Source organism: Neopsephotus bourkii, unplaced genomic scaffold (assembly GCF_033783945.1).
Source record: "Neopsephotus bourkii isolate Nb327-2 ecotype Australia unplaced genomic scaffold, CSIRO-AGI_Nbou_v1 NB_301, whole genome shotgun sequence".
Lineage (NCBI taxonomy): Eukaryota > Metazoa > Chordata > Aves > Psittaciformes > Psittacidae > Neopsephotus > Neopsephotus bourkii.
In genome coordinates, this window is record NW_026900810.1 from 811,432 (window position 1) to 955,610 (window position 144,179).

General features: G+C 40.4%; 1 protein-coding gene across 2 annotated transcripts; it reads left to right on the forward strand.

Annotated features, from left to right (window-relative positions):
• The first annotated feature begins 11,141 nt into the window (after positions 1–11,141).
• Positions 11,142–92,726, forward strand: SIPA1L1 (signal induced proliferation associated 1 like 1). 2 transcript variants are annotated; one of them, XM_061347140.1, is made up of 20 exons: positions 11,142–12,956; positions 23,645–23,775; positions 24,410–24,598; positions 31,924–32,098; positions 39,259–39,362; positions 40,538–40,695; positions 44,086–44,662; positions 45,743–46,017; positions 50,521–50,793; positions 60,078–60,227; positions 65,263–65,387; positions 68,319–68,437; positions 70,840–71,279; positions 76,846–77,085; positions 78,145–78,310; positions 83,354–83,597; positions 86,567–86,713; positions 89,189–89,303; positions 89,794–89,875; positions 90,645–92,726. In XM_061347140.1, exons 1-20 carry the CDS (start codon positions 11,459–11,461, stop codon positions 90,786–90,788), a joined length of 5,352 nt encoding a protein of 1,783 aa, XP_061203124.1. In that variant the 5' UTR covers positions 11,142–11,458; the 3' UTR covers positions 90,789–92,726. The 2 variants fall into 2 exon arrangements, with proteins under 2 accessions (XP_061203124.1, XP_061203125.1); XM_061347141.1 differs by having other exon boundaries at positions 83,375–83,597.
• The last annotated feature ends 51,453 nt before the right edge of the window (positions 92,727–144,179 follow it).

Consider the following 144,179-nt stretch of genomic DNA (forward strand, 5'->3'; position numbering starts at 1 on the left):
GGCTGTTGATGCAGTGAAACAGGAATACACCCACACATGTACTTTCTGTAGGTAATTTGCTTTTGAAGGTTTGGTATTGGAATCTAAATGATTTCAAATCTGTTTTCAGTTTATAAAGTGTTTTGCATTGCATGTAAACCAGGAACAGATGTAGATATTTCCTTTTACTGACCATGGCCGGAAAAAAAGAAATCAGACAAGGCAAAAATGCTTTTGCATCACACTTCCTTAGTTTTTAAAAACCTCAAGTAGACATGCTGGACTATGTTTGGGACTCAGAAATTCTGAGGTAGGTTTATTTTTCTTGTTTTTGCTACATACTGTAACTCAGCTTACAGAAAAGACAGTAAAACTTCTAAAGAGTAAATTTCACTGGTCTTGGGCTGGAAGGACAGTTAAGATGCATACAAGGTTACTTCTGCTTTGAGATAAGTGGCAACGTCCAACCATCCACCTAAATTTGCCTCTTATGTTTAAAGATGTCTAGATGAAGTGCCAGTTCTGCTGGCATGTGTGTGCTTGTAATAGACTGATTCTTATTTAAATTGCAAAGTGTGTTTTTTAGGTGTCAGTGCCACCTTGCTTGTTCTTTTCAGTTTGTATCCTGCTCTGCCAGCTTGACTGTCTGGATTCGTGACCAGAATTGCTTATGCTGCTTGTCCCTGTATTGCAGCTCTCTGTAGGTTGCTTTATGTAATGCATTGTGAACAAATTTCCACAGTCGCTCCTTAAGAATTGATGCATATGGTCAGCTAGGTATTATTTTCCCTTTGCAGTTACTGGAGATAACTCTGTGCGTTCAGTAGGTAACTTGTATAGCTATCTTTAAATAATGCCTATTTGGATGTTTTCTATTGCTTTTATTATATAGTGTATGTTAGAACTATAGAACATAATGTACCTACATCATCAACCCAAAGGGTGTCATCTACTTGTTGGCCAGTGCTGAGGTGTCTACACAAGGGAGAATTTCTAAGTAATGAAAATCCTCCCTCAGTTTTCCATATATATAGAGAGTTCTTCCTCTATTTCAGTTTGCTGAAATCCAACCTGAACACCCACTCATAGCGCAGTGCTCCCAAGAAATGAATCAACCAAAATATTTATATCTAGCTTTATTATTTTCTAAGCCATAAACGTTGCAGTGGTGTGCAGTATGCACATTTCTGCTGAGTAACTGCATTTTTTTTTCTTTCCACATTGTTTATTCACCCTTATTAGTACTTGAAACATTTTAGATGTAGAATAATAATTTATGTACAACCGGACTGGCTTTCATCTTGTGTTCTTCTGCTTTCCCATGTGCAAAATGAGAGTGCCATTGGAAAGTTTGTTCATTTAGCAGGGTACAAGGCTTGTGTAGTTGTATTCTGTCCTCTGCTAGGTTCTTAGATCTCTTTACTGGTTTATCCATCAGTCTTTTGCATTTCATATTGAAAGCTTCAGACATCCCTTTCAGTTTTTAAAGCAATATCATTAACGGTTGTAACACGTATTTATCACCAGATGCTATGCTCAGAAATTAATTTCAGCTGTTTTCAGATCCCATCTGTATTTTTCTAATAGATTTTCATACCCTCCAAAATGGTGAATGCTTGCTTAAAACAGTGTTTCTCTTAGTCTTAATTTTAAAGGATTTTGGAAGTATTTACAGGAAAAATTAGCAAGAAAAGCTACATGGAGTCCTGGCTGGAGGCTGAGCTGTTTATTCCTTTATAGCCATAAAGATGGTATTTCGGAAAATAACTGTGTAATACGTGTGGTTGTCAAAAGGACAAAAAACTCTTTATATGTGTTTTTTCAAAAATAGCACTGTGACTTCTCTGGGGATCTCTGATATGCCTGCTTATGTTACATAAGAGTTAGAAGCCTAAAGCTTTGGGGTTGTTTTTTTTTTTTTTTTGTGTGTGGCAGATTTATAGTGTCTCATAGTTTAGATATACACTTCATGTATGTCATAGTAAACTAAGATGGTTTTCATTTTTGGTCAGTGGGATGATCCCCATGCTTAGATCTGAATGAAACCAAATAATGTATTCCTTGGACAAAGATTATAACTTTTTTAGTTTAAAAATGTCCATTACATTGGAGGACTGAGAGCTGTTGCCATAAGCACCATCCAAAGAATATGTCTTGACTTACTGAATCGGTTTCCACACCTTCTGCGTTAACAGTTTAATTGTATGAAGAAAAATGGTATTTCGCATGGTTATAGTTTTTATTTGGATGGAGGCATAAAGTAGGCTTCAGAAAGTACAAAACATGGTTCCAGGAAGAAGAATGCACCCAATGTTCAGTTTCTCCCTTTGGGCTGGAGTATGTTGGAGAAATTAAGCATACAGTAATCTACCAACAGCAGTAAAATATTGGTCTAGATGTTTACTAGTGGTAGGGCTTTAGAATCCTTTGCAAATTATTACATAACTATTTCTGAAACCTTTTTCAGTGTTCCACTGAAAAGAAATCAGAGTCTGGCTCGGAAATGGGATCGCACATTTGAGAGTTAAATGACCGCAGGCGAAGTATGGAACTCATGGGCTAACTGAAATGAAAATAATGGAAAACATGAGAAAGTGACATGTTGCTGGAAGTTATTCCTGCTTTTGTATAAAATCTGTTGCTTGCTAATTACTGGCTTGGTATTTGAGGATCAATATCTAAAAACATAGTTAACATTTTTCTTTAACCCCCTTTTTAACCTACTTTTATTATTATGGGGGACTTGCTTGATTGTTTGTTTTTTAGTTAATTCTGATCTTTTAAACCAAGTTCCTCACACTGATATATCAGTATTGTTTGAGGTGTTAAAAGTACAGTAATACAAAACTTGTCATTTAAAAAAAAAAAACAAAAAACAGTAAATTGGCACATTGTTGAAAAGAATATTACTGAGTTTTTAGGTTTTTTTTCCCTTACGGATTTATAGTAGAAGGCTGTGGAGAGTCCAGCTAAGTGCATTTCAGTTTGAATGTTCCAGTTTTTGCTTACAGATCTGTATCTTCCTTTAAGGCTTTTAGTTGACTTCCATTCTTGGTGTTGCACACTTGGCTTTGTGTGTCAGTCGCTTGGAACAAAAGCCACTGTACTATGTGCAAGGATTATTTGGGGATTACAATCTTCCTTATCTGTTCAAACACATGAACTGTTACAAGGAAATCTCTCTTACTCTCTGTAGCCCTTGTATGACTTTATAATCTGGTATGTGATTTTCAGCATCATTATTTCGTGCTGTCCTTACTTGACCAAAGCTTGATTAATCTGAATACCTAATGCTCTTCTGCCATGGAGCCTGTTCCAGGCTATTAGGTTCTGTAATTCAAAATTTCCTCTAGAAATGTGCAATGAAATTTTGATGGTGTTAGGTTTAAATTTGTTTGCTTTTCTTTGTAGAACAGTAGTGAATGCTGATTTATCAACCATGTAAACCATTAGTAGTTGTTTCTTTTTGAACTATTGAAGAAATGAGGAGGATTAATTGCAAAGGATTAATTACAAAGTTTGTTTATGCTATATTTATGTAGTTCTGTCAAGAGTATTCTCAAACTTCATTTTGATAGCTTTAACATCTTGTATGTAAATATATGTACATACATGTATACAAAAATACACATGGTATGTATACCTAGACACAAAAGCAGAATGCCTTTTTTTAGGGGAAAATACTTTAATTCTGTGCTATCATTAAAGAATAGCATTTAGAGAGACCAGTGGACATTTTTTAATAGCTTATATGGGAGGGGATAATTTTTTATCTGTGTACTTTCGCAGTACAGTATTTCAGCAAGTCTGAACTTTTCTTTCACTTTCAAAAGTGCTTAGAGGGAAAAGATAGTATGTGACAGGCTGCTGAGGAGGCCTGGGTACAGGTGAAGGAGTAATGCTGATGCAGGAATGGGAAACATAATGCGGGCATCTAATAATCTCCGTGTTTCTAATTCTTCTGTACTGCTGGAGGACCTTTAAAGCAGGACTGTTAGTTGCAGTAGCATGTTCAGAAATGTGTGTGAATAGGAAACACCCTCTAGATGGTTAATATGGGGGTTGTTGGAAAAAAGGCCTGTTATTTTTAGGTAAGATTTAGCTTTCAGTTCTGAAAAGCTGGTTTTGTTTCTCCCTTAAACACATGACTCTGTGATCAGTCAACCTATGGAGAGATGGTGCTCTGTGGAGGTTTGGGAACTGATGACTTTCATGAAGACAGCAGAGCAGCTTCTTGCGATTCTTTTGGCAAACCATGAGTTTAGGGAGAAGCGACTGCAGCATGATGGAGCAAAGGAATAAAATGGGTTTGGGGAAAAATACCTTAAACCACTAACAAAATGATGTGGGATGTCACAAGACACGTGGTGTTGACTGCTGGCAAGAACGCAGCCAGTGGTGCAGCACAGACACCACAGGCTCAGCTCTGTCTTTGTTTCCGGAATAATTTTGGTGCCAAGACAAACCTGTGGCTGGGTTGGAGGAGGAGGGGGGTGGCATATGAGACTTTGTGCTATGGAAGTATGAAGGAGGATGCAAACCTCAGGCAAGTGCATCTGTGATACTTACTGTAATTTATGTCAGTTACGCTGAACTGTACCCATAGCATGTATCAGTCCATTTCATTTGGGGTTTGTTTTTAAGCCTGTTTTTTTTTGTTTGGTTGGTTGGTTTTGGTTTGTGACTATTCATAAATCAATCTTGCAGTATTGGGAGTTAGTCACTGGTTAACTTGGGGACTTTGCAAAGAAGCAACTTTTACAAGAGTCTGCATGCCAGGATAACAGTCTGTTTGTTCCTGGAACCATTATGCAGGGATGCAATACATCAACACCTAGAAACTGAGAAAGAAACACTGAAGAGGAATATCTCCTTAAAAAAAAGGGGGGAGTGGGGGTGGGGAGATGTAAGAGGAACTCTTGTAGTTGCTAAAAATCAGCTTTCTTGAGAGATGGTATCTGGGAGCTAGAGTATTTTGCTCTTGTGTTTTGGCACTGGTTTAGATTGCTTTCTAGAGAGCAAGTGCTGCTTTCAAAAATAAACTATTGCTGTTAACAGTCTCATTCCAGGAATAGAATACAGTATAGCATACAGTAAGGATTGTCTTTCCCAGATCCTGTAAGTTAGCTTCCAGGAAAGGGATTCTGCATTTAATTAACTGAGTGACACTGGTACCGAAATGGAACCTGAGTGTTGAAGTTGGAATGACCACATGCAGTGCCTTTTCTCTCTCCTTCTGTTCCAGTTAAAAGGAGTTTTAAAGGTTTTGCCTCAGCAGCAGTTGCTTGAGTACTGTGATATGATTGTCTTGATTAACAGTTACAAAATTGATGTGAAAACAGAGGACACAATTCTGGCTTGAGATGCTGTAGTGTTAAGATGGAGAATAATGAGTGGGAATTCCCAGTAGAGCAAAATGTATTAGAATGCACAGGTAGGGTATTACTGTCCCCTGTGTTCTTTTACCTCTCTGAGTTTAACAGCTTTCATTATGCTTCATTTACCATCCTGTTATGTGACAAACATTTTACCACTGAATGCAAGTGAATATGATTATTGGGTATAACTTCATGGTTTTCTGCACCAGGAGGCCAGCTGGTTTCTTGTGCTGTGAGCCACCCAATGGTTTACAACCATGGTTAGCCAAGCTCAAAGCCTGAGGGAGCACATTCTCCTGTGCCACAGCACAAACTCAACCTTGCACCATTCTCTAGTGACTGCATGCCCTCCAGTTCCTTCATCATGTGGCAGAGCAAGCCAAACTGTTTGCCGGCAGGAGTGCAGAAACTGATGGTAATAATTCACATTAATTACTACTACATCTTAAAATCAATGTATCCTTGCTTAAGTTCATACATTTTAGCATGAGCTACTTAAACAGATAATGAACTTAAGAATAAAGCACCTTTACATCAGCAGATCAGTGCAAATGGTCATTGTGCATATGGCAGCTGATGGCACTCACTTTCCTTAGAGCAAATATTTTCTTCCAAAGGCTAAGGAGCAGAGAAACTTTCAGAGAAAAGGGCAGAAATGCTGACTTGCTGAGATGTACATCAGTGGCAAATTTCATAGATAACAGTTGGGGTGGGGAGTGAAAGAAAAGCTAGGGGACTTTGTCTTTCGTACTACACAGAGTTGACAATTGTCACAAATTCAGTTAACGCAAAACCAGCAGTTCCACTAAGGGTAATAAAAATAAAACCTGTAAGCTAGTAAAATATTGAACTCTATTCTTCAAATAGCCTCTCAGTTGAAAAGAACTTCCTCTGAAAGGTGACCCTTTTAACTTGCCTTCAATTACAAGGATGAAAGTAATCCTGGAAAAAAAAAAGGATAAACTTAATAACAGGTAGCCACATAAAGACAGGTATTTCTAAAGATTAAATTGAATTTTTCTCCTCTGAGGAATTAGTTTTATGAAATGAGACATTATTTTGTACGTGGAATAATGTAACTGGCTGGTAAATGAGTATTCCCCCCCTGCCCCTGGGATTTGATCTGTATTATAATTCAGGTAAGAATTTGTGACATAAATAGATAAGATTTCATATTTAATATATTTATCATTGTTCTCATTTATTTTTCTAGCTTCATGAGAGCTGAGGGTTTTCATGTTTCATGGCAATGCCAGTTGTTTTCCCTGTAAAAGCTAATGAGGGCTACTACTTGGAGTGTTTGTGTATTCCGCTGTATTTCCTAAGTTGGCTAAATTTCAGTAAACAGTGCGGAATAGAGATGATTTAATTTATGCTTTTAAAAAATTACAGGCTATAAAATGATATTCTGAGCTTTTTATTCTACAGTTCTCAGTATTTTAAAATACCCCTGGTAATAGGTTGCTTTTGCCATCCTGTATTATATATTTATAATAACCCTCTTCGGAGTGGTGCAGGAGAGTGATAGGGAGGTTTGGCGAAAGTGAGGTGTTTCTAGGATGTAAAAACTGATTCCCTCATTCCCAAATTTCTATTTGTAAAATGCTACTTTTTAATGAGAGCCAATGGTGAAATACGAAGTCTTCCCTCTGGAACATTATGAATCATGAATAATTTGGTGCCCCCAAATCTATCTCTGTCAACATCAGAGTATTCAGATCATTAGCATCCCTGATCCTACAATCTGAAGTCTCACTATGTTCCCAGCAGATAACAGTAACTACTAAATCTCTTCAAGTAAGACTCTGTTGCGGGTAATTGCTTTGCTTTGTAAGAGAAGAGAGCATGATCCCACATAGACTACATCTAGGAAGAACTGTAACAGAAGGTCTACAAATTCATGTATCAGGCTTGATGTCCTTTTTTTTTTCCATTTATCTGAACCAGTTTTGGCTACCTGAATCCAATATAGAAACTGATTAGTGTGCTCTAGTTGAGGGGATTTTTACTATACTGAGCTGATTTGAGTAAAACACTTCCTATTCAACTGCCTCTGTTTGCTTCTTTGTAATCCAAATTCATGTGGATGAAATCTTGACTGGTAGGTCTTCATTTTCCTGGTGGCAAGCTTCAGTTATAAGGAATAAGAAATCAAGACCTCTTGACTTACCAATCTTTTTGGAAATGATGTAGGACTGCAAAACTACCTTGGAATTCATCCACTACAAGGACCTTTGAAGTTTGATCAGAATGGTTTTGTCCTACAGCTGGAACTTCAGTTTTGGAGGAGGGAGTAGGGTGATGAAAGAGGTGTAAATAGAAAAAAATTAAAGAAGGCTTGCAGTACATTTTGAGTTGAGAATAGATGCAAAGTTCTCTGGTGGTCATAAAAAGTGATGAGGAAACATCTCAAGGATTTGAGACCCATTTTGAACACATCCTTGGACTGCTTTGCTAGTTACTGTATGCAGTCTGATAAGCAGATCGTTGGCTTTCCAAGCTTGTTCTCTTCACTGTTTTTTAATTAATACAATTAGTACAAATGTTCATGTACCTCTTTTTGTAGTTTTTACATATGGTTTTCATTTACAGCTTTTAAGATGTAGCTGTTCATCTGAGTATTTTGCTGGCCTCTTCACTGAGTTCACAAAAATTTGGAGAATCATACAGGTTTTTGGTTATTCTGGTTTGTCTTCACCGTATTCTGTTCACAGCTATTAATAGCTTGACCTTGAATAATACTTTTTTAATAATGAAATAGTAACAAAATAGGAATTGATACTCTTTATAATTAATGGTCTTGCCTTTAGAAGTAGGTGCCATACCTATCTTGCAGTTACAACTAATTTGTATAGATTGCATATTCTATGTTAGTGATTCTGCTACTTAATATTTAACTTTCTGCAGGTTTTCCAGTTCATAATATCATCTGGTTATTGGTAACAGATGATGCTCATTTAAATCAAGTGTGATTTACTCTGTCTTTGCATCATATTTTGCAGGCAATGAATATGAGAAAATATCAAAGTACAGATTGCCATTACTGTTCCTTTTTCATTAAATTTGATGACCAGTGTACCCAGGACATATGCCTTAGGAGTTTTTAATGTTGTCAAACGTAATGCTTTTATTTTATTTTAATTAGAGCTATTTGAACCTTTTCGATCAGACCATTAGGTCTCACCAGGACAGAGGGTCTAGGAAAAAGACCATAGATGGGTAGTTACCGTCTCAAAAAAATTTTGACTTAAGTGATTTAATTCATATGAAGATGGACATGGACCAGGGTGGAGTTCAGTTCTTCAGGGTATGATATTAACTGTTACCTTAATCATTTATTGCCTATATGCCAGCTGCTACAGCAGTTGCAGAAACCTGCAGAGCATGAAACAGCTGGTCCCCAGCGTGAGGCATCCCTAATGATGTGTCAGGAACACAGTGTTTCCCTTGGAAAAAATACTGTGTGGTCATGTAATTTACTGTACCATACATACAAAAGGTCAAGAATAAGCTTCACAGACCACTTAGTTTTGGTTTTTTTTCATATCATTTTATGTATAAGGATATATACATATATCCTTAATTATTTATGAATTGTCATCCTGAAATTTTCAAAGGAAAATCATCTGGGGGTGGGGAGAACTGATTGTATTAAACACTTGCACGGTCAACATCAAGCTTGGCAACTTGTAGAAGTGCTCTGTGAACTTCTGCCCTTAAGTTAATGAGAAACTTGTACTAGTATGTTATCTGTTTCTTTAAGTCCCAGCACTTGGGGATGGGGAGGAGATGTATGCTTTGCTTTCTGAGATATTTATGATGGAAAGGTAATGGTGAGGGACAGTAATCTTGGGTTTCATTGAAGGATATGAAAAGGAGCATGTGATAGTGGACTCTTGTACTTCAGCCTGTTTTGTTTTCCACCCTCAACTTCATTTTTCCTTCACTATCCCTTTTAGCTTGTTTTCCCTCTGCCCTAAATCCTTAACAGTTTTAATTCTATTTTACTTCCATTCTGCCTATTAAAGCAATCTCGTGTAGCCCTTTAGAAAGGGCTGTGCACTGTTCCTGTTTCATAGGGCATTAACTATATTCACTGTGGCACAGTTGAAAAGCGTGGGCAGAACATCAGGTTATGTGGTGGCGCACACCAGTTGCATTTTTAGCTTCCTTGATCTGATTGTGCATGAAGTTGTTTCACCACCTTGATCAGTTCTCACTGGAGAGAGTCTGAAATTTGTGTGTAGTTAACAGCTGAAAATTCAGTGGTTTTGCAAGAGCTGCAAAGATAGACTGCCTTTTTGAAGTGATTCTAATTGTATACATAGAAAAAAGCCTACTGTTTCAGCAGCGACATGGTAGCAGAATTGCAGGGAAAGTAACTGTGCTTACGTAAATAGCTGCACAAACACATTAATACCTTAGATCGTTTGCACTGTTATGTGATGCAGTCAGCTTGCATTTAAGTATTCTTATGTGTTTAGCTTTGTATACATAGAAACTATTTCAAAGAAGTGCTGTCTATGGCGAATAATTGAAATGTGCTGCTTTTGGATGCAGAAAGTGACCTGCCTGGCTTGATATTTAGTTAGTGTGGAGCAAAATACTCCATAGTTTTGAGAAACGGCTGCAGAAAGTACTGGTTCTGCCAGAAGCATTAGAAAGCTTTGATTAGTAGACAATACTGTATTGTCCATGTGGTGCTAGGTGAGCAGCATCTCTCTGCACACATTTAGCAAATATTTAAAGGCCTCATTTTGTGTAATTGGTTCAGCCTTTGAAAATTATTAACTTCTTTGTGTTAAAGGCTGTACACAGCAATGAAAGATTTTATCTTGACAGTCTCATGCTTTTGTCTCCTACCCACAAGGATGTATTTGTGGATTGTTCATTTTATCTCCTCAAAGGGTAGTGCGCTAAATGCTTTGTAATCACTTCAGTACTGATGAGGTATGGGAAAGCATTTAATTTCCACGGCTTTGTTAAGATGGCTTATAGAGGAGCTGTGGCAGACAATATTTTGTTAGCTAGGGAAATAAATGAAACTTTTCAGATCAAGTTACTTGAAAGTATGTGTTTCTATTTAACTTGAGTCTTTTTATATGTGGTGAATTCTGGCAGAGGTAATACATGCTTTCTGGACTATCCAGCTAATCTGCAAATAGGGCTGAACAAAACACAGAATGAATGTTATTGACAGCCATTCTCTATTATCACTTTGTAATTTTTTTTGTTAATTAGCTTCCGTCCTTTAATTTGTTAGCATATCATAGTTGTTTACATTAATGGCAAAGTTGAATAGGCATTGTTAATACCTAATTGCAGCCAAGGATATATGACTTGTAAATGGTAAGTTCTTTAAAGCATTTATAAACAAAATTGGAGTCCTGATCTGACTCTTCTACAGTTTCTGCAGTAAATGGATGCTCTGTGTGTTCTTCAGCTGAGGAAATTAGCTCCCTACTTTTGCTTTGTATATCTGTGCAATAACCCAACTAAAAAGTATCAATAACCAGTTTATAATGAAAAAACAATAAATGTATTTTGCTGTGGTATCCAAATGGAGAAGTATTTTTTCAGAAAGCAGACCAACAATATGGGAAAACTTTTCACCGCCACTTAACACACCTCTGTGTTTTTGAGGTGACTATCAATGAGACGTAAAAGCATGCTTGTTAGAAATACTAATTCTGTGTAATAATTACATTGATAGCTTTAGTAACAAAAAAGTTCTGTATGAAATAATTAATGTTTTTATCTTCATTTTTTCTTTGTTCTAGGCTTAAAAGAATCAAGCGATTGGATTACAACTCTGACGGTTTGGAGTGCAAGTGATATTAAAACAGTTTGAATGTATTGGATCATGGCTACTTCTTAAAATGCAGAAATTAATGGGAAATGCTGCTTATCAAATCCTACTGAATATCTGAATTTTCTAGACACCCTGCATTTAACTGTGTCCTTAAATATCCATGATTAAGATCTCATGCAACCATTGTATATTTTGGAGTCTATTCTCCAGCAGAGAACTGTGCATTTAAAAAGCAGAAATGACTGTGTTTTCTTTTGGAACTTACTAAAGTTGAACATATTGAAAGATCATGACCAGCTTGAAGCGGTCCCAGACCGAAAGGGCTGTTGCCACTGGGGTATCTGTTGGGACAGATGGCACCTCAAAAGTCCACTCGGATGACTTTTATATGAGGCGCTTTAGGTCACAGAATGGCAGCTTAGGTTCTGCAGTTATGGCGCCAGTTGGACCTCCTCGCAGTGAAACTCCCCATCATGTTACCTCTACCCCTGGAGTCCCCAAAATGGGGGTCAGGGCAAGGATTGCTGATTGGCCCCCAAGGAAGGAGAATATCAAGGAAACAACCAGATCTAGTCAAGATATTGATGCATCAAGTTGCCTTGACAGCATGTCTTCTAAAAGCAGTCCTGGGAGTCAGGGAAGCTCTGTTAACCTGAATGCTAGTGATTCTGTCATGTTAAAGAGCATCCAGAGCACACTTAAAACCAAGACCAGACAATCTGAGAATCTAGACTCCAGGTTTCTTACACCTGATGGCTATCCCAGTTCCCCAAGGAAAGCTCTTCGCAGAATAAGACAGCGCAGCAACAGTGACATTACCATAAGTGAGCTTGATGTGGATAGTTTTGATGAATGTATTTCACCCACTTTTAAATCTGGACCATCTCTGCACAGGGAGTATGGCAGCACATCTTCCATAGATAAGCAGGGAACTTCAGGAGAAAGTTTCTTTGACTTACTGAAGGGCTATAAAGACGAAAAGTCAGATCAGAGAAGCCCAGCCACAAGTAAGCTTAGTGAACTCCTGATTGCCAGTGGAAGCAAGGGCTCAGGGTTCTCTCTAGATGTGATAGATGGACCTATTACTCAAAGGGAAAACCTGCGCCTCTTTAAGGAAAGGGAAAAACCGCTCAAAAGACGCTCAAAATCGGAGACAGGAGATTCGTCCATTTTTCGTAAGCTGCGCAACGCCAAAGGTGAAGGGGAGCTTGGGAAGTCTTCAGATCTTGAAGATAACAGGTCAGAAGATAGCGTCAAGCCTTGGACTTGTCCAAAGTGTTTTGCTCATTATGATGTACAGAGTATTTTATTTGATTTAAATGAAGCTGCAATCAACAGGCATAATGTCATAAAAAGAAGGAACACAACCACAGGTGCATCTGCTGCTGCGGTAGCATCACTTGTCTCTGGACCCTTGTCCCACTCTGCAAGTTTCAATTCTCCAATGGGCAGCACCGAAGACCTGAATTCAAAAGGAAGTCTCAATATGGACCAGGGGGATGACAAAAGCAATGAGCTGGTGATGAGTTGTCCTTACTTTCGTAATGAGATTGGTGGGGAAGGGGAGAGGAAGATCAGCCTTTCCAAATCTAATTCGGGTTCCTTCAGTGGATGTGAAAGTGCCTCATTTGAGTCAACTCTGAGTTCTCATTGCACGAATGCTGGAGTAGCAGTTCTGGAAGTTCCCAAGGAGAATCTGATCTTACATTTGGACAGAGTGAAAAGATACATTGTTGAACACGTTGACCTTGGTGCATACTATTACCGAAAATTCTTTTATCAGAAAGGTAGGTAAATTTTATTTATCCTTGTGTTTTATTCACAAAGATTAAAAAAGAAAATAAAATCCTAAAATATGAGAACTTTCTTCCTTCCACATGAAGACTTGATGTACTGAGACTTCAGTGGCCACTTGCAAAGTTAGCATTTACAGTAGTCTTTTGACATTTTCATATTTTAATCATCCATTTTAAAATATGTGTATATTTATTGTAAATCGGTAATATATAAAGATAAAAATCTGTTTTCCTCACTATTTTCATTATAGCCATTGTTATAGACAGAAAACTCTTATTTGTCATACTCTGTAGAAAGAAATTCTCTCTGTATACACGTTTTGCAATGGCAGTAATGTATCTGAAAAAAAGTACAGTTATCTTAAAACATGGTTCCACTGAAATTAAGGATTATAATTTCCATTGGAGGTGTGCAGGAAAAAAATCAGATCAAAGCTTCTTGACCTGCAGAAACAAGGAAAGCCCAAATATTACCCAGATCTCCCCCCTCACCAAAATGATGCCAGCACCATGAGATGCAGGTTTTACTGCCTGTTCTTCCTGATTCTGAAAATGATCAAAAAGGAGTGCAGAATAAAGCCTTTTAATATTTGAGAGTTCTGTCTGCAGGACTATGTGCTTTCCTATGGTGTCTCCTGATGGATAAAATTAGTCCAATGACTAACCTGAAGAGTGCCTGTTCCTTAGCTACCAATTACCAGGTTTGGGTTTCATCTCTTTAGTGAAAGCAGCTCAGAAGAGCTTGTTTCCTGCAGATTAAAGCAACAGGGGTGTCTGGTTATAATAAGTGGATGGTCAGTTTAAAAAAAATCTTCGGTTTGCTAATTCTTACAGCTAGTGGTCTTGTCCCTCATTTTGCCCTTTCTTCAAAGTATGTCCATCTTTTGCCTCTTCTTCCCTTCATGGTACCTTGCTTTGGTGGCTCTTTTCACACTTCCCAGTCTCCTCTTTCTACAGTCTTTCTATGGCTGAGAGGTAGCCTTTGCTGTGTGGTTTCTGAGTGCTAGTCTGCATTCTTTGGAGACAGGAGTGAGGACAATGCTGGTTTCCTGAGAACAGCTAATCCATACGTGGAATGTAGGATGAGGTGTTTAGGGAGAGCCTGAGATTAGAGAGCTTTGCCTGTGATTACCTTCCTCCCTTCAGAACAGCTTGATTCCTTACAACTTGGAGTTTTGCAATCAGCAGCTAAAGGTGCAGTTTCATGTTATAGCTGGTCTGATTTAACAGCATTTCAGCACAAAAGAAGACTATTCCACCCCCCTTCCATGTGCAAATTCCCTTGTTTTCTGAAAACATGGTAAACCCATTCAGTTACTAACAAAGTAGAAATCTTTCCATCGCAGTAAATTTGTTGTCTGTTCCTGGGTTATTTCTCTTTAGTTTTAGTGAGTCATAGAATCATAGAATAGTTAGGGTTGGAAAGGACCTTAAGATTATCAAGTTCCAATCCCCCCCCACCCCCCCACCATGGGCAGGGACACCTTGCACTAAAACATGTCACCCAAGGCCTTGTCCAACCTGGCCTTGAACACTGCCAGGGATGGAGCATTCACAACCTCCCTGGGCAGCCTATTCCAGTGCCTCACCACCCTAACAGGAAAGACCTTCTTCCTTATATCTAACCTAAACTTCCTCTGTTTAAGTTTTAAACTGTTACCCCTTGTCCTATCACTACAGTCCCTAATGAGGAGTCCATCCCCAGCATCCCTATAGGCTCCCTTCAGATACTGGAAGGCTGCTATGAGGTCTCCACACAGCCTTCTCCAGGCTGAACAGCCCCAACTTTCTCAGCGTATCTTCATACGGGAGGTGCTCCAGTCCCCTGATCATCCTTGTGGCCCTCCTCTGGACTTGTTCCAACAGATCCATCTCCTTTTTATGTTGAGGACACCAGAACTGTACATAATACTCCAAGTGAGGTCTCACGAGACCAAAGGGGCAGGATCACCTCTTTTGACCTGCTGGTCACACTCCTTTTCATGCAGCCCAGGATACGGTTGGCTTTCTGGGCTGCAAGCGCACGCTGAAGCTGGCTCATGTTCATTTTCTCATTGACCAGCACCCCCAAGTCCTTCTCCGCAGGGTTGTTCTAAATCTCTTCTCTGCTCAGCCTGTAGCTGTACCTGGGATTGCTCTGACCCAGGTGTAGGACCTTGCACTTGGCATGGTTAAACTTCATGAGGTTGGCATCAGCCCACCTCACAAGCTTGTCAAGGTCCCTCTGGATGGCATTCCTTCCCTCCAGCGTATCAGCCGAACCACACAGCTTGGTGTCATCGTCAAACTTGCTGAGGGCGCACTCAATCCCACTGTCCTTGTCAGTGACGGAGTTGTTATTGAAGAAGACCTGTCCCAACACTGATCCCTGAGGTACACCACTTGTTACTGGTCTCCAGCCAAACATTGAGCCATTGACAGCAACTGTTTATGTGCGGCCATCCAGCGAGTTCTTCATCCACTGAGTGGTCCATCCATCAAATTGATATCTCTCCAATTTAGAGACAAGGATGTCGTGTGGGACAGTGTCAAACGCCTTGCACAAGTCCAGGTAGATGACATCAACTGCTCTACCCCTGTCCATCAGTTCTGTAGCCCCATCATAGAGGGCCACCAAATTGGTCAGGCAGGATTTCCCCTTGGTGAAGCCATGCTGGCTGTCACCAAGCACCTTCTTGTTTTTCATGTGCCTTAGCATGCCTTCCAGGAGAATCTGCTCCAAGATTTTGGCAAGCACAGAGGTGAGACTGACTGCTCTGTAATTCCCTGGGTCATCCATTTTCCCCTTCTTGAAAATGGGGGTTATATTTCCCTTTTTCCAGTCGTCGGGAACTTCACCTGACTGCCATGATTTTTCAAATATGATGGCCAGCGGCTTAGCAACTTCATTCACCAGCTCCTTCAGGACCCGCAGATGGATTTCATCAGGACCCATGGACCTGTGCATGTTCAGATTTTTAAGATGGTCTTGAACCAGATCCTCTCCTACAGTGGGTCTGAGGTCTTCATTCTCACAGTCCCTGCGTCTGCCTTCCAAGACTTGGGTGGTGTGGTCAGAGCATTTGTCAGTGAAGACAGACAAAGAAGTCATTCAGAATCTCGACCTTCTCCAAATCCTGTGTAGCTAGCTCTCCTGAGAGCTTCCTGAGGGGGCATATGTTCTCCCTAGTCTGTTTTCTATTTGCTGTGTACATGTAGAATCCCTTCCTGTTATCCTTAGTATTCCTAGCCACGTTTAATTCTAAACTTGTCAAAATCTACTTTTCTTGCAGTCAGAGAAGTGCGCTTACCTAGTCCCTGGTAAGAAGTGAGAGTGAGCAGTCGAAGAAAGGGGTGGGATTTTAGCCCTTTAAGCAACTGCAGTGTATTAGTTTGGTTTATCCTTAAGGGAAATCACACCCTCATGCTACTACAATGCCAGTCACCATTTTATCTCCATTTTTTTCTAACTGCAATTAGGATGAATTAGATAAAACTGGTATAACCTGGTCCTAAGGGTATTGGTGAGGGGCAGTCGGGTATAAAAATGTCAGTATATGTATGGAGTAGATTGGGTTGAGAGAGAAAGCTGTGATTTTTCTTTCCCTTCGTAATCCAGCCCTAAAACTGTATTTCAGATTTACTGTGCTCATGTTCAGTCCAGCAGACCCAAGCCAGCTGCATAGTTTCTACCAGAGATTTTTCTGTCTGAAAAGCAGTGTACTTCAGAAGCCTCATCAGATATGCCCAAAACTCACAGTTCTGCAAAAACCAAACACATTTTATTGACCACCCAGTGTACCGTCTTTCCCCAAGCAAACTTCAGACTAATCTGAAGCAGACGGTGTAGTGATAAAACTTGAGACAGCATAATAGGAAAGAAAAAAAAAAATAAGGAAATCCGTTGTAATGCAGAGTTTTTATAGCATGAAGCAAGTAATGATGCAGAAACCTGCTAGTTTGAAGAGGAGGCTGGATCTTGATATGAATGGAATATTTAGTGGCAAAAGACAAGTTTCAGTGGTAGTAGTCAAGTCAAGTTGGGTAGTTTTGGAGTCTTAATATGAAGCAAAGGATTCTGATTCAGCAATGACAACTTTTAAACTTCTCAAGCCAGAAAAATGTCACAGAATTGGAGAACTACTGAAGTGCTCCTAGAGCTTGAAAAGAATAAAAAGTGATGACCGAGAGAATTGTAATCAGTTAGATTTTCATTCCACCTTGAAATAACCAAGGTGGTAATTTGGGACTATATCAACAAAGAACTGTCAGAACTTATTAATGATGTCAGTAAGCATGATTCAATGGAAAGTAGGTCTTGTCACAAAAAAATCTCTGCCCTGTTAATCTTTTGTGTCTTAAAATAATCCATTGCATTGATACAATCCATTTTAATTTCTCCAAGGGAATTCGGTGAGGTGCTGATGGTGACTTGATTGAAATCTTTAATTATATGGATGTAGTAACTTCTTCTTCACCAGTATTGTTATGTGGATAATGACTACATCTCAAACTTTAGCAGTGTATGGGGGAGCTGGAGTACTACTGACATGGTCCAACTTAATTAGAATTTCTTTAGTGTAAAATATTTGCATGTGACATTTATGGATGACTCTCATAGGTTCATCGATGCATGCAAGTGGATGAGCGTGTTTATATAAAGGAAATACCAAGGTGAAATCAACATGATCTTGGGTTCCTTTCCAACCCTAACTATTCTATGATTCTATGATTCTGTATTAGTTGACCCTTTGCAGAGCAGTGGTAAAACTATTGCTAAATAATATTCTGGCCTGGTGTCCAGGCTTCTAAATGTGAAAATACTGGTAGAGACAGTTTAGCGGAGGTTAGAAAAATGGTACAGATATTGGCAAAAGAACATCATAACGTTAATTCCCAAGGCTGGTTTCCCAAGTTAATGGTGCAGGCTGCCTGTGTACTCAGGGAGAAATAAACCTTGCAGGCTGATACACCTTACTTTCCTCAGTTCACTATAGGGGGTTCATACACAACTAACTCAAATGGAGACGTTAATACTTACAGGAGACAAAAGCTACTTTCATATTGCAAAAGGTGTATTGCAAGGTGACTATTTAAAGGTGTGTTTCGAAAGGTGTTTGATAGGGGACTTGAAATTGGAATGTTTAAGACTTTTATAAGCACATAAACTTATGATATGTGGTATACTAGTGCAAGCAAAAAAAAAAAAAAAGGGAAAGCCAGCACAAGAACAAATCTGTGCAAGCTGCAGAAGTATGACCTTGGAATAAGATTAAGCTTTGACCAAAAGGGACAACTAGGCAGGGGAGGAACTTCCTAAAGGAAGACATTGTTTGAATTTTACATGACAGTAAAGGGAGGGAACAGAAGATTCAAGAAGCTACCTGTCAGTTGGTTTGGGCCTTTCTGGACTATTTTACCTTTTAGAGCATTCTGAAATTTTTTTTGTTCTATGACTAAGGTGAGTATAAAACCTTGCAACTAGTCTTCTAAGAAAATGCACCTTAAGAGAGCTGATGAACTGCAGTTTGAGACAAAGTGTTTTTTGGTAGAAAGGAGGAACCTTTCATACCTTCTTATGGAAATATAAAAAAGAAGTCCCTTTTATGTGAGAAAGTGAGATTCTTACTTAAATACATAACTTTCCACATGTCACAGTTCATTTCATACTGTTTACTGCAATGCTTCAGTTTATTTAAAACAAAAAAAGAGAAGCAAAATCCTTGAACTTGCTATTTCTGAGCATAAAATTATGGTTCCCAGAGAAGAAAAGAGTTGTCTTAAGTCAACCCAAAACTTCTGGTCCTATCTTCTGGTACAAAAGAAGATACTGGAGGAAGGAGTAGGAATAGGTAAAGACATAGCAATATTTTCCAGGCAAACTTAACCAGCCATCTGGAGATGTGTAGATAATGGACTACTTAACATGGTGATAGTGTAATTCGTCTTTGGACTTTTCCTATTGGCATTTATCCAGTAATCTGTTATCCCGAATAAACTTTCAGCATTCAGAGTACTCCTGCAGCAGCAAGGAGTTCTGCAGCTTGACTACATAAAGAGCCAATTTTTTCTGTCTTTGTCTCCTAGCTTCCAGAATGAAAACTAGGGTCATCAAATCAATTGTCTCACTGCTAGGTGTGAAAGTTCAGTTTTCTCCCCTTTCCTTGCTGTGTGTTATTTTTAAAGCCTCGACCATATTATTCCACCCAGCTATGTTTTGTTGTCCTTCTCTGAACCTTTTCCAGTTGCGAACAGAGCATAGTATTCAAGACACAAGCAAACCACAGACCGACATAGTACTCTAATGTTTTGTTTTCTACTTAAAAATTCTGAATGTCTGGCCATAACTTATTACAAAGATTTCAATTCCTTTCGAATACATGGGTAAAAGATTTGTGTGTGTATTCTGGATGAAGCCATCTAAATGTACATTTAGGTAACAGGTTAATCATTGGCAATAACTATTCTATGATTCTATAATAAAGTATTTTTCAAGGAGAGCCATGCTTATTATCCTGTCTATAGCTTGATCATAGAATCACAGAATAGTTAGGGTTGGAAAGGACCTTAAAATCATCTAGTTCCAACCCACCTGCCATGGGCAGGGGCACCTCACACAAGACCGTGCCACCCAAGGCTCTGCCCAACGTGATGTTGAACATTGCCAGAGGTGGAGCATTTACCACTTGTTTGAACAGCCTGTGCCAGTGCCTTGTCACCCTCACAGTAAAAAACTTCTTCCTTGTATCATGCTTGTATCAGCTTAAGTGCTGCTTAGAAGAGAGAGCACATCACTCCAAAGGAGCTGTTCTCTCTATCCCCCAGTAGTGTTTGGGAGTTACAGTTGTCATGGGAGAACCAAGAGCATCCATTTAGCTGCAGTAATCATCAGGCAGCAGTCGCTGGCATTGTTACTATTTAGGATAAGTTTGAGTTACTGGCTTAGAATGAAAGACTTGACTGAGAAGTAAATGGTTTCCTGAAGTGGTTTTAGAATGAATGAGCTGTTTTTCAGCTTTCCTTTAACTGCTGGCAGCCAGTAAAAAAACCCCTTCTCTCTAGTGGTTTAAATTGCTGCATATTCTATCCCCAAATCTGTAGCTTTCAGGTGTGTGGCTAGACTTACAGAAATTTACAGTTAACAGTCTGGCCAGGAGCAACAGTCTGAAGACATTGTAGGACTGATGTCCAGTAATGCTGCCCTCTTGTTTCCAGAGAACAGCTGGGAAGAATGTCCCAGTACTGTAAATGGTATGTTAGGGTAAGAGCAAAATGATTGATGCTAAGTTTCATTCTGAAGCAGAACAATTCAAACTTTCACTTCCAGTCTCATTACACAAAATACATCAATTGGGCATGATATCCAAAGGTAAATATGATAAAAGCACAGAAGCAGCTCCTCACTCAAATGCTTTTATTTGGATTCCCTTTGCAAAGGAAACTTGTAAATATTTGCCAGGAAAATGAGTATTTACACTTAGTTTTTTCCACTGCAAGTGTCTTTTGAATTATATGATAATATTTAACTATTTTATAAAATATGTATAGTCTCTTATAATGACCAGGTATAAGCAATTAATTATTTCTTTTTGGCATGGATTTCTACTTTATGGCTGTTGCTAGTTGTCTCCTGAATGTCTTTTAATTAAATAATTTTCAATGGTATTTTAAATAATGTCAAGCTTGAGAAGGGCTGATTTAAATGGAGTTCTGTGTAGGGTGGAAGAAAAAGCTGTCTTCATGTTTGGCATAAAATTTTAGAAGTATAGTTGTACAGTATCCCTGGCTTTTACAATGAAACTCTTAATTAACCACCTTTGGATTGAATAGTAAGCTTTGTGCCCTTAAATTCTGCTACTGCTTTTCCTGCTACAAGAAAGAGAAAAATGTTTGGATGCAAGGGAATCCAGGATGTAGTGGTAAAAAAGGTGGAGATAGAAGAACTTCTGTACCTCAGGGAAATGTAGTCAGACATGGGGCAGTATACATTGTAGCGTGAATACCAAGGTGGGATAGATGAGGACAAAGAGAATATAGATGAAGCTAAAGAATGAAAGTGTAAGTAGTAAATATGAATAGAGGAGAGGGCAGTGTGGATAGAAGACGGGGGGGGGGGTGGGGTGGGCATAGGAGGGCAAGGACAAATGCCTGGTCTGGAAAGAAAGGAAAGATGATAAAATACTTTTCTGATTAGCAGAGAAATGTCAAATTCTACACCTGTTTGTGCATTTTTCCAAATGAATTAGACAAAATGCTTTATCAAACGATAGAGAAGTGTGTGTGTATTTTCATGCAGCTTCAAATGTTCCTATTACCAGCTTTCCTAAATGTGTTTTCAAGATGTAGAATAATTTCTCCTAAGAAAACTGAATTTCAGGCTTAATTGGTTACAAGATACACAAATTTTATCATCTGTGCAGCTGTCAGTACAGAAAACCACTGTGTTTTTTGGACCTTCCTAGTATGTTTTGCCAACATACCTTTTTTCCTTAAAATTCTATTATATAAGCAAAGGTATGCATGTTTTTAAGTTACTTAGCTGTTTAGTGTGGGGATGGCCAAGCTATCTCAGGTTTTGGAAGCTGCAACATGCTGATAGAAAATTGATGTCACATTCTCAGTGACTCTGCTTCTGCACTGACCATAAGTTGCCATAAATGAACCTGTTACTTGATAGAGGCAGAATTAAAACTAGGCTGCTAATAAGGTGGTTTGGGATTTTAAACAACAGAAGATCTCTGTGACATTTACAGGGCTCGTATCAGTGGAGTAGTATGAAGACTTAATTAGGCTTATATGGATGGTCTAATTTATTCATAATTTCCCCACTCATGACTAATTCAGTCACCCAAAACTTATGCCAATATTTACAGAATAATTCCACAAGATATTAAAAGAATTTTGAATCTTAATTACCTCTGCTCAGGGTCTTGGCTTTTGATGACTTGCAGTGGAATTTGATAGAAAGCAAGATTCATAATGCTGTGAGCATGTTTCTTTTATGCCTTACGTGCTCTGAAATCTGAAATTGAAAACATTGAGGAAAGGGTAATGAAATACCAGATACTGGGGAATAGAATAGGGCCTCCAAGTGCTTAAAAGGGTTGGACAGCTATGTTAAGAGATGTAATTCTGGGGCACAAGTAAATTCATAGGGAGAGGGCGTCTACTTGAAAGGCATTTAACGTGTTGGAGGAAATTATAGTAAGAGCTATAGTGGTAAGTATAACTTAAAAAAGATAAATAGACTAAAAAATGAGGCACTCAAATGTTTACCACCACAAGTGATTCATTCATTGGAGACGTGACTGCCTTTCATTTTGGATAGAGTGTATTTCAAGATCTGGTTTTGGTATCTTTAAAGATTCATTTCCTATTGGTGATACCAAAATATTTTGCATTTTACCTCTATAGTACAGTAGTTTATATTAGACTGCTCTTAACACTTGTGGTATTAAGAATTACAGGTAATCTGATACAGTAGTTCAGGAAGGATGGGTATGTTTCCTTTCAGGACAGTGTTGGGGTTTTTTTTTCCACTGAATTTCACATTTCTTTGAAATGTTGAATTTTCAGATAGCTCTAACTTTCTATTTTTGTGCATGAATAAATTCATTCATACGTGCAGATATGCAGCATATGGGACATGACGACCTAGGACTTGTCTTTCTTGTACAATGCTTGACTTCTATTTTTTGTCAGTTTCTCTTAAATTTTCTGTTCAGGTATTGTATGTTAAATTCAGTTGTCATATGAGATACGAACAGCTTTATATATTGACACCTTCATGATGATGTATCTCTATAATGAGTCGGGATAATTCATTATGCTCAGCAGGATCAGTAGAAGAGCCTTCAACACCAGTCTCTTAAAGTCTTGAGCTTTAATTTTTGTAAATGCATTTTTCTGATATTTTTAATGTAAAGCTGAGCTTTAACATGTATCTCAGTGTATCTCACATAATCTGCTGTTCACCTACTGAACAACGTCTCCAGCTCTATATTCTCTCTGCCACCATCCCAACTAGGCTATTGTTAGACTCTACTCTTAATACTTTAACACTTGGAGTTCTTTAGGCATTTCACTTTTAAGTATTTCTGCGAGTCACTTTGTTTCTCGCACTTTATTCTGTTGTCCTGTGGTGCTGTGCTTTAATTATTTTTTTTTTTACTATAAACAAGTCTTTAACTGCTTTTTTCAGCTTCATCACCTTTCCCCCTTTTATAATTAACTTGTTTGGATGTTTTTTGCTTTTTCCATACGAAAATAAGTAAGTTGCATCCTTTACAAGTACAATTGTTTGCTGCTCCTATTTTAGCATAAAGTGGTGAGCTTCCCACTTTGATGCATTTGGATGCCTTTTTTATTTTTGAGGGGGAGGTGGGATTGTTTGCCCTTTAGTTCAATGTGAATCAAACTGTTTTCCGTATAGGAGCCAATGTAAGAGGAGTGTTCTGGTTTAGGTCTGTTTAAGCAGAGATGCAATGTTGAATTTCAGCTTTTTTTGTATTAATAGAATTTATTAGGGAACTGAAGCATGAGAATAAAGTCTTTGTACCACTGAAGGCAGACTCTAATTGACTATTAGAGCTGGCAATTTATTTGCAATGTAATAACTAAGCATGAAAATATAGTTGAAATGTAAGAAAAAACCATGGAGTTTTATATGTATTTTTGTTTTCCTTTTTTCTTAATGCAAGAACACTGGAACTATTTTGGGGCAGATGAGAACCTGGGTCCAGTAGCTGTGAGTATAAGAAGAGAGAAGCCAGATGAAATCAAAGAAAATGGACCTCAGTACAATTACCGGATCATATTCAGAACCAGTGAGGTAAGCAGTTCAGGAATGATAAGAACGTAGAAGTGAGTAGGCAAAACCAGAGGGTATGAGTGGGGCTTGTGTGCTTTTCAGCATGAATAACAGAATTTTCTCCTCTACATACATGTAATGCAGAAATCTGACGAAGTTATTCTAGGTGTTTATATTACACAGACTACAAGTCAGTGTATCAGTGAGTTACTCTGTAACATCTAGTACAGTGGTAACCATGAAGGTTGGTTTGAGTAAAGTTTCAGAAATTTACATGAGCTGTATTAGCTAGAAGCAAGCAAAGATGGGAGAAATTACTTCCTCTACTTTTGTATGTCACATTGGGTAGACCTGAGAAGTGTACTTTTATGCTTTGAATTGCTCTGCTAGGAATACAACTAATAATCTTTTCCAAGCATTAGTTTCTTGTAAAAATTAAAACTGTTGAATCATTTGAAATACCCTGACTAATGTTAGCTATCAGAGTTGGTGACATTTTGTGTGTCCGTGTCTGTTTCACGCAACATAAGTTACTTAATGTCCTCAGTCTGCTGAGAATTGGAGGAAGGGTATGTTTTGCTCCACTGCTATTGCTAATCAGCCTTTTCTCAGTGCATAATTAAATATATAAGCTCTTTTTGGTTCGTATGTTTAGCTTATGACATTAAGAGGCTCTGTGCTGGAAGATGCTATCCCTTCAACTGCAAAGCATTGCACAGCCAGGGGACTTCCCCTAAAAGAAGTACTGGAGTATGTGGTTCCTGAGCTGAATATCCATTGCCTAAGGCTGGCCTTCAACACTCCGAAAGTCACAGAACAGCTTATGAAGCTGGATGAACAAGGGGTAAGTGCAGAGTTACCGAATGAGACAAATTGTCTTCAATTGTCAGATTACAGCTATGAACTGCAGAATTACCTTTTAGCTTTAAGTGATTAGACTCAGCCAATTAAAATGCCTCATTTAAACTAAAGCCTGTCATCTCTAGGGAGAATTATGTTGCATGTCTTCCCCCAAGTTTAGCGGACTATTTGGTATGTGTGAAACCAAGCTCATTGCTCTAAGTAGTCTGAAGTTTTAGATTAATGTTATGGCAATTGTCCATTTTTATTTACTTTAGAAGAGGCTGATTGATTAGTTTTCAAAGACTGAGGAGGGAAATTTTGTTCTGGTTTTCTTATACCTACCATCATGAGAATCAGTTTCCAATGTTACTAAATGTCTTGTACTGTTGTATTGGCATAGCCATTACCAGGGTACCTGTCTCCTTTTTCCTTTTTTTTTCCTCTCCCTTTTTTTTTTTTTTTTTTGGTTTAGTTTTGGTTTGGTTGGTTGGGGTTTTTATTCCCTTCCCCTGAAACAAACTACATGGCAAAATATTCGAAGCCCCTTCTTCATACAAGGGGTTTTTGATTAGGTTATAGTCCTCTGGTCTCATGAAGATGGAACCAAGGCTCATTAACTGTATAGCTTAGACTTAGCAAAATGAAACTCCATGAGTAAAGTGAATCTTATTATTAAAAACTTTGAGAGTGGCATTTAACAGCTCTGAGTATGAAGATTCTCTTTTTCCTTGTCCTTTTTGCTTCTCATGATTAGCTTGCTCTGCACAGAATTATCCTCCGTTACTTCTCTTTGCTGTCAGTCTGACACTGCCACCAGAAATTTGAAAAATGTCTATTTATGTGCCCCACAAGGGAGAGAATACAGCTATTCTAAACAGGTTTGTAAGTGACTATCGTGAAGACTTTGGTAGCCTCCTTGTGGTTTGCTTATCAGTATGGACAAGATAAAGAATCCCCAGCTGGATACCTACCTAAAGCAAAACTTGGGCAAAACACTTTCTCCTCTAGTTAGTTTCAGAACCTCATTTATTTCCCGAAGATCATGATGCAAGAGGATGAAGAAATGAGTAGCTGGTGGTTACTGCAGGATATCCAGACTAACACAGGATTGGTTGTATGTGGTCAGCCCATGGTAGGTGCAGCCCAGTGTTGTGACTGACTGTGACCAACTGGGGGTCCTTGGCTAAGGAAGCAAGAACAGGATGAGCATGAGTGATACTTTCATAGCTCCTGATATAGCTTGTAGGCTTTTATGGGGCTCTACACCTCTGCTTTACCAGTTTGATGACTCCTAGTTTTGTTAGTCATTCTCGCATAGAAGTTGTTCTGTACTTCTGATCATGTTTTTGCCTCTCTGGAATTCTTCCAGTTTTCCTCCTCCTCCTTTCCCACAGCTGTTTCAAAACAGTAGTTTTGAAAATGGGGAAAATTTTAGTTTAGTATGCTTTATCTCCTCTAATAATCACTGATAATTTATTTGCTTTGCAGCTACTACTGAACATTGAAAGCATATATCATGAACACCTACGGTCTTGTTCCTTAGGGGTGCAAGTCAGAGCTCATTGCTGCAAATGCAAATTTGAGTATCTTTGTGTCACACGAGTCACTTGAAGCTTTACTTGCACCGAAGCTCATCTGCTATTCTTTTGCCCAGTTATGGACTGTCGTCCGTAAGTTCCTTTGGTATTTCTCATAGGCAGACTTCAACTCCAATACTGTAGAGGAATACCAACTCAGTAATGTTAGCAAACTTAATGCCGTTATTATTCATCACATCTATCAGATTGCTGAACTGTGTGTTGAATGCTGTATGTCCAAGTTCAGATCTCTGCCTTACTGCACTGAATGTTTTCTTCAGCTCCTTTTTGTCTTTTAGCCAGTTACATACTAGGGGACTTCTTATTTCTGTACCCTAGCTATTTAGGGTTTTTAAGACTTTATAAAGCTTTGTTAGATGTCTCTTAAAAATTAAAGAACACTCTGTATAAGCTGTATCTTTTGCATGTGTTTTATCAGCTCCTGTGGAGAACAGCACTGCAGTAAGCCAGTGAATAGGTAAGGTTGAGGGGAGATGGGTTTACCATGTAGCCTGGTAAAAGGACAGCATCTTTACATGCTTATGCTGTTCAGTGTAACTGTTCTTACGGCCTTTTAAGGTCCTTTCCAATCCCACCTATTCTGTGATGCTTATAAGTTGGAGGCCCGTATGTTTTCCTTGGATGATTGGAGCAGTGGTTCCAAATATGCACATACTTAGTTTAATGATTTGTTACCTAAACCTAATCTAGTCTTCATCCAGAAACAAGTTTGTCAGGCAGTTGAATACTCAAGGATATCTTTTTCAGTCTTTTTTCCAAAGTTTTCTGTTTCAGCAAGGAAGATAATGTCATTTAATTCAACATGGTTCCATAAGTGAGCATTTGGTTTTGAAGATCAGTACCTTCCAGATACGGTCATCAAGAGCCTGCAGTCTCAGTAGTATTGATGGGAAAATCTTTGCAAAGGAAAAAAAAAACCTTAGCAGGAAGTTTTTTACAAGAATTGCAAATTATTTCTAATAAACACCTAATTTCAAAAGTAATTTAGCAAGTGAGTTACTTCTGTAAAAGTGTGAGGTTAATTTATCCTTGTTTCGTATATCCTGTATGTCACTACTCTTCCACAATATGGTTTGTAGTATGGTTTTCTGTTGCTACTCAAACTTTTGAAAATCATAAAGGACAAGTGATAGTTAAAACTGTAGTATCTGCATCAAAGTATTGTGGTAATGAAACAGTTTGACACTTCTAACAGAAGAAGATAAGCACACTGTACTAATTAGAAACTGCATTTTTTATCAATTCCAAGCCAACAGAGAAATGTGGGTAACAGCTGCTCTACTAATTAGGTACACAGAATGTTTATCACTTCTTGCTGAGTGTCTCACTGTTTCATTACAGCATAAACAGGTGCCTGTTTGATAGAGCAAATAAGATGTTTTGGAAATTTAAGAGTTAAGTGTATAAAGTGGCATTAGGTGACTTAGCCATTAAATTTCACCCAGTAACCCCTTCATTAAGTCAAATTCACATACACCAATTATGATTAAGATAGGCTATCTTTATATTTGAGACACGTTTTGAAGCAGTTGGTTGTATTCATACTTAAGAATTTGCATTTCTTTATTTCAATTTGTCTGCTTTCAGCTTCCAGACTTCTGATATCTTTCTCTGCTACATCTTAAAAGTCATTTTGGTGTTACTTTTTTTTTCCAGCAGAGGTTTTTGTACACAGTGATTAAATCATCTGTTGGTCTTGGTTGCGATAAACTAAACAGATTGCACTTTTCAAGTCTCACTGTAATGTATTTTCTCTGAATTTCATATCACTTTTATGGCTGAGCTGTGTCTCTTCTACTCTTTCATTATCTGCATATGGCATCCAGTGTCAGAATGGGAATATTTTTCTTGTCCCAGTTTTGCACTGGTGATGTACATGCTCCTTACTTCCCCTTAGATTGCTGGAGTCATGGTAACATCTGCTGTTCTGTGTGTGTGGCCCGCTTTGCTTGTCACCTAGCTGTTCTTTTATTTGCTTTATTAAAATGCAGTCATTTAAATGGTTCTGTTAAAAAGCAATCCGATCATTCCATAGGGCTGTGCTAGCTTCCTGGCTAATTACCATCTACTAATCTTTGCATTGAATGCAGTGTTCATGGTAACTTTAGGTTTGCTTCCAAATATGATTTAAAATTTTTAATATCACAGCAATTACTGTTTTATACTAGTAGAAGTTTATCCTTCTTGCAGTTCCTCATTCACAGAGATACTACGAGGTGTCACTTGGCTTTTAATATAAATCCACATTTATAATAGAAACTTGCTGACTGGCTAAATCCAAGATATGCTTTCCGCTGTCTTTCTCTGGGTGCTTGACAAATACTTGAAGTGTACTTTTCCCACATAAATATGTAAATACCTTTAGATTATTAAAATGAAGCTGCTACTTTAGGAGTTTTACCACAGCACATTTTGTCCTTCAGCTCCTTTTTTAGCTTTTCCTTGGAGTTAATGTACTTCTGAGGATCCTAGATTTATTAGAAGAAGGGGTAGTACTGGGGACTTCATGCCTTTCTTCCCTTGGATCTGCTTTTCTTGATTCAGTAAATGAGCATGTGTTGTCCTTATGAAAAGCCTTTCTTCCTGTATTTCAGGAAATAAAACACAGCTAGAAGGCATATCCTGTTCCTTGCATAGTCCTTATTTAGTTTCTTAGGCTGTGACATTTTCAAACCAATAAAGGACAGTTGTTTGGTTGCTCTTAGATGCTGTGGATCACATTTATGTTTATGCCCTTAAAGCAACTCCCTTCATCTGAAATTGAAGCTTAAATAGTATAGGTGTGATTGGTAAGAATAGTTTTATTGGCCCTAACTTGTTTGAATAAAATTACTAGAAACTGTTGTAATTAGCAGTGCAGCTAAGGCATTGTGGTCCCATGAAACACTTCCATCCATCGTAGTTCCATGGACGTGGACAGGGAGCATATCTGAGCAACAAACATTTCCAGAACTGTCCAGTACAGGACCTGCTACTGCTGATACAAAACTGATGACGTTGTTCTGACAGAAGCAGCAGCAGGGCCACCTCTCATCACCTTTCCTCTCTCCTCCCCATGTGTCAGCAGTAGCTGGTCCAGGCTCTCTGTGAGCACACAGCCCTGTCAGCAGTGGCGCTAAGTTTGGCTGCTGTGAGTCAATAAGCTCTCAATGAGTGGGATAGCCTTGTTTTCTAGCTAAACAGAGATGATAGATGTGCCTGCAAACCTCATCTAGCTTCTGTGATTCCTGAGAAAGCAGTCATCATGCAGAATGTTTCACTAAAAACCCTGCATTCATTTGTATCTGGATTTAGCATTGTGCATGCTGATGGTTGTTTTGAATTTTCATAGTGGTGTTTTTGTTTTTTTTTTAGTGACTGGAGAGTTGAAGTAAATAATCATAATAATAAATTGTAGCATTAATTTGCATGTGCTCAGTACTTGTTTTTGCAATAAATATTTTTGCTTCGAGCCCTAATACTTCAGTGTCCAAAATACATAGTTTCATTCTTAAAGGTCAGTGGTTTTGGTGATGAATGCTGAAAGAGCATTTTTCCTTTATATTTACACATAAAGCATTTCAAACAATTAACAATGGGAGAAAAGGAAATCGAAACATTACTTCAAGGCACAAAATTGATTCCTCCCACCCTCTTTTCCCCTTCTGGTTGTGATTTTGGAAGTTGTCCTATGAATGTTTCCTTTGTAAGAAATGGATTGATTTAAGCATGTGCTGGGAGTTGGGGTGGTTCAGCCTCGAGAAGAGAAGCTCCAGGGAGACCTTGGAGCATCTTCCAGTACCTAAAAGAGGCCTACAGGAAAGATACAGAAGGATTCTTTATCGGGAGTTTAGTCATAGAATGAAGGGCAATGACTTTAAAGTGAAAGAGGGTAGATTTACGTTAGGTTTTAGGAATAAATTCTTTCCTGTGAGGGTGATGAGGCCCTGGCACTGAGTGCCCAGAGAAGCTGTGGCTGCCCCATCGCTGGCAGTGTTAAAGGCCAGGCTGGACAGGGCTTGGAGCAACCTGGTCTAGTGGAAGTTGTCCCTGCCGTGGCACGGGGTGGAACTAGATGAGCTTTCAGGTCATTTCCAAACTAAACCATTCTGTAATTCTATGCTGTACTCACATTTTATTGTGAGATGTTTGGACATATTTAGAACATGTAAGTCAGGTAATCATTCTGTCAAATGATAAAATAAGGGAACATTCTGAAGGGGGAGGGGGCAGGGGGGAGAGAAGCAGTCTAGAACTGTGACTTGTTACATGTGCTTGGCTTTAACAGGAGTAATCATGCCAAGTTGATATTTACCCTTCTTTTTGCCCCTCTTTGTTTTCCTGCTAATACTTAACCCCTGACATCATTCATCCTTTGTAGTAAAAGAAGAATGCAGCTAAGTTGTAATCTTGAGTCTAATTTTAAAATTAACTGTAATTAGAGGCAGGGTAGGACCACTTCTGATGGCTTTTAAATTATGCCACTGTAAATATAAGTTAAAAGTAATTAATTCCAGTTTGTGTCCACATCTTCCTGCAAGTTTCAGAATCTTCTGCCTCATGACATGTGACAAAAGCTTTGAGAGCAAATCATAGTGTATTCATATGACTTTGCTTCCAGTGCCCTTGCAAATCACTGTTTTCAGTTCCCACTAACCTGTAGCCCAGACTTGTAAATTCCATGCAAGTTTTCATAGTCTTTCATTTGGTTTTGCTCTGGCAGATATGCTTGGTATTTATTTAAAATGGAGTGTCTGCAGAAATTCCTGTGTGGGAGGAGAGATTATTTACCTTGCAATAAGTACGCATTTTTACTTGATGAATTACTCCATGGCTCTCCTTTGTGCTCTGCTAGTCAGAGTTCCTGCCTGTGACACTGGTTTTGGAGATGGCAGTAAGTGGCTGTGGGTGCTGCTTGCTTCCCTTCTGTAACTTCTGTTTATGTAGTCCACACATAAAAGGCACAGATGTGGTGGTTCTTATGTGTGCATCAATTTGGAATGGGTGGGAACAGTTTACTTTGAAGGATCACCGTTATGGTTGGGTGAAAAATTACTTTATTCAGATCCCCAGTTTCTGCTGTATTGGGAACATGAGGCACCAAATTAGAGGAAAAATAGACATAAAAAGCACAAATATGTATGATTGTCTATGCCAGTAAGTAGTATCTTTAAAGAATTAGCAGCATTTCTCAATTTAGCTATTTTTTGTTACTGAATTTAAGTCAGAGAAGGCCAACTGAATGCCATGGATTTGTTCAAAATTCCTAGTAGGTGAATGCACTAATAGGAAAAAAAATATTTAACTTCTCCTTGAAGTGAGGAAATGTTCATTTTGTCACTTATTATAGAAATGAGCACATGCTGTGCCATACCCTTCTGCGTGGAAGGATTAGCATGGGATAGTAACCATGGTACCAGTCAAGTTCCTGGCATTTCTCAGCCAACACTTTCCATGTGACTCAATGTAAGACATTCACCATTTGCAAGCTGCAGTGTTTTTCTCCTGTAAAAGAAATGTTAATGTTTATTTCACTTGAGAAAGCATTTTGACATGTTCAGATGAAATGCACCATCATCAAGGAAATTATAGTGCAAAACAATGAGGAGCTAGACTAACAGTTGAAATTAGAGTGATTATTAGGTATTTTTTTCTTTGTGTATTATGGGTTTATTAAAATATGTTGAGTTCAATAAGTCGCTGCATCACTTGGTATACATGTAAGATTTTAATCTTTTTCCCATTGCAGTTAAGTTACCAACTTAAAGTGGGTATCATGTACTGCAAAGCCGGGCAGAGCACTGAAGAGGAAATGTATAATAATGAATCAGCAGGTCCAGCCTTTGAAGAGTTTCTTCAGCTTTTGGGAGAACGAGTTCGACTCAAGGGATTTGAAAAGTATCGTGCTCAGCTGGATACAAAGAGTAAGGCTTTTTCATTTAATTTTTTTTCACCCTTAAGTGAACAAAATATGTCATATGATCACTAAGTGATGTTTAATAGAGTTCTTAAAGATAACCTCTTTGCCAAAGGAAGATAGTTGCTCAATATTAGAAGTGAAAGCAGAGCAAGTATGTAATTTTATCCATACCCATACGGTCTTTCAACTCTGATCATTATTGGATTTTTGTGCTAATTTGGTATGAAGCTATCACTAAAGCTGCAACAATAAACCAGTAAATATGGAACCATTATTGGCATTGCAAATCCGTCATCAGTGTGCTGCCTAACAAGTAATCGATACAGTTGGTAGGTCATAGTTTTTTTTAATGATATGCTAATTGTCTGTCACTAAAAAAAGTTTTGAGAACCCATCTGTGTAATGCCCTTGACAAGCTGATCCATTGCTTTTCTGCTGTGTCTGTTGCATGTAGTTTTCCTTCTGAGCAGTTTTGTCTTACTCGTGCTATCCATTATTTTCCTCCCTTTATGATTTTTCTTTTGAGTTATGGAAATTAATCTGGAATTGGCAGTTAGCAGATTTAACTGCAAACCATATTGCAGTGGAAAGATAACTTTTGACAGTATCCATAAAAGAAACTCCCTGCTTTTGGAATCAAGCTTGTGAAATACCTGTTTATCAGCTAGCATGTGCTATATTCAATTTGTAAATCAGAAAATACACAGTGAAATTTTGACCTGTCCTCTTTTTCTCTGAGTGTTAAAAGTAACCAGTTCCTATGGAAATCTTTTGCTATTTTGCTCACTTGCAGCAAAGGAAATTCAATAAGGAGCTGATTCATAAAAGCTGAAAAGCTTTCATCAGCTCTGTGCAGCAAAAACTGTGCTCTTGTCATGGGTCTCCTATCATGAATAGAGTAATTTGCTCTGCTTTACTGCTCCGCTGTTCTACTTTGTGGCCTTCATTCTTACGGGGTTCACATTACCATCTCCTTGGGCTGTTCTTGATCTCCCTAATCATCAGAGGGTTATAAAACTTCCTGTGGTTTTAAACCTAACTTACTAGCCATTTCTCCCACATTTACCACTGAGCCTGGTTTCCTTTAGTTGCAATACTTATATTCCCTCTGTTATATTTACTCCCTTGAGAGCATTTACATGTTGCAGTTGTGTCTCCTCTATACTTTTGTGCTGTTATCCTTAATAAGCCAACTCTCTCTTACTGGTGTGAGGCATGGATTTCTCTGCTGTCCACACACACATATGCTATATTACTTGGTAACTTTCCTCTGCACTCATCCAAGTTTGAATTCAGTCTCTTCCATTTTAGTGGCTAGGATTATATACACAGTTCCAGATGAGATCCAGGCAGTTTGTTGTAGCGTTTTCTTGCCTTTACTGGAAATATATTGTACGGGTTTTTCTTTCCTGCAGCCCCCAAGTGTTATTTTATCAGGTATGAAAATAAGCTAGGTTGACAATCAAAAGTTTATGGAAAAGAGAAAATATTTATCATTTCATAGCTTTTGGCTTTATATTGTGACCTTCTTTATTACTTTTAGTAGATAGAGTAAAATCTTCTCTCCCCTCATTTCTGATTAAGGCATCTGAGAAAAAAAACAACAAGCCTTTTTTGCTGTCAGTCTGCATAGTTTTCTAGTACATGTAAATACTGTATGATTAAGAGTTTATTCATCTGTTCAGATATACCCATGAAAGCTGTAACTGTGTCTTAAGTGCTTGGTGGAAATTTTCTTCTAAACAGCAGAATTTTCCACTTCTGTTTGGAAAAAAAATTTGTCAGGTTTTGATCTTATGTACTACAATATAGTGCTTATTGAATGGATAGGTATGTAAACTTCTATTTGATTGAATCTCTCATGGTTTTAAGAGTGGTGTTCTTGCAACAAATGTTTTCTACACGGTATTGAGAGCTGACATGTCATGTTGCCCAATAGACCTACCAGCTCTATATCTAAAAATACAGATAGCCTTTACATGAACACTTCACTGTGATTGGAGAGAAAAGGGGATGCTCTGAGTGCGACTGCTGCTTTCATGGAAGGTTTTCTACATTTTCTTTCAGTCAGGGTTTACACACTCACATACATGGGACCTCATCAGCTAGAACTGCTTAGGAACTTCCAAGTTCAGGTTATGTTGTCTGCAGGCTTACCAAGGAAACATGCATACATGAGTTTTTTAGCAAGGAGGTTTAGACAGCAGCAAATGTGAACAATGGCAACAAAATTCTGCAGTTAATCTTGGTGGTGTTGTTTTCCTTTCTGCCAGTGTGCAAAGGGGGCCAGCACTAAGCTCTTTGGATAGGTACATTCAGAAACCCTTATTGCATATTCTGCATAGGAAAAGTAGAGGGAGTCACCTTGTAGTAGGCACATGGTTAAAGACCAGAGATGGCAGCAATAGCTGCATCTCATATGGGGAGTATTTGAACAGCAGAGTAGGTGGCAGGGAGGTTGGCACTATGTGATCTTAAAGGTCCTTTCCAGTTCTAACTGTTCTGTGATTCTATGGGCAATACATCTTCAAGAGCTACACTAAAGAATCAGTCCTTTCTCCCTTGGCAGAAACACAGAAAGGACTGCAGAGGATATGGCTGTGGTCCTTACCATGACTTAGGTTTACAGGGTTTTGTTGAAACAGCTAGGTCTGCAGCTAGGAAGTGAGCTTTTCCCTTTTCCAGCTATGTGCTCTTCTGTTGCTAGAGATCTCTGTAATAAAATAGTTATTGCTCAGGAAATTTTCCTGCATAAAAATTCTGTTCAATGTCAGCACAGTTAATGGCAAAGATGCTCTTAGAAAACAAATGTCTGTTCATTAACTTGTGAGAAAGGTCAGAGCTATGTAGGCTACTTTGCTAGTTGCTATGCCTTTGAAAATACTTTGCAACCTTTGAAAAGCAGATGGTTGGTGTAAGGCACAATGAAAAACTTTCTCAGTGCGGGGGGAAGCTGATTTGTGTATGTACTTTGCAAATTTTCACAAGATGTTTTTAATTTATGCAAATTCAGAAAAGTAAAATTGTTCCAGCAAAAGTCACTTTCAGAACAGTTGTTATTCTTGGTAATTTTTAGAATTAGGGGCCTAATTGGTAAGTATCTGTAACAGAGACAATTCTTAAAAGGAGGGATCTCATGCATCCCGTTAACTGAAAGCCTATTTAAGTGTATTGGATTCTTCAAGGGCTTTAGCTTTGGATCTCTGCCAGTGCCACTGTGAAAGAGCTGCTACTTTTAAAGTTTTGTTTGTATATTTCTGGAATTACCAGAGGGGAAACAGTATCTCCTGGCAGCCTGCAGACTTTGGATTGGAAATAGAGCTTGAAAATGTCATGTATCCCGCAGTTGCTAGGAAGTTTATGGGCATCACTTTAAAGTAATAAACATCATAGCAATCTTTCAAATTATAACTTCAGTTACTTTACTTTATTTCCTAGTTGTAATACATGCTTTATTTCCCTCCCCCTCACTTAGTCTTATTTCTCAATATTTTAAAGTGGTAAATTGGACCAGCTAGATAATGCTAGGCCTTGTAGTTTGGTGTGTGTGTCCAGCAGAGTGGTGCAGGAAATGAAGATTTAATTAATTTGAGTTGTAGGAGTTTGAATTATCTATTTGATGAGATTATAAAGGTGGCTAATAATGGTAGGCTTCTTTATTAGATGCTTATACTGTGTGACTTTCTGGTCAAAACATGAGAAGAATATAAATGCAGCACAGAAGATACTAAAGATTAAAAGCTAGGGAATTGGTAGACTCCAAATTGACATTTCTATTAGGGGTTTTCAGTAAGTCCCAATGTTTCTAATGAAGTAATACAGATTAATAAGAGTAATTTCTTAACTTGTACTACTTGACATCTTTCCAACTGCGTGGAAGAATTTACTGCTGGGTCTGAGAAGTTCACTGGGAGGAAGACGTATATCCAAAGGAGGTCAGAGAGCCCTTGACTGCTTAAGAAGCTTAAATGGGCGTGTGTGAAAGTCCCTCTGCATTTCTCTGTTTATGTTGTAAACATACTTTTGTATGATACAAAATAAAGGGTAGTGTCTGAAAATTACGTGGAAATTACAGAAGTTGAATGTGAGTGCTTGATGTAATCCTCCTGAAAGGAGAACTGCTTTGACAGGCCAATAACTAGGAAAAACTAGAAATAAAGCATGACTTTTTAACAGCAGAGGTAAATGGGGGACATTAAGCTCTGAAACTTCTTGGGTCTGAGCCTTTAATTGTGAGCACTGCTCCAGTTTGTAGCAATGGCTGTTCCTTCTCCTGCCTAATCAGTATCTTTTGTTGTTTTCCTGCAGTTCCTTGCAAGGTCTTCAAAACACTGGTTTAGATTTCCTACTTGTACTCTTTTTTACAGTTTTCTAGTGTGAAGGTTTTAAGACCTGCTGTAGGAGCAGGCTGATAATGCCCTGTGGCTTCAGTGAGGTATCAACAGTATGCTGTTGGTGTCAGTCACAGTCCTGAGCACTGCTGGTTTTGGAAAAAACACTTAAACAGGAAGCTGTTAAGACAGTCCTTGTGAAGATAACTGAGAAACATTGGAAAGACAGGAGAATAAGGTGGATTTTTAAAACTGAATAATGGTGGAAGGAAAAGATCAGCGAAGTAACCAAATCCAGCAACGGGACGAGACTGTGAAGGCAGCATCAATAGGTATGCCATAAACTGAGAGCAGGAGGGGATGCCTTCAGTGTAAAAAGGTGCTAATGAATTTCTAGATCCTTTGGACCTCTGTTAAGTGCAAGGAGATCAAAGTATATTGCAGTGCTGGCTTCCACTTCTGACCTTGAAATAATGGATACTATGCCAGCGTGCAGTCTTGGATATTACTGCAATGGCAGTGATTTGATATAATGCTGAACCTTAATTACTGTGGTATACATCAGAAGTATTCTGGATTTGTAAGGAAGAAGAAATCTGAATGATAAGAAAGATGTGCAGTCTCTAGTGGGCATAGACTTCTGTAGCTGGATTTGAATGACAGGGATTTAAGCTGTGAAGTACTTGGAAATAATTGGAATCATTAAATCATTTTCACTGTAGCATTGCTTAGTTTGCAGAACCAGTGCTGTTCTGTGATCCCTCTTCTACCTGAAACTGAAATCTATCCAGGAACATTGAAAGCTTGGCTTAAATGCATAGGTGTTGTTGTAGCATCTGTATTGTCAGATTTGCTTTATTATTTTCTTCTTCACCTCAAACCCTTTTGGGCCCCTGCCCCACCTCTCTTACCCACTTCCCTTTCTTTTCGCACCAGCTGCCTCTATCCAGTTCTTTGTTATATTTTTTGAGTGCTCTAGTTATGAAAGATGATGCACAAGTCAGCATATTTGCAGTTGGGCAAAAGCCAGTAAGGACTTATGCTGATGTTTAGGTGACTTTCAGGTGCATCTGTTTCCTTCAGTGTGCACTGTAGTGATTGGGCAGAGGATAGAGGCTGCTGTGAACTGAGTGCAAGATGAAATTATTACCTTTCAGCTCTCTTGCTGCTGTAATTAGCATTAAAAAGAAAATATTTAGCAGTTAGCTAGTTTTTCATAATGGCAACTTTGAGTTGCGGCAGAGGGATCCCAATCTTACTGAAACATGAACTAAGATATGTAGGGGTTTTGGTTGGTTGTGTTTTTTTTTTTTTTGTTGTTTGTTTTTTGTTTTTTTTTAAACAAGTTTCCAGGATTATTTTTTTTCTCCTACTCCCCTCCCTTTTTTTTCTCTATAGATAATTTGGAATTCAAAATTTCTGTGCAGGTAGAATCTGGAAGATCCTCCATTTTATGGAGGGTGTTGTGGCTTTTCACTTACAGCAAAACTACTCCTGTTTTATTTGACAGAAAAGTGAAACTTCTTGCTAAAGCTTATACCCAAAATCTGGGTAAATAAACTGTATATTTATTTTACTGTAAATGCCTCAGCATTCTAAGAGCTGTTATCACCATAGTAACATGATCTCTCTGCTAATAAAAAATGGCAAGGTGTAGTTTTTAACAGCTTTTAAAAATACTTTGCTATAAATAGCTGAGATTATATAATATAGTAGCATGTTTCTATAATTTCAAATAACTAGGGTGCTTTTTTCCATATATAAATCTAGTTATTTTAAAAAATTGTTTGAAAATGGGCTTTTTGCACAGTGGACAGAAGTTAAATGTAATGGAACACGTTCACTGTTTCAGCTTTAAATGTGTTACTATTTAAATTCATGGAACATTTTTCAAGGTCTTATTTTTGGGAGGGAGAAGAAGTAAAAACAGAAGTTCCCAATTTGTCTGTAATAAAGTGTTGCCTAAACCCAACACTTTGTAAACTTTAATAATATCGTCTCTTCTTTTTTTCTTTCTAAACTTCATAATCCCAGTTTTTATCACCTTTTCTCCACATGGAAGTTTCTTTATCCATATATAATTGGGTTTTGTGGCCTTTTTCTGGATCCCTTCTCTTTCTTCTGTATCTGTTAAAACAGGGTGGCCAGAACCAAAACAGGTGAGAGTACCTTTGATTAATACACCAGCATCATAATGTCATTGTTATGAGCTTTTTCCATCATCAGCTGTATTGTCAGCATGCTAGCATCCTGTTTGGGTTTTTGACTGTTTCTATCCAGAAAGCACCTGTTTTAGTGAAGGTTTTCTCCGACTTCGTTACAGTTCATTTAGAGTCCTGATACTTCAGTTTAAAAGAATCCATTCTTTCTTATGTTGTGGGTTATATGTCCATTGATATTTAATTATGCATGAGATCGTGGTATTTATTCGCAGTATCTTACTTTTCCTTCTGAAGCCCTTTTCACGTTCCTTAAGTTCAGTTTTGTTCTGATTAGGCTGAGATAGTGGGTGGTGTCTGAAAATTATTTCAGACTTTGTTACCGCTTTTCATTCTTAAATAGGCTGTTTTAAAGTGTTTTCTGGTAAATTCCTATTCCTAACAAGTTCTTAATTGGGAAAAGTACACAAAATGATACTTGCCATCTATATGTGTCGTTTTCCTTGGGAAGTGAATAAACTGTGGCTAATTTTTTACTTGCTGACATTTCAGCTGGGTTCAAGGATAAGTAATAATTCTTGCCTTGCCTGATGATTTTCTTTGAAAATAAGGAAACTTTGTTCTTAAACTTTTTAAAATAATGTTTTTATTCTCTCTTTTTTCTTTAACTGCAGCTGATTCAACAGGTACTCATTCTCTATACACAACGTACAAGGACTATGAAATCATGTTCCACGTTTCGACTATGTTGCCATATACTCCAAACAACAAGCAACAGGTAAAATAGACTATGCCTAGTTAAAATTTTTTCTCCCATCTCAGAAGTAGCTGAGCTATTGAACACTATTGACAACTTTCTTTTATTGCTAGCAATGAAAACCCTCGAAGAATCAAAAGTATCAAATTAAAATTGGCCATCTCTGTGTTGGGAAGATGAGCAAAGCAGATCATTGTAGTACATCATAGGTAGATTTTTCTCCAAGACTGTTTTCTGTTTAATTATGCATTATTTACTGAAACTTGTACGTAAATATACAATAATGTCAGTAGCACATCTCTGTTAGATAAAGAAGAATTCATGCCTTATGTCAAAAGGAACATAGTGTGCTTGACGTGATTTTTAACCTTCCTTAGCAAAGCACATTCAACTTTAAGGATTGCATTTAGGAGCTTTAATATGCACAGAATCAGTTTGTCCAGCACATTACGCAGGAAGACATGAGACAAAATACCTTTTTTGTTTGTTTAATTTTTTTCTATTAGAGTGAAGAGACACCTAGGCAATCCTGCTTTGGTACTCTGAACTACCTGATCTTGTTAAGTACTAGTCCATCTTGTTGTGTAGGAGATGCATGCATTTTATGCTAGAATCAATTTTATTTTGTGTTTCTGCAACTAAAATAGAAATATCCTTTGACAATAAAAGGTAGCACAGCATCCTTTCTAGCTTTCTTTTGTACAGTGAATGTTATACTACTTTCTCTTTCCCCTTAGTCTTGGATTTACTGAAATAATACTGTCAGCAAATTACTATAACGTGTCTTTAAGAATAGTGACAACTATTTTCAACTTGAAATAGAACCTGCTTCTGGCTTGTAGAAATACATAAAGTGGGGAATATCTTCCACCTTCCATGTATCACTGATTACGCTGATTCTAGCAGGTTTTATTGTTGTTTTTCCTTTTTGTTTACCTGTAAAACTTCCCGAACAATCTTACTGAATATTACATGTAGAAATTAAATTGTTATGAAAATGCCCATGTCATTATTTTTTTTTTACTGAAATTTACTAGGTTAATAACTAAAATTCTGGTACTTGTCATATCCTCAACTGTTTCATGTTTCAGCTTTCATTTGGAATAAAAAACCCCAATATTTATAATAATGAGACATAAATAACTGAAAATTGTGAAATGGCTGCGTTTTAACATATGCATCTTTTTTTGTTAAAGCTTCTGAGGAAACGACATATTGGAAATGATATTGTGACAATAGTTTTCCAGGAGCCTGGAGCACAACCATTCAGCCCAAAGAACATTCGATCCCACTTCCAGCATGTCTTTGTCATTGTAAGAGTGCACGGTCCCTGTACTGACAGCGTTTGTTACAGGTAGCTATCACTAGTTTCAATGAAAACATGGAATTTGAGTGCAAAGGGAGGTGTCAATCCTCTTAAATTCTCAGCAGAGAAACTTAATGAAAGGTAGGGGTCAAGGGATTGAACTGTTGTTCATGTGAATTTAGAACACTTTCTAAAAGGAAATGGATGCATGAGTTTCTAAAGGAAACACACCTAATGATAAAATCAATGCTTTTATCGTATAGGTATGCACACACACTATATATATATATATATGTATGTATGTATGCATATATAAAAAATTTAGGAATTATTTTCAAATTTGTTCTCGCTTTCTTTTTATCTTCTTCATTAAGAATGTGCTAGAAGAGTATTTCTATGCTGATTCTTACGAATTCACTTTTTGTTCAGATAATTTATGCAGGAGCTTACGTTCTGTTTTTTGAAATTAAGACAGTGAAAAAGTATGACTAACCTTTCAGAACAAAGCTAAGCTCTCTGAAATGTTTCATCTGAGCTTCTTCATTTCTTACTTCAGTCTGACAAAGAAATTCCAGAGCATTATACAGCAAAAAAAAAAAGGCACTTAGTGTGACCTTAACCTTAGTATTACTAAAATAGAAAATGCTAATTGCTAGTAATGTATAATAAAGGATTGCACTAAGTAGCCTTAGAATTAGCTAGTCTTTACTGAAATACAAATGTTCACCTAAGCGTATCATTCAGTCAGCTGATTATTTAGAGGAAGAGGTAAGACTGCAGTATCTGAGATGGTCTACTCATTCTTTTCAAATAAGTATAATAAGATTTAAAGTCTTTTCACTCTCCACAAGTTTTTGGTAAAGGTCACACGGAACTTGTGGAACTGATGCTGACGTTTGTACATACATTAAACTCTGTTGGAGTAGGCACATTCATGTTGATACTCATTTTGAGGCAGCTTATTGACAAATTTAACAGCTACATAATTTATGTGGGCATACCTTGTTCTTAAACTTTTAGACATATGTTTCAGCTCTTATTCTGTACGGAAACTGATTCTGAAATAGAGGGAAAGTAGGAAATACGTCTAAAAGGCTTACCAGATGCATTTTCCATTTGAACTGGGTAATACAAACTCAGAGAAAGGCGTGCTTTTGGTTATTATTTTAAATAATATGACTGCATATTTTCAGCTTCTTTTAAGAGGTATGGGAAAGATTTATACTTCTTATACTGTAATAAATTTGGATATCTCGGGTTCTGTTTCTGACCTTCAGACTTGTAAATTGCTTTCATTTTTCAAGTGTTCACAACTACAAGGGCTGGAACCTTTTGGTTACTATTAGTGAATAAAATCGGAGAATTTCAGTGTTAGGGAAGCTACAGGCTTAAAACTTACTGAGAGGGAGAGCAAGTAGGAAAAAAACACTTGACATGCTTCATTTTGAAGTAGGAAACAACCAGAGCATTGTATGTTTTGTGTATGTACTGTCTTTAGCATTAAAGTATTTCTTTTTTTTTTCTTCTTTTCCTCTTAGTGCAGAGACTTGATTTAAATTTGTAGAACTCCATTATGAAAAGTTTTTCTAGGAAACTTTTCAAACTAAGTTTGACCTCTTTTTTTTAACTGAATTATTTGGAACAGTTTCATAGATTCATAATTCTAGACAAAACAGGAAGCCTTGTTGCATAAAAATGTACTGGATTTTATATTAAAAACTACATAAAAAGAATAAAATCAAGCACTGTCTTGGCCAGTGATTCTTCCTCCCAACTAAGATAAACAGTGTTTCAAAGGTCTGGCTTCTCTGTCAGCATCGTTCATGTTTCAGAACTTCACTAGCAATTGTTACAAATTAAATTCTTATCACCATGATCATGATAATGAAAACCTAATTAAATAAAATGTCACTGGTAGTTTTTCATTACATTCAGTAATTTTGCTTTAATGCGTAGGCTTCTGTCTCTTAATAGCACTTCCTTTATAACTACTGAAGATGATCAAGAGTCAGATCACAGCTATGCATCATGAGCACCCCCTGTTGTGTACTTTTAGATACATTAGCATACATTTGAAAGAAATATGACACCTTTGAATATCAGTTGCTAGAAAACATAATTAAAAATAAAAAACAAACAAACCCAAAGCAAGTAAAACCCTCTGCCACCCAAACTGAGGCAATATGGTTAAGAATTGGGTGACTTAATTTTTATTTTTGGTGTTCCTGTGTGTTTCCTCCAATCTTCACTAGTATTTCTGCAGATACCGGTTTGGGAAGGTATAGAAGGGGGGAGAATTATGATTAAGGATTCAGATAAGTTAGAACAAAGTTAAAAATAATACCAGTCTTCCAAATAAAACACCACATACATTGCTAGTGTTCAAGTCCTCTTCCGTTTTTCTTTATAAAACTCCATTGTCGTGATATTTTGGCCATATTTTGGTTATGTTTTTTTAGCTGCAGTTACACATATGTGGTAAATCATATCTGAACTGTTGGAGCATTTCTTGTCACAAAATTGGGGAACTGCAGTGTCTTCTTGGGACAGACTGACAGACTGATTGATACTGGACTCTGATGGCAGATCTTGAGTGATGCGGAATCTTCAGCGTTACCAAACAATTCTCATCCATTCTGTATCAAGACAATTGATCAGGGAGAGTAGCTAAGCTTGTCAGCATTGACTAAGGCAGTCTGATTGTCAGTCCATCACTTCATATGGAAATTAAAAGGAAGAGTTGAAAAAGAAAGCCTCTATTTCTAATATACGTCTCCAAACTTGTAAGAAATTTCTTAGTTGTAGTATTTTTGATTCTGCTTCTATCACTTGCATGCAGTATTAGCTAGTGCAGTTTTCAGTTCAGAAATTTAAAACATTTAGTAGTGTGGTGTATATATGCTTTCAGTTGGCAAGACAGTTCTCACAGTGAAACTGGCCTTGTGAGCTGACATTGTCTTTATCTTTTTAATGTGTCTATTTTATCTATATTTCTGCTATTGATCACAGACTTTACATTGCTTCCAGATGAGCCTTTCAGCTTTACGTAGCTAAATTTTATAAGCTAGTCATTGTAATAGTGCTGAATTTTTCTGTTTATAGTCAAAACAAACAAAATTCTGAACTTCCATACTTGAATGATTATCAAAAACGCACAGTTTTGGACTTAAAGCTTTCTTTTAGCTGCAGTACTGAGAATGACTCAAAAAAAACTAGATGCAAAAATAAGTGGCCTTCTGTTTATACAGTAAACAGTAAGGGAGGACATCATCTCCACACTGGCAACATTAAAATGTAAATATCGCATATTGCTGGGAAAAGAAAAGAAAAATTCAAGAGTTTCAGGAAAAAAGGAAATGTATTTTCTGTATTCAGAACCTGATGAATTTGCATACAGTGAAAGTGTCTGCTTCTTCCTTGTTCTTTTGTTTCTTTTAGTGTTGCTGTGACAAGATCCAGAGATGTACCATCCTTTGGTCCACCTATTCCGAAAGGTGTCACTTTTCCTAAATCAAATGTGTTCAGGGACTTCTTACTAGCCAAAGTCATTAATGCCGAAAATGCTGCTCATAAGTCAGAGAAGTTTCGTGCGATGGCCACCAGGACCCGTCAAGAGTACTTGAAAGACTTGGCAGAGAAGAATGTCACCAACACACCTATTGACCCTTCTGGCAAGTTCCCCTTCATCTCGCTTGCTTCAAAAAAGAAAGAAAAGTCCAAGCCTTACCCAGGAGCAGAGATCTATAGTTCTGGTGCTATTGTATGGAGTGTCCATGCAAAAGACTACAGCAAGGGTATGGAAATAGACTGTCTGCTAGGCATCTCTAATGAATTTGTAGTCCTCATTGAACAGGACACGAAAAGTGTGGTGTTCAACTGCTCCTGTCGAGATGTGATAGGGTGGACTTCAACGGACACAAACATCAAAATATTCTATGAGAGGGGTGAATGTGTTTCTTTGGAGAGCTTCATCAGCAATATTGATGATATCAAAGAGATCGTCAAAAGACTGGAGGTTAGAATGTGTTCTCTTGTTTGGTTCCAGTTCTTTGCTTTCTTCTCTCGCCTCACTGCCGGGAAAAGCTTCAACTTAAGTAATGTTTGGGTTCCCTGAAATTGTTCTGTTTATCATGAAATCTGTAAGGGCTTTCCTGATTTTATTTCTCAAAATGCAATTATTGCTTCTTCTTCTATCAGATATCAGCCAACCTCAGCTGGTTGTTATGTGTCTTTCAAAAATGACTCCGTATAAAAAAAACCCAACCAAACTGAGGGCCTTCAATTGCGTAAATTGCTCCCGCATAATAAACACAGAAGCATCACTTTATTTCTTTTCCTTGTCTTCCTCCCCTTTCTCTTTTATAGGCTTGTTGTATCTTGTTTCAAATGAAGCTGTTATATCTTTGAGACTGACTTATATTTGCAGCAGGGTGCAGTTCCAATCCCTGTTGCAGCATTCAGATATTCTCTGGATGCATGTGATAAATTAAAAATGCAATGAATCATGGTATCTCTTTATAAAATATCCGTCTACACTCATTTTTATCCAGTTCATTTATAAAAGAATGTGTTACGTTTCACTGTCTTTCCTAAAACTTCACAACTGTATTTGTATAATGACCAACAAAAAGAGAAAGCCAGGACTAATTAAATTCCTCTTGGCAGTGTTCATGATCATGAGTGCGTAGAAGAGTTGGCATAGACCTCAGTGTGCTTAGTAGCTGCCAGCACATTCTAGTTGAAGGTAATCTTGCAGTTTACTGAAACAGCTAGAAATGTAAAACAGTTGTTTGGTTACTAAATCATAAAAGAGTTTTTTCCATTGTGTGCTGCCATGTATCTTCTAAACTTCTTGTGGTTTCAGTAGAAGTTTCCAGGCAGAACTTGGGTAATCAGACGCTAATGAAAATACTAGTTTGAGTGACAAGTCCTATTTCAGCTGTTACGTACCCAAGACTGTGCTATATATTTCTTGATCATGTCCTCCACGTTGTCTTGGGGAGCTGGTTGATTGAACAGAAATGGAGCCTTTAAACCTTTACTAGAGCTGAAGGTCTCTCAATGCATTAATTTCTGTCTTCATTTCAATTCATAGCTTGTGACTAAGGGCTGTGAAACAGTGGAGATGACTCTGCGTAGGAATGGCCTGGGTCAGCTTGGTTTCCATGTAAACTATGAAGGCATTGTGGCAGATGTTGAGCCCTATGGCTACGCGTGGCAGGCAGGACTGCGGCAAGGCAGTCGGCTGGTGGAAATCTGCAAGGTGGCTGTAGCCACTCTGAGCCATGAGCAAATGATCGATCTTCTCAGAACATCAGTCACAGTGAAGGTCGTCATCGTCCCCCCATATGAGGACTGCACACCACGCAGGTATCGTGTAGTAGCTGCATGTGGTCTGAAGTTACATCTCGATTTGTGGGGTCAGGTAAAGGAGTGGTAGAGACAAACACCATAGAACCCAAAGCAGGCTCTAAAACTCATGGTTTAATTTTAATATAGCATGCAGTTTTGTAAGGTGAAGGAGAAGGACAGGAAAAACTGCCCATATTCAGACTCCATGGCCCATAGAATATGAATACTGAATATTACAGCTTAGTAAAATGTGCAAGGAACCTTGTGTATCCTTTAAATTCCATGAAATTTAACACATGGAAATCAACCTTTTGTTGACAATTGTGTGTTTATATTGCATCAAAATTAATTGTACATTTCCCTCCTTCCTTTCCCTTTTGTTGGTAGTTTGCAGTGTCTGCAGGTGTAATTCTTGAAAGCTATGAATAGATTTATATTCTACTTTCCCAAATAAGTAAGGCTGTAGATTATAAGAGTTTATCAAAAGTATGGATCTGCCCAGAGAAATCACTGCAAATTGTAGTTCTTCTTTAGAAGTAGATCTTGCTGCATCTCTTTCAGTTCCCATCTGTGCTAAGCCTGAGGCTTCTGTCAATTGTATTACTGTTTTTATAGCTTTAAAATGTTGCCTAATGGGAAACAAGCAGCAATAAGTGCCTTTTTTTTTTTTTTCCCCCCACTTTGGACATCAAGTCACTCCGTTTTATTTTTTTTCTTGAATTCACACTAAAGCTTTTCACAACATTTACTGCTCCCATCTGAACTCTCTGCAGTTGTTTGTAGCATTCAGCCACATCACTGAATCTGATTCCCGTGTTCCTGGCATCCTATATTAATATCTTGCGAATGCTATATCATTAAAATGGGATGATCTTTAATAGACTAAATTTGCCGACAGGCTAGCTCAAGGTTTACGCTTAGTTTGCCAAGAAGCAGCAAGTACAGTTATCGAAGTTCAGTGTGTTCCTTGCAATGAGAGACAGAGAGCATTTTGCACTGCATGTTCTAATCAGGAAATGTCTTTGTAGGGGTAGATGCTAAACCTTTATATGCTTAAGGTTGAGCTGAATTTAAATACATATTTATTACATTACTATGAAATTGTGTCTCTAAGCAAAGACCTTGTGCTTGCATAAGAGAAGAATCCATGTTTGCTTTTACTGTGAGCCGTATTAACTCCATTTGCAACTGTCAGCAAAGCGGGAGGGGAGAGAAATGGTGGTTTATTTGTCCTTTAGTTGTCAGTGGAAAATTGAATACATGTCAGGGATTAAAATGAGCAGTGGCATAAGGTCACCTATTGAGGTATTTGGAAAGCTTTTGTACAGTATTTAGCAGCCCAAGCAAATGGAAAGTTCGGCCACAATCACAGCAAAAGTATTAGAGCAGAAAAATATATATGGAAAGCACAGCTCCTATTATTCCTGAACTAAATTAAGTACAGCCAAAAGCAGGCTTAGCTTTAGTGGATCCAAATGGCAGTAAGAGAAATTACTGCACTTTTTGGAATACCGTATTCAACATCAGTGAGTTTTGTTGTCTTGTAGCGACAAGTGAGCAAATGTTCATGGTGCGTTATTGCCTAATTATAAAATTTCATAAAGCAACTCCTGGTCCTGTTTGCTGTATCCAAAATCATTAAGGTTTGGGAACTATGTCTTGAATTTGTAGCTATTCTACATATGTTACTAGAGAGTCTACTGAAGTCTTTGCACAGAGCAATTTCTCTTTTGGCAATCAGTTTTCCAAAATTGGAGTCCTTTCACTGTGTCCTCTGGAGGTCATTTAGTATTTCTACTATAGTAACTTCTACAGACTGTAACTAAAATGAACATCAGTTCTGCTTGGTATAGTACGTTCAGATGAGAATCAGTCACTATCCTAATAAATTGGTTAGCAAAGAAATGATTGGCATGAACTTGGAGGAAGAGCAGGGGTGCAGTTAAATGTCTTGCCAGCAGGCACATGTTACAAGGTCAGTAGCAGATACAAAATTATATCCGCATACTCTAATTCATAATGTAATGCCCTACAGAGGCAGGCCTTTTTATGGTTATATCTCTCTACATGACCATTTTAACATTGCTACTGAAGTCATTTAGTGGACTGATTGCTGACCTTGAAGTTAATGGTACAGCAGCAAGAAGATATTGTATATTCTTGCTTCTCAAATTGTAACTATGTCTGGAAAAGAAAAAAAGAAACACAAACTACTAGAGTGTGTAATCAGTAGGGAAAAATAATAGCAGACACACAAAATATGAAGAGAGAAGGGAATAAAGATTTTAGTTAGGTTGTGAGTGGACTTTAAAATGAAATCTCCCATTTATCCCAATCTGCTGTGCAGTGGTTCACATCACAGAGTGGCCTGAGAGCACACAAGCATTTCCTTTCAAATGAAGCTGAACTGTGTGCTTCAGAAGCACACCACACCTCATGCCTTCCGACTGTAATTTGAATTGCATGTCAAGGCTAGAGGGTAGGCCAAAGTAAAACCACAAAACATGAATATTGTGGACAGTAAGAGCTCAGAACCAGCTGTTACACTTTGCCTACTTCTATTAGACTGTGCAACTTTCTAATGTCAGCATAAACAGGTAACAAGTTACCTGTTTTGTTTTGTATTTTAGCTGGGAAGAGGTAAGTGATACTTGTCAAAATTAATGGTGTAATCACTTAGGGGATGATTTAGAAGTAGGAAGTGTTGCATTGATTGTTTCTTTTTCCTTCCCATTAGATAATGATGTGTAGATAAAGTAATCACAATAAGAAATTAACTTAAATAGAGGTATATACATTTGTCAAGACAAATGCCAAAATTATCCTCACCAAAAATGGAAGGTCACATATATTTTCCAAATCTTTCATTTTAAGTGCATACAGAAGTTTGCCCTATATCTTATGTGAACTGCATTCGTTAATGACCTGTTTAATTTTTATGCTGTCCTGTTCCTGTACCTCCTCAGGAAGCAATGGCCATCTTTTGGGCTTGGCATTCCAATTTTTAGCCACCTTCGCCTCAGTCTTTAATAGTATGACCAGTTGTTCTTCAGGTATCCGGCCCTCTGAGCTAGAAGATGAGGATGAGGAGCAGAATGAAGCCCCAGTAACCCAAGGGGAAATGGTCAGGGACCTGCTACACTACTAAACGCACACAAGTCTACGGGGGCAGATGGGGTCTACCCAGGGTACTGAGGGAGCCGGCAGGAGTGCTCACTGAGCCACTTCAAATCATTCTTCAGCAGTCTTGGCTGATCAGAGAGGTCCCAATTTACTGGGAGTTAGCAAATGTGTCACCCATCTGCAGAAAAGGCCAGAGGGAGGATCCAGAAAACTACAGGCTTGTCAGTCTGACCTCGCTGCTGGGGCGGTTATGGAGCAGATCATACTGAGTGCCATTGTGCAGCATGTACAGGATGACCAGGTCATCAGCGCCAGTCAGCATGGGTTTATGAAAGACTTGTCCTGCTTGGCTGACCTAACCTTCTTCTGTGATAAGGTGAGCAAATTAGCAGATGAGGGAAAGACTGTGGATGTTGTCTACCTGGACTTGAGTAAAGCCTTTGATGGCATTTCCCACAGCATTGTCCTGGAGAAATTGGCTGCTCATGGCTCAGATGGATGTACTCTTTCCTAGGTAGAAAACTGGCTGCATGGCTAGGCCCAAAGTGTTTTGGTGAATGAAGTATATCCAGTTGTCAGCTGGTCATAAGTGGGTGTTCCGCAGGGTTCAGTACTGGGGCAAGTTCTGTTTAATGTGTTTGTCAATGGTCTGGATGAGGGGATCAAGTGCACTCTCAGTAAATACGCAGACAAACACTAAGTTAGGTGAGAGTGTTAGTCTGCTTGAGGGTAGGAAGGTTCCACAGAGGGATCTGGACAGGCTGGATCGATGGGCCAAGGCCAGTTGTATGAAGTTCAACAAGGCTAAGTGCTAGGTCCCGCATTTGGGTCACAACCATCTCATGAAGTGTTACAGGCTTGGGGAAGAATGGCTGGAAATTTGTCTGGTGGAAAAGGGATCTGGGGGTTTTGGTCAACAGCCAGCTGAATATGAGCCAGAAGTGTGCCCTGGTTGCCAAGAAGAGCAAGTGATAGGGTGAGAGGAAATGGCCTCAAGTTGTGCCAGGGCAGATTTAGACTGGATATTTGGAAAAAATTCTTCACCAGAAGATTTTTCCAGCACTAGAACAGGCTTCCCAGAGAAGCAGTTGAGTCCCGGTCCCTAGCAGTGTTTGAAAGACATGTAGATGTGGCGCTTGGGGGCATGGTTTACTGTCAGACTTGACAGTGCTGGGTTAATGGTTGGACTCAATGATCCAACTCAATGTAGTTCTTCAAGCTAACCAATTCTATAGATCTGTGATTCTAAAATCTGTTAAATAAGTTTATAAAAAACAAAATCTTGCATTTACTGTTTCATAGAATTGGTTCAGCTTCTGTCTTCAGATTTCTGTCCTTGTGAGCAGGATATATTTATTTTATTTTTTATAGCAGCATATTAAATTTCTTCATTTCCAGGAGTTCTTCAGAAAACTACCGTATGCCAGTGATGGAATACAAAGTGAATGAAGGAATGCCGTATGAATTCAAATTTCCCTTCAGGAATAATAATAAATGGCAGCGAAATGCAAGCAAAGGACAGGGACCTCACGTGGCTCAGGTACCATCCCAGATACAAAGTCCAGTAACATCTAGGATTGGGAAAGGAGAAGGGAAAATCCCACCTCCAGAACGAGCAGCCAACATCCCTCGAAGCATCTCTAGTGATGGGCGCCCATTGGAGAGCAGGAGGTATGTGTCATCTTCACAAATGGCTCAAAATCTTGTCTGGAAAAGAGTACAATAGATTTGTCTGAGTTACCTGAATACTGCTTTTAATCTTCATTTTAATTAGTTATAAGGCAACATGATTATGAGTGAAACATTAGCCAAGAGGAAATACCTATCCTGGCATGATTAACCACTAAATGTGTTACAGGATTGTCAGTCTATACTTCCCTGTATTGGATGATATTGTAAAACTGCTGAATAGTTATTTAAGTTTCAGATGAGTTGCCATCACATTTTTAGATCTAAGTGTTCCTGAACTTCTACATTTTGAAGAACTTCTCTATTTTGAAGAATTAGACCAAAATTTTAGGTTGTTTATAGTCTTGGTGGGATTGCCTGAAGCTCTCAAGGCAGAAATAGCATCTAACAGGATGTTTAGCAAGAGAATTCTGACCAGCATAGAAAACAAATTTATCTGATTGAGGAGTTTTCAAACTTTTTAGGCTAGAGAAAGGATTGGTTTTAAGTTTGCATTTTTCCAGGGTGTTCTGGGGGTTTTTTGTTGTATTTGGGTTTTTTTTAAACAAGACAGTGATTATTATTGAGGTAAAAGTATTAGGCACATCCTTTCACAGCATTTTCATTGTTTCACAGGAAAAGGTGTATTTGATAACATTCAAATGAACTGTCATTGTTTGAATTAACATAACAAATCTCAGAGTCTACATTTATTAAGAGAGGGAAACAAGCTTGTAGCTTGTATTTTTTACTGTGAACAATTCCTTAAATTAAAAAAAGCTGTAGACAGATTCTGATCATGGTTTGCATAGCTGAAAAATACAAAGCAGTGGAAATAAAATGCATATTGGAGAAAATTTAAAGAAAAAGAATGTTCAAAGATGCTACAGCCATGACCAGGAAAGTACCAAGGTGAAATTGAAACTTGTGTAGGATACATTGTTAACAAATTCTAGTAGTTGGTAAGGACTTCATTTTCTTACTTCCTTTTTCATTAGACACTGTTGTAATTCTGCACTCAAACTGATTAGAAAGTGCCCCCCCCCAGTCGTAGCTTTGTATAAGTTCAGTAGGTGTAAACTTAAAGTTCCCGTCAGTGTGAGAACAAAAGAGAATTTGCCACACTGAAAGCACTAATAATTTCACAGTCAGCCTGATAAGATTGTCTGTGAAAAAGGTTGCAGAAGTCAGGGAGACACTGGACTTGGCTCTCTAATGGCATGTTTGTTCCAACACAACAGTTACATGGCTTCAGGCTGTATCTGTCTGTTACAGCTGCAGACAGTCCAATGCTGAATTTGAAGGAATAGGAATTTGGATTGTTGGGTTTTTTTCCTGCTCTCTCCAGTGCTGTAGAATCTCACTCTGTAGTTACAGAAAGCATAGCAATACCTGGGCAAAGTTTAAGGCAATGGCAGAGGATCCGTTTCAGTTGAGCTGCTGCTTTTTCCAGATCCTTCTATCTCTTCCTGGCGTTAATCAAAGAGTTTTGTCTAGAGTCTCAAGCTGGCTGTTCCATGACTTGTGCTGAGGAGTGAGAGCTTTTGGCTGCACTGGGAGGCAGGTGGGGTTTTCATAACTGTGTTTTTCTTGTGTGTAAAATTGTATGTGGGCAACATTGCATACCTAAAGCATCCAAGATTTATCCAGTCACTGAATGCTAAAGAGGAGTTTAGGGCATGGCAAATGCTTGCAAAGTGAAAATTGCATTTCCATATACTCAGTATTTATTTTCAAAAAGTGATACTTTGACTTTCCATTCCCTTCCTTTTCAAGGCATGTAGCTGGGGTGCTTCTCCTCTAGACATTCTGTCAGTAAATTCTTTTTATCGTTACTCAAAAAAGGCTCTATTGGATCTCTTCATCCCTAAAAGTGTATTATCAAAGTAGCTTTTAAGTGTGGCTGGAAATTATTTTTTTTTTTTGGAGGCCTGAAAAATGTCTTTTTTGTCTGCTAAACATGTTAGTCTTGGCTGGATCAAATTTAAATATAACAGCAGCTGCATGAGGTTAATGTGTTCCCAGTCAAAGTGAAGAAAAATATATTTTTGGCATTTTAACAGAATACTGGATGGGGAAAAGGCAGTAAGCTCACTCCAAGTCTCATTAGTCTGTTCTCTGCATGATAAAAGAAGTTTTGCTTTCGCAGAAGCTCAGATACTTCTCACTATATAAAATCCCTAAAATCAACAAAGGTGAGCTTTTCATAGCCCTTTTAAATGCTGTCTCATTTAATTTTTCACCAATAGCTCACATTTTTCATGGCATAAAGTCATCTCTCAGGAGGGGCTGAAATCTATGTGTTTCTGGTGCAGTAGCAGCAATGGTGCTCTTCTGTGTTTGCTCTCTACAGTTTGTTCTTTGCTAAGCTGTCAGCTGGTTGGAGAAATGGAGGACCAAGGGTAACCTGGTAACATAGGTACGAGGATCTGTACTGGTGGTCCCTGTGATTCAAAAAAGGTCTTCTAATTAACATGACTATAAATAGTACCTCACCATATACAAGATAGATACTTCAGTCTGTCTGAAGTTTTTGGTCTGTAGAATAATTTTCAGGGGTTTTAGAAAAAATCACCTTTGTTATGGCTTAGTAACAATGCAGCACAGATACCCTAGATTTCCTTGCTACCATTAGCGATTCACTTCTGAAAAGTGTCAGTGAGGCTGGAAACTAACCTCTGAGGATCACCATCCATAAATAATTTCGCTACTAAATTATAGCTGTAACCTCAATTTTAATCTTTGGTTGCGGTCTAGATAACACTATCACTTGTGTTTCTGTGCTGAGCCACAATTCAGTCTTGCTGATGTTTGACTTAATACTTAGTTGGTTTGGGGCTGGAGCTGGCATTTATCTCTCTGTGCTCCTGCCTTCTGACTGCACATTCTTTGTTTATTGAGCTGGATGCAATGACAGCAGATCTCATTTGCCTCTAAGGAACAGCAATCTATAGTTTGTGATCTAAGAGACGTGGCAGCTGAGAAACCCATAGTAAATTGATCCTTGTGGCTCTTTGAGCTCTGAATCTGGGATGATTTTTGAAACTAACACTGATAGCAGTTGCCCAGGACCACAGAATTTTGATACCATCATTAGCCATAGCTCCAGCAGGTGGGATTTCAAAGAATGAAATAGAAGCATTATATTTCTGACATATCAAACCTGGTACAGTATTCACTTTAATGCTAACAAATCAGCAGTATATCCATGACATACGATTTGAGGGATTTAATTTAAACAAAACCAGCGTAACAGGCAGGTGTTTCACCCTTTGAGTACAAAATGCTCTCAGAGTACAGGGAGTACAGGTGTAACTCTTTGAATTACCTACCAGTGATACTTGACTCATGATCACTCTATGTAGCTAGAGGCTCTAAATGTGCATACGGAGTGAAACTTTAGTCCATTTAAACATGCTACATCAAACAAAAGCTGTATTAGTGCTCCTGAGAAACAGGATTTCACCTCATATATATAATCTTGCCTTCCTGTGGAGACTTCCGTTGTAGGTGGGAGAGTAGCTTACTTGACAGTCCCTGATTCCGAGATGGCAAATGCCCAGTCCTGTCCCTAACCAGCACAGTACTTAAATTTGTCTTCTATCTTTCATCAGCAAAACCAAGATCCTAGTTGTGTGGCTTCTCCATGTGCAATAAGCTGTAGCCATCCCACAGGCTGGTGCATGATAGGGGGTGTGATATACCAACTCAGTGCTGTGCTCTTTGGCCCAAGTGTTTATAAGGTTGTTCTGGAATTGAGTCCCATTGTTTGACTCGGTTCTGTCCAGGGTTCTGTGTCGCCACAAGACTTGTTTCTGAAGGCGCAGGGCAGGATCTTCATGTATCCGACTCACTCACTTATGCTTAAATTTTCCCTGTTCCGCATAGTAACCTGTCTCCTTGAATGTGTTCATGATAGATGCACATATTTGTAGGCAGGAAAAATAACCTGAAACTTTATTGATCTTATATCTCTCATGTTATTGCAACACTGAGAATGAAAAATTTAATAATATAAATGCAATAAATTCTGAATTATGGCTTCTTTCACAGCATTAATTAGTCCATATGGGACACGATATAGGCTATAACCCAGAGTAAATCTCAAGGTGATACGTTAAGGAAAACAACAATAAACCACATATACATGAGGTGTGCCAGAGTTAATGTTATTGGAGAACATGTAATTTTAGAGCTTTATTGCATTCTCCCTCGCCGCCTCAATTGTCAGTTTTTATTGTGTACACATGGTTTCTATACCTTATTAAGAAAAAAAATGCAGGCAAAGGAGATGAGAGAGTGTTAGATGATAATCTCTTCTCAGTTAACTTACATTGGAACTAGTCTTAACTAAAACTTGATTCAACAAACATCTGAAGTGTGAAAACCAGCGAGCAAAGCATGCGGCTGGACTTGGGCGCTTCAGTGCGCAGTTCAGCACTGTTCCAGATGAAAGCTTAAGTTTCTAACTAAAAAGTTTCCAAGTACAGCCAATATTTTCAACCAAATGGAAAACTGATTTATGGCATGACTGCAGTCAAACATTGGCTGCAAAATCCCACAGTATATAAGTCCTCACTGAGAACTTTGGAGCATAGCCCTGAAACTTCATAATTTTTTGAACAATGCCTGTGGGTACTCAGCGATAGTAACTGCCCCAGTAATAGTTTATACGTTAATTCCTGCAGATAGATTCTAAACTGTCCTGACATTATATAAAAATCCTAATCTGCAGCTGCTTATTTTGGATCAGTGACTTTTTTCCTAATACAAACAAGCGTCAGTGTTCATCTTTCTACGTGTCAAGTGAGCATTGTAGCATACACATTGCCTACTCACAGGGTTTGAAGATTAGCTATTTTGAAGTTTTCAGACATTTTACAAATTAAAGCATGTACTAACATGAGATTATGTATTACACATTCCCTGCTGGTGCCAGGACCTAGAACTGGCTGTAGCTGTGGAAAATACGGTTCCTGAGTACACCTGGCTGTAAACCCAAGATCATGTGTCCCAGAAACAGTTGAGAAGAGCCAGGCTGTATCATGTCAAGAGCTGGTCTCTTGTCTGAGAGTCCATCAGAAGGGACCAGAGAAAAGCGTAAGAAATGCTTACAAGTAGAAGGCAAGACTTCTTGCCGTATCTGCCAGTCTCCTGACTATATACTATTGAAGATTGCCTGAAGCCAGATGTGTTTCACTGTTGTGTGTAACAGCTGTGGATGCTACCTCTTCATCCAGGTGCTTGCTAATGGGGCTCTTGGTAGTTCAGTTTACTGCTTGTTCTTTTGTCAGGAGGGATAATGAATAATCGCTATTTGCTTGATCCAGTATAATTCACATTTGGAGGAATTGAAGCAGATACGATAAAACTCTCTGTGGAGCCATATAGCCTACTCTCTTTCTTCATACAGAAGTCATTCTTTACCTCTTGTCCCATTGCCTGCTTCTGTATATCTTCTTGTTATGATACACGTTTTCTGAAGAGAGATATTCAAATTGAAGGACAATATTTAAACAGGTATATAGTGTGGTATATGAGAAGCTATGACATAACAGCATAATTGCATTTTCTGTTTCATTCTCTATCCCCTTCCCCAAAATTGCTGATGTTCTTTGTTTCTGTCTTGAGTGGTTTGGTTTCTTTGTAACATGAGCATTGACTCAGTGTTTTCAGTGAACTGTCACATCTTGCAGTATTATTAAGACTGCAAAAATCAATCACATGGAAGATAAGCATGCCAGAATTAAGATTTGCTGTGCAGTTTTATTCAGAACTCTTGTGTAACTGTATTTTCTGATGCTTCCTTTGATTAAATTATGAGAATTTCTTCTAACAGAGGACATCTGCCTCATTCAGTTCACACAGTGGATGCAGCTCATTAAAGAAGAGCTATTTAATATTTTATTTTCCTTGTCATTACTCCATCCCTTATTTACTGGATGGCATTCAGATCCTGCTGTAAAGATACAATTACTAATTCCTCTCCAAGCTTTACAGTGGTGCCCATTACTATAGTTTCTGAATGCTTCATGGGTATTAATTAAGTTTAATTTCCAGAACTCTTATGTGAGAAGAGATGTCTTTGGCCCTCTTCGGATTAAGAACGAAAGTAGAGAGAGAAATTGTGTTCTAATAATTTGCTGTGTCTTATTCTGGGCATCTCATACTTGGAAGTGTGCCCAGCATTGTTAAGTTTTTATATATTCAAATTACAGCTTCACTTGACTTCAGCTGCTTTGGTAAGTTTTCAACTCGGAAGTAGATGGGGCCTTGGAATCAAATAAGGCCTTTGAGAAACTTGCAGTTAGTGACATGACTGAAAAGTTTTCTTTAACAAATTTCCCAGTGGTCATATTGGAGTGCTACAGTTAAGCACAAGAATTCCATTTGCGAAGTCAGCACTGAAATGCCTTGACTATAAAGCTGTCTTTTTTCTTCTGCCAGCCTGTGCCGCCTCCTCTTCCAAGCTGTTCAATAATTAGAGGAGAAGTGGTAGCACAAAATAAAACTGCATGGGACAGAGGTCCTGAAGGAAGGTGGCACCTATATATGATCATATAACTAAAGACTGCCTTAGGCCATAGGCACAAAGCATGCTAGACTGACATTTTTCATATGATATGTATATTACATACCTATACATACTGAAGACATGAGGAAAATTACAGCTGATGACATGGAAATTAATTTATTGGGAGCAAGAGCATGCTTTTGATGTCTGTGTTGTCATGCTAAACAAAATAAACATATGCCCATCCCACTCACTGCCTTCACAAAAGATGGTTTTCTTCCCATGCTTGGCAAGATTCAACCAGTCCTTTCAGGATGAACTAGATCTCTTAGAACTAAATCATGCATGGTGTAATCCCAGTTCAGTTGACTGCAGTGAAATTGTATCTGTTTAATGCAGTGGATGCTTGGCCTATTTTTAAATTCAGTTATGGGACTCATGCACTTAACCATTTCAGAATTTCTTCTTAAAGCTGTCTTTTGAAATAGATAATAGCTTGTTTTAGTCTGGCCTTTAATTATAAATATAAAAGACAAACACATAATAACTATAGGGGCATGCTGCTAACACAATATTCCTTTTGTCTTGGGAAGTGCCTTTCAATAGATTTCAAAGCAGCTCAAAAAGTCGATTTGAACTAATTTACTCTAAAGTTCTTTTGTCTTATTTATGTTTAAGATAGAATGAATGAAACGTATTTCACTGTTGATGTTTTTTAGTGTTGTTGTGAACTGTAGCGACAAAATGTATTGCTGCTTTAAATAATAGGATGTCCTACCTGACTGGTTGTTCATTGGTGTTGTTCAAACCACATTTATAACACAATTTTGTTTGCCCTTGAGGACTGTCATCTTTGTAAAAAAAGTTATAACTCCATGACATAGTTCTGAAATCTTGACATTTCCTCTAAACAGTGCTGTCACTTTCTGGCAAGAAATAGGAAGTAAAGAAAAGGCATAGCTGAATCTGAAGTGAAAATGTAAGCATTTTCCAACAGGAAATCATTTTACAGAAATTATTTGAGAAGTAATTGGTTTCCTTGCCATAAATTCTAATTTAGTATTGGGGAAAAAAGGTCATACTTTTAAATTGTGTATTGCTCAGCAAGCATAACTGAGTTTTAAATGTGTGTGCCTATATAAGTGAGTGAATGTCATTGAAAGCACGTATTTTTGTTGGCAGAACTTTTTTTTTTTCCTCTTTATAAGAGTGCCACTAGGAAAGTTCACTGCTTGGCTCATGGTTCCCCAGGTTTTCAACTCTTAAACCATGTTCTTTGCAATCAAATATTTGAGAAGTGTTGCTTGATAAATGTGAGATAAGTTAAATTCAATTTGATAGGCTAGAAAGGAATTACTGGGTTTGGTATGATAATTGTAATGGTCAGGTGTTAGATCATTCCTTTCTTGTCTGGGAAAGAGAGACATATGCATTTTATGAAATTCCAGATGGTCAGGATGTTTAGTCCAGTCCTACCGCTCTTTCCATCCTAAGATTTTGTTAGTTTACTGCTTTTGTGCAAAGTACTCAGGGGTAAAATGCACATTTGAGATACATATACACATACACTCTTTGGATATATATACATAACGGTAGATATATATATACATACAGTAATCATAAATCAGTGAGATTTGGGGTTTTTATCATTCTCAAAAGAGTTTTGAACTTTAAAAGTTCTTACACGATTGTGATGAGAGCTGATTGAAATCTGCCACTCCTCCACAGATACGAAGTGTCTAGGCTGTGACCTTCTAAACCCCCAGACCCAAGTTGTGTACTGAGACAACTGTGTGTTTCACTGAAGTCAATATGATTTTGTAATTATAAAGGTTAAGTTGCTGTTTAACTTGTGTAAGTTATTTTTCCTAAACCACATGATCAAGGTTTGTATTCACAGTTAGGATTTTGATATTCATGGATGATATAATTTAAACTGCCAAAGTTCTGAATGGCTTCAGTCACCACCAAGTAGAATAAAACTAGCTTAGCAGCAGTGAATGTAGTTGGGTTTTTGGAAAGAAAATGCACAAAGCAAAAGATGAACTCAAAAAGCAAAAGCCTTTTGCTAGCTACAGAACAGGATATACGAGTTGGAACAGTGTAAGTCTGCTGCTTCCAGCCATTCTGCCCGCGTGCATGTGTTGCAGTTCTAGCCCATTTATTTGCTGTATGGTTATTCTGACAGGAGAAGGCTTCATATGACTCAGGTCTGTATTTTCAGAGTTCTGGTATGTTGAAATAGTTTGATATTAGAATGTTTAGTTTTTGGGGGGGATTTTAAGCTATTTATAGGTTTAATCCTTGTGATTTAATGTGGACAAGTTTGGTGGCATAAAGATAGGCTTGATACTCTTGGAAAAGTTTGCATAGACAGCTCAATATGGTTAGTTTAAATTCCAGGCAAGAGTTTGTTTTGAGAATTAGAAATATTTTGTTCTCTTTGGTATTTTGGTGAGAAATGTCGTACTTCATTATTCCTTACACACAATCTGTAAAAAAACTCAAGACTTTCGAATTTGGGATGTTTTTCTAGTGTGTGCCAACTTTTTCCTCCCACACTTGCCTCTTCATTTCCCCCTCTGCAGCCAGCTTTTCACAGCTGATTTAATTTCGCCATTAATAATGGGAAATGTCTGATCCTTCAACTGACTTCATTTCTACTGTCTCTGTGGTGCTGTATTCTTTGCTGATGTAAGAATTTGCATGATGTTGTCCCTCAAGCTTTGCACTATGATATTGCTGATTTGACTGGGTGGTTTGCTCTGAACAGATTGTCTCCTGGTTCTGATGTATACGTCACGGTTTCATCCATTGCCTTAGCAAGATCACAACAGTGCCGTAATTCTCCAAGCAACTTATCATCCTCAAGTGACACTGGCTCTAGTGGGGGCACATACAGACAAAAATCTATGCCAGAAGGGTAGGCACCAGACTCTTTTCATATTCTTTTTAGACAAGTCTTTTGTTCTCTGTTCCATTTGTTGTAATGTACATTAAACTAAAGGAGTGCTTCCACAGTCTCCTGTCAGCTGTTGTTTGCACACATTAAAACATGATTGTTTTCAAATATCATTGTCATAATTTTTGGAAAAGTCAAGTTTTAAAAATCTCTTGCCTCCCCCCTTTTCCCTTTGTGACCTAACCTCTCTGATTCTAGTCTACAACTGCTTAGGTTACTATACAAAGGGACCTTTATTTACTTAAAAATCTTCAGTAAAGGTACTGGTTTCATGTTTTAAATTGCTTCATTTCACAGGTTTAGATTCTACAACAAATTAGGTAATAGATTTGGGACTTCGCAGTCTGTTCTAATAGTTGAAGCAAAGTAGTGTTGAGTGCAACTGAGACTTCAGCTGTGTAGGCACAGAAACTGCTAACTAATCCACAGCTAGCATCTTTTTTGCATGTTCACAGTCATCCTGTTTTAAGGTGCTGTCTTCCAGCTCTCCAGAAATCTTCAAATTCTCTGAAGTGATCCAATATCAATGTAAGGGGCAACTTACAGAGAAAGAAATTAAATCTGTATCATTTTCTGAGAGCACTGAAAGGAGCAATAAATCAAGTATATCCAAGCAGGGAAAAAAAATTATTGGCAGCAGGAGAGCTGTCTACCACATTCCAAATTGCTTCTTATAGAGAATATAAAGGGGCAAAACTGCTGATAGTTCACACTGCAAAGCTTCCCTCTCAAGCTGTCTTAACTGTGTTGCAGGTCACTGTGTGTAACTCATTCTGGTTTGGATCTTGTATAAAGTAGAAGTATCTTCTTTTCTATTTAAAAAAAATCATTTGTAAAATTAAATACTAGGAACTGTTTTGCACAAGGCACTATCTTTTGCCTGTTTAGGTGTCTGTGAGAGGATGCTATAGAATTATAGAATCAGCTAGGTTGGAAAAGACCCTTAAGATCATCAAGGCCAGCCTTTACTCCAGGACTGCTAGTCTAGAGGTTGCTGTTCTGGCCATGTGTTTGGACAAGTGCTTCTCATTGCTCCAGGGCACTGAAGATTTGTTTTCCCTGTCCTCCTTGCAACTCAGTTTGAGGTTTTAATTTCTTTTCTGCTGTGCACCTCTATGAAGGCTTTGATTCATGAGACTATTGAGCCTGTTGAGGTCATTATTTAGCTTTGTGCTTAAGTCCCACAGACAGTAGGAGATTTGCTTTGAACCCATTAAACTTTGCTGTAAGGAAGCTAAGTAGAAGTGTGTGCAGAGCTCTGCAGACAGAAAAAACACTTAACCTCTTTACACACTGCTTACTTCTTGGGTCATTTATGCCAGCAGAACTTATTTATTGCCTTGAATTCTGAAGAGCAGCTTGTGCTCCCAATATCTTGTCTGCTCTTTTCCAGCCATGTCATTTGCTCTACAAAAAAGGTATTGCTCCCATATGTCCTTAGACCATCACAATCATAACTGCTTGAGTAGAAAGGGACTTCCAGACATGCTGGGGTTTTTGTTTTGAATTGGCTTCAGAGCATGCCAGCACCCATCCCAACACTTTTCCATCTTTCAAGTTAATTATGCAGACATGTTCACTATAGCATTCTTTGAGCATTTTGCAAGTTCAGCGGAGATGTGTCCTAGATACGTTGCCTATACAGTCTTTGGTTTTGAAGTTTTAATTTGGTGCAAGAAGACACTTTTTAAATGGAATAATGAAGGAAGAAATTAATGCATGAACTTTGCATGTTCCTTACTGGATGCTTTTTTTAAAAAGAAGAAATATCACTCATTAAACTCCAGTTATTTGACTGTTATGTTCTGTTCTCATAGGAAAAGTACTTTGCTTCCCATACTGTCCTTGTACACATGAATCATATTTACTCAAGACTTTTCAAACATCATCTGCCAGCCTAAATGGAAAGCATGAAAAATGTAATTACGAAGGAAAAATGCAGTTATGAAGGAAACTCTCTTGTCTCGATAAGCGAACTAATGTTTGTCACATTACTAAAAATCATTACAGTTCCATGTGCATCTTCTGTTGAGATTCATCTCAGACACCAGCTTCAGGGCAACTCTGTAGTGATGTTTGATATACCAGGTAGAGCCGGCCAGTGATTAAACCCATATATGTTGCTAAAATAGGAGAGAGAGATTGTAGCATTTAATTGCTAAGATTATTGAGAGAAGGATGGGCTGCAGTAGGGGCTTAGCAGACACCACATCCTGAAGATAGTCTTCCTGAGGTGAGGCTCCAGTGTGCTCTAGGTATGCCAGTCCCTGAGATTTCCCATTGCAGGAAATCTCAACTGCATAATTTGTGTGTATATTTCTCTCTTGTTGCATGATATGACAGATTTGGAAAGTTTGTGAAACTTAAATGACTGGAAGTATGGGTGTGCGTCCAACCTCTGTCAGACATGGGTAAGAGAAGTAACTGCTGCCTCTTCTAGATTATTGGTCCATATCCTATGCTGGGTATAGGCAAAAACTTCACTGCCTTCAAGAATACCCAGATTGGTCTTGATGTACATATGTGTGTTTCATTTACTTATCCTGTGTTTGTCTGAAGTTTATCTGAAGGTACGTATATATAATACATTATTGTAGAATGTATAAATGAAATTCAAAAATAATGAAATGGTGGGTTTCTTCTTATGACATATATATAAAATGTCTAGTTAAACGATTTATTCCCTATTTAGTTCTCCTTCAAGTTTTTTAGGTTCATTCCTATATACCCCAATGGGCTATGCATTTAAGCAGCATAGAATATAGCGCCACCTGCATTTATTATTCTTGCTTTGGGGTAGCCCACATCATGAAAGAAATGCAATCTAAAGATACTTCTTGTTGCTCAATGAATAGAATAGTGATTTTAATGAAATAAAATTGGAAACATGTTGGGTTTATATATCTCTGATCTTTAAAAAAGTCTCAAATTTTAAATTATGCCAAATGCAAAATTGACTTCTTTTATACATGTGATCACTATGGTGTTTAGGTGAGAGGACAGTGCGTAGGAAGTAAAATATTGATGCAGCAGAACTTCATCATAGCAAGGTTTCTTGGGATTTTTGCTTTTTCTTTTAGTTACTAACTTCTAGTTATTTTGTCATTAAAAGATATTCTTCCCAAAATACTTCCCAAGTCTTAAAAGGTTGAAAAATTACCTCAGATCACTGTTTAAAGAATCAATCAGCTTTGGAAATGCTGTATTTAGACTTCCTATGCATGTGTTGAATTGGTATTGCATTCATCGTGTTTAATTTAGGTATACGATTAAGTGAAATCTTACCTAGTCTGTTTGAATAGAAAAAGAGCAGCATTACTCACTTCATGCAGTTTCAATGTAAATTGTTTGTATCCAGAAAGCAAATATATCCATGTTTTCATTACATTTTTTCTGTTCATCAAACCTCATGTTGACTATACCAGGGAGCAGTGAACAAAAGGGAAATAGGGTCTTCTTTGGGTAAAATTTAGAAGGGACAAATTTCAAAACATGACATTTTGGAGCTGTGCTATGTGTAACGCTGCTTGTCTTTAAGGATGGGAGTGGGATTTTGTTGTTTTGAGTCGTGATGATGCTTTGGTGGGTTCATTTGGCGTGACAAGTACATGAACTTTCAAATGGGATAACCACACTGAGCTTTTCCTGACAGTTGGGCAGATGTCTGTTTTACAGTGGAGGTCATGTAGGCAGTCTGTAGGTAGTAGAGTGGGTAGAAAGCAGAGTTTGTGTATTTTATTTTCTGTTCTTACATTAGATGCTTAGTGAAAGTCCTTGATATATAAAGAATATATCAGCCTGTTATAATTCTTTTGGGTTTTACTCTGTGCTTGTAGAGTTTTGGGAAGTTTTTTTTCCTTCAGGATATGTCTGATTGGGAAAAACAATAGCCACCTCAAAAAATGCATTGAGTAATTCTTAATTATTGACCCATAAATTCTGAACCCAGCTATAATTTTTATAGAGTTAAGTGGTTTATATGTAATAGAATATCGCGGATATAATTCTTACGGCTTTTAGGTATATAAGGCATATAGACAGTATGGCACAGAAGGATTGTGTGTCTCCTTTGTCACTAGATTATTCTCTGCGTTTACTTGAGCTTTCCAAGATCCACCTGACTAATCTAACAGCATTTACAATGTCCACTGGTTTTCCTTTTGCTCTCTATGCTTTCTTCTACAGGAATAGGTATACATGTCTCACTCTTTTCCTACAGCTTTAGTCCACTTTATTTTGTGATCAAATAATTTAATAATCTCCAGAATTTATAATCCCCAGGTTTTGGGAATCCGTATCTAATCCAGTTAGCTTTATAAACATTTATAAATATTTTTTACTTAAAATATTTGGCAGTGCAATATTGTCCCAAATGAGTCCATGTTGTGTTTGCTTATATATCTGCATCATCTATATATAACCTTACTTAGTCTTTTGCTCAGAACCCACAGAAGTGGATGATCATGCGATTGCTCGAACAAACTTTCTGATGCTCTCTTTGACCAATTTGAGGTAGTGATTTCCCAGTTAAAAGGATCCAACCTTGATATCCTTTCATAATAAACACACCTCATTTCCCTTTGTGGCTTATGTCCAAACTTTTACATTTTAGTCATTGTGGTCAATTTTATGTAACTGTGTAATGGTCTGATCACCTTTCCATGTAAGTATCTCTGTAGATGAAAGCTAATACTTTTATTTCTGAATAGTTTGGTCTGTTTTTAATTGTATGCACTGTAACCAGCTGTTCTTGATGAAGGAAGCTCAATAAATCAATATGTACTGTAATCTTACACACTAAAGAAGCACAGGAGTCCTGAAAGCTGCCACAAAATTCAATGGAAAGGCATTATAAATTCACTCAAGCAGTTGTGCTATGTGTTGGTCTGCCCTGTTGTTTGACACTGGCTTCTTAAAAATGCTCTTTACCCCTATTGTGAGATTTATGCATATTTAAAATCATTATCTGCTTTGTTTTTTTTGGGTGTTACAACAGGTTTGGAATTAGCCGTAGATCCCCTGCTTCCATTGACAGGCAGAACACGCAATCAGATACAGGTGGTAGCGGCAAATCCACACCCAGCTGGCAAAGAAGTGAGGATAGTATCGCTGACCAGATGGGTAGGTAATTAATTCTTTGCTATCAGCAAGTGGTACTAGCTACAAGGTGACTTTGGCAATACCTCTCCATGCAGAGAAAGAACCCTCTTAAGCACTGTGTTGTCAGTGTCTTTGAAAGTTAACCTTCTTCATTAGGATGAATAATTAGGTCTGGAACATGTACTAGCTTGTGCAGTCTGTTTCCTTGGGACCTATGAGTATCACCTGAGGAAGAGCTGACTTCAGTTCTTCATTTGATTGTGGGACTAAATCTACCTTAATGCTTTTACCCTGAAACACTCTGTCCTTTCAGAAGCAGTTGGGTAGACACGCTTAATGATTTGTTGCGCTGTTGAGGACTTGTTTGACCTCAGTGGCTCTCCTGAGTGGCTTGGCTTAGTTTAATTTTTGCTCAGTTTGTCTAAAGTGCTTGTGATGCTCCCTCTTGAATGGTGCTATAGAAATGCAAATTGATAGTTTGATCATTGAAGCTATAAATACCATGTACAAAATGAAAAAAAAAAAAAGCCAATTAAAGTTTAAATAGTGAAGTAAATCTATAGCTTGGTAATCACCTTCCACCAGTGTATATGTTTTCATTGCACTTGGCAATTAAGCTGTCAGCTGAGGGAACATATTAACTACATAAAACAGCTGGCTACTAAGAATTTGCATTATTAAGTCTTCATTTAAAGTTTTTGCACATAGACCTTTTGCTACAGCTATAGCTTGACTTAAGTGGATATCAGTGAGATTGACACCAGTGGAAATGTCCTGTCTGGAAGCAGCCTTGAATCCTACATGATCCCCACGGTCAAAATTGCTTGATTGGATTTTTCTGACTTTGTTACCATAATAAAGCAATTCTGTATTTTTTCTGTTTTCGATATAGATCATCATTTTATTGCATCACAGCTTTTGTTCTATGTAAATGGATTAATGTTGAACACAGAGTAAGGTTCAGTAAGATCAGTAGGAGTTTAAGGCAAATGACACCCTCAGGTTCTGAAGATAAGCTTTATTCGCATACCTTCACAACCTCAGTGATCTGTGCCTTGTTATTGAAGCCATCTGTCAGTCCCTCCTTCACAACTCCCCTCATACTTCTCACTGAAAAGCTGTGATTATACTGATCTGCAGTTCTCATTTTGACAGAACAATTTTTAATCGCATATGTTTTGATACTGTGTGATGGTAACAACACATGTAAAACTGATCTTTTGCTTAGCATACTTTTGCAGACCAGCAGTCGGGTGGTGGTGCTGGCTCTGAGCAGAGCTGTCAGCAAGTTCTGTTCTACGGTGTCAGGTGCCACCATATTAGCGAAATAAATAAGGCCAAAAAATAACAGGAAAAATTGTGTGGTAAAAGAGATGGCTCCAACATTTGGCAAAGGCTGAGAAATGCGACCTGACATATAATCGCTGTATTTTATCTCTTGTGTATCGTCCTGCATTCATAGAGTCGCAGTTGGAAGCTGCATCTTTGACTGGAGACTTTATTGCCAGTCTGGTGAATCTAGGTGAAAGTTTGGTTCTATGACACATAAACATATTTCTACTTGGGATAACCTGTCTCAAGGTAAATATTAAAGCATTAGGTACAGTGAATCCACACGCTCACTCCTTTCTCCTTTCTGGCCCATTCTTAAATTCAGAAGAACTTTGTACTTTGTGCACCATCACTGCTTGCTACCACTTGCCAGGGTGATTCAAGTTTGATTTTTTTTTTTCTATATAGCATTTTTTTTATTAAAAAGGCAAAGTTTAATTAAAAAACAAAAGCTAGCAATGCTGCAGGTCAGGATGAACAAAACTGTTGCTGTGTTGGGGAAAGCACTGCTAATTACCATGGATATTAAGTACTTAATGTTTATAAGCATGTATTCTACTTAAAAGCAGCATTTTTAGAAATGCAGAATATTGCATAACCACAGGAGGGAAGATTCATGTAAAAAGTCACAACTGAGATTCTTCTAAAAATACTGGCCTTGGGCTCTGAGAACACAGTTACCTACCTGATGGGCTGTGTGTGAACACCCTCTACGCTTCCATAGTTTTCTCCTGGGAAAAAATAAGTTTGCCATACAGCACTCTTCTGATTCTCCATATGAGTGACTTGAATTCTGTCAGGTTTGTTTAATAAGTGTTCGTTTTGTACACCTATGCAGTTTCCACACTCACAGCCAGCAAGTTTTAAGGGAATATTATGATTTCAACAAATCTTTTGCTGGCTCTTCAGTTAGAAAATGTTTATTTAACTTGCCTTAACTTTGACAAGAAATGTGTAGTAGTTGTACTGCAGAAAATGTGTTTATATACATGATCACTGTAGACTTCTGCTATTATCCTGCCTTGCGTAGAATATGATCTAACAAAATGTGGATCTTTGTAATTTTTTAGTCTCTTGTCCATAAGCAATGTACATATAGAGATGCAACGTCAATACACTGTGAAAATTAATATTCTGCTGGTTTAATGCTCTGCTATAGTGCTGTTGGACAACGGGGGCATCAACTAGGTTAGAAAGACCTTTAAGACTATCAAGCCCAACGTTTACCCCAGGGCTGCCAAGGCCACCACTAAACCATGTCACTAAGCGCTTCATGTATGTGTTTTTGGAACATTTCCAGGGATGGTGATTCCACCACTTCCTTGGGAAGTCTGTTCCAATGCCATGATGCCATTCAGGTGGTTCTAACAAATGCCAGGATGGTGAATGCTGGATTTTCATGAACTTGTCCTGACTTACGCCAGGCAGGAATGAGCCCTCACTTACTCACCTGTGTTTTGTCACAATACACTTATTTTTTATTTGGAATTAATTTCATATTAGGTATCCAAAGTTTTGGGGTAGTATTGGAAAAATGGCAGTGTAAAATGAGGTTACATGTTTTTGTAGCTTGCTGCACTGCGTATACTTTTCAGTACATCATTGCATGCTGTATTGCAGAACCAACATGCCATCTCCCAGCAGTATCAAAGGTACTGCCATCCTTCAGAGAAAGCCCTAGTGGAAGACTGATGAGACAGGATCCTGTCGTTCACTTGTCTCCAAATAAGCAGGGTCATGTAAGTTATCCTAAAAAATGAATTATTTTATGTATTGCTTTTGCTTCAAAGGCTCTTGATACCAGAGGTGTTGTTCAAAGTATATTTAATGTGACTTAAGAAAGAGAGAAAAAAATCCTCAGGCCTTGTTCTCTACTAGGACATGGAGGAAGTAGTAGAGCAGACCTGTTGTTTCCTGAATTCTACAGCAGCTAAGCACAGCCTACTGAACAACTTATTAGTTATTGCCAGTTTAACAGCAATTTCTTGTCTCTTAGCTTGTGATAAGCAGAGTTAGTGGGAATTTATATGGCTATTCATAGGCCTCACATGTGAGGCCTAAAGTTACTAATACATTTTTTAATGCAACACTTGGAAAGCCACTTATTAAAAAAAAATAGTGCTCTTGTTTTTGGGTTTGTATTTTCCCATTTTCCTCATGTATTACTTTCTTTCCATAACCTACCTTGCACACTGCTGAAAAACTTTGTCTGAAAGGTCTGCTGGAGTCCTGCTGAAAAAAACAACCCATTCTTGTTTTATTCTTGTTTAAGATCTAAACAGCAAATTCTGTCCTTCTGTCTCTGCAGAGTTAGATATTCACACCTTTTTGGAGGCTCTCACTTCCTGATTTATGTACAGAGAGATAGATAAATATTCATAAATAATTTTCAAGACATTTTAAATTTAATTAAATTTAAAACCCCCACAACCTTTAAACTTTAAATTGCCCAGTAAACTGTATCACTTTATTTATTTATATAATTGTTTAAATACAGAGTTGTTGTGTGATTATACTGAAAGTATTAGTTGCACTTATTTATGTGTGAGAGAGTCTTTAATTGGTTCCTCTTAGTTGCTCCTGCTTACCAGCATTCTTCTTTCAATACAGTTGTCAGTGTTGCTTTTAATTCATAACAATGCATCTTAATTATTTAAAAAAACCCAACACCACCACACCTGTCCATATTCTTAGGAGCACAAGCTAGTTTTTATATTTGGATTGACCTGCTTTTCATGAGATGTGTTTAAATGCATAATTATGTCATACAAAACTCATTGCTTGCATGCAAAGCGTAGCAGTGGAATTATTGCTTGCGTTCTTCTCGTTTAGTCATTGTTAAAGTAAATCTTTATTATGTGGACAGATGGATGGGGGAGTGATGCAGTTCTTAACGAGGAGCAGTAGCTTTAATTGGAGATAACTAGAAGCCTAGATTAACTTATTTAATATCCCTCCTGGTTTTCTTTCAATTCTTGCTTTAATATAATAAGAAGTGGATGCTGAGATTTCTTGCTCACAGTTTACATCCATTCCCTATTTTCCCTCTTTTCCAGTAAAAACAGAAACAGCATCTAATTTTTGTGTTTAGCTGGGATCTCTGTGCATGCCTGTTCAGTAAAACTCCAGGGGCAGACAGATAGGAAAGGTGATTTAAGTCTCCTTTCCATCCCTTCCCTTATTCCGAGGACATGTGGTCACCAAACAGGTCCATTGCCTACAAAAAAACTGCTTCAGTTCTGACTATATAATCAGAACTTAGATAAATTCTGTAGATGAAAACTAAAATTAAGGAATTCAGATGGGTATAAATACCCCAAAGATAGGTGAGATACTAAGCAATGATGAGCATATGGCAAGAAATTCTTCCTGTAGTGGCATAGTCTAGTGATGCTCACTGTGAAATTGAACGCATTCAGTTTCTTCATAACATCAGGTTGTAACCAAGGACAGAACATACAAACCAGCCAGACACTGGCATGCCCTGATGGGACAATTTAAAAGCAGTCCATTAGTGCTCCCTTCCTTTCAATTCTGCCTCTTGGAAAACAATTTCAGGTTAGTAAAATGGCATTTCAGTGGCCATTTGCAAAGGGCACTCCTGCTGAGGAGGAATTACACCCTACAAAGGGGTAGGAAGGAGCAGTGGTTATTTCACCCTAGTTTAACCTGTTGATAGGCAATTGGATTATTAAAATAGCATGTGCTTCCTGTGGATTGGTTGTATTTTATGTTCTAAACCATTGGAGTCTTAAGGATATTTTTAATTATAGTAGTTATAAACCAAGTCTACACAGCTCGGCCAATTTCATTGGAGAGCTGTGCTTGAGAGGAAACAGCATGAAATGCTTTGGGACAAAATACAAACATCTCTGACTTTTCATGAGCAGTTAAGATATGGCTTCCAAATCCGCATGAAAGCTCTTTATGTGCACCCAGAGAAGAGCACATGCATTACACTGGAATGAAAGTTTTAGAGTTTGTTAGTCTCCTCAATGTATCTATCCAATCCCTCAAGGTAGAAGAGCTCCTACTCTGCAGTGGTGACTTTGTAACTATTTATTTCCTCCTCCTGCCATAATTCTGAAATAAACCTGCAAGTCTGTTTGTTTCTTTTTTTGGATTGTTGTTTCTTCTGTAGTCTGACAGTCACTACTCCAGCCATTCCAGCAGCAATACTCTGTCCAGCAATGCCTCCAGTGCTCACAGTGATGAGAAATGGTATGACAGTGGAGAGCGCACCGAATCAGAGCTGAACAGCTACAACTACCTTCAAGGGACTTCCGCTGATAGTGGCATAGATACCACTTCCTACGGACCTAGCCATGGCAGCACTGCCTCCCTAGGTGCAGCAACATCTCCTCGTACAGGGCTAACAAAAGAAAAAGTGGCACCATTGTGGCATAGCTCCAGCGAAGTGGTCTCCATTGCGGACAGGACATTAGAAAAGGAGAGCCACATGGACCGAAAGACCGAGTCTTCACTGAGCCTGGATATTCACAGCAAAAGTCAACCAGCTTCCAATCCTCTAACAAGGGAGAACAGTGCTTATAGTCTTAGTGATGCCGTCTCACATACAAGGTAATTTTCACCTCCTGGGAGATTGACCCCTCCATACTCATTTTCCTGTTCTCACTCTGAACTATCAAAAGTAAGAAGTAGATGTTGAAGAGACTGGTTATGTTTTGAAAGATCTCACAGTGCAAAATGCTTGAATATTAAGACCACCTTTAGTCTTTGCGTCTCCTACAGCTTATAACTAAAGAATGTCTTTAAGAGTATATTCCATACAGCTCCTACTAAACTAACATAAGACATATGTGTGTGATATGTTCATAAGGAATATCTTGCAACAACTGCAGTTCATATGTGGATCAGAAAGGAGATCAGTGCATTTTATTAATGAACAGCTTAAAATGGGCATCTTTTTTAGTCTTGCAGGTACACATTTCAGATGTTTCTCGCTTTTTTTTACCCAGTCTTGTTTAGAAATCTGGTTGCAGTCAGTATGATCAATGCTGAGAGGAGGTTGCTTGGGTGTGCCAGCATGGAGATTTTAATCTCATTTTGCTGCAGGCTTGTGGGTATGACATTACAGTCACCTTCCCTGTCTTCCTCAGTTTTGCCACTAGTAAAATTGGCATATCAAGTACGTGTGTAATGTGCTTGAGCAACTCATATGGGAGATACCCACTATACACATTAACAAGAGCTGCCAGAGGCAGAAAATATTCTAGGCTGTTTTCATAACCTATTTCCCAAAAGGTATTCAGCATGCTTTTTGAAAAATACTTTATACTGTGTCATACTAGCAACAAGAAAAAAAACAGCTCTTTCAAGGAACGTGTATGATAATGATAAATTGTTGGCCTTGTGGAGCCTGACTATTGCACTTTTATTCTTGAGGCACCTCAGGTTTGAGCATGCAGATAAAATGCCTACAGACTGGGACTCTGAAGCAATTTTTACTAATCATTTTGAGCAAGGCTACATTTATGCAAGGCTAGATGTTTATCAGACACTTCAACAACTCATACAGTAGCTGCAAATAGAGGGTTGTCATAGAGACTGTACTGAACAGTCTCCATGTACGTTGTAATAGTAATTTTGACTAAGTAAGCTATTAATGATGGTCCTGCTCTAGTTTTCTGCTTCTGCTGGTTGGCCATTTTTGGCACTAAAGTTCATATTCAGTTGCTGTAAATCCCAGCCAGGTCTTTGAGACTGGTGTTTCCAGTCCTTGCGTGAAGGACTTAGCAAATCTGTAAACAACACTGTGCAGAGGGACTTAGATTTTGGGTAATTTTAGCATGTTCCCCTTGCAGATTAAAATCTATATGGTAGTTATTTAAAATTTTATACCTTTTCAGACAAGCATGTTCATATTCATTTTTTTAGCATTCGTTAGAATTTACCACATGCCCTGCAATACGTCTGAATATAACTAGCAGCAGCTTTACAGGAGATTCTTACACAGTTGTCAGTATCATTTCCATTTGGAAGGATTTGTTCAGAAGCAACTCAAGCCCTTGAAAAATAAGATGTAACTCTTGGAAGCTTTACCATAAGTGTGCCTAAAGTGCATGCTATCTTTGTACATCTACATTTCTGGTTCGCTGTTCTCTGAGCACCAAATAGGAATAGTTCAGTAGAAAAGCTGAGAATATCTTGGAAGGGCAGCCATACACGTGACAGCTCTCATCTTTGGCTTCCATGCATATACTTTGCAACTTGATTGCTAACTTAAGTCCAGGATGTTGTCTTGTCATAATGTGGGAGCGTTGTGTCTCCAAACATGTTATTTTCTATTGCTGGTTTGGATTCATTTATGTGATGCTTCTCTGAGGATAAAAAATCTCTACGTGTTTTTAGAGGCTGTTACTGATATTTCCAGATAAAGATTCCCGAGGCTTTATGCTAGGAAAAACAGTTGGGGTTTGGTTTTTGTTTTGCAGTTTCACTTAAAAAATAGACGTTAAAAATGCAGCTCTTTACAAAGAGGAGTAGTAGCAATTTGTACAACACATGGGGCATGATACTTGAGAAATACTGCAGTCATTGCACCCACATTGTTTATTTTGGTGGAGAGAGAAAAAAGATGCTTGTGTTCCTTTATTTCTTATTTTTGAATACTAGCACGTGTTTGATGCCTCACAGTAAAGGAAAGGCACAGTGGGCTAAAAAGCTTTCATTTTGTTCTAATGGCATCCGCAGTTGGTGATTGCACACTGAACACCAGTGCTCACCTGAGAAAACCCTAGATCCAGCTGTTTGCTTCCAGCTCTCCCATAGCTCTTTCTATGGAGGCACAACAGCTTGGAGCTGGAGGCTTGTTAAACTGGCACTTCCAAAATGTAACCACATCTGCCTCTTCCTGAAGGAGGGGAGACAAAAGGGTGATTCTGAGCAGGCTGCTTTTCGTGAGAAATGAACAGCTTAATTGGTGTGTTTCTCTATCAGTTTCTAAATTGTTATGCTTTGTTGCTTCTCACTTTTTTTACCTTTTGCCTGTGGAGGCCAGAATGTCTGTAATGTCTTTATAGTCAGGCTTCCGAGGAAGAAAAGGAATTTGGCTCTAAAAAGAACTCAGTAAGAAAAGAAAGTAACCACAAATTAGAGTATTTGTGTCTGTAGAAGACAGGAGCAATAATCAGTTTTCAGATCATTTAATGGTGCATGAAAGAACTTGTACCTGAGATTTGGTGGCAAAATGTAAATTATAGTGATTAACTTCTAGAGCAGAGCTTCTGGCTGGGTTTTATTTTTCTTCTCCACCCCCATTCCGAAAGTCCTTCCTGATGATTGTGCAGATTTCTCATAGCATCCCAGGAGAACTGCATTATGTAGGCCAGTAATTATACAGAGTCATTATAGCTGAATGTCATTAAATGAAGCCATATGCGCTGATGGCATGAATTCCCTGGGAAAAAAATCAAATCAAACTTTCATTTCCACCTAAATTGTACAGAGTTTCTTACGGTTCTCTTACCAAAACTGAAAGGAAAATTGTGGCTATTTCTAGTGAAGTATCTTTTTCATTATTTTTAATAATTTGAAGATACTTAAAATATTATTTAATAATTGTATAATATTTTTATGAAAGGTTCACCTGCTGCAACTGTTGCAGATTGTCATGTGGTATTTAAATTTTTCCTTAACTTAATCCTTGATGCCTCAATAATTGAGGTAGGAGGTGGGGTACCAACAGTGGCTATCTCTGAGTCCTGAGAATGAGGACTGAGTTTCTTCCAGATATGATCAAGCTGATACAGGTATCCTTACAGACAGTATGAAGGATTCTCTGCATGCTTCCTGTGTCAGATACTCTTTTCCCATCACTACTGTAGTGGTCCAGCTCTGATTTATTTTTTTCTAGAGTTTATCCAAAGCCTTTTGCTCTTCAAATATGCTCTCACTTAACAAGTTACTCTCTGTCAGTATCCTATTGTCCTGACTGTGTTTACTTATAGGGTGCCATAGCCACAGTTTGTGCATAGTTCCTGAAGCAGGTTATCCTCGCAAATGCTGTGTTGTAAAACTCCAGCTCAAAAATGCAAGACACTTCAAAGAAAAATATACTTAAAACCATATGCTAATTTTTCTGCTTATTTGCTAGGGTGCTTTTGGCATCTACTTTATGATACATATGATAATAAATATTAAAATAATAACATTTAACATAATGTGTATATACACTATATAGGAAAAATGTTATCATATTTGTATGTGCTTAAATGCATTAAACATTAAATATGCATTTAATATATAAATTTTATGTAGAGCATTCTGAACATCATTTCTTTACCTGTTTTCCCTAGTAATATTAAAGATCAACTCTACTGGCTTATCTAGGAGTTGTTAGTGGTTTTTACCAAGAAATGTTTTCTCACAACTAGCACTTCCTTGGAGTGGATGGATTGAAAATGGATGTGGATGTGATGGATTAAAAGTGGATGGATTAAACCTGATGGATTAAAGAATTCTGAAATGTGATCAGAACTTTCCTTTTCTTACACTGAAGCAAAAGACTTCTTGAGTGCATTTAGAAGGGGGGGGGGGAATCCCCAAACAAAATAGCTCTATATATTTTCTTTATAGTTGTGCATCTTCCCCAGACCTTGGCGGTTTAATTTTGTGGTGGTGATGCCTCACAGATGGACTTCTTTACTCAGCATGTGTAGGAGTTTTATCTCAATATTGAAAAAGGAAGGGGGAATGAAAAGAAATTTACTGCCTTTCCCCCATCACTTAATTTTCTATGGTTTTTTGCTATAAATTATGTTTACTTGTATTTGTTACAAATATGAAGGTCGTGATGTGCAGTGCCAAATATATGGGCTTGATGGACAGGAAAACCTTTTCCTATATTTTCCCAGTCTGCTGTTTTTTGTATAGGCCTGTCAGATGTACAGATTGGGGGGGTGGGGTGGTGGGATGGTGAGAGAATAATTTTATAATAAGTAAATCTGTATTACTGTCATTTGATTTGCATATGGGGCCATGTATCTTGCCCCCGATGTGCAGGACTTCACAGCCATCCCCATGTACATTAGATGAGGGATGGCTGCAGCAGCTGGTGCTGTTTGAGGTGGGAAGACTACAGTCCAGTTAGACTCCTCATTAAATCCACAGCACTTGACTGTTGAGACTGCCGGTGCTTAACTTGCACCATATGAAAATAAAACGTAGTTGAAGGTGATTTCTAGACTCCATCTGTTGTCAGTGGAGAGAGAGGAGAAACTCCAAAACATTAATTCTCCCTGTGTATCTGAGACGCCTAATTTAAGATGAGGAGAATCACCTTCTAAGGATATTTCTCCATTGACTACAGCAGGAGCCAGACAAGTAGCATAGATTAAGTAACTGACTTCTATAATGCTAAATATAGGTGAGATTGTTTTTCCAGGTGGCAACATAAATTTAACCTTGAATTCTTTCTCTGTGTCAGTGAGAGATGTGAAAATGCATTATTTTATCAAGATATGAAAAGAGTGCTGAATGATTTTCTGTTAAGCTAAAAAAGAAGAGATTATTCAGTGACTTATTCAGCCTCCCAGCTAATTTTTATTTCTCAGTCAGAAGCTGTTCTTTACCACAGGGCCATCTGTTTCAAATTCCTGCCTTGCAGTGTTGTATACTGGGATGAAAACGTGGCTAAGTTGTGTTGAGGGAGCTGTTAGGAAGCTGGTCTCCAAATATAATGCTATTTCAGTGCTAAGGCTGTACACAAAGTTTTCGTGTAACTGTACTTAGAAATGCCTGACCTTTTAAGGTTGTTATAGTAAATATTGTCTTAAGTCCTAGTGCTCCTGATATGGTGCAATTTGCATCAGATTTGAATATCAGCATAACTAAAGAGTAGCTCCTATCTACAGCCCTCTTCCTTCTTCCAACGATTAAGCTGCAGTTGGTCATCCTGAGTCTTTTCTGTCTGGACAAAATGCAATACAGGTTAGAGACCTGCTCAGACTTCTCAGTTAAAGTCTTTTTTTTGCAACTGGTACCAGGAAATCCTCTTTTGAAAGATACGCTACTCACTATTGAGAGGAGTAACATCTAGTGCCTCGAGTTCTGCTTTAAAAATAGTTTAGTGAGGTGCATATATACACATATGGCAAATTTTTTCTTTATTCTGTTTTTCTCCTAGTACCATGAGCTCACGACACTCTGCCAGCCCGGTTGTTTTCACCAGTGCTAGAAGTTCTCCTAAAGAAGAGCTTCATCCTGCTACTTCTCCCCAGCTCGCACCTTCTTTCTCCTCTTCCTCTTCTTCTTCATCTGGTCCTAGGACTTTCTACCCTCGCCAGGGTGCTACTAGCAAGTATCTGATTGGATGGAAAAAGCCAGAAGGGACAATAAACTCAGTGGGGTTTATGGATTCAAGAAAGTAAGACTGTTTTTTGGTTCTCTTGTTTTGTTATTTTTTTAACTGTAAAGACGCATTGAAATCTGTGATACTTCTCTTTATAGAAGAGCTCAAGACTACTGAATGCTTATTATTCTGTAGAACTTTAGAGTTCTGCAGTTAGGCTTAAATATTTAAAAGTTAGCTAATCTCATTCCCTGTTAAATTGTAAAAGATTTTTTTATCATTTCTTGAGAGCTGCATGAATTTCAGTCCTGTTAAGGCTTATCTTTCCTTGGGACTTCTTAAAGGTGGTTCAAAACGGCCTTTGAGCAAATATTAAAAATCCTCTTAATGTGCAGCATGAGTTTTCCTTAAGCCTCTCATCGATGTAGTAGTACTGCACATGCTGTGCGTTAGTTCTGTGGCACTCCATGTTGCCTTGTTAAGATTGGTGCCAGTATCCAGTCTAACTGACTTAAAGCAAGCAAAGGTCTCTCTGCATTACAATATGCAACCATCTCTTTTGGAAAAGAAGTTGAGAAAGAACTTACTAGCAAAAATACTGTTTCTTTAAGTCCAGTGTGACTTCAAAAGCAAGTGGTTCAGAAACCCCACTTCAAAGTAATTTAGTCAACCCATCTTGACTTTTATTGGGTTGAGCACAGTATCCCCTAGATTATACCAATAACTGGCTATAAAAAGGAGATGGTGAAACTTTGTGATAATTGTACTATAAAAAGCCAGGTAAACGATTAAAGAAACATAGTGATTTCCTACTATGGAGCTCATTGAAGACATTTATATATTTTATTTTTTTACAAAATACACGTTAATAGATTCAATTCCTTATTGTGAAAACATATTACAATAATCTTTAAATGTATTGCCAGTTGATTTTTTTTTTTAAGCAAGGTTATTGCTTCAATAGGTATTCATAAAGATGGGACTCCGCTCAATTAGCAAAACTCTTTCCCTCCTTCATGCCCTCTACCTAGGGTTTTTCTTTGAAAATCTTGAGGGTGCCATAATTCTTGTTTTATTCATGCCTCCTGCCCCAGGGCTTTGAGACCTGAATGTGTCTGTTCCATTTCATTTAAGACGTCACCAGAGTGATGGCAATGAAATGGCCCACCCTCGGCTGCGTGCTTCAGCAAGAGATCTACGAGCATCACCAAAACGAGCATCCAAGTCCACCGTTGAAGAAGAGCTGAAGAAATTGATAGATCTTGATAGCCCAACACCAGAATCCCAGAAGAATTTTAAGGTACGTTAAAGAGAGGGTCTGTCCCTTTGCTATCTCTTGTCACAGTTAAGTGAAATTTGAGAATACCGGAAGAGCAACACACAGGTCCTCTTGTGATCCAAGTCATAGTCCTGTTGTTACAAAATAGAGATGTGTAAAGTTACACTTTATAAGAATTTGGTGATTGAGTTCATTGCTGCTGACGCGTATGAACTAATACAGCAAATGCTTCACAGTTTGGAAAAGGATAGAAGGCCGTGAAGCTTTAAAATTTTGGTGCAGAAAATGCTGAGTGCTTTTAAAGCAGTCAAAGCTGAAGTGCTCATTCATACAATGCTTACTTGGTTGGATTTTGCACTGGACTCAAGACTTTCTCAGATAGGATCTTTTCTATTCTCACCCATAACAGAAAAATAAAATGCAAGGCAATTCCCTACATTTTCATCATGGACAGAAAGCTATCTGTTTGTCACAAGCTTAGCTTACTAGAGAAAGACAGTCATTATTATAGTCAGTGCACTCTTACTAGTTTTGTGTGCAAATTTAAAGAGACTAGGACACCAAATTGCAAAGAACATTTGGGACTGCTGGCTCATGGAAAATCCTGTGCTGTTGTCTTATGCATTTCAATTGTTCTTCCCCAATCACATCGCTAGACAGTGACATGTTGACAGTATTGAAACTCCTTTCAAAAAGCACACTTTCATGCCTCTTAATCATAGAATAGTTAGGGTTGGAAAGGACCTTCAGATCATCTAGTTCCAACCCCACCGCCATGGGCAAGGACACCTCGCACTAAACCATGTCACCCAAGGCTCTGTCCAACCTGGCCTTGAAAACTGCCAGGGATCGAGCATTCACAGCTTCCCTGGGCGACCCATTCCAGTGCCTCACCACCCTAACAGGAAAGACCTTCTTCCTTATATCCAACCTAAACTTCCTCTGTTTAAGTTTTAAACTGTTACCCCTTGTCCTATCACTACAGTCCCTAATGAAGAGTCCCTCCCCAGCATCCCTATATGCTACCTTCAGATACTGGAAGGCTGCTATGAGGCCTCCACACAGCCTTCTCTTCTCCAGGCTGAACAGCCCCAACTTTCTCAGCCTATCTTCATATGGAAGGTGCTCCAGTCCCCTGATCATCCTTGTGGCCCTCCTCTGGACTTGTTCCAACAGTTCCATGTCCATTTTATGTTGAGGACACCAGAAGTGCACAGAATACTCCAAGTGAGGTCTCACAAGAGCAGAGTAGAGGGGCAGGATCACCTCTTTTGACCTGCTGGTCATGCTCCTTTTGATGCAGCCCAGGATACAGTTGGATTCTGGGCTGCAAGCGCACACTGAAGCCGGCTCATTTGCATTTCCTCATCGACCAGCACCCCCAAGTCCTTCTCTGCAGAGCTGCTCTGAATCTCTTTGCCCAGCCTGTATCTGTGCCTGGGATTGCTCCGACCCAGGTGTAGGACCTTGCACTTGGTTTGGTTAAACTTCATGAGGTTGCCATCAGCCCACCTCACAAGCATGTCAAGGTCCCTCTGGATGGCATTCCTTCCCTCCAGCGTATCAACCAAACCACACAGCTTGGTGTCATTGTCAAACTTGCTGAGGGCGCACTCAATCCCACTGTCCATGTCAGCGACGAAGATGTTGAACAAGACCGGTCCAACACTGATCCCTGAGGGACACCGCTTGTTACTGGTCTCCAGCCAGACATTGAGCCATTGACCGCAACTGTTTGTGTGTGGCCATCCAGCGAGTTCTTTATCCACCGAGTGGTCCACCTATCAAATTGTTGTCTCTCCAATTTAGAGACAAGAATATCGTGTGGGACAGTGTTGAACGCCTTGCACAAGTCCAGGTAGATGACATCAGCTGCTCTACCCCTGTCCATCAGTTCCATAGCCCCACCATAGAAAGCCACCAAATTGGTCAGGCAGGATTTCCCCTTGGTGAAGCCATGCTGGCTGTCACCAAGCACCTTGTTGATTTTTATGTGCCTTAGTATGCCTTCCAGGAGAATCTGCTCCAAGATTTTGCCAGGCACAGAGGTGAGACTGACTGGTCTGTAATTCCCCAGGTCATCCATTTTCCTCTTCTTGAAAATGGAGGTTATATTTCCCTTTTTCCAATCATCGGGATCTTCACCTGACTGCCATGATTTTTCAAATATGACGGACAGTGTCCTAGCAACTTCATTCGCCAGCTCCTTCAGGACCCACAGATGGATTTCATCAGGTCCCATGGACTTGTGCACATTCAGGCTTTTAAGATGGTCTCGAACCAGATACTCTCCTACAGTGAGCCTAAGGTCTTCATTTTCACAGTCCCTGCGTCTCCCTTCCAAGACTTGGGTGGTGTGGTCAGAGCCGTTGCCAGTGAAGACTGAGACAAAAAAGTCATTCAGAACCTCGGCCTTCTCCAAATCCTGTGTAGCTAATTCCCCTGATAGCACATAACTGCACAAGGATCAAGAATGCTCCCTAAACTTAAGCAAATATTTATACAGAATAAATGGTTACAAACTTTTCCTGATAAATTTCAAAAAGTGTATAGTAACACAAAAGGGCATATATTAGTTTTAAGCATCTATCATTTTGAAGGGAACGTCTTGATTTCCACAGTCTCCATGTACAGGTACTGTACATGTACTGAACAGCTCAGACTTACCACCTCAAGCCCAAATGGTTTCCACAGCAACCATGCAGAACAGAGAGCTCCAGCCTCCTTCTTTGCTTGTACAAACAGAGTGGCTTATTAAAACTTGTAAGTGCTAGGTTCCGTACACAGATTATGTCAGATGTTACCTTTGAGAGCATACAAGAACAAAAAACTTGTGAGTGGCAAGATTCCTGTTTCATAGTTTTGTGAGTTCTGAGTGGGACACGGGTGATGTGAGCATCTCCTGGTGGTTGTTTTGAGCAGGGGCCTTATTCCAGGACATTTTATTTAAAGAGGTGACCTGAAGACCTTGAGAAGCGTGCATGTTCCCAAGTTTGTTGTTTTTCTGCTTTGGTGTTAGTGAATCAGTTTTTACCCTGATCTTTATTTCCTGGTAACAGCAGTCAGTATGTTAACTCAGGTTACACTTTTGATAAATTTCAGCAAGTTAATAACATTCTATCACACCAATAAATGAAATCTTTTCCATTTTAAGAGTACCTGTCATTTCTGCCCACTGCATGATTTATATTTGATCTTAAAAAAGGTGGTCTTGCAGCATAAAATTTTTTTGACATTTTTAAAGAAAAAAATAATGGCCTTCATTATTTGACAACACAAAGACCAAAAATCCTTCTCCTTCCTGTTTGTTGGCTGCCAAAGGCTTTGTTTGCTAGAAGAATTTGTTCTAGGCTGTGATTCTGTGTGTCTTGTGCGTCTTTTCATTATCTTCCCAGCCTTCTTTATCTCCTTACCTGTTACTTATGTATTATATCTTCTCAGACAAGTCACACTTTTTTTCTTCCCTCTGCTCTATCCCCAGAACACAATTCCTACTTGTATTACCTCTGTTCCGACTCAGATGTTCATATCCGTGCAACCTTTTAATCTCAACATCTGGTATTAACTGGTGGCTCCAACTCTTAATTTAACACTTAAGTGAACAATACCACCCTCAAGTAAATGCTGCTTGACTTAGCAGCTCGCTCTTTTCCTTGCCACTTCAGGACAAGTACTGGGAGATATCACTGGATCATAACATGGCCCTTCTGACTGGGCTTTTAAATTTCAGAATGAAGAAGCAGCTTGATCCTCAGTGTAATACTGAGACATCTGCATACCAGAAGTTGTCATTTCTGTAGCATTAACTGTGTGTGCAAGGTTCATAGTGGGATGGATGTGTCCTGAGTGAGGCAACGTAGAAGGGAGAATTTGATGTAATAGAAAGTCAGCATGGGGATATGGCTTCTCTTTCTTCCCTTGTCTTTTGATGACAGCAGGTTTTTGGAAGTAATTATAACTGTTTCTTATCCTTAATTGTAAACCCAAAACATGCAGCAGTCTTTTAATATTAAAATTTGTAATGTTATGGGGGGGGGGGGAGAATCTGGCAGATTGTCTTCCAACTGTACTGTACCAGTAATGCTCCCTCCATGCTCTTTCTCCCACGTTGTAGTGTGGGATCTTGATCCCAGGAATAGAGTACCGTCTGTTTAAACGTTTGGGGTTTTTTTTTCTCTGAGAGAGACCTGTTTTTATGTGCAAGTGAGCAACTCTGTAATGTTTAATCACTTTTCTCAGAAATTGTTTTAGCTCCTTTTTTGTTTAAACTTGCTTACAGAGCAAATGAGAATGGTGAGGTCTTCCTTGCTATTTGCCATTTCTCCATGGAAGCCTTTGGACCACATTATAACCAACCCACAAAGAAGTATGATGTCTTAGAGATAGTTACAGGGTTCATAAAAATCAGTGTCTCTGCTGATGAGACTGGTTATGGGTTCTTCAATAGCAACTCACTGGCACTTTCTGGAGAGTATGTAACTCCAGCCTAACCACAGCATTGCTTTCACCTATGTGTAACATGAGGGAAGCTGGGATGACGGTGGGTGTAAGACATGAGTTCTCTTACTCATGTGACTGTTCACTTGATTTTGATTCAAATCCTGAAGAATCACAGTGGTGGCGGGTGATCCTGATTGTTCAATAATACGAGACTTTTAATTAGTTAACACTTGCTGATACTCTGCCTGCAGGAAGGCAGCCTCCCCCAGGCACAAGGGAGAACTCGGGTTTATGCAGCATTCAGTCTGCTTCTATAAGCATTATCTCTGCTACACGTCAGCTCTAGAATCTGCAAGGGCTGCCTGAGATTTCCACTTCTGGAGAAGTCTGAAGGGCATTTAAAGGGTAGAATGTGAGATAGGCTGATCAAAACTTATGTATGTTGCCTAGTTACAGTTGCTCTTAAAGCAGATTCTTTTAGTTTGTTTTCCTATCCCCTGAAAAAATACTATGTTAACACTTGCTTTCTTATTTTACAAAAAGTAAAAAAAAAGTTTCAATGTAGACTCCAGAAGTTTCCTTACTGATATTTTTTTCTTTTTCTTTGTTTCTGTGAATGTATAGTCACACACTCTGTCCTGTCAGTCTCCCTTTCCCAGCACTCCTACCACAAGGCGTGCCTTGCAAAGGACTTTGTCAGATGAGAGTATTTACAGTGGTCAAAGGGACCACTTCTTCACCTCACGGGCCTCGCTCTTGGACCAAGCCATGCCAAATGATGTACTATTCACCAGCACGTACCCTTCTCTCCCAAAGTCGCTGCCGTTACGGAGACCATCATATACTTTGGGAATGAAATCACTACATGGTAGGTGTATTTCCCATTTTTCTACTTTCAGAAGAATCCTTTGTGAATCACATTAAAGGAAAATGCTTGTTACAGTAAGTAGTACTTCCATCTTGATTTTGCTACAATAAGGAGAGTCAAGTCACATGCCTGAAAACATAAAATAGGATGGGAATTCTTTTTTTCCTCACTTCAGTGGGTATAAGACTGCAGGTCTGGACATGCAGTTCCCTTGTGGAGAGAGCAAAAAACATTGTCTCATTATCTCCAAGTTTTCATCATTTCTTCCAGGAGTCATCTGGACCAGTTAGACCAATGAGCAAAATAATGTATACCTGGTTATCCATCAGTGACAGCTTCAGGTGGCAGTTTAGTGTGTGATTATAAGAAAAAAATAGCGTTAGGAAAATAATGATACAAAAATGGATAAAATACTAGTGGGTATTTGGATGTACGATTACACCAGATACAGCTTTTATTGCACCAGATATTAAATTCACTCCCTTATCCTATTCACTTTACAGGGCTTGAGTTGCTTATTTTAGTCACACATCAACAGCTAACAGGAAAAAGCTACTTGGTAAAATGCTGTCAAGAAGGCACTCAGCTTTCACCCATGAGTTTACTGAAAAGTCTTAGTAGGATTATCTGATAGGTTGTGTGCTGCTGCATGTGAATGTCTCACTTGGTGAGAAAGGGAATTTTCACAAGTTCCGATTGTACCTCCTAACTAAATGTGTACTAAATGTGTTTTCCAGAAATAGAGCTAGATCTCGCAGTGTAGGATTCTGCAGTGTTTTCTGAAGTACATATCTGCTCTGATTTATTCATGTTTTAGTATGTTTCAACAGTTAAATGCAAGGCTATCAATAGATTCAACTCACTATAGTGGGCCCTAACACAGTCTGTATTCACATCCACAGGATACATTTGACAGTGAAGGCTGCTGAAGAAATCTATTTTAAATACTTTTCATCTGTCTGTGATCACCAGGCATCAGTTTTCAGTGTTGAACCTGACATTTTCATGAGCTGTTGTTTCTGTACAGCATGTTTCTTGCATAAGAGTTAGGAATCTGAGCTTTCTTCACTTCTGCTTTTCATATACACTAAAATAACTTTGCAGGCTTGGTTACGCTTGTAACTGGCTCGTGGATTTGGCTTCTGAAGGCTTGGGTCAGAAGATTCATGATGACATCTGAGCAGAAGTGGAAAGTAGTATGGAAAGTCTCTTTTCATTTAGATGACTGTAGGTTCCAAAAAGAAAACCACAAACCTTTCTTTCACTGCCACGTTCCCTTCCACACCGAACCGATTACTCGTCCTAGCACACAAGCTTTCTGCACTTGTCAACAAAACAAGATTTTCCATTTTCTATAGCATGTAGGTCCTGCGTGATAAAATGACCAGCTATTTGAGTGACACATAAATTGTCTCTCCCCCCCACACTTGTCTTTGCTTAGACAAAGATAAAGTAGAGCTGGATATCTAATACCACAAGTATTTGTTGGCTTCCAGCTATTCAAATTCCTTTAATTCACATATTTTAGTAGCAAAGACCAGACATTCCAGAACACCGTCACTTGTTTTGAAGAGGGAAAACAGTGAGCTAAAAGCATTATTCTAATCTATCTCAACTAACAATCCATCTCACACTTTTAAAAGAAGTGACTTTTCAAGTGGTTACTTTTTTCCCCTCTAATTCCATGTATCTTTTCACTAACTGTATATATTTTTTGTTGAGAACTTCCTAAATAACTGCTCTCTTTGGGGGGAGATAATACGAGAATCCTCAGTGCTAATACTGAGCTGAAGTTATGTTTATAAAAAGTAAACACCTACAGAGCCAAAAAAATTATTTTTTCAAGATATTGGAGCAAAGCAGTGAATTCAGTGTCATTGCTTCCCAGGCAGCAATATTATATAGCTGAAGTTATTAGATAGACACCATGCTGTCTGTCTATTCTCTGTGTTCCAAATGGATTCTTCACTCTTTTCTGCAGCTTCCTCCTGGATGCCCAGTCCATTTGCTCACCCCTACATCTCTAGCACTTCTAATACCACCTACAGATTCTTCATAACTTACTTTACGCCCTGACAGAAGGCCTGAGGAAGCAAGTCGTTGCTGCTTCTGAGCTTACACATGCTAGCTGACCAGGCATTGCATGTTTTTTTAATTATTCAGCTGGTAAACTGAGATAAAGTAGATAATTGTTGGTTCACAATTTGGTCTTTCTCTAATTACAGCAATAATTCAGGTGTTTCACTTTGCCTGGCACCAGTTTGCACAAATATGCAGGGACTTCAGATCCTTCCTTCAAGCTTGCCAGTGTTTTTTTCTGTAGTGGGCCACGTACCAACTTACATTGTATGTTGGTATGTGTTGGAGTCATATTTGTCAATAAAGATCAAGAGGCTTCACTAAACTGCTGGGAGATGTGCAGTACTTTGGAGGTCATTTTAAGAGTTTTCTTCTGATTCACCTTGGTAGGTCTAAGTCTGCTGCCATTGATTTATGAGATTGTAGAGAGGAGAGGAGAGGAGGAGGAGGAGATGAGAAAGAGAGGAGGAGAAACAAACACCAAAATTTTGTATTTTTACAGGAGCAAATAGGTGCAAGGGAGTATAGAAGCCCCCAGCAGAGCCCTCCAAAGTACCCTCAGCTTGTGCAGAGACAAGAGTTGTTAGGTAAAAGAGTATTGTCTGCAGCCCCAGTGGTGGGAAGAGGCAGAGACTGGCTTTTGAAGTGCTAACCTGCAAAGATTCAGGCAGGTTACAAAGGAGTTGAATGTCCAACTGAGAAGCACCGTCGTAGAAAACTCGCTTGTAACATGCTGTTTCTGGTCAACTACAGTTGATTAAACATTCTACTGAATTCTGGTTCCAAAAGTGCTATCCCAGAAAAATTAAAAATTAGGGATGCATTAGTGTTATGAAAGGAATTTTGGAAGGGTTTTTATGGAACTTATAATCTGTTCTTCATTACTCTAGGAGAATTTTCTGCCTCAGATAGTTCCCTCACAGACATCCAGGAGCAAAGACGGCAGCCCATGCCAGACCCTGGTCTTATGCCATTGCCTGATTCTGCCTCTGATCTGGACTGGTCAAACTTGGTAGATGCTGCCAAAGCCTTTGAAGGTAAGTTTTCAGAATATGGTACTGAGAAAGCTTTATGCAAGCTTCATTAAGGAGTGGTTTTGCTGTTTGTTATTTTAAATCTTGATACTTTTATTGGTTTTGTTGTTAGTTTGGCATTTTAAATCTTGATTCTTGTTTTTACTGTTTCCACTTAGTCTGAAGCTTAAGCAGATTTTAAATAGCAACTCAGGTCTTAACAGCCTCAAGCTTTGTATGTAACACTCCAATGCAGTTTCTTCATACTGGAATTCCTCTGTGCTGTGGTTTGACCAAATCTTTGAAGCTACCTACTTGTCATGTAGAGCAGCTGCAGACATGAGCTAGGGTGGAAAAGACATCTGACACAAAACTGCAAAAGTCAAGTCAAATAGCAGGAGGAAGGCATATGAGCACACTAATGATTGCTTGCTTACTGTACTAGCAAGAAGTGTAGTGCAGCTGAAGCACACTGCCAAAGTAATTTGGGAAATATGCCCCATTGGTATATACTTTTCCATTGCCATTCTTCCCTTTGCATGCTCTGAATGCATAGGCTTGCACGTAAGTGTCGTTTGATCCTGTGGCACTTTCAATCTCCTAGTGAACTGAACTGTATGCTGCCTAGGTGTATGTGACTTTAAATACCCTTCAGCCCAAAGGGAGTTTACCTTACAGTTACTGTAATCCAATGGAAAAGACATTTTAGGTGCATTAAACAGAAGTGCCTTTTCCCAGTCTCTGCATAAATGCTGTCCCGTCTTCATAAAAGTGTTTTCACTGACCCTGAATCTTTTAGACATTTTTCTGCAGGGTTGGAGAAGGCTGTGAAGTAACTTGCTTTCTCGGCTGTTCTCTGGCAGTACCCATATACATGATTAAGACAGTGCTGTCTAAGCTGATGTTCAAGATGTACTTGTGTGCTCTGCTCTATGGCCATAGGAGTTGTAGAATCAGCATGTCTCCTATTTCTGCTGTGCAGAATTGAGATAGAGTATTCAAAGTAAGCCTTAGTCTTCAAGAGGAAATGGATGTGTAGTGATTTTTTTTTTTCAGCACTACATAGGGATGAAACCCAGGTTTTAATGCAGTTCACTGTGGTGGGCAGTTTCTATTTAAAAGAACACCTTTTTCTGGTTAGGTTTTGACTGTCCTCATTGACCTGAATCCCTCCCTTTTGTAGTCCCCAGACTTACTTGCGTTTACCTTTAGAGTTGTGAACAGTGTCAGTGTGGTGAAGGTAACAAACTGGCAGCTCAGATGAAGAAAAGCTGGGGGTAACGTATTGGCTCACACCTTCATCTCACCGCTGTAAAAATACATTCAGATTTGACTTGGAGAGGGAGCAGCTGTCTGATGTCAGCATAATCCCAGTCTCTAGTCTCTGACAGTAGGGATTGACAAGTACCAAGCAGCCTAAATTACAATTTGTGATCCTGGGCACCTCTGTTCTATGTCATTGATTGATGCCTTCAGCACAAGCCCTCAAAGTCACAAATCGTGAAATGTGCAACCAGCCAAAACAAAATGTGCCTGGATCTTAAGCTAACCAGCCTTCAATATTTTCATTCAAAGGAAAATGAGAGGAGCAGGAAAAATTCTATCAAATACCAAGGCATGTTAATTTTAGCCTTTTTGAAAGCACAGAATGAAAATTTGCCTAGCAGAAAAAGATGTGTTCTATTTCTGGTGAGAGACCAACAGCTGCTGAGGGAGAGATATGTTAATTTATTAAATGAAAAAGTGTTTGTTACTGTTTGTGCTAGCAAACTCCAGAGTTAGGGGCAGTTGGTAGTTTACAGTCACAGCACATGTGATAGTGATTTAGAGATGTGTTAAAACATCTGAGCAATGACAGGACAGAAAGTACAGACATAAGGCAGGAAAGAGGTTTCACATTTCAATCTGCAAATGTTTTCTAAGGCGTATGGAAAAAATTCTGGGTTCTGAAAATTACATTGGTCATTTTACTTTCCGTATGCAAATTGGGCACAGTGAGCTTTTCTTTGCTAAAGATAGAGATCCATTATGGATTGAAGGAAGCTAAATATAGTTACTGAGCTATTGGGTACTGTCATGCGGTTGTATTCAGGAAGTTCTGCATGGTGCTGCTGTTCTGGCTTAGTTTCTTGCCTCTTCTGGGACTGGCCTTGAGTGGACTGCAAACACCACTGGGTTATCTGCTTTGCTCTCTCCAGCATCTCCGTTCTGGAGAGCTGCTTAGCCTGGGGGTGTTGCATGATCCATGAGAGCATGCAATGCTGTTCCAGAGCTAGTGCTTGCTTATTGAATCTAATACAGTGGAGAACCTGGTGCAAACACTTGCAATGCCAGTTTGCTTCTGTCAAAAGGGTATCAGTATGTTGTATCATCACCTTATCTTGCTTGAGACAGACTTCTTCAGTTGCTTTGAGATCCTGCAGTGTAGCTGCTGTGCTATGCATGAACAAATAATCACTATTGCTGTCATTGTTTTTTGCTGTATGTTTGCCTTCTCAGTTCAGCGAGCTTCATTCTTTGCTGCTGCTGATGAAAATCACAGACCTGTGAGCGCTGCCTCCAGTAGTGATCAGGCTGAGGACCAGCTTACTGCACAGATAAAGCCTTATACAGGGTAAGTAAGTACACCAGCTAATGCAGGCTTCCTCAGATACAACTGAAGGAAAAGAGCAGGAACATCTTTATTTGGAAGCCGTCTCCAGGCTTCACAGAACTCTTCACAAGTTCTCATGAAGATGGGTGGGAGGTGAAAACAGAAGAATCATAAGTCCAGTTGGAACCTTTTTGCAGGTTGTTTCTTGTCCGTGATCTGCATGAACATGTCCAAAGCAATGGTAATTTAGGGCACACACAAGTAGAAAAGTAGTAGAGAGAAGTCAAGTGGTGGGATGGCTCAAATTAACCATGAGATAAATTCATTCTATTGATTAATGTGCTGCATATGTTCCATGTACTCTGTTGTATTCATTGTGTGAATTCTTAGTGTACCTGAGCGCATACCTACACTTGTTACACACCAGGCTGTTACACACCAGGCTGTTAGCTACCCTGTGTGGAGATAGTAAATCATATCAACACCTGTTCTTGTTTCCTGCTTACAACAGTAAAGAATCTCCCCCAACTCTCGCCTCTAAAGTGGACCAACTGGAAGGTTTGCTGAAGATGCTGCAGGAGGATTTACGAAAGGTAAACATTCCATCTACAGGAAATCTGTAAGACACGTTTAGCACTGATAGGTGATGCTAATAACTGCATAATCCTGCTTTGCCATGCCTGAGCCTGTGACGGTCTTATCCTTGTGTGAGAACAGACATTTCTTTGCTACTTTTCTAGGCCGTTCTTTTCATTATGCAAGGCCAGGATGGAGTGTCTAAATTTGTAGGCATCTGATTCCTCTGCTTAAATTAGGAGGGCGATGCAGAGTACCTTCACTCCTTATTCAGGTGGTGTTGCGAAAGGCTTGAAGTTAGTCCATGCAAATATATCCTTCTGCTGCTGCAAAGTTGACAGTATTCTCTAAATGTGTAATTTCTATGGTGGAGATTTTCTGTATTGCATTGCTGCCTGCTTGGTCCGGAAGGGATCTTCTGTGGTCACAGGAAAAGTCTTTTAGCTGGGGAGGTATTTGCAAGAATATTTCCCATCCCTTATGTAGTTAACCTTCAGCAGTTGTACACTCACGTTGTACATACAGAACGGGGCATGCCCAATTTTTTCACCACCTGGGGAGCCAGCTTCTGTATTAGAATTTAATATAGAGAAATTCTGCTCATTCAAGCAAAAAATGAGGAATGAAATGTCAAACATTACTCTTAGATATAAAATCATGTGTTATTGCATGTAAAATCCACAGAGTGATGTTTGTACTCTCTTAAATAGATTCTTGCCTCTCTAAGTGGGTGGGAAGCATGACCTAAAATTTCTGCTAAGATCTGTGTTTTTCCTCATGCCTAAGGAAAAGGAGGACAAGGCCAGTCTTCAGGCTGAAGTGCAACATTTGCGGGAAGACAACTTGAGGTTACAGGAAGAATCCCAGAATGCAACCGAGAAACTGAAGAAATTCACCGAATGGGTTTTCAACACGATTGATATGAACTGAGAACAGTGTACGGAGAAGGAAATGATCTGTTATTCCTGGGACTTAAGCTTTAATGCCACCTTAATCATGACATGTGAAAGTATAGTCAGAGCACTTCCCTGTCCTTCATCCTCCAGTGACCCTTTTTTGCATCTCTGCGCGCACTCAGAACAATTGCAGATCAACAATCAATGTCTGCCTTTTGTAGAAAAAACAAAGTAAATAATTTTAAAAAGGTAAAATAAAAGTTTAACTGCTAAAATGTGAATGTCTATTTTTTGCACATTGTCTCTTTACCTGTTATGTACAAAATGATTTGGAGGTGGGATCAGATTTGCTGTTCAATCTGCCTCTGTTTCCATTAACTCCTTTCTCTCTGTTTCAGGTAATCTGCTTTTCCTTGCAGCTTTGGCAAATATTATGACATCTAGAAAGTTAGAAGGAAATGTTTATTTTACTGCTCTACTTACATTGTTTTCTGAAGTATGCCACAGACAAGGGGATGTAATGCAATGTTTTAGGTGTCTCCTTAGCAATTTGCGCTTAATTGCTAGTGCTACCTTCCCATACTTTACAGAGAACGTGTGTCCATAGTGTATGGTACAGTACAACCAGCATCGTAACCTTTAAAGAGAGACTAGAGATGTGAGCCATGGGCAAGGCATATTATCACACATCTATTGCATTAGCATTTCTGGTTGCCTTTGTTTCCCGTGGAAACAATGGCTGCAAGTACCTTTACAAACAGCAAAAGTAGGCATGCTGCAGTTCAGAGCATGTCAGGCAGACTGAGAGATAACCAAGTACTGTTGCTGTACTGCTTAAGTATAGTCCCCTTCCCTTCCAGGGGAATCTGTTGCTTGCATATCTGCAGAAGACTTAGGCTGAAGTTGTAAAGAGATTAAGATTTCTTCCCCTGAACTGTTTCTATGAAAATCCACATTAAGCATCTCTGTGCACCTGCCCTCCCATTCCATTTCTGTGGACTTCTCAAATCACAGCAGATTTGAGAAATGTTTATTAAATTTGTGTTTTATTATATGAGAGGTCTTAAAAATCCTTTACTATGAAAGACAGAGGAATATGCAAAGGTGAATTAGAGAAGTGCATTTTTCAAAGCACTGTGATAGGATTGGAGCTCTGAAATCCCCAGTCCCCAGTGAAACCGTCTAGCAAGAGATTTCCCAAACTGCCTCATGCCAGGAAAGTTAATTTCTTGTTCTTTGAAGGAACAGATAACTTGCCACAACATGTTACCTCTCCAGAAAATAGCTTTCAGGTGTCAGAATACAACTTCTGAGTGCTGCAGTCTGCACAGGCATTAAACTGTGCAGCGTGCTCAGAAACCTTTTCTACTCCCTTCTGAGAATACCTTAATAAATACTGCCTTGCATAAAGTGCAGTGGTATTTGGGGGTTAATGTCAAGAGCATCCACTCCCTCCCCTTTACCACATTCTCAAATAGACAGATTAAAATCATCAGGCATAGTCTTGTCAGAAAAACTTCCATGCTCTTTTCAAATCCCTTTTCATGCTCTTAATCTTGCTCCACACAAGTACACACTACACTTCAACCTCAAACTTAATTTGTGATGCTAATCCCCATGGAGTTCTTCTCTAACGTTTTGTCATGGAAATGGATCTCTTTGGAACTATTTCTGGAGTGCTTTTGTAAAGGTTTAGAATGTTGTGGGTTTTTTAATGACTTGTATGAAGGAGATTTATATAATGCCTGATATTATTTGTAAATGGGAAATATTGCTAACATCTCTGAGCATCCTGAAGTCTTGCTTTTATTCTCTTTTATTTTTAAGTTTGGTTTTTATTTTATTTCAAAAAATATTTTGGGACTTGGGGCAGACTATTTATTAGAGTTTTGCAACAGAGTTCTTGTATGATGCCACTGAAGGCTACTTGTAAAATTCTGACAATAAAACTCATTTTAAAGGCTCTTCTAAACCATTTTCTTCTGATTTTGTTTTTTTAAGTCTTTTCAGAGGGTCCATTAGTTCCTGCTTTCCTCTTGTACCACTTTTCTCAGTGATTAACGATAGAAATGTTTCCATTCTCTGTCACAGAATCATATATTACTTGGTATGTATACGTGCATTTAGTCTCTGAACTTTTCATTTGTATTTCTGCACAAATGTATTTTTCCATTTACCAGGGTTTGCTCCTTTAACAGTGACTCTGATCTTCACCAGGCTGATACGGTAGAGGAAGTCACTGGATTTTTTTATCATGTACCAGCATTTTTAAACTTACTTCAAAAAACTGAAGCCAATTTAAGTGAAAACCAAACTTGCCCGACATGTCTGCCCAAGGGCACGCACAGCTTTCAGCATCCCAGAACCAAACTTGTGAGCTTGCAATGTTAGGTGTTAGTTTTGGGGGGTGGGACAGATACTCCATTTGTTCTGTTTTTTAGATCTCCTCCTTTGACCTGGGAGATAACCTTGGACATGATTTGGACAGATCTTCTTTTGGTACAGTGGATCAGCATTACGCACAGCTCAGAAATGTGGAACTAGGTGGGTCTTCAGGAAAGCATCTTCCAGGTTCACTGAACGGATCCTTAAAAGGCATGTGGTGAAAGAAAATCCATCTCTTTATACCAGTGAAGTTATCAAGCCAAGACAGCTCTGAAGCAGCAAGAGCAAGTGGTAGCACCTGGTTGAAAAATGGGAGTTGAATCTCAGAAAGAAAACTAGATGCTGTCTTACCATTTGTAGTTGGATACTGGTAATGGAGTTGAAGCAGTTTCCTGCAGGTCAAGGAGCTGCCCTGCCTACATTCATAATAAATTCATGCCAGGGGTTCCCACGTGCCACCACACATAGCAATAGGTCAGCCTAGACCAGGGCAGGATCTAACTGGCAAGCATCTACAGCCTGAGTCATCATTAGCCTAAGCAGAAAGTGGGTGGCTGTGGGAAGAGTGCGGGTGACAGGGGCTGCCTTCCTATTTCACCTATTTCTCCCAAGAAAGTGATGTTTTATATTCCTGACAAGTTTTGTGTTGTCTGTGTTCCAGTGTGAAGATGCTGTTCTCCTGTGGCAGTGTTTGGGTAGCCAGCTGTGGTTTCTCTCCAGATTCCCAAATTGGGGATGGGAGGAAGGTGTCACCATGGAGGGGCTGCTGCCAAGCATGCATGATGGATAATGCTATCAGAAATGAAGCATGGTGTAGGTAACTGGTCAGAGGGTATTGGGCTCCAGTAAGAGACAAGCTGTGAGGCACACAGGAGCTGGGATTGTGGGAGTTTACCGGGAAAGGGCCTGGAGAGCTAGCTAACAGGGTTAAGGGAAAGATGATGAGGGGATGAAACAGAATACATCCAGGCTTTACTCCTCGAAAAGCATGGTTGCTGTATGGTAGCCTTTTGTTTCTATGGGAAGCTGTGTTGCAGCCCTGTGAATGGGTATTGTAAGAAAGCCTTTTCTCCAGCTTTTCCTTTGGTGGGAAAGGTCCCCATAAACCAGGGAGGGTTTGTGTCTGTTTTTAAAACCTTTACATAATCCCGTCTTTTAGGTTGACAGTTAACAAATTCTCTTTAAAAGCAGTTGACTGTCTCCTATCAGACACTTCAGAATGGTGTTAGTCCTGTATGTGAGCAACTTGCTCTGCTGCAAGACAGGAGGGCAACAGAGGCGGTTGCTGTTTACCAGCAACCCAAAATTGTATTCCCTGGAGGAGAGATGACAGTGTCCCTCCTTGATCGCTGCAGGTGGAGCAGAGACATGGGCTTTACTGAGGCAGTTACTAATGGACAGGAGCTGGGCAATGAGATGATGAGGCTTGTACAGATGCCATTACCTTTTCCTGATGTTAACTGTGGTGAGGAAGTCCTTGCTGTGCTGTGTGAGGCAATGCTGGGGGGAAAAGAGCTCACAGAAATACTGACTTCAGAGCTCTGCAGTAAGAGCCCCTTCTCACAGTAGTGTTAGCTTTGGCTGGGCATGCGGGGAGTGAGGCTGAAGCGTTCATGTGAGTCAGACTTGCTGGAGGCCAAGGTCTGTGTTTGAAGCCCCGTTTCCCCAAGGCAGTGGTGCTGATGATCTTGGTATGCAAGGTCACAGCAGGCAAGTCACTCTCTCTGGATTCTCCTGTGCCTCCATGGACCTGCCTCCTGCCAGAAGGTGATTTCAAACAGCTTCTGTTTCTCCAAGATGTTTGGTCTGAATGATTTAAAGCAGGCTGGGCTGTTTGTGACATGGCCAGAGTGTGGCCAACTCAAGTGGGAGCTGCTATGGGGAGTAAAATCAGGGTGCTGCAGCAATCTGCATGGCCTCCCACCGAAAAACCTCTGAGGTTTTTTATTGAGGTTTCTCATGCCTGTACTCGGTACCACTTATGCTTTAACCAAGGCCTGGGTTGAGCCCCCAGGTTCTGTTTCACTCTGCACTGCCTGCAAGAAGGACACACGCTGCCAGGCAGGGAGGCAGTGCTGCTGGGCAGATGGTGCTCTTGGCAGCTGAAGGAGGCCCATCAGTGCTTGGCACACAAGTTGGAGACTGAAACTGGGACATGCTCAAGGACAAGGACTGGACGTGGTTTCCTAACCTCGTGTTGTGATTGTGGCAGATGCCGCCAACTAGTAAGTAACTAAATAGAGGTTTGATGCCACGGGAGAAAAAACGGGGCATGCTGGTGCTGTTTTAAACTGCATTCCTGTTCTTTCCTCTCGCTCCTTCCTGCCTGCTCCTGCACTTGCCTTCCAGCAGTTTGTTTTGCCTGGTGACTGCAGCACTGGGGCTGCAGCAATGCTGTGGCTGCCTGTGGCTGAGCTGAAAGGCACACTGAGTCAAGGAATTTGAGCATTTGATTGAACAAAAGAGCTTGACTGCTCCCTGGATTTTTGCATCTCACCTTAAATGAAGTTTGCTGGAGTTGGGAGGCTCCTATCCGTGTGGAAGGTACAAGCTGTGCCATGCCCAAAGATTCATGTGCCAGTGGTAACACCTGGCATGTGTCTGCCCACATACAGCAGAAACAACTGGTGCATGCTTGCCTGGCATTTCACCACTTGGTATCAGCTCAGTCCAGCTCTGCTGTGCCAGCTGCTGCTGCAGGCATACCGTGGGTGGCAGCTTGGTGAGATGTCAGTCTTGTTTCTTCCCTAACCCATCACTTTTGATCCTAATAGTGAGATAATGTAAATAAATGTGCATCTATTTACTTTTAACATTATTTGCAACACTTTTAATAGGTTAGTTTTTTTCAGTCTGTGCACAGGCACTTGATAAATGCCATTCTTAGAGTCATAGAATGGTTTGGGTTGGAAGGAACCTTCAAGCCCATCTAGTTCCAACCCCAATGCCACAGGCAGAGACACCTTCCACTAGACCAGGTTCGTCCAAGCCCCATCCAACCTGGCCTTGAACACTGCCAGGGATGGGGCAGCCACAGCTTCTCTGGGCAACCTGTGCCAGTGCCTCATCACCCTCACAGGGAAGAATTTCTCCCTTATATCTGATCTAGATTTACCCACTGCCAGTTTAAAACTATTCCCCCTTGTTCCATCCCTACATGCCCTTGTTCCTTGTGACTGCTTAACATTGGTAGACCATAATCTCTAAGTCCTAATGGTGTTACTGTCTAGCAGATTTTGTGTCCTTCCTTAAGGGGACAGAGAGTACATATGACTTCTTGCCTACTATTTGCCTCTCAACACTTGCCTGTGTTTTGCCATACTTAGGACTATTGGAACTGGAGAATTTTTCATGTGTGAAGTTTTCAAGATGTCCTGAAGTTACTGTGGAGGGCAGGCATCTGAGCTGCACTGTATTCTAACTGTTCAAGCACCAAGCAAGAAATTGCCTCATAATGTTGGGAACCTTGAAAACATGAGTCTCTCTCTTGTCTGTGGTTTCTCTTTTAAGGCTTCCATGGCCTAAAAGGAACGCTGAAACTAGCATTAGTTCCACAGCTCTGATTTGTTTGCCCTGATTTCCCAGTTAGATCTCAGCTGAAGCTCTCCACTAAAACCAGATTTGTTCTGAGCCATCTTTACTAGCCAAAATATGGGTGATACCTCAGCCAGCACAGAGGAGACTGTAGAATCAGAGCATGCAGTGTGGGTCTCTGGTCTGCTGTAAGATGCCCTCCCCAAGTCCTGCCATTCCTGCAGGTCTCAGTTGTGCTACCTACATCATGTCATGTTTGTGGCTGGAATGGGCAGAAATGGTGGGAAGTGCATCACAGAAAAGTGCTGGCAGGCAAAAACATCCCTGTCTGAGGTCAAGTAAAGGCAGACAAGTTCTTCACACAACAGTCAATAGAGGAGCCGCAGCCAGCCTGGACAAGAGCCCTTGAGGTGCTTTCCCAGCACAACAGGAAAATCCAGGATGCCGACCATTTAATGATGAGAAAAGGGAGAGGCAGAGTGAAACCCTGCATATAAGCACACGCCAGTCTTCCTTACTGAATTTTCCAGAGTAAGAAGTGACAAACTAGTCTTGGAGCATGCCTCTGGGAACACAGAAAATTTTGCTTCAGCTTCATGAGGGTTTTTTTTGAGTGAAGGATTTAAGGCATGCTGCCCACTTTCAGTCTGCTCTGTTTTCAAATAGAGTTTATCTTAGTGCATTTGCGCAGCGCAGATTTGAAAAGGTCAGGTGGCAGTATCCAAATACACAGATAAAGGCTGTATTAGTTTCACAAGGTGCTGAAGTTTGTGAAATGCTGAATTTCTGCTGGCTTCTGAACTTCACCTCTGTCTCCATGTGAGGGGGAAAGCCAGCAAGGTTTCCTCTTACATAGCTTTGTATCTGCGGGCTTTGTAGCCATGGTCAGTTCAAAACAGGAGACTTGAAGGGAAAGAGCTCTTTCAGAAGAGCATCTCTTTGGGCCAGGGAAGAAAGCAGAGCTTGGGGAAGTGAGCTGATCAGCTCTGTAGCCACTAACAAGCTTCCCCTGCATATGTGCACCATGCTGGATGCACTGAGATCTTTCATAGGCTGCCAGAGATGGGATGTGGGTCCTCACGCCGTGTCCTGAACCAGCGAGATGGACCCTGCAGCATGCTGGGCTGTGTGGGACGAGGCTGTTCTCCTTGTCAGCAGGGATGGGCTGAGGAGGCCTCATGCTCAAGTTTGGTTCTGGCTTGTATTTCAGTAGCACCCTGTGCTGAGAGATTTGGATGAACATTTCTGTGTTGGTGATGTGGCAATAAGGAGAGTGACTTAAACGAATTTAGACGTTCAATGTAACTGCTGTTGGACGCACCAAAATCCGTTATAGATGGGGTTTTTCTTTCCTGTGCTTAGACTTTTTAGACGTTTTGCTGAAGAAATATAATACTGAGTTTCAGTGTGTCTTCTAGCACTGAATCATGCTGTTTTGCAACTAAATGTGACCCTTTGCATTGTATTTTAACAAGTTACATTTCTGATGTCTACATTCTTATGTCAGAAAATAATGGATGAGGCATTCCTTTTTTAAATTTCATTACTTTACCTGCCTGACTTGTGTTCATTTGCATGGAAACAGAAACTTAATACAACAAAACTAGACATTTTAACAGTTAAAAAGAGTAACACAGCTTAACTCCCCCCTTGCTTATTCTGAGTTTCCACCAGTAGTTCACCTGACTCTCCTGGGTTTATGCAAGGCAGGGACAGTAAATGTTCACTCCCTATTTACGGTTACCAAACCACTCATGATTCAAAAGATCCTTATTGTATCATCCTTCAGTTGTCTCTTTTCCAATCTTAGTCTTCCTTCTTGCATGGAAGCACTTTCAGATCTTTCCCGTTACTCTTCTCTGAGCTCTTTACATTCTACTCCATCCTTTTGCAGCTGGCAGGATCAGGAGTGCATGCTGTATTTGGGATGCAGATGCACCACCATGTTATCCTGGTATTCTCCGTTCTGTTCTCTACCACTTCCCAAAGTATTACTAACACTTAATTTTCTAATTGCTACAGAACATAATCTAAATTGATGTTATTTCTAAGAAAACCATGAATCTAAGAATCAGCTTAAGAGCCTGTCTTGATCTAGTGAGGTCAACACTGCTTTTCTCATGTCCCTGATGTTGAATTTCTAGGTTGCAGTTTTTCTGCTGTCTTCTCACCTTGTCACTAGGCAGCATATGGTTGTTTTGCAGCTCTTCACAGATAATCTTTTTGGTTTTAGCCAGCATATCTTCATGCCACCAGGAGGTTTGTCACATTTATTACCCACTCATTTGCCAGATAATTTACCAACTTCACTGAACACTGCAGCCTTCAAAACTCATCCCTCTGATACTGCCCTGGTGAACTCCCTCCATTATGAAAGATCACTGCTTACTTCCATCTTTTATTTCTCATCCTTTAACTTTTCATCTACTCCTCATGTTTAAATTCCTAGAGAACCTTTGGGGAAGAAGCATGTTGCAAGGCCAAGGATAAGCAGGTGTTTATGTTCTGAGTGTTGTCCACATACCTGATGGTTGCTTTATAGACTTCTAACAGTTTTCAACAGCAAGGAGAGAACACGGGAGGTAGAAAGGGAGAGAGAAAGTGCTAGTACTGCTTCCCTTTTACCAAACAGCCCAGTGGGTACAGAGTTTGTCAAGGATGCTGAAAGACTCTGCTTCATTGCTTCCTTTTTCTAAGCGGATTTGATACTGCATCTCCCAGAGAATGATCCTAACTACAAGACTATTAGCTTAACTTGTGCATTCTCCAACCTCCTCTTGTTAGATCTCTTTCATTTGGCTTAGAATATGTATTCTCTCAAGGATGGGAATTTCTAGCCTGGTGACTATCATTTAGGTTCCTTTTTGTTCACTGCTGTTTCAGTGAATATTTGGTTCCTCCAACTGAAAGTAGAATGGATGGCAATGAAAATGACTGACAGCAGAATTGTGTACAGCCCACGCAGGAGAATGTTTGATTAAGAGAGAGTGAGATAGGTAGGCCTGAAAAGGCCAGAGCTGGCTTTTGCAGCACTGCCGAATACAGACCTCAACTATCTTCTTCACAGTGAAGTCCAGCCTCCATTATCCACCTGTTCCTATTCCACACGGAGAGCACTTTAACTATTGAACAGTCTTGTTTTGTCTTCAAATGCTTTGAGGGATGATGTGTATATGGGAAAGGTTGGTGACAGGACCTCTGGAAGTGGCAGCATTGTTGGATGTGGTTGCCCAGAGCTCCAACAATAGGGAAAGGAACAGGGACCTAACAACTAGACAGCAAGTTGGAAGGAGAAACCCCAGAATGGGGAGGATTACCAAATCTTGTATTGCACTTGAAGAAGCTGGAAAACCCAATGTGTCCTTGACCACAACAGGACGGGGAGAAGGCAGGTTTGGGGCACATACAGCTGTCAAGGGAGAAGGACCTGCAAGTAATCCCTGGAATGAAGAACAAGGCAGCAGGCAGAAAACGGTAAGTGGGTGTATTGAGGGACAGGAAAAGTTCCTAGCTGGTGAGATGTTCTGGGAGACCCCCATGTTAACACCTCACTGTGTGTGAGGCTCCTCAGTGCCGTGACAAACTGCAAGCCAATTTTCAGCCCCACTTTTGGCTGAAGGGAGAGGTCGGTGCCTGGGTTGTCTCTTCAGCGCATTTCCCTTTCTTGTGGATGTCACTGCTCTGAGCAAGCTCATTGTGGATATTCACAAGCCCCTGGCAGAGGTGGAGAAACCAGGGATGAAGGCTGCCAGCTGATGGGTGGAAAAAATGAGGTGACTGAAACCAGGTAGGTATAGGAGGTTTGTAATCAAGTCAAATGACAGCTGACCAGCAAGGAACTGTTCTCCCTTTGGTCTTGCAGTAATGCTGTAAAGCTCTGGACAGTAGAGGAGCACTTGTCCAGCTCAGCTGTTGGGCACTTTTGTCCTTAGGACCTTGCAATGGGAAATCATAGCTTTTTCTTGCCCATGTAAAACAAAGAACTTGTGCTTATCCTACAGAATCTAATCCTGCTGTGTTCCCAAAGGATGAGCTAGCTCTAATAAGGTCTTCTCTGTATCTGATATCTATGACAAAGCCAGAAACTCTTAGTAGGGTATTAGCTGACACAGTGATACTCTAATGCACTTTGTAATTCACTTTTTATTCATGAGGACTGACAGCTATTTCCCAAATGTGCTTTAGGGCTATATGGTTTCTGTGGAGAGATTTATTCTTGCTGTGTCAGGTACTTTGGGTACTGACAGACAATGATAAGAATGTTTGTTCATGGAACCTTTTCTCCATATTTAAGCAAGCAGAAGTGAGTGATAAGCTATTGCCAAGGCAGAGCCTGGAACTTGGCTTCAGGACTTTCCTATTCTCTTTGGCCTCAGATAATAAGTTTGGCCTAACTGCTCCTCCTTATGCTATGATTTCTTCAGATGTACTCAATACTCTTGAAATTGCCTGATTCAAACATCTTTGAGTGCTACAAGGCTACTTCTGTTCCACTTTCCATCACTTCACTTACCAGCTGTCCACTTCTGGGAACAGCCTTGCAATGGCTGAGAGCTGCTCAGGTAGGGTAAAAGCCCCACGAGTTGGAAAGGACTTTCAGCAGCAGAGAGGGTTTATGGTCCACGCTGGCTGAAGTTAATAGGAAGCTCTGCACTGTGTGCTGGCTCATATTGGTTGGGATTCTGGCACTTGCAAGGCTGTCAGATTGCGATGTTATGTGCCTTCAGAGGCAGACAGGAACTAAGAGAAGAAGAGCAGATTGTGGCCTGCCAGGCAGCTGGGAGGTAGCCTGATGCAGTAGGAGGGATCAGACATGGCTAAGAATACCAACTTTTGTAATGATGTAGGGGCAGTCGGATAGGAGCTGTGAAAGCCTGGTCTGTACCATGGTTTTTTTGATCATTATAAAGATGAAGAATGGAACACCTCAGAAATGCCTGACCTTTGCCCTGCAGTTTTTGCATATCTAAGGTTTAAGAGAAGGTAGAAACTTTGTTAGAAATGCTGGCTTTCCTCTAAGTGCTTGTCCTGAGTTGGAGAAGTGGCAATGGGAACTCTGGACCAACCGAGAGGGTGTCATGTGCTCTCTCATTCCTGTGCCAGCTTCTTCTAGCTAAAGCCCACTGAACACAGCATCTTTGACCTTGATCATAACTAACCAGTCCAGGTGTACCTATGAGTCTTCTGTATAAGGGCACTTCCCATAGTTTGACCAGAACGTGCCTGCTGTATCTCAAAGATGGTTTTCAGTGGGTGTGATGCTCTGAAACAGGCTACTTTCAGCTGTTGCTGATTCAGCCCCCCTGAGGTTTCAGGCACCTCCCAAGACTTTCCTAGCTGGCCTTGCACGGCATTCTGTTCTCTCACCTCCCACAGGTAATCGAAAGTCTGGGTCTGCATCTGCATGGAAACAGTCCGAGAGAGACAGATAATGTTTAGTGGGTTGGAGAGCATCATGGAGGGGCTGTAAAACGCTGCTAACAGGAAGATCATCCTCCCCCCATGAAGTACATGAAAGAAAAGGGAGGGAGATGCCTACACTGACCCTGTGATTCAGGGGCTGATCAAGTGTTGTGGTCAGTTTGGTCCGTGATAACAGGTCTGTAGGACTTAGACTGACCCTTTGCCTGCAGGATGGGCTGTATTCATAGAATCATGGACTGCTTTGGGAGGGACCTTAAAGCTCATCCAGTTCCACCCTCCTGCCACGGGCAGGCACACCTTCCACTAGAGCAGGTTGCTCCAAGCCCCGTTCAGCCTGGCCTTGAGCACTGCCAGGGATGGGGCAGCCACAGCTCCAGCCCGTGCCGGTGCCTCACCCTCACCGCTCCCCCCGCAGCGCTAAGCTCCGGACCCGGCAGCACGGATCGGCCCCTCCTGCTCCGCTGCCCCCGGCAGGCCCTGGCCGAGGCGCCGTGGCCGCCGCTGCTTGGGAAGGGCTGGGGCGCCCTCTGCCGGTGCCTGCCGCCAGCGGCACGCACTGCCCTGCTCTGGCTCCCTCCGCGCTTCCCTCTGCGGGCCCGGCGGGGCTGAGCCCCGGCTCGGAGCGGGGCAGCTCTGCAGGGCCGGGTGCCTCCGTACCCGCTCGCGGCTTCTCATTTCCTGTCGCTGCCTCTTCACATACAGCGTCCCCATTCGTTTGGGTTCTTTATGTGCTTTCCCCGCCCTCTGCTAACGTCAGTCCCTTTCTTCCCGGGTGCTGCGTGAAGAGCAAACGTTGGTCGAACGCTTCTCCTCTCGTGGGTGGCCATTGCATGTAAATGCATCTCTAAACCAAAGGGCAAACACGGAGTTCAGGGCTGTGCTGATGGCGTTCACTGTCATACTCTTGGGAAGTGTCTCTGACAATCGTAGAATCAGAACAGTTTGGGTTGGAAGGGACTGTCAAAGTTCATCTCGTCCAATCTCCTGCAATGAGAAGGGCATCTCCAACTAGATCAGGTTGTTCAGAACCATATCCAGCCTGGCTTTGAGTATCTCTAGGGGTGGCACATCCACCCCCTCTCTGGCCAATCTGTGCCAGGGTTTCATCCCTCTCACTGTAAAAATGAGATGGGGTGAGCATTTCCTAACAGTTACATTTTAAAAAATATAGCCTGGGGATTTTGTATTTTAAGAGGCAGAAAACCAGACATTAGAAGAAAAAAGTCCACTGCTCAGTTGAAGTCCCAGGAACATTTTTCTCCTTTGCTCTTCATCGATCACTGTAGCCTATCCATTGGGATTCATCAGAGGTTAAAATCCCTGCTCCCCAAAAGCTGTCATCCACTTCTAGCATCCAGGAGGCAGTTTGCTCCTAAACACTGTTACCTCCTTGGCTCTTCTACCTGCAGAGCTGGACACAGCCCTGGTATGTCCCAGCTAAGCAAAAAGCTTGGCATCTTGTGTACAAGGACAGGCAGTTGCTCCAGAGGTTTGTGCTGGTTTTTTCCCCAGCAGTGTGGTCATTTTGGAGGAAAAGAGAGAAGGCTGAGAGGGGATCACATTAATGCATGTAGATATTTCAGAGGTGGGTGTCAGCAGGATGGTGCCAGCCTCTTTCCAGGGGTGCCCAGTGACAGGATGAGGAGCAATGGCCACAAACTAAAACACAGGAAGTTTCACCTCAACATGAGGAAGAACTTCTTTACACTGGGGGTGGCAGAGCAGCGGAACAGGCTGCCAGGGGTGTTGTGGAGTCTCCCTCTCTGGAGACATTCTAAACCTGCCTGGACATGCTGCTGTGTAACCTGCTGTAGGTGGCTCTGCCTTGGCAGGGGGGTTGGACCCGCTGATCTCCAGAGCTCCTTTCCAACCCTAATCATTCTGTATGATTCTCTGATTTAATGTCTCTGCCTCAGGTTCCCAGTGAGGAGAACCTGCACAGGAGCTCTTCTTCCCTTCTGAAGTGTTTTGAATCTGCTTATAAAAAGCCCTTATATAGCAACAGTGCCCTCTGCATTGCATGGGAACCGAGTTTCTCCTGGGCTCATGGGAAGAGGTGGGGCAGTCACAGACTCGGGAGCTGAGCTGAAGCCCAGGTTACTGTACCAAACTGTTCTGCTTTGTGGGCCCTAATACTGTCTGCTGCAAAACGATCTCAGTGCTTGCAATTACAGTTTTTAATCTATGTGTCTGTATGTTATTTCAAGGATAAACATTGCGGTTTGTTTCTGTGAGGAATCGTGGTAGATTTATCTTTGGTTTTGCAGCCGAGGTTCTGTGTGTTTCTCAGTAAGTGCTATTAATATTGCATAGCTGTCACGATAAAGAAGGAAGCATGCTGGTGGTTTGGCAGAAGTTCTGGTAGAAGGAAGCATGTAATGCTCTTTTTTGCATATCCCTCTTCTCTTGCTTCACATCTTGCACAGATGCAGGCTGAGATGGAAAGAACTGCATATCCTGCTTTTCTTGCAAACCCTGCTCTCTTCTCAAGAATGTTCCTTTAACTTTTTGTGTGTCGCAGCTTTGCTCAATCTCTGTTTCTCCACCTACCTTTTTATAGTTGCGAAGGATTTTGGATGTATTGTGTGGCTGTCATAGGCCTTTTTCCTCCTGCTGTGCTGAATCAAGGCTGTAGACAGCAGAGCTTCTCAGCAGGAGGAATCAGCTGTCAAGTGATAAATGTGCAGTTTCTGCTTTTACATCCACTGTCGCGGGCTAATGGATGTGGTTGCTAATCTGAAAGCAGCAGCAGATGCAGAACATACCCTGTCTGTGCCTTAGCATTTCTTGGGATGAACTTTTCAGTTGTTCAGCTCGGCGTGAGGTGGTGGTGGTGTCAGTTTAACCTATAAGCATCACCCGTAAAATTGCTGCTGCAAGTGTTCCTCAGCTAAAAGCAAACCCTGCTGACTGTTTTTCATGTTTCCAGTTAACTTATGTAAGCATGAAAATGGTTCTGGAATGCATTGTCTGTACATGAGCAGCTGGAAGCTTGGTTTGATCACAGAGTTTGTGAAACACAACTTTTGCCACATGTAGGAGGCTCTTTTCTAGGAGCAGTGGCAGCTCACTGGATCCAGCGTGCAACGTGGGGCTGCTGTACTGCTGCCTGGGACCACAGATTTGCAGCAACACCTAGCACAGTAATTAAGAATAAAGGGCAACAGGAGGAGGCATATCCTTCTCAGGCCTGTGCCACAGCAAAGTCCTGAAGGCCAACCTATTCTTTCTCCTGGGTATGTCATTTTCCATTATTGTCAGATCGTTTCAGCCCTTTCCCCGCAGCAGGCTCCCAGCTGAAGCACTCAGCTGTATTCAGTTGAGCAAGCTGAAAAAGAACAAGCAGTTTGATGAGTGCTGAAAAATTTGTTCTTACAGATTTGGCTGCAGAGCATCTATCTCAACTGTCCCCCCAGGGCAAGCAGAGTAAAGCCAAGATGCAAGATGTGGTAATGGGGTTTTATGCTGTACACTTTAGCCTTTCTGGCAACAAGCAGCAAGAATCTGAGACAAAACTGCGTTTACCTGCTCAGAGTTCATCCTTCTCCTGTACTTGTCTAGCTTCTGCTAAAAGGAAATGTGGATTAGCAAAGCCCTAGAGGTACTACCTAAAACTGACTCCACTCCTGCCTTCAAAATGAAGGTGAGTGAATGCCACCAGGTAGCCTGCCAAGCTAGTGTCTTTCTGTGATGAATTTTGCCTCTTTCATCCTTGTTATATTACTGCTTGTAATGCACACGTTTTGAGAATCTAATTTTTGCACTCAATGCCTGGTAAGCAAGTGCAGTTCCCCGAAGTCCCACTAATGCTGTGGTAGGAAAAAGGCAGTATGACTGCAGCAACTCATGGAGAGACCTGCCTGCCCTCCTGACAGCTGCAGCGCTTTGCACCATCACTACTGCAGCGAACATGAGGCTGTTCCTTATCCAAGGAGGATGCAGGGTAATTAAACACTGAGGTGTTTCTCTCTCCTTAGCCAGTGGAAATTATTTCAGGCTATTCTCAGGGAGTCCATCAGCTGCACCATGAGGAGCCAAAGGGTCTGTCAGGTGGCCAAAAGGTGATGCAGTCAACCAGGCTGGTGCAGACATCACTGACACTCAAGGAAAAAGCCTGACGAACACCATCTTGTCTTCCTGCTGGGCTTATCTTTCAGGTCAAAGTGCCCTCTTTGGTTGCGCCTGACAGATGGTGTTCCTTTGCCCCACAGAGGAGAGCTCTCAGGGTTTGAAGCCAGGTTGAAAAAGCTCCCCAGTCCCACAGGTATTTTGCAGTCAGTGTGCTGCTAGCACTGTGCAGTATTGCAGAGTGGAGAACAAATACATGTGTAATTGTGATTGGGAAACTTTACACCTTTCTACAACCATTTTGTTCATCTGGCAGTAGCTGTGGAACAGTTTCACAAAACCTAACACTGTAAGTCTGAAATAAATGTGTTTTGAGTGCATCCACGTTGCCAAGGTGAGTACATTGTTAATTATGAAAAGCCAGCAGTCATCTTGAATGTGTGGCCTGCAGCAGGCCAGCTAGCCCAAGTTGGAAGAACTGTTAAAACGTGATGTGAATGTGGAAGGAGGCGTGAAGAGAGGCTGATCCTGCTTAAAAGCTTATTTTAATTCCATAGTGAAGGCATGCTTGGGATGGATTCCCCTGACTTCTTATCCTTTTCCTCTTGTTCATGAGAAGCCTGTCCTCCATGAATGCCTAACCCTGAGTGATCCCAGGCTCCAGTGCTTCCCCAGACCTCTAGAGTGGTGTGTTCAGTGTCTTCCCAGCAGCCTGGGGGAGATGAGTGCAGAGAAGTTGCCTGATGTGCCAGGCCCTCCCTGCACCCACACCTGAGGGAGGAAGGCACCAAAGAGATCCCATCTCAGTTTCTGGTCAGCAGAGAACAGTGCCTGGCGTGCTTTGTTGTGCACTGAACTGAACCGAACCATCTTCTGTAAGTGCTTGTTCTGCCTGCCTGCTGTGAGGCACTGGAGATTCTTCAATGGGGCACCATCAGTTATAAATCTCAGTGGCACCCAGTACAATTCAGATGGACTTTCCTGATGGTCTTACAGCCACTGCAGTATAAAGCTATCAAATAGTAATAGTGACAGCACTCTGCTTTATCACAGGAAACGGAGTAATGTTGCAGACTCTGGCCTGAAAGTAAGAGGATTAGATCATGAACTAAGAGCTGTATTGGCTTGGGGTGGCCTAGAGGCATTTGAGTCTCCTGCAAAGTACATCTGAGGGTCAAGTCTTAACTGGCCCATTTATGTAAGGAGCATAGGAAACTTCTTTCCATCCACAGCTGCTTGTGTCACAACATGCTTTTTGAAATCTCCCTTAGTTTTATCCCTTTGCAGAAAGGGATAAGCAGAAATCCAACTCTACAACTATTTTTCAGCAGCCTCTAGTGTTCAGTGGTTTACTGTCCAAGCTTACCTCCTTCCAGAATAGTGCCTTGCCTCCCTTCTGCTGTGGAGGCCCCATCATTTCCTTGCCAGGGCTGTCTGTCCCACATGCTCCCAGGCGGGATGGCCAGCTGAGGCTTCTGACCTGCTGGTGTCAGCCTGGGGACCCTGGCTTTCCTCGTCTGGCCAGGGCAGAGCTCATGCAGGTGACACAGTCTCTGTAGACAGACCAAGGCAACAAACCAGCATCCTGCTTCAACATTATGAGTAACAAATTGTACTGGGTACAGCTCTGCTGTGTGTTCAGACCTGATTTACCAACGGCATCACTCCCACTTGGAGTTGGAGCAGCTGGAAGATGGGATGTGATCTCCCCCTGAGGGACAGGGGCATGCACCCTTCACTCAAACTCCTCTGCTCCTTGGGTTTTTCTATGCTCTTCTTCTAAGGAAGCCTGTGTGGTACCTGCTGCTTGCACCCACTGGGTGGAGCAGCTCTCTGCTTATTGCGGGCTGGCCGCGCTTCCCTCTCCAAAGAGGCTGAGGTCCAAAACATCACAAAGGCGGGCAGAGAAGGGGAAACGACAAAGCATCACTGAACGCGGAGCTGCCTCTGGCCAGCGAGGCGCAAAGCTGGAGTTTACCGGAAAAAAAGGCTAGCAAACATCTCTGCATAAAAAGCAGTCTCCATGAGGAAACATTGCTTAATCAGGAACAAAGGGGACACTTTAGGCCCTCAAAGCTCCTTAAAGTGTGTCTTTAAGAACAGACAAATGTGGAAGCCAAAGTCCTCCCAAATGTTACCTTTGTAAGCCACATGACAGCAGTAACTCTGTGCTGTAGCACTAAGGCAGATCATCAGTCAGAAAGAGCTCTGTGGCTCTGAAAAGAGATAGTTGTGATAGTTCAAATAATTTTCTGTAAAATTTGGTTATTAAGGCAAATCTTGAGGGGGAGGTTAGTTTTTTATTTTAGTAATAAAAAAGCAAAGAAAACCAAAGCCATTTGACAGGAAATCATTTCAAAACCTGAATGTAGAGAGGTTGCTTTGTTTATTTGCTTGATAACCCCCAAAAGATTCCAGGGAATTTTTTAAAATATTGGCTACCTACAAAAATGAACTTGAATGTATTTTTCATCTTTGTTGTCGTTACTAGAAAAGAATTGAACAAATTCAAAACCTATTTCTTCTTTCCAAAGTAGGGTCAGGATGACACCCCCTTGTGCTGCTTGTCACAGACAGCAGCATTTAAAGGATGCTTGTGAGGTTTTTACAGTCTCTTTTCATTCTTTTCCCTTGGAGCTACATGAAACATCTAGAGGTAGAGTCCAAAAGGAGTGAATGATGCTGCAGCCACCACCAGCTCCATCCCATGAGGAAGTTGTCCAGCTGTAAAAAAAAAACCCACAAAAGCACAACTCAGGATCCTCAGGGCCTGCTGAGCACTGGTAAAGAAATTACACTCCTTTTCTTTGTCTGGACAGCAGCAGAAATGCATCATTTGTATAGACCTCTTGGACCACTTGTTACTTCTTCCAGACCTTTTTGGTGGAGCAGATCTAGCCACAGGAGGGACAACAGCCCCATACAGGAAAGCTTATCCTATTTTGGTCTGGTCCCCAATGGAAGTGAGGGTTCCCTGAAACCACACCCTTCCTATGTATTTACTACTCTGCTTTGTCAAGAGATGCCTGTACCTCCCCTATGGACCTGCAGTAAATGCCTGTGTATAGGCTGGTAGGGTGAGTCCAGTCCTGTGACTGTCAATATGGAAAATCTCTGCACTAGCCCAGCCCCAGTGGAATGGTTGTCTCTTTGAAGACAATTTTTTCTGATCTCAGGCAAGAAGCTGTGGTAAAGCTCTTCCTATGGAGTCCATGAACTTAGCTTATTAAAAAGGCATAGGTATTTGGGTCCAAAGCAACAACTTTCTCCCCACTGTTCCCCCAACTCTCTATGTGTCTGGCATCTGCTCTGGCAGAAAGACCACAGAAGATTGGAGGACAGCTGGAACTAGAACATACTTTAGCATCAGGAGTGTGGCTCTGGATTCTTCTGGCCTAGTTATGGAAAAAGCAGAGAATAATTTTCCCCTCCTTCACCACTGCATTTCATTGTTATTTTTTTCCAATGCCAGATGCAAGCCAGAGCTGTCAGTCCCTTTCTCTGTTAAACTTCCAGCTTCCAAAAAGGCCTGACTCGTTCCCTATCCATTTTATGCTGTAGGGATTTCTAGAAACATGGGAGGAAATGCAGCCCACCTACAGCCTTCATCTAAGCTATTTCAGAGCAGGGAAAAGGCTGAAAGCATTTCTTTAGTTGGGGTGACTAATGTGGAGCTATGGCAGAGATCTGTTTTATGCTTTGAAAAAATATTTGGTGTAACTTAATCGCACGTTTTTGTATGTCGATACATTATGACTTCTGGAGGTAGATTTCCCCAAGGAGGGAAGTAGGAGGTAGACATAACTCATGAGTGGTCTTCACTGGAGTGAATGGATGCATGAATTGAGTTATCCCAGCAGTAGGATGGCAGACCTATGAGTAGACAACAGCCTTTTGTAACCCTTAGCTGAAGGAGGCAGTGTGCTGAAACCAAAGACAATGGCATATTGGAGTGCTGGGTAGGAGCTTGACTGCCCAGGACAGGAAGGGAGATGAGATTCTGGGTTCTGGGGAGTAGAGAGGCAAACAGGAGATGTACCTCAGGGCCAAGCTTGCTTTATGGACCCAAGGAAACTAATATCTCCTGTGCAGAAAGTAAGCAGATTCCCTCAGTGTGATGCTGAATGGTCTTCTGGCAGCTAAGAATGCATTTTTATTGTCACAATGCCTGTCTATCAACACTTTCCTTCATCGCAGGAAATTTGGTTTCTTGATTCCTCCTTGAAATGTCTGATGCAGGCGAGGGAGGACAGCTTGTTAAAATTAGGTTGGTGTTTAATTTCTTTCAGTGGATCCTTCCCTGAAGAGCTTCTAATGAGACTGACCTTTATTAGCTCATTAGGCTCATTGAAATGGCACAATCACATTTAGTGGTTTTTCCTTCTGTGCGTATTCCAGATTAAGTTCTCATCATTAGGCAGGTTGGAAGGGGACTTGTAACTACGTGTGGAGGTCAGCAGTGCAGAGTCCATCTCACCTCCCTGTCCCAGCTACTGAAATTGGCAGGGGAGCTATGCTACATGTTGCCAAATGACAGTTTTGACTACACTGTGATAGTATTGGCTTAATTCTGTACCTATTTTTAGTGAGTTGCATGCTTATGTATGTACAAAACAGTTGCTATGTACCAAAGACCAGCTCAGAGTTTACAAATAAATTCAGCATTAACAGCGTTGTGTAGCAAAACCCCATCCACCTGCAGGAACAATCCAGTCCTTTAGTGTGTGCTTCACTGTCCTGATTTCATCCACCTTTCTCCATACCTGGAGATGGAAGAAGAGGCACATGCTGCAGGGTGGCGCATAGTACAAGCAAGCTGCAACAGCAGTGTAACCATGAGATAAGCTCAGCTGTCAGTACCCAGTTCCTGCATTACTCCCAAGCATGAATTGGTTGCATAATTGCAACCTTGGCACCTCTTGCTGTTAAGAAGCTTGAACTGTGTTGCAGACGCTGTCACAGGAACCTGTGTCCCCTTCGTCCAAGCCCACCCTCTAAGGATGAATGGGAAGTTTACCTGTGCTCAAGGCTGAGATCCAGTAAATTGGTTAACACTTCAGAAATCCACCAGAGTGCTTCAAGCATGTGTTTAACTTAGGGGTGTTGTAATCCTTTCACCTTGCATATTTGACTAACTTTTTTTCTCCATGAGAAGGATGACTTACAACCATTAATTTCAATTCAAAAGTTTTTCAATAAAGCAAAGCCATTAAAAAGAGGAAATTACAGTAATGTAAGGAAAACTTAGTAAATGGCTTGTATTTAATAGTGAGTGCCTCTGCTGTAACATACACATTAAGTGAATCTTAAGGGAATTACTATAGTTCTCCAAGGTCTCAGTTTTTTCTCTTTTGTGCGAAAGCGATATGTACTTCATTAACATTTTATATGTGTAGGATTTCCATACTGCATCAATCTCTTATCTTGTGTGCAGTGGGCCAGACATGATGTTACTTCATCAGCTTACCTTCCCCTGTGCTGATACTGAGCTGCAGGCCTGGCAGCATCCTCTTTGAAGAGCCAGTGCCAGTTTGCAGCTTGTCCATTCTGCCCACGCACAGCTCCTGGTCTCTCCTATTTAGGGGGTTTGATGTGTTGCCAGCAGATTTGGCATACAGTGTTTGCCTGCTGACAGTAAGTCAGATTTATATTTACATGTATTACTGTAGCAGAGAAATGAATACGCATGGTTCCCAATCTGCTTTCTCTAGGACTTTTGTACTGTTAATGTCCTGCCTGTCTCTGCTGTGTCTGCTCCTCACCTCTGGAGCAGAGTGGCAAGTGGGATAAGGGCAGAATGACTGAGCCTCATGTCAGCTAATGCCAGAGGAGCAATGCAGGTGACATAAAATCCAGGGTCTTCTGGTGAGATGATTTACGGAATGGTAGAGTTAACGTGAGTAACCCTAGTAGTGTGCAGTTAGTGCAATGAAGTTACTATCAAGTTTCTGTTGAATCTCTTTATTAGACTGATTGCTGTGATTTGCTGAGGAATAGAAGTACTCATGGAAGCCTCCCCGGTAATTTCCTTGCTCAGCAGCTCTACTTTCTGGAAAGACAACAGAAAGCCTTGTGTTCAAGGAGAGAGCTGAAAGCATCACAGGGCTGACAATAAATACAGACCTATTCGTGGCACGATCCAATAACTGTAGAAACCACAAAGACTTCCAAAAAGCCCTGGCAGTGTTCTATTCCCCACCCCTGAGATGGGGCAACTGCTGGAGCCAATGGCTAACGCAGGTTCCTGGCAGGACTGAGCCGTGGTGAGCAGCTTTAGAGCATTTTACTTACTGCTCACTAAACCAGGGAGGTTTGCATTTGCCTGCCCCCCCCTGCAAGAATGGAGAGGGATGAATTAAGGCACAGACTCCATACCCTTGAAGATACACCCCCATTCTGGGAGGGAGATTATTTGCTGTGAATTAAACCAACTTGGAGACATGCTGCTGACTCTCCCCAGCACAGCCAGGAGAGCCTGGGCACTGTCATATGGAGGAATCCCCATGTATATGCCTCATTCTGCAGGACCAGCAGCTGCACAGCTCCAATGCAGGGACTCCTGTGTGTGTAGCACTGGCTCACTCCTGACTGATGTGCCTGCTGTTGCTTGGGACCCCTCAGAAATGTTTTGAGCATAGTCTGGTTTTATTCTCTTTCAGAGTTAGTATGAAATGCCTTTAAACTCTGATATGCACTTGTAATTTACTGGCCTCCTTTGTACTTATTAAAGAAGTGGAAGACTGCCTCTTATTTAATGAGCGATAAGAAAGATTTTCCTGTATGGCCAAGAAAGCTGATGAAAATAGTGCTTCCTAAAAATACAGGGACAATGGCATAGACCGTCTTTAATAATTTATATACAAAGCTTACTGTAATTCAAACTGACCACGGTAGCAAAGGAAATCATTGCACTGTGACTCAATTAGGTATCAATGTTTCTTATGCTCTCCTAGTAACAACACTCTATGGTGGCTATAATAGACAGAGATTATTATTATCTACAGTACAAATTATTACCTATTCCACAGCTCATCTTGCTGCTGCTTATTTGTGTCACCAGAATCACAAAGCTCTTTCCTGAATATGGCTGCTCAGAGTAACTTCTTAATAAAGATACCAGAAGGCAGTTAAAGATGTCATTCACGGCCGTTTGGGGGTGCAACACGTCTTTTTATTTCTAGAAAACACCCTGTTTACACTCCATTTTCTTGAGCAATGTTGGCAATGAAGGTTACTGCTGATTTCTTAAATGTAAGCTAGATCAGCAGCGTCATTGTCCCATTGACTTCGTTGCTTCAGTGGAGCTCCCTGTAGGAACAAGAGATGACCCCCTCTGAATCTGTGCACTACCAGTGGGAGTTTCCCCTGCATGGAAAATTCTCTGTGAGTATGGTCCACTACCAGATTATTGCCAAATATTGCTGGGTAAGGAGGAGGTGGAACAGAGAATCAGGTTAAGGGACATGTGTAAGCAGAACTGACAGGACTTCTGCTTGGATTTGTATTGGCCATGTTGTTCCTGCAGTAGCTCCCACTCAAGTGCGTGTAGATTTTGGAGGTGATAGCCTTTATTCTTGCCCCCTTCCTCGTTGCTCCTTCACAAAGTCTGTTTGCACTGAGCCCCAGAATAGATATAGCTGCTGACTGCAGGGTGTCAGCAGAGATTTTGCTGCTCCTTGTAGGCAGAGCAAGATGTGCACGTGGCTCCATTTGAGCATAGATCCCAGGGCACAATGCAAACTGAGCTCTGCAGGGATCTTAAACTTCATACTAGCATTCCTCTTCCTAGCCTTTCTGTTTTACTCTCATCTCTTTTGTACAATTATTTTTTGCTTTTTCATCTAGTTTGCTTTATATGAGTGTTGCTAATTTTGTTGTGAACTTGAATATGCTTAGGCTTTGGACTTGAGTACTTCAGCTTAGTATATTTGCTTTTATATTTATAATCTTATTGGATCCATTCTGAAAGCTGTATTTCAAGGGTATGGGTTGAAGGGGTGGTGGAAGGTGGTGAGGTTCTGCATCAAAGAACTGCAATATTTGCCCACTGTTTAGATAAAAGCCCCAGGAAATTGTTCTGAGAACTTTCAAGACTTATAGTCCTATGGGTTTGACCTGCCTGAAATATTTTGAATCTCATTTGGAATCTGGGCTGGTTTTGAGGTCAAACTATAAATCAGCCACTCTGTGGTTCAGTGAAGTGTTTATAGAGCACTTTAGCAATCTGAGGCAAGTACAGAGCTTTGAACTAGCTAATAAAACCTATGATGTCATTGAGTTTTGTCATGTTAATAATGAGGTAGGCTGCCTACACAAGGAGGCTTGGGCTCCCTTCGGGGTCAAGATCAAGGTCTTGAATTTTGGTTTTACTTCAAGGAAAACCTGGGATGTCACACTGGAATCAGGCACATAGTTCCCAAGGCTGCTATTGTTTAAGTAGGGTGATTTAGTATTCATTACCTACCTGCAGTATTTCAGCTGCAACTGGAATTGTGCTGTTTCATACATAGAAAACACTTTGGCCCCAGGGCAGAAGATGTAGGTAGCAGGACTGGCTGGTGCACAGCATTACCATGGGTCACTCTTTCACTGCAGGACAGCTGGGTCACCACAGTCCTTTCTGGCAGCTCCTCAGGGAGTGATGCTAGCACTGGAATTGACTATGCAGCCAAGGCAGTGCTGGTGACCTGAAGCTGCCCGCTAGCCTGTGGCTGACAGGGAAAAAGTTCCTTTTGTCCTTCATCATCTATTCCATAAAGGAAATGTGGCTCTAAAAGCTGAAGGTGTTTGATGTGCCAGTGGTGGCAGCAGAGCTGAAAGCTGGACCTGACCCTTGGGACAGGTTAGAGCACATAAGCTGTCTTTTGTCAGACATATAAAGAGGCATTAAAATCCCTCCTTCATCCCATTTGCCACCACCAGCTGGGATAACACAGAAGGAAAATGAAAAAAGGACTGTGAATCATTTTAATTAGGGTACTAGTGCTTAATAAACATGTAATGCAGAATAAATTATCCTTAGGTCACCTCTTAGGAGAGCTCACAGGCATTCCCTGAACTGGAAAAGGATGGCTGGACCTTTTTTCCTCCATATACTGCTTAGCCTTGCAGTCCCAAATGGCAGTTATCTTCTAGCAATTTGGGAGTAGGCTCTGCCCTGTTCCAGCACTGGCAATAGCAGCAGCAGTGCTTAAATGTCAGGAACATGTTCAGCAGGGGTATGCAGAGAACTAGTTTGAGGGCACCACATGCCTGCTCTGCCCATCTTTGCTCTGCTTTTCATCCTATGTGTTGCCTCACTCTCGAATAGTGGCTTCTTATGTCTGCAATGAACTTGCTTCAGAATAGACCCCACCATCTTCATCCCTCCAACCAGCACTGCCTTCAGCTTTATAAAGCTCATGGCGGTTTTACTATTTAGATAATTCTGTGAAGGAAGAGCCTTCACTTTACAAACTCGCCTCTCTCCCTCCTCCCCCTTTACTCTGTGTGTGCATACATATATATATATGTGTGTGTGTGTATATATACAAACATATGCATCTATGTATATTTGCCCTCTTCAAGGGTTGCCAAGTGCAGCAGCAGTAGTTTGTTACAGTTTCAGCTGGAGATTCCCACAGGCCAGCAAGCCCTGGCTGTGTTTGCTCCTTGTGTTGATGAGGAACCACAGGCTTCACTGGCTATGGACACTGTTTATATCACACTGATTTGAGCAACGGTATAAAAAAACCCAGACCCAAACACAACATTTTCTTAGTCTTCCACCAATCAGGACTAATGTGCTCTGGTGAAATGATGGGGCAGCTGAAATGTCGAAGAATACTGAAGAACAGTAAATTCACCAATAAATATTCAAAAGTAGATGTTGAAATTCTCAGAAGAAAAACAAAACTTCATAGCAAAGGAGAGAATGCATTTATATATAATTTGGGAAGTTTGACAGAAGGACAGTATTCCCTGTTGTGATAGGTGGACACTGGCAGATAATGACCTCAATGCTTCAATTAATTGTGCTGAAAGTCCCTTACATTATTTAGATCTTGAGTTATATGTGCATCTGCATGAGCAGTCTGTTTGCTGAATGGCTCATTCCACACTTATGACCATAGGGTTGTGTTTTAGGTCAATGGCGAATAGATTTTGTACTCCTCAAAAATCCCCTCTGTTAGTTCCAGTGTTCTGGCCAAAAGTGTTTAACTTGATGATGCAGATAAATTATCTTACGGCTGCTGGCTTTACAGGACAGATAGAAGGCAAAGCAGCAGGAACTTATTTTATCCACAAGCATACCACGTTACTTGAAGTAAACAGCTCTAGAAGGTTTGTTGAGTATAAACGTGACATGTTTTTCACAGTCAGCATGTGTGTATGCAGAGTGGCACTTTGATCTTTTCTGTTCTTGGGTTGGTGTCACTCACTCAAGCTCCATACACAACTGTGTTAACTCTTCTTTGCCCTGTAATCTTTGTATTTGCTTGCACTTACGAAAAATAGGTTTGGACCACACATACCTATTCAGAGTTTTCCACTGAAGTTGTGTTACACACTCATTTTTAACCTTGTTTCTCAAGACAAATGTCAGCAGAACATGAAAGATGATGGAGAGTCAGATAGTAAAACCTTTTTGCATAAGCAGCTTCTGTCAAGTCATTTCATTACCCTCACACCTGTACACAACACACCCTGCAGCTGAAGCATGTGAGCTGCTTGCTATCCTTAGAATTGGTATGATAGCTGCCCTGTTCCTTTAGCTCCATAGGTCAGTCAGTGCTTACCATCAGCACCTCCCTTTGTGAGACCTACCTATGTTTTGTGACAGACACACCATTCTTATCAAAAGGGTTGGTGTTCCTTCCAGATCACTGTACAAGCTTATATGTACACACTCTAAAACTCGCTTCCCTTTCGCCAGCAACAGCTAACTTCAATCACTTTCATGCATAGGGTTGTGATCTGGCCAAGAATTTCTCTTCTGTGTTCTTTTCCTGGTCCAAAATCAGGTTGGAAAAGGCCTTGAGCCACCTGGTATAATGGAAGGTGTCCCTGCCAGTGGCAGAGGGGCTGGAACTAGATGATCTTAAGGTCCTTTCCAACCTTAATTATTCTATGATTCTATGTTGTCAATACTAATGGAATTAAACTCCTAAAGTTTTTGCTATTTTGATTATAATTTTAAATAAAACCTCAAGTTGAAAGTAGCATTGTCATTTCAGCTGTTTTGGGTATTTTTTAAATTCTTATGTGGTATTACACATCCTTCTCTGAGTGTGATACATTTGTGTCATCTGAAAATATATTTCTTCAGCAGTTTGTCATGAATCTTTAAACTTGACTGTATATCTGAAGGGAAGTTACAGAATAATTGTGCCAAATTCCCTTTATTTGCTATTTTCTCAGTTACTAACTATAAAATCATAGACAGGAGGAGGGTGAGCTTGGAGGACACTGGGTGCATTTGGAGACCTCCAAGGCTACTGCTGGGATCAACGAATTAAAACCTGGCATGGTGTCAAAGAAGATGAAAACACCTGCAGGCCTTCAAAAAGGAGAAGGATGTGGGAAGTGACTATTCTGAAACAGGGTGGCAGCACCAACTGTTCTGGGAGAGACCACAGAGGACAGCAAAATGGGCAAAACCACTTCCAACAGAGAGTGCTCTGGCTTAGCAATTGTTTAGCAAGGAAGGAAAAACTAGTTTTCTCCACAAATCTGAACTGAACCAAGCTTCTCTTTCTAAGCCTGTGCCAGTCACACATACAGACCATCTCCAGCACTTTGTTAACACTACACAGTGCCCACAGGGAGCACTTGTGGTTTGCCTTAGAAGTCTAGTTCAACTTAAATCATTTGTTAACAGATTTTTTTTCTCCTGCATATTTGTTTTATCTTTTGCACAGCAGCACAGGACTAGCAGTGCCGATGTGAGCTCTGGGTTGTTTCAGCTTGACCATGAATACCCAATGCATGTTCCTATTCTATGAGGGTAGCAGTCAGGTAATTCAAGGCTTTTAGTGAATATACAGCAAGGAGATAGACTTCCTCTTGCAGCACTTTAGTTTTCATACAGGTTTATGCCCTGCAGAGGGATGACAGTCTGATAGTAAGCGTTCATTAGAAGGGAGTGATGGAGGATCATGATCTGCATGGCAAGTGTTGTGGCCGTTAATTACCAGAGCAGGTGAGATGACAGTATTGTAACCTCATTGCACCTGGTGTCTACTTATCTAGTCTGTCTTCCTGTAGCTGCTGATGGAATTTCTTCAGCTTGGTTTCAAGTGAGTACACCATGCAATGTGACAGAGACAGTGTGATTACTCCCATTACTAATGCATATGCATAATTAAATCCAGAGGGCTGATTCGTTGCTTTGCAAGTTTTTTATCATCCAAGGGCTTCCCAGGAAAATCTCACTTGCAAAGCAGAGGCCAAGTCATTCAGAGAACTTGATTTTAGTATTTCAGTGCTTAGTTCTTATGTGCCCTGATGCCCAGTGAAATGAACCGTCTGGTTAAGTGATGTCTAATTAGGTGCCTAATTAAATCTACAAAAGCTGCCATATAGAGTCAGAGATTCTCTGAGAAGGTCAGCTACAAAAGTGAAGAGAGGAACAGGAGGCACACGTTAAATCATGAATAATAGCAACACCTCCCTTTATTCCTGCTGGTCATCTGAGGCATTGATTACCTATGTGCATGCCCAATTGTTATCTGTAATATTCACCTGGGAAGTGAAATCCTCCGTCTGCCAGATTTAGACTAGGGATTTGCTTGTACATCCAGGAGTGGCAAGAAACCACCAAAACCAGCTCTTTGGAAATATTTTGCCCCTCTTTCTCTCCCCCCCCCATGGCAGTGGCAGTTTATACAGCCCCACCATTCCCTCCCTGCAGATCTGGTCTGTGCTAGCTTTGGGTTTTCAAAATTCCCATGGGATCCGAGTTAGCAGATACAGCTGCTATAAGAGGAACACCTTATCTGTGAAACCCTGTAGGAATGAAGTAATGAGTTATTCTGGGCTGTCAGGACTTAAGTATACTTGGGCAGGCCCAGAGGCAGAAATTAGAGCAACCAAAGAGCTTTACTGATGGGATCTTAGGTGTCATGGGGACTCAGTCAGCTCCAAAGTTATGCAAGAGCTGAAAAGGGGGCTCTGAGGATTTGCATTTTGAATGAAGGAAAAATCTCTAACTATGCAGGATGGGAGAAAATGGGGAGCTAGCATCATATTATATTAATTGTCTGAGCAAAGTGAAACCTAAAGTTCTCCTCAGTTCTCTTCTCCTTGTCAGTGTTCTCATTCAATATCTGAACACCATTTAACTTAGAAATGCATGTAACAAAGTCCTCCAAGATGCGTGGTGGAATTGCTTTCCTCCCCTGGACCTCCGAGAACTGACTGATGGAAATGAACAAGACTTCTCATTGTGACCCTCTGACTTTGGGTCTCAATACAAGGTAAGCACTACGTGTAGTTGAAATACATATATCTGCTGCAAATTGATTCTGCTCCAAAGAAACTTAGTTTCTTCCTTTGTTCCTGTGTCTTTCAATGTAAATGCTCTATTGAACTGGACCATTTCTGATACCAAAAGACTTAAAGGGCTAATACAAAGATAGAGTATGAAAGTCTGGATTCCTGTGGGAGATAACTCTGGAACATAGTACTATACTGGGGACAAAGAGTGTGAAGAGCAACTAATGGTCTCTGGAAGATAACACAAAGCATGTATGTGAAAGACTCATTTTCATGATGCATTTGGCTGAGGTCCAAAATCTAGACTTTAGTAGATTCTTTATGAAAAGGGGGCTAAAGCAGATAAAATACCTGCTGGTTCCCATTAGAGATACCCATAATCAGGGCCAGCTCAAGGCCTCTCAGTGAGGGCCTGCTCCTTCTCAGAGCAGGATGAACAGTTGGAGGGGTCAAGGAGAGATTGTTTGGTCTTGGTGTCCAGCTGCCTCGGAAGTGGTCCTGCCACTGGACTGGCACCCTCCAGCTGCTGTGAGGCTTGCAGATCTCTACCTCATGCATGTATGTTACCCTGGGCACATGCCTGTCTTGACCTTCATTTAAGGTGAGTCCTTGGGGCTTCTGACCACTTGTTGTCCAGCTGAGCTGTTTCACACACCAGAGCTTTTCGAGAGGCACTTCTCTTAACTGGGTCCTGCCTAGGCACTGATGTTAGGAATATGAAAACAGAAGGGCCCACCTTCATGGTTAAGACAAAATATTTCTCCACCGTGTTTGCTAGTAGGTATAAGGAAACCAGTGATGGTGGAAACCAAGCCAGCAGGTTTCACTTCCTACACTGACAGCTGTGCCATATTAGGCTCATACTAACAGGGACCAGCAACTCTCTTCTATACAAACACACGTACAGTTTCCATTTCAGTCCTTAAAGGTGAGATATCTGCAAGTGAGGATTTTCATCTTTTCATTACTGTGCTTTGGTACTCTAAACACGTTTGTATCAAAGATCTGCAGTTCTCCCATGCTGTTCTTTTCATAGTTATGAGCTGTCAGAGGTCACTATGCCCAAGTGGAGATGCTCTTCCAAGTTGGAAAGTAGAAAAACTAAGATAATGACCCTCTGGTGTGCTACTAGTAATGACTGCATTTGAAAAACACAGGGATTTTAATAATGGGCTGCATCGAATTTCCTTACTGTCTTTTGATTTTGGCATTTATCATCCTCATCCGAAGGAGGCCAGTGTTGGTGAAGCACAGACAGCATAGTCCATGTGTGTCCAAGATAAGTTTGGTGCTGGAAGGAGATCACAGGTGCTGCTCAGTGCTGTGCTCCCTTGCTGTCCAGTGCCAAAGGAAAGGCCTCTAATTATCAGAAATGGGAAATACTGGCTGAAATTTATCAGAGCAGGTGGAATCAAACAGATCAGGAAAAGCCTGGAAGCTGAGGGAATACTGAAAACTGAACATAGATCCCTTCCTAGTAGCTTTTGATTGAAGTCTTTCATCTGAAAGGTTTCCGGAGTTTAATACTCTTCCATGGAGTAAGACAAAAATAATGCCCAGAAACACCACACAAGCAAAATTAAACTTTCGTGGTTTGCTTTCATAGGGAAAAATAATAATTGTTGTATCTTTCTATCTACGCCAATCAGTAGTTGGATTTTTTTCCCCAGGAACTGTTATTACTCTGAGTATTCCAGAAAATTTACTGAAAAACCTTAAGTATAAAGAAAAGGAGAATACTATCTACTTGGCTTCAGCAGGTGCAGCATTTGTTTTAATTAGTAATGATGGATCTCTGCAGATCAAGACTGAAAATGCAATCCCCACTATCAATCCTTACATTAAATTTTCAAGTCAACCATTCCATATCAACTAAATATAGCTACAGTGAAATATGAAGCAGCATTTGTTTGTTTACACTCCCTCAGCTATGCAGGACATTATTGCATGTGTTATATCAAAGATTTCCTTTCAAATTCACCTGATTTGAAAGCTAGTTTCTCCTGAGAATGCAAGTGAGCAGAGAAAGTGGCTGTATTTTATCAAATTCAGCTGCACTTTCCTTGCTGAAGCATGTTCAAAAGCCAGCCTAACTATTTTTGTGACTCATTTCAGTCCATTTTGCTGCTGTTAAGTTGAAGGAAGCTATTTTTGTAATTATTCGGTAGCAAACTTTGACTTCAGGAGAGCAGACTTTGGCCTCTTCAGGAACCTGCTTAGTAAGGTTTCATGGGATATAGCCCTAGAGGGCAGGGGTGGCCCAAGACTGTTGGTTGATATTCAAGGATCACTTACTGCAAGCTCAGGAGCGTTGCATCCCGACTAGAAGGCAGTGCACCAGGAGGGCCAGGAGACCTCCTTGGATGGATAAGGAGCTGCTAAGGAAATTTTGAAGGAAAAAAGAGGCTCATAAAAGGTGGAAGCAAGGACAGGCAGCCTGGGAAGAATACAGGGATGTTGTCTGGGAAGCTAGGGACCATGTTAGGAAAGCTAAGGCTTAGTTAGAATTAAACTTGGCTAGGGATGTGGAAGGTAATAGGAACAGATTCTATAAGTACATTGGAAATAAAAGACAGATTAGGGACAACGTGGGCCCTCTCTGGAAGCTATCAGGAGAACTGGGTTCCCTGGATTTGGAGGAGGCTGAGGTTCTGAATGACTTCTTTGCCTCGGTCTTCACTGGCAAATGCTCTGACCGCACCACCCAGGTCTTGGAAGGCAGACACAGGGACTGTGAGAATGAAGACCCTAGGCCCACTGTAGGGTAGGATCTGGTTCGAGACCACCTTAAGAACCTGAATGTACACAAGTCCATGGCACCTGATGAAATCCATCCGCGGGTCCTGAAGGAGCTGGCAAATGAAGTTGCTAAGCCACTGGCCATCATATTTGAAAAATCATGGCAATCAGGTGAAGAAAAGGAAATATAACCTCCATTTTCAAGAAGGGGAAAATGGATGAACCAGGGAATTACAGACCAGTCAGTCTCACCTCTGTGCCTGGTAATATCTTGGAGCAGATTCTCCTGGAAGGCATGCTAAGGCACATGAAAATCAACAAGGTGCTTGGTGACAGCCAGCATGGCTACACTAAGGGGAAATCCTGCCTGACCAATTTGGTGGTCTTCTATGATGGGGCTACAGAACTGATGGCCAGTGGTAGAGCAGCTGATGTCATCTATCTGGACTTGTGCAAAGCATTTGACACTGTCCCACACGACATCATTGTCTCTAAATTGGAGAGACATCAATTTGATGGATGGACCACTCGGTGGATAAAGAACTGGATGGATGACCACACACAAAGAGCTGTGGTCAATGGCTCAATGTCTGTCCGGAGACCAGTAACGAGTGGTGTCCCTTAAGGATCGGTGTTGAGACCAATCTTGTTCAACATCTTTGTCAGTGACATGGACAGTGGGATTGAGTGCGCCCTCAGCAAGTTTGACGATGACACCAAGCTGTGTGGTTCGGTTGATACACTGGAAGGAAGGAATGCCATCCAGAGGGAACTTGACATGCTTGTGAGGTGGGCTGATGGCAACCTCATGAAGTTTAACCCTGACAAATGCAAGGTCCTACACCTGGGTCGGAGCAATCCCAGGCACAGCTACAGGCTGGGCAGAGAAGAGATTCAGAGCAGCCCTGCGGAGAAGGACTTGGGGGTGCTGGTCGATGAGAAAATGAGCATGAGCTGGTTTCAGTGTGTGCTCACAGCCCAGAAAGCCAACCATGTTCTGGGCTGCATCAAAAGGAGTGTGACGAGCAGGTCGAAGGAGGTGATCCTGCCCCTCTACTCTGCTCTCTTGAGACCTCACCTGGAGTATTGTGTGCAGTTCTGGTGTCCTCAACATAAAAAGGACATGGAACTGTTGAACAAGTCCAGAGGAGGGCCACGAGGATGATCAGGGGACTGGAGCACCTCCCATATGAAGATAGGCTGAGAAAGTTGGGGCTGCTCAGCCTGGAGAAGTCTGCGTGGAGACCTCATAGCAGCCTTCCAGTATCTGAAGGGGGCCTATAAGGATGCTGGGAAGGGACTCTTCGTTAGGGACTGTAGTGATAATAGGACAAGGGGTAACGGGTTCAAACTTAATCAGGGAAAGTTTAGGTTGGTTATAAGGAAGAAAGGCACTGGAATGGGCTGCCCAAGGAAGTTGTGAATGCCCAAGGAAGTTGTGAATGGGTTGGCCCAAGGAAGTTGTGAATGCTCCATCCCTGGCTGGAATGCTCCATCCCAGGTTCAAGTCCAGGTTGGAGAGAGCCTTGGTGACATGGTTTAGTGTGAGGTGTCCCTGCCTATGGCAGGGTTGTGGGGACTTGATGATCTTAAGGTCCTTTCCAACCCTAACTATTCTTTGATTCTGTGATTCTATGAAATTTATCAAAAAAATTCCAGACATCTTCCTAATGAAGGTTAATAAATGGATTGAGAAGAAAACCGTTATCGCACAGAAGGGACAGCACCTGGCAGTCATTGTGTTTATCAAATAAGAAACCTTCTTTCTAGAGCTGTTAAAAAAAACACCACCAAAAATGGAGAAGAGGAGTGATCCACACCCCGTAGGGTGAAGCCCTGCCAGGACTTCCATTGGTAAGCTCAGACTTCCCAAAGTCTGGTGACAACCAAGTCCCACTGGGATGGTGGTCTTGCTCTGGGATAGGATATGTTGAGGTGCAGAGGTGGGTATGCAGCCTGGGGCACTGGCAGCACTGGATGGCAGTGTTACACAACTTCAGCCATGTTTTATTTCTCCCAGGTTTGGGAATAAAGACAAAGCATGCCATGTCTGTGACTGGAAAGGTGAGTTTTTCACAGAGGGCCTACTGTGATGGGCTTGTTGCTTTTCTGACCAGATTCCCTAAATTTCCTTCTCCCATCCTGTTTCTCTTATTTGGGGACTACTTTCCCATGCTTTATTTCCTCCCAGCTCTCTTTCTCTTTTTCTTAGTGCTTTTCCCATGCCTCTTCTGAGCTGACTGGGCACTGGAAAGGTCACAGAGCTAATCAGCAAGCTTTGCCACTGCAAAAGCAATAAATAAAACCCCAACAACCATAGACCCAACAAAAACAATCATCTCCCCTCCTCCTTCCAGTTCTTTAGCTTTAGGCAGAAAGGACCAGGGCCCAGTATACGTGCATTTAACATTAAGCCTACTAGAACCAAATATACTTCAGGGGAAATACAGAATCTGTGTGGCTAACAGTTTACTCCTGTTATGGAAGTTGCCTCTCACTGGTAACAGCACAGAGCAGAGATTCCAAGGATGATAATAAGCCAGAGCAGCATGTGCATAATCTTGGTACAAATACGCACACCAGTGCTGTCCTCCAGAAACATGTGGAACATACCTCTGGCAGGGAGATGATGAAAAAACAAAAGCTGAATAGGTATCATCCTGCCTTTGTTCCACCCTCTCAGATCCTGAGCTGGGATTTTACTCTTGCTTTTTGTCTTATTCATTTATCATTGCAGTACGAGGGTCATGCATTCATATAGCAAATATAATTACAGCTCAGTGACACTGTGTGACTCTGTTTCATGATACCTATAATTACAATTCATTCTGTAGGTAGGATGTTATTTAATTCAGTGAATGAAGTACTTATCAGTCTACTTTCTGAGTTACTATCTCACATTTCAATTGCTATGGTACTTTCTGTACCTATATCTGAGGGTTGACTGTATAACAGTCATTTGTATTTTGTTAAGCTTGTGATTGAGTTCAGCCTGTTTTACAAGTACCTGGTATTTGTTTGCGTGGCAGTAGTATGTAAGGTCATTTAAAGAAGTTGATACCCAGATCAGTAACGCATGCTGCATAGTCTTACCTGAAATCCCTGCCCTGCTGAAATGTGTGTACACTGAAGAGTTTGAGAAGGGCCGTGGGGTTGACTCTGGTTTTTACAAACCTCCCTGTTTTATGTGTGCTGCTTTAGAGGTGGTCCAGAGCTGCCCACATTTCAAATGATTGGCAAGGCTCACAACACATGGTGAATCCTTGGAATCAGGAGAAAAATGATGAAGGGTGCTGCTATACTCCTTCACACCCCTTCTGCAGAGCAGGGGTATCCTTCTGCTGGATTCAGCAGGGCTTGTATTTACTCAGGGATTATGGCTTACATTCCCATGGTGTCATTAGTTTGATGTAACTTTTTTTGTTTTAAATGGGAAGGTTTTGCCCACATTAGTAGCTTACGAGGATCAGTCACACTTCAAAGGGTTCCCAGGCTGAAGTCCTGCGGCCATTTGATGTTAGAAGGTGGCAGGAGGCAGTTCCCTGCTTCCTTCCTTCCGCTCCTCTTCTGCCTTTGTTCTTTATCCCCAGATAAAGTTGCTGGCTGGAACCAGCAGCAGCAGCTCAGACAGCAGTGGTCTGCCATACATTGCTGAAGAGCTTCCTCAGCCAGCCTGGAGCCACTGCAGCATGGCCAGGCCAAAGGAGCCTCTACCTCAATGCTTTTTACCTGCTTGACTGCCTTCCCCAGTGCCAGGTCCTCCTTCCAAAACCTTGTGCACCTCGCCCTCCTCTTTTTTTGCTACTCGTTCTTCTCCCTGCTCCCCCCCCAGCATCCTAACCTGGGTGTCCAGCAGAGATCAGAAAGAGGGGTGGCCATGCACAGCTTCTGCATAGCTGGCATTGGACCATGGAGCCAGCAGAAGTCAGTTGCACCTATTCTGAGTCAGAACTCTCAATTTCTTCTCCCTTGGGTGCCTATAAATGCTTTATTGTTTTCAGGCAAAGGAAAAAGCCAAAAATAAGGAGCAAAGGTATAGGAGACAAGTAGAAAGCAACAGAAAGACACTGAAAGAGATTTTTCCAGGTTTTATTTTCCCTTTCTCCCCCTTGCTTCCCTGTTTCTGTTCTTTCCATCCTTCCCTCTTTCGTAATTTTCTTCTCCTATTTCCCACTCTTCCATACATCTATCTATGCTTTTCTTTATAACCTATTTTTCTCCTGATGAATTAAGTTTCAAACCCAGAGGTTAATAGTCTCTGCACACTGGAGGAAATTGTTACTTGGTTTGTATTTGTGGGTCTGTAACTGCAGGATTTTCAGAGGATCTTGGAGTGCAGAGGCACTCATGCCTCTTTAAAAAGACTTGGGAACTCATCCCCTACATCTCCCATGACTCCAGGACCCTCTCTGAAACCTTGGGATGGCAGGTGCCTGGCGAAAGGACCAGGGGAGCACAAACCACTTCACTTTGCCATGGCAAAGGGCCTGGCCTCAAGTCTTGCCTTTCTGCTGGGTAAGTACCAGCTGCTGGAGGGGCAGGATGTGTTGGTGTGGAGGGAGAAGGAAGGGACAGTGATAGGAGCCATGCCTTATCCAGCTTGTAAAGTGTCTCTGTATGTGTATGGAAATTAAGATAGCTATATCTCTTTTAATAAGAGGCCATGTATGTGCTTTTGCTGTTTATTTGTATCTAGAAGGAAATCTCAGGCAAGTGGCTGCCAAGTATATCCCTAGAAATATTTTCGAAACTGTCATCCACAGGCATTGAATACCAGAGGCTGTTTAATCTCTCTCCTACTCTCTTTCTCTCTCCAAGCCCCGACCTCCCACTCTCTGGCCTGTTTTTTGTAGGGAAAATTACAGTGTAAAGAATTAGTATGTCACTTTACTGGTCTCATTTGGTGCCACCACTAGTCCATTTGATCTTTGGCTCTCCAGTACTGGAGGACAGATGGATTTTTGGAATGGTTATGCTTATTCTATAACCATCAAATACCTTATTAATGATTTGCACTCCAGTGGTCATTATTGAGTGGCTTGGGGAAATGAAATGCAGAAAGAAACCTAAAGAGGAATGTATGAGGAAGCTGAGTCAGGTTCATGGCACAAACTTAAAAATCTGTTGAATCTGTCCAAACTGATCCCTGTGCATCCATGTCCTGCAGCTTGTGAAGGAGCCTCTGTTCTGTTCCCAAGAACAGCAAAGTTGAAATCACCCAGGCCTCCTGTTCAGCCTGGAGAAGAGAAGGCTGCGTGGAGACCTCAGAGCAGCCTTCCAGTATTTGAAGGGGGCATATAAGGATGCTGGGGATGCACTCTTCATTAGGAACTGTAGTGATAGGACAAGGGGTAGTGGGTTAAAACTTAAACAGGGGAAGTTTAGATTGGATATAAGGAGGAAATTCTTTCCTGTTAGGGTAGTGAGGCACTGGAATAGGTTGTCCAGGAAGGTTGTGAATGCTTCATCCCTGGCAGTGTTCAAGGCTAGGTTGGACGAGGCCTTGGGTGATATGGTTTAGAGCAAGGTGTCCCTGCCCATGGCAGGGGGGTTGGAACTTGATGATCTTAAGGTCCTTTTCAACCCTAACTATTCTATGATTCTATGTTCACCACAGTGAAAACAACAGGAAACTGCAGTACTGAACTGTCTAACTATGCTACAGGGAAGAGAAAGGTGGCACCTTGGAAAGGTAACACAACACTCCACTGTCCAATAAGCACTGACCAGTCAGTTATATAACTTAAAACACAACTTTGATGATATTATTATATTTGAAGGTAGGGAAAACATGAAGTGTGATCCAAAACTGAAAGCAGGCATAGATCAACTCATTTCAAAAGCAGAATACAGAAATGGAGGACCTGGCCTGCAATGTTGATATTGTCATCTGTTACCAGGAAATCTTAACAGAGAAACAAGTATTAGCAGAGGTTTAGAGTATTTTCTGACATCACAGACTGTACATAGTGACTTCAGTTCAAGAAAAAACAAAAAGCATCTCTATACACACTTTTCCTTGCACATTTCCATCTCTTATTCAGGACAGATGCTCCAAGATCTATTGATTTTTTCCTTCATGTTTCCTGTGATCCAGCAATTGATTGTTACGATTAGTAGTTTGGATTTCTGGAGATAACAGGTCTCCAATCATGGAGCCAGAACTGCTGTGCTTGACACCATCTATTAAGTCTAAAATGTGCAGTTAAAGGCTCCATCCCTCTGTGCTTCATTGCTGTGGGGATTTTTCTATGAAATACAGTCGATATACCAAGTGAGACTGAATGGGGTGAAAACTACTTAAAGAAGAGATTGACTCAGACATCCCTACTTCTCACTGTGCTAGTTAAAACACTTCAGCAAAGAATTGGATCATTTCTTATTCTATCTATCTGAATAAATTTGTCCATCTTTCATTCTTTATTAAATTACAATTCATTTATAGGCAACTTCTGGATTTCTAGGTGAATTTAATAGTTGTGGATCCTGGGCTCATAATTAGTTACAATGCACAGAGGAGGAACTGATTAATTTGCTCTCGTACGTGGATATATAAACATATTCTGAAGGGCTTCAGGTATTAAAACCAAGTTATAAGGAAACGCAGGACTATGAAATTGTTAAAGTACTTTGTTTTTATCAGGGATGGCCAAATCCACTAGTCCCCCAGTGCTTACCCAAACGCAGTTCTGTTTGGCAGCAACCTCACCTCGCATAAGGCTGACATGTAAAAAGTCTCCTATCGCATTCCTTACAAAGCTCTGTCACCAAGCTATGGGGACTTTGGCCAGTGACACTTAGCTATGTTTTTCTGTAAAGTTCAAGTTTTGGAGAGAAGCTACCTCCAATACTCCAATACAAGTTCAATATTTTACCTGATAGAGCAGTTCTATTACTATTCTTATGCATTTACTGAGTGTTTGCACCATGGCTGATGCAGTCCCTGGGTAGGACAAAGCAGGGGACAAAGTGTGTACCCATGTGTATCTGCACTGGAGGCTGTGCAGATTGGATTTGGAGGGATGTTGTACTAAGTGTAACTGCTGTGCCTGGGAAATGCCTGGTTTCACAGGGTATAGATGCTGCAAGCAGGATGAGACCTTGCAGCTCTGACCACTTAGAACAGCAAGGGGCAGAGGTTTCATTGGAGCACAGATTTTTGCATCTTTGCCCAAATCAGAATTAGTAGTTACCAGCCATAACAATCACCTGTATTTGTGTCTTCCTTGACAGCTGAGTGAAAATCAAACCAACCCACTCCTTGAGTCACTGCTCCAATATGTATGTTTTGAGTAAATTAAAAAGCTGCATTTGTTTCCTGCTGAGGTTAATGGGCCTTTCATTTGGGGCAAGTGGTGCATACCAGGGCAGTCATCAACTTGTATTTCCTTGCCCAGCTGTCACATGCTGCTTTAGCGGAGTGCCAGAGTGGCCTCTCAGCTGCTGCTGCTGCTGCATTTCTTTGAGTTATGGGGCTGATCTCAGATTCAACTGAAGCTGTGCTAAAATGCTAATTCTTTAATCAGGTCATTTTATGGCATTCTTGGTTGCTCACATTTTTTTCTCTTACTCTGTGTTTTAAAGTGCATTCTTGCACTTTAAGAAAATGGAAATACAGTCAGGATGAATGATGTCTGTAAGATAAGAATACAGCCATCTCTCATCCTTAGTTTACTATGACAACGTACTGTTGATGCATCTCCTTTAGCAAGCAGGAAAGCAATTTTAGTTTCTTTCAGCTTGAAGTTTCACAAAATGTCAAAGTGGTGCTAAGTCTAGAGCAAGACTGATGACAGCTTTTGCAAGCTCCTGTAGGAAACCTGAAACTTGGGATAAGATTGTCCAGTCTTTTAGGTCCTGCTGCTCTCCCCAAGTCAAAGAATGAGCACAATAGCACACATGTACTCCAGTTCTTAGCTCCTCTAGTAGAGTGATAAGATGCTCAGAGACTTAATGTCTAATTGCATGTTATGTTTAATTAATCTCCAAATAAATCCAAAGGAAAGCTGACTGGGTATGTCCCTATAAGTAAGCATGTTGAAAATGGATCATTATTTCTGATGGTTTTATATTTACCCTTTTGGGAGGGGATTGGGGGCCTGAGACGAAAAGAGATAGGGTTTTCTTCTCTCCAGCAACTTGAAGTACTAAAGAAATATTCCCTCTCATTAATGAAGAGAAGCATGAAAAGTTCTTTTAAAAATGTGTTTCCCCACAAGTCTAGCACAGTACTGAATGCTGAAGTTTCTTCCTAAAACATGTATTTCTGTGACATTAAAACTAGAATACTCGACTAACCATATCAAGGAGAGAAAACTTATTTTCCTTTTGAGACACAAAGCAGGGAATTAGTCTCAGAAATAGTAAATACTAGCTTTTCTGGGATTGGTTGCATTCCCCCATCCCCAAAATGGTTAATGGGAAGATTGCCAGAGTATTTCTGCAATTAACAATCATTTTAAACCCCTCCCTTTAGATAGGAAGGGGCCCATGCTGGTTTGCAGTACTGGAGCTGCAGAGGTTTGGTTTCAGATGCAGTCTCGCACCAGGAGGCATGAACACATGTGTTGCATTTTGGCAGGTGGAGCTGCTGCTGTTCCTCATTAGGTCAGGAAATGTGAGGAGTTTGCCAGTCTCTGCAAGGTAAGTGCTCTTTTGGCCTATATCCCAGAGCTGTGGCATCTCTGGAGGAGCTGCAGTACAGCAAGGAGGTGATGTGACACTGTCTCTCCCAGCTCTGAAGTTCTTTTTCCTTGTGGTCCCATCTTAGCTGTTCCCAGGCTTCTCCCCTTATCTGGCAGGGAAAACTCCCACTGGCACTGGGAAGGCAGGAATTGGGAAAGAGAAAGAAAATAGTGTTCTTAAAGAGTTTGGGAATACGAACTAGCAGCAAACACACAGGTACTGTTCCTGGGAGGACAAAGAATAGTAAATACAGCTGCCTCTAGAAAATCACCTTGTTTTCTCCTCAGTTCTGGCTACCCATCAGAAAAAAATCCATGAAACATGGAATGGCTTCAAAACAGGTAATAAAATAATTTGCAGAGCAACAAGATTTCCATATGAAAGCAGATGGAGGAGGTGAAGCCTGAATATTTTACTGAGAAGATGAGTCACAGTGTATGTGGTTTGCACAATGCTAAGTAATACAAAGAAAGTACATGTGGGTCCTTTGTGAGCTTCCTAAGTGCAGTAGCAGGGTGGTGCTGAAAAAAAAGGGAGGACAACAAATGGAAAAAAACAGAGAGAAGGGAGTACTTTCATCCATTTCATAACCAAACTACAGAAATCCTTGTCATGAGATGTTCTTTAGGAGGTTTGTGGAATTCATGACCAGTCGCTTACACAGCCCTAGTTGAGATCTTTGGGGTAGTTGAGAACTGAATGACCATAAATGATGCTGCGACAAGCAGGGTTGTATCAGGATCCATCCTCCTTGAAAGCCTTGGAAAGTGTTATTAAATAGTGTGTTGAGCGATATGAAGACTGCTGAAAGTTTTTCCATTCTCATGTTATTCTCAGGATGCCAACTAAGAGTTTGGGAGGCTTCGGGCCCTGATTCCAACTTAGCTGTGACAACACATAGGAGGTTTAGGGTTTTTCTAATTAATTTCTTGCTTTAGGTTGCGCTTCAGTGAGCAGCTCTCTGCAGACAGGTAGGAGAGGAGGACTGGCTCACTAGATGCTGCCTGTGATTGTACTTTGTGGTTGTACTTTTTCCTTAGAGGCTAAGAGGCTGCCACTCTCCAGGAGAGGATCTTCATCTCTAGCATTTTATCAACTTGAGATGTCCCAGTGACTGTCCTGTCAAGATCCAAAGCCTATACAGAATCCAAAAATCAGTACATCCCAGCATTCCTCTTTTGGTACCTCATGAGAACTGAGGCCCTTCATCCCTGCCAGAAAAGGAACTTGGACAAGAACCACCTCTGAACCGAACCAAAACTGAATGCCCCAAATCCATGTCTATATTCTACAGAATATCAGATACTTTTTACTGACTCATACACTGTCTTAAGAGTATAACAGTCACTGTGGTTTGTAGAGAGCTCTCCTGCATCGTGGGGCTTGGAGTCTTCTCTCTGTTCCCATTTCTGGCCAGATAAAAGCACTTTTCCTGTAGACAGGAGAAGATGCAAAAAGGGTCATGTGAGCATTTTGCTACTCTTTCGCTTCTTATTACAGGAAGGTAGTTTTTGAGATTTTTCTTCAGCTGGATTCCTTTATAACCTTCATTTGTAACAACATATCATCTCTGATTAAAATCCAGAAATTTTTCTGTCAAAAGCAAGGCAAGAGGAAGCGTTGGTGATAGGAGAGGATACATTGACTTGCTCATATCCTGTAAAGGGGTATATGCTATAATGGTTTGGTTTATACCCTGGAAAGACAAGACATTTAGATTTATCTGTATACGCTCACACTGTACTGTTTGTAGCTGGGTAGCCAGACCACCAAAGACTTCAGAGACTGAGTTACCATGTTTAGCCAAAGAGCTGGGTGAGGAATCTGTTTCCCCAGCTTGGGCTGCTGTGTCTGTGAAACACAGTGTCTCACAGTGTCTTACAGCCTGTGTCCAAAGACACAGGCTGTAAGCAATACAGAGCAAGAATTGTTTACCATTGTTAAAAAATGCCTGTCAAAACAGCCCCTAGTCCCAGTCAATCTACATCTGATAATATAAATGTTTAATGAGAGCTTCTAATGCTCCATGTTTTCCTCCTGTATGCATCCCAATATTATTTTATGTTTATTGAATCCTAAGAAAATTATGGCACTGTTGAAAGCAGGAATAACAAAGATTGTTCTATACAGCTGAGCATTGCAGACGGAAGTGGGGAATATGAGCTGTGAATTCTGTCTTTATGAACTATAGTTAAGTACTCTGTATTTATGAGCCATAGTTCACATATGAACTATGTATTCTGAATTCAGAATATGAATTCTGCAAAGCTAGACCCAAATCTGTGTTTCAGAATGCTGTTATAGCTTCTGAAGAGTAAAGGAAATGAATGTGTAAGCATTTCTGGTGCCAGGCTTGTGAGACATGCTGCTTTGTTGCTCCATCAGCAGCACAGTTAACAGTTTCTCTGTAATTGTGATGCAAGTCTCCCTGATTCTTTTCAGAGAAATGCATCATTCCATATTAACATTATGGAAGGAATAGCTTGCAGGACACTGGTGCCTCAGTCATGGCAAGTTTAGGAACATGAGATCTGGTTATAAAACTGGGCACTGCATATAGACAGCAAACAACAAAAGTGTTCAGGGATCTCCTTTTGCCTGAACTTTGCCACATTCATTATGGTCTGTGATGAACAGAAAGCAAAGGGCTGGGCTGGGTGACCCTTCCTGTGTCTGAAGCCCTGACACACCGTGTAGGCAGAGAAAAGTGAAAGGCCATGAGAAATGGGATAAATAGGAGGCCACGCTTTTACACAAGTATGGAGGGTCAGAGCTGACCCTTGGTGATGAGGGGGAGGGAAAAAGGGACAGTGTAACATCCAAGCAGAGCAGGCACACCCGGCAGTAGAGAATGAATGAATGGTGCCCTTCAGAGAGCTTCAATTAAGAGAATTAAATAAGAACAGAACTACCTGCTTTCCAAAATAAAAGGTAGGAAAAAAAATATTGCAAATAGCATTGGATTTGCTTCCACATAAAGGGAGAATGAGAAATAGGAATCCTGCTGGAACACAGAATTAGTTGTGCTCTTATTTCTGGAGACTATTAATTGCATTAAGATGAAGCCTACATGCAATGTCCCAGGTCTATAAAAACATAGGTGTAAGTAGGGAAATGCATTTCTTACAAAGGGGATATTGCAATTTTCTTCTTAATGATGACTCTGGGCAAAACGCAAGGTGCTGACAGTCTACATATATATATTATATATATATATATATATATATATATATATAAAATCTCAGAATCTGTACTGCCTGTTAAATTTAAGGCAGAAGCCCTGAAGGAAGAAAAGACAGAAAAACCTGTGATGTGCTGGGGATTTTTTGTTAAAGGGTAGTATTTACATTTATGGTATCAACCAGATGGAACAACAGTTCTGTAAAGAGGATTTTACTCTCCATTCTTTTTCACGGGCTCTGTATTTTTCAGCAGTTGCTGTAGAAATGTTCTGTGTGTAAATAAAGTTGTGGAATAGAAGATGGGCAGTTCATTACCTCCCTACTGTGATTTATGTCATGACCATGGTCTAAGGCAGCAAATGACCTTGGGAAGATAAAAACTGGGGATTTGATTAGCTCTTCTCACTTCTGCTTTGTTTCTCTCATGGATTTTTTTCAGTTGTTTCCTTTTCTGGATTTTTTTTCTGACGATGCAGTGCTTGTAGCAGTGATGCAGTGCACAGGCACCGAAAGTTTTGCCTTCAGGTTTAGTCACAGGGAAAATATGTTTGATACTACTGACAGACTAAGCCTGCCTCCCTGTAGCCAATGATGTGTGTGAAAAGTGTCTTTGAAGCTAGTCCTGTTTTTCCCTTGTGTAGTAGTTTGTGTTTCTCTGTATGCAAACTGTTAAGCATTGAACTGCTGATCTCATGATCTCATTTTAATGGTGGCTGGAAAGCTAGAAACATCGGATTTCTTGAGATCTCCGACATGCTGTCTATAAGGATAGGGCAATATTAGGATATGCTTTAATTTTCCTTTTGCATTTTCCTTTGTAATTTTTACCACTTTCCTTTAAAAATATGGAACAGGATAGATCATTATATGTCATAAAAGAAGCATTAAGACTCCACAAATGAAGGGTGCAATGGTTCACCCCGCTCTTTTTTATGCTTGGTTTCTCCTCAGGCTTTGGAAACAATCCTGAAGGCTGGCACTTTGTCCAAAACCACCATCAGGGTTCAGAGTGCTTTGCAGAAACAAATCCCTTCTGACTAAAATTCATTACCTGAGTTTCTTCTTGCTCAGCTACCACCCTTTCACAGCTGGTCAGAGCTGGTTGACTAGCCACACCCCAAAAGAATGAATAGATGGTATCAGCTCCATAGGGCAATATATCAGATTGTCAAATCTGGATCTAAAATAGGTGAATTATTTGGCCCCTGGTGACTACAGAGGAAGTCTGGGACCTTGTCTTAGAGGAAGACCTAACTTTTTGCCTATCAGAGGTCACAAGGTGAATCAGTCACTTCATGTAGGACAGCATTCCTACTACCAGGGTCAGTGCGTCATCCCCATCAGTAACACAGTCCTTCAAGCCTGAGCTGGAGAATAAGCAAAGTATTTCTAACTCTGTTTGGAATTAGTTTCTGATAATCTAAATCATGGTGAAATTGACTGGAAGATTAATGTACACACTGGTGTAGCAAAGACCAAAAGAGTGTGTCTGCTTTTAAAAAGATGCTCTGCTAGGGATATCAGGGAAGAGCCAAGGCTGCATTTGTCATGGAGCACAGAATTTTAAACTGTAGATTAAAAATGAAAACTACTGAAATTAATTAAAACCAAACAACTTAAAACGTGTGGGCAGGGACTTATGCATGGAGGCTAGAGGGTAGGAAGGAACAAAATATGCAGAGAGAAGGTAGAGGTAACAGTTTGTGTTGCCTTTAAAATGAGCTTAAAGCTAGTAGTCTTTTTCAAAGGCAGTTTTGCCCCTCTGTTCCAGCTGCAGAGTCATCTTCATCTCTTGCCTTTGTTTTCCCTCAGATCTGCCTGCCAAATCAACCTGCTCTGTAGTCACTAGATGGATCTGATGGAAGTGTGGTGAATGTGTGGCCAGGACCTGGGTGAGGTGAGAGCATTTTGGCAGCAGGTGCCTGTTAGAACAGTTGTGTACTGAACTTGTGCTCCTCACCCTAGCAGACCAGTGAGCTGGACTGCCTGTTGGAGGCTACATCCACAGGGATGGCACTGGGTGAACATGCAGCTCCTTGCAGATAGGGACAGGATGGTAAAAGTTTCATCTTCATTAGGAGCTTTCAGAGCTACAAAGCAAAAGAAAAGCATAAGATCTAATAAAGAACAGAAGCTTGGCTATCATTTCAAGGTGATGTCTGAGCTCCCAGCTAGACTAGATCTCCAGAGGTAGTTGCTACACTTTTGATTCTTGGTATTCTATTTAGAATTATTCAGTTTGGAAAGTCCACGTATCAGACATGAAGAACCAAGGAAGACCTAGCCCACTTGAGAGGTAGTGAGACTGGAAATACTTTTGCACTTTCTTGGTCATTCCAAAACCAGAACAGTTGAGCATCTAGGAAGAGAGGTTTTCCTTCATATTCTGAAAGGATGAGGAGGACCAGTTGATTATAACAGTGAAGAGAGCTCTGTTATTTTAGCATGTGTGGGTAGATTATAGCTCACAGCCACATGAGCTGATCTGTGAGCCTTTTCTAAATATGTTCTAACTGTCATAGAAGGTATTATTCCTTTGCACAATATGGGGTTCAAGAGAGTAAAACTGTAGCATAAGGTCTTTAAGTCACTGTAAATACGGAGATTTTACTCAAAGTGTGATGGTCCAGTGGAGAATTATGGACTTTCTTTCTCCATGTTTCAGTATCTATGCTTTCTTGTGTGTTATTGCCATCAGTTGCTGAGATAAAATCCAAGAAACCGTTTTGGAATGGAAGACAATGAAGGACAGGCAGTGTTTAACAGAGTGACTAACTTCTGTGGATGTTAATAAATGTGCACCTCAGGATATTTCCTATAATTAAGTATTTGAATGAAACAGAAAATTTGCTTCACCTCTGCTCAATCTCCTTTGAAGTCTGAGTTCTATATTTTAGTAACAGTATATCCTAGCAAAAAAAAAAAAAAAAAAAAGAAAAAGAAAAGAAAAAGGGAAAAGGAAAATGAAAGAATGATCTTTAAACTACAGCAAGAAAATTGTGAACTTGTAAATATTTGTGGCGCTGAGTGGCATTAGCACACTATACTCAAACAGCAGTTACAGATATTTCATTGTCAAAGTAAGGATGAATTGTATGAAGTTCCACAGAGGATTGCTCCAGGTCTGGTAGTATTTGTTAAATTCATTAATGAGGTGGATAATGACACAAAGAGAATCGTTATTAAATTTGCAGATAATTTCAAGCAACAAGAGACTGCACGTACATTAGAAGCCAGGATTAAAATTCAGTGATCTTGATAAATTGCAGGTATGATTTGAAAAATGTGGGAAGCATTCAAAATGAAGAAGAGTTGCATTTAGACAGGATTGAGGAACTGCAGAAGCACGGGACAGTAAGGAACTGTTTTCACACAGCATTTCTGTGGGAAAATATTTCATGGGCTTCCTATACCACAAATCGAACAGGAGGCAGTGATGCTGGGCTAAGCCAAAAAAGGGGAATGACACCTTGAGCTGCTTGTGCAGGCACAAGGTGCTCTGTTTGGCACTGGTGAGGCATCAGTGAGGTGGTGTGTACATTTGTAGATGCAAGAAAAATGTGGAGCAGCTGCAGATGGTCCAGAGGAGGGCAAGCAGAATGACAAGGCATTGAAAAAACAAGCAGTAAGGAAAGAAAATTGATGCCGAGTAATCTGATATAGAAAAATGGGCCTTAAAAATGTGAAATTCTGTTCCAAAGAGAACTGTTAATCTGCTTTCTACATCCATGACAGAGGACAAGAAATAATGGGTTCCAATTTTAACAACAGAGATTCGTCTTCAATATTAGGATGAAACTTTGCACAGAGAGTGTTTCACTAAAAGCTAGAATGAATTTCCTGGAGTGTCTATGGCATGTCCAGCACTGAATATGTTTGAGGACTTGTCAGGAGTAACTTATGCATAGCTGAGCCTACCTTGAGCAGTGGGACAAACTCGATGACCTGCAGTCCCCTTCTGTGCTACAAATTGACAATAAGTAGCAGAACTCAGCCCTGCCCCCCCTTTCCCCCCAGTAATTTACATTTTTAGTTAAAATTAACTATACTATTCTGAATATGCATCACTGAAATCGGTTTCTGGGGATTTTAGCCTTCAATCTCTAAGAATGTAAGCAGGAACAAGTTGAAAATTTTGGAATTTGTAACTTGTCAAAATTTGGGCAGATTTTCACACAACATCATATCCTTGTCACCAAGGCCCATCTCCCTGATACATTTTTAACAATAGTCTCAAAACATGGACGTATTCAGTTATAAGAATATATTTAACATGGGCTAAAGACTTTTTCATCAAATCATCTTGGAGCCAGTTAAACTGATTTTGTTGAAACATAAAAAAACCCAACCAAAATGCACCAGATTGAAAATAAGAAGCCAGCCTTATGCTCATCCATAAAATGAAACATTTCAGCCCAAGCAGTCAAGTTATGCCAGAATTTCAATCATGCCTGCCATACTTATTTACCTGCAAGTGGATTTGAGGACTCACAGTTCCATTAGAGTTTATAATACTATTTGAGATCCTGACATGGAGTGTATTACATCTTTTAAAGATTTGTGGAGTTGTTAATGGTGATGCAGATTTAAAGAAGTTTCTTCGATAATTAAGGAAAAAAATTATTAAACCCATGTTTTTTAAAATAGGCCTGCATTATCTTGACTTATGCAACGTGCAAGCATGTGGTTCTCGTGTTCTGGTTTAGAAAGCAGAACAGGTTGAAAAGTGCTTTAATTGAATCAGGCTGTATCAGTCTCTTTATTGTCATAGCATAGCAGGCTGAGTATTGCAGTAAGTAGTCTATTTCAAGGAGAGGACTGCTGGCAGATTTCTGGCCAGGGAGGTGGAAGACAAGGACAGAGCTGAGCCCCGGGATCAATCCCATATTTCACATTGCTGAGATGGACAAATCTGGCATCTGAGTTCCTGGTTTTGTAGGCAAGGGGGATTCACAAAGCCAGGGAAGGCTGACTGCAGTCCACTGAGGCAAACTTTCTTATGGTCTTCTTGTGCTCAGGAGGGAGGAAGAAAGATTATTTCTGGAACAGATCTGAGCATCTGAGGTTATGCTCCTGCTTTGAATCTCCAACTCACTACCACCGTCTCTAGTGAGAGTCTAAAAAAATCATGTTTTCTGGGCTAATATCTGATTTTTGAGTCCTTCTGTCTCCCACCTCCCACTCCTTTTAGCAAATGCTGTACGACTGACCCCTGCTCAGCCAGATCGCCTCCTTGTGCAGTACGTTCTCAGCAGCAGATGAGCTGGAACAATAATTTAAAAGCAATCCATTAATTGTCACTTAAATTTCAAAGGGAGTTTAAAAAACTTTTCTTATTCAAATTGTATAAATATTTGACTGCTCAGGCTTTACTTTGTTAATAGGAGAGAAAAAAAGAGGGGCTGTGTGAAATTAGTAACTGAATATTCACCAAAAGCAAATGTCAAGTATTAAACTACTCTGCCAAAACCAGAAAAGGCGCTGTGATGTTGAACTACATTAATTAACCAAAGAGGGAGAAATGGCACCATGTGATTTAGAGAAATCATCAACACCCTGCAATTTTTTTGTAACTATTAGAGAAATTATTTTATATATAAAAATGTGTGTGTACACATAGTGGATATATATAGATACAAAACCCACACAGACATGCATTTTGGTACTTGAACTGTGTTGGTGGGTACTATAAATCATCCAAGTACAGGAAAGAAACATGTTTTATGGTGATGTTTGCATTTTCTTCCATATGTTAAATGATTTTTCAAAAGCAGAAGATCATATATTTTCTGCTGTGACAAATGCCTCATTTAATAAGACACAGATAAATAGTGGCAAGAGAGGGATATAGCATACAAACAGCATGATCAGGGCTATGAAAGGCACATACTGTATCTTGCTAGTTTTAAGTGGTTTTTAAAACACATTTCATGCCTTCCTCCACACTTCAGGCTCCTCATTCCCACCGTGCAGCAGCTCCCATCACAGCTTATGTAATTAATCATCATAAAACCTATTTCAAACAGAAAAAAATTTGAAAGGAAAATTTTAGCAGTATCACAGAAGAAAATAGCCGTGGATTAATTTAAAGTAAGTATTCCTTCTGCACCTTTTCCAGTCCAGCAGGTAAAAACTGACTGGACAAAGCCTGAATTTTATGGGAATTCACATATTTCTGACACTTACTGCTGTGAGCTTTCATAATATTTGGACACTCAACATGGTAGAACTGGAGGCTGTGCTCGACCTGGTAAAACTTTACATGTTCAGATCAGATGGATGGAGTCTGGGCAGAAGACTGTTCTTGACTAAAGCACAAAAAAGAATAACCACTGTTAGATATCAAAGAACTGATCTCCTGGTGAAGTGAAAGAAGAGATGGAGAGATTTTAGCAGATTCCTAGGTGTTACAGAAAAACCTAAAATCCCCTCTAAAGACCTGCCTTTAGCACAGGAAAGAATGAGACTGTGCAAATCTCCTCAGAGACAGTGCTCTGATTTGTACAGATGTGAGATTTCCAAGCCAGGAAAAAAAACCCAGATGCCTCTGCTATTCTTGAGCAAGAACCAGAATATTGAGGAAATGGAATCTTTCCCCTTCTGATTAGTTTTATTGCTCTTTGTCCATTTTGGAACTCCAGGTAAGACAATATGAGTCAAAGCTTCTTACACAAACATCTGTTTAATAATGCCAGCAAACAATGTCTTCTGGGCTGCCTCAGGTGTATTTGCAAAGACTGTGCATTTTGCTTTCCCACAATGTTCTTGAGTGATAAAATGAAACACAGGGACCATTACTAATGGTATTTCTAGTTCTGTATGAAAAAATATTCTCAATACTTGTTATTTCCCTAGGTTCAAGGTGCAAGTTCCTCCATGCCTGAAATTCATCACTATGTTTTGTTTTGGTTTGGGTTTTTTTTTCTTTCTGATGGTAACAAATCACTGAGAAGTTTGCAGAAGTCACACAAAATTTAAGAAGCATTAGAGCTCACATAAATTTCATGTTTGCAAAGACAGCTGGAATCTCTTTGCACAAAGGGAGGAATTCAGTGATGCACAACAAGGCCAGTTCATGCTGCCTCTGAATGGCTCCTATCAAGGTATTTCTTTTTCTTTCAGTTTGCATGATCCTTGTACATGTAAAAGTATACATTTGGCTTGAAGTATACATTTGTGTTCAACTCATGGCTTAGAAACTGCCAGTATACATCACCTGCATTCTTCAGCCTGACATGTTCAGTTTCTGCAAAACATGCTGAAGTGATCAATGGAAACCTCTTGTGGGCTGATATCCCCATGGGGGAATCTTCCCTTTAGAGAAAACACTTACACTTATACAAACCTGGCAGATGTGGCAGGATCTCCTATGATGGATTTCCCTCCAGAGCAGGGTATGCAGGGAAGACTCCTGGCTCCCCATACTTGACTCTTCCATGAGAACATTTCCTGAGAGTCTCTGAGATGCAGGTGGAAGGAACAGCCATCTTTCTGCAGACCTTATGTGTTTTGGGGCTGCATGGCAGAAATCAATCCTTTTTCTAATTGCTTCCTTTTCCTGATTCATATGGAACATAGCACACCCAATAGCATATTAGCAGTTTTTAAGTTCTTTAGAGACAAGCTAGGAATCACAGAGGGATACTGGGAAACAGTAGCTGAGAGTACTGTCTGCAGTGTACAGCAAAAGAGAGAGCAAGCATCACTTGACCTGCCACTTACTGGTTGCAATGACAAGATGCAGAATAACTTTTTTCTTCTGGTAGGTGAAGTAAGGTAAGCAAAATTAAGGGCACCCTGCAACTTGCACCGCTGAATGCTAGCATGAGTCTGTACTGCTTGCAAAGTTCCAGATCTGCTTATCAATCTAGCCACTAAATACATACAGCTAATTGAATGTTTACAAAGCAAAGGATTCTGCTGTAAAAAGGCTGAGGAATTCAAGAGTAGAGCCTGGTACTTAAAAACATAGCATGAAATAAGCAAAAGGCTTTGAGCTGATAGTTTTTAAAAAATCTACAATATGTATCATAAAAGATGTGATAAAACCTCCTTAAAACTGCAAAGACATTGTGCCATAACAATTGCCTGAAACAAGATAGAAGAATTAATCCACCGGCTAATGTCTTAGTTTGCTTTAAAAAGTCTGTAAAGCCTATCACTCTGTTGTTCTAATGACATAGGCTAAGACACAGGAGATAAGAAAAGCCAAGACACTGAAAGCTGCTTTAAAACTAGGTCACCGTTAATATAAACATTTTATGAAACATAGAACCTACCTTGAACAACTCTGAAAACCTCTTTACTTTTTTCATGCACTCAGCCAGAGAGAGGCACTTATTTCGCTTTACTGCTTTCACCCACCCCCGAGCCAGCAGCTCCATTTTTTACCTGTAAGTAACACCTATTGAATATTTATGGAGTAAGTGCCACGGGGTAACACTTATTCATTGGATCGTCAATGCTGTTGGTTTGCAAACTGAACGGGAAGCACCGGCCCTGCCTTGGAGCACCTCAACCACTGCAGCTGTACTGGCTTTTGCTTTTCAACGTTTTCCTCAAGAGGGGAGGATGCTATTGGCAAAAAGTTAGCCCTATCTACTCCTCCTTTTGTCAGACAATCACAGGGGAACATGCTTTGCTGTGACTCTCTTTACCATGTGAAGAAGCTCTTGAAGTACCCTGGAGACTTTCACTGTTGAGCTGTAAGAGCTAGCACAGGCCCCGTGAGCATGTTGTTACTCTAGTGTCATAGCCAATATATGCAGTCATTGGAAGTTGTACTGTTCAAAGGTGAATAAAATGACCCCTTTACAGCAATGAGCATAATACAACTTTAGGAGAGTATTACCACGTGTGAGGAAAGTTTTCTGTTACTATAGTCTTCAGTAGAAGGTAGGATAACTTTATAAAATATGCTCTTTGGTCATTAAAATAAGTCTCCATGATAAAGTAAAGCTGAACAAAAATTTTCAGTGTAAATGTTAGTGAAAATGAAAATCGAGCTTGGCTTCTTTCAGTTTTAATGGTGTATCATTACTGACAGGTGGTGTTCTGTAGCTGGTGTGGAGCATGGTGGTCTCTTCTGGTTTTAAAATCTCACCATAATGTATAGCAGAAAGGGGAAAAAACTCCTCTGTCCTCCTGGCTGCAAAAAATGCATAGCCATCCATTCCCATGCATTCTTCCCCAGTTCTTACTGAGCATAACAAAGCCTTTCCAATGGAAGGTCTTTTTCTGCAAACATTTCTGTATGTGCCTATTTCTACACCAACTCGATGTGTCCCACTGATCTGCATGGATCTGCTCCTGCATCCCTGGTCACATTCATCAAACCACTGGGAAGGAGCTTAAACTGAGAAATTATCTCTGTGATGAGCCAAGTCTGACTACATTGTTTTCAGCAGAAGGACAAATACAAATACAAACCTTGCTTGGTTTCTTTTGGTTTGAGCTATGTACCATTTATTTTAGTAGTTAATGCATGTTGCTATACCATTTTTCTTTACAGCAGTTATTGCTTCAAAGGATTGAAGAATAGTTACTGCTTGAGAGAACCCACTAGACAGGTTAATTTAATTATAGTATAAAATATGGAAATAAGACATGAAGTATTATCCAAACCGGAAACATCATTTTTGTTATTTATCATTTGTCTTTCCTTTTATTTGTACATTTTTTGTTACAATTTCTTCTGTTGCGCATGACTAAAAAACACACGGTAGTCACTTCTGTGGTGTCTCCATTCAGTTTCCTTTCTCAGCATCACATGGTGCTATAGTACAATAATAGCCTGGAAATCCTGCTGAGAAACGTATTTGGAACTTCTTTGAATTGCCATGTTAATACACATGTGAAATATTTTTTATAAATCCTGTATTTTGAAAATGGCATTTCAATAGAACTTGCATTTTAGTCTAAGTTAACCCCTA

Coding starts and splice junctions, on each gene's coding strand:
- SIPA1L1 (XM_061347140.1), top strand. CDS start 11,459: ATGACCAGCTTGAAGCGGTCCCAGACCGAAAGGGCTGTTGCCACTGGG. Junction 32,099..39,258: donor TGCTCAGCTGGATACAAAGA/GTAAGGCTTTTT, acceptor CTTTAACTGCAG/CTGATTCAACAGGTACTCAT. Junction 77,086..78,144: donor GGGTTTATGGATTCAAGAAA/GTAAGACTGTTT, acceptor ATTTCATTTAAG/ACGTCACCAGAGTGATGGCA.